We start from the raw sequence: 121896 nt of genomic DNA, 5'->3' as shown, positions 1-121896 counted from the left end.
AAAATGTAAGACCTCACACTTTTCTGTATTAAACTCCATTTGCCATTTCTCGACCCACTTCCCCAGCTGATCAAGGGATCCAGCAATTTCTGATAACCGTCTTCACTGTCCACAATGCCGCCTATTTTGGTGTCATCTGCAAACTTACTAATCATGCCTTGTACATTGTCATCCAAATCATTGATATAGATAACAAACAGTAATAAGCCCAACACAGACCCCTAAGGTGCTCCACTAGTCACAGGCCTCCAGTCCAACAAGCATCCTTCTACTAATACCCTCTGCTTCCTACCATCAAGGCAATTTTATATCCAGTTTGCCAGCTCGCCCCGCATTCCGTGCAATCTAACCTTTCAGAGCAGCCTACCATGTGGAATCTTATCAATCTGAAATCCATATATATTACAGCTACTGCCCTGCCCTTGTCAACCTTCCTGGTCACTTCACCAAAGAACTCTAACACATTTGTGAGGCATGATCTCCCACACACAAAGCCATGCTGACTACTCCGAATCAAACTCTGTCATTCCAAATCTTATCTCTCAGCATCTTCTCAAGTAACCTACGTACCACAGATGTTAAGTTTACTGATCTATAGTTCCCAGGTTTTTCTTAGTGTGCCCTTCTTGAATAATGGCACAACATTCACTACCCTGCAGCCTTCCAGGACCTTACCCATGGCTAACAATGATGTAAAAATGTCAGCTAGGGCCCCCATAATTTCTTCTATAGCCTCTTGCAGTGTTCTTGGATATATCTGGTCAGGACCAGGAGATTTATCCACCTTCGTACATTCTAATACGTCCAGCACCTCATTGCTCTTTCTTGTGGAATGAATCAAATTGATTCCTGACTGCTTTTGGTGATGCTGTTCCTGAGGGGAAGGCCTGAAATGTTTATCAATTATTAATATTTGGTTATTTAGAGAAACTTGTGTAGAGAAATTATTTAGAGAAATTTTTAGGGCCAGAGTGGAAAGCATAAGATTTGTTTCCACGGTAGAAGGGTCAATTACGAGGGATCATGGGTCCAAGGGTGCGAGGGGGGAGTTTAAAGGAGATGTGCGATGCAAGTTTTTCACACAAAGAGTGGTGAGTGCCTGGAACGTGTTGCCAGAGGAGATGGTGGAAGCAGATACAATAGACCATTCAAGAAACACCTGGTCAAATACTTGAATAGGAAGGGAATAGAGGGATACGGAAGTGAAGACAGTTTTAGTATGGAAGGGCAAAATGTGTCTGCACAGGCTTGGAGGGCTAAAGGGCCTGTTCCTGTGCTGTATTGTTCTTTGTTATTATTAAAAGTTAACCTAAGTTGTTCATTAATTTGCTGTTAGAAAAATAAAGTCATTTTCCTTGCTTCATTTGACAGTATTTTGAAAAAGGCTTTAAAACTTTAAACTTCTTAGAGCAGTTCAGAATGGGCAATAAATTCTGGCTTTGCCAGTGACACCCACATCCTGAAAATAAATAAAATTATGAAATCCCTCAGTGACTATTGAAGTTGATGTGTTGACTTCAAACAATGTTTTGTTTTGAACCAAATATTTTAAAATCTCTATTTAAAATTATATTGTAAAGAAAAATATTAATAATAGACACTGATTTTGTCTACCCTTAGAACTTAATTTGATTGTAACCTTGAGCTTGGGCAGTCCTAGAAGGTAAATAAGTTTACAAACTGAAGAGGTCTCTATTATTGTCTAAATTTTCATTGGACCTGACAGCTGATGATATTTATTATCCAGGTGATGATAAAGCAGCCGCAACTATGGCAACAGGAGTGATCACAAACCTGCCCTCACTAACACCAGCTTCTGGGACTGTGGATACATTTCCACGTAAGTGCTCTTAAGTTAACATGCTAGCACCATTGCAGAATGGCTTTCGCTATATTCAGAAATATTAATGGTAATTGCATGCTATTTCTCAAATTCCACACATGTTCTAGAATGCTGTGTCTCAAGTACATCAAAGACAACTGTGCTCTAATGCTAGTGTAGCCGATTCATAGAGTCATAGAGTCAAAGAGATGTACAGCATGGAAACAGACCCTTTGGTCCAACTCGTCCATGCTGACCAGATATCCCAACCCAATCTAGTCCCACCTCCCAGCACCTGGCCCATATCCCTCCAAATCCTTCCTATTCATATACCCATCCAGATGCTTTTTAAACGTTGCAATTGAACTAGCGTCCACCACTTCCTCTGGCAGCTCATTCTGTACACTTACCACCCTCTGCGTGAAAAAGTTGCCCCTTAGATCTCTTTTATATCTTTCCCCTCTCACCCTAAACCAATGCCCTCCCCCACCATTGGAGGTATAGTGGACAGTGAAGGTTACCTCAGATTACAACAGGATCTTGATCAGATGGGCCAATGGGCTGAGAAGTGGAAGATGGAGTTTAATTTAGATAAATATATTAACCAAATCCAGATACCTGGCAACATTACCCTTCTGATAGGGATGGGGGAGTACAGAACAGCAATAGGCCATTCAGCCCTTTAAGGCAGCTCCACCATTCAGTAAGGTCGTGGTTGTGATTTCAGTTCCATTCTCTTATCTTCCTCCCAGAAGCCTTTACTCCCTCATCGATCAGTAATTCATCTAACATTTGATGGGCGTTTTTGCAAAACCAGGGGAAACTTCAATAAAGGCAAAGGGGAAAATAATGTGAAGGAGAGAAGTAAAACTTTACAACAATTCAGTCCTTTAATTGAAATTCTGCATTGCTTCACTGAGTCGATAACAACATTTTAGTTTTCTATCACATGTTCATATTTGATCAGACTGTACAATGATGCCAGATGCTGTTGTATCTAGCCTGAAATATAACTCTGTTACTAACTAACTAGTGTCTGTCAGAATTTTTCGTTGTTTAGTTTTGCTAAATCCTGTCTGAAAGAGTATTGTAGGTCTTGTAGACCTTAGCAGAGGATGGCAACAATTTCGAACTGGTTAGGTGTAAGTGTTTCAAACCAGGAGACCCAGAAACAAAGGTTTAAATTATGTTGTTGGTTAGGAGTGAAATAGAAAAGGACCATATAGTGAATAAGATTTTAATAAAATGAATTCCACAACTGGTATTCAACAATGTACTATTAATTAGTCTTAGCCTTTGACCAGTAACACACGGTGAGAAGGTAATTGGGGCACACTTGAACTGACAAGGAAGCAGCAGAGAACCATCACAAGCTGACTGCAATGGGATGTGGGGGATGTTTAACATCAATGTTGAAATGAAAATCTCAGTCCTAGATTGCTTTCTCACACATGAGGGCTACTGAGCAGAGGATTGTATCGGAGCTGGTGCTTAACTAGTGCTGCATAGAAACCTGGAGGCTGAAGGTTTCATGAATCCTGAAACATTGTTGTTGAATTTTGGCAAAACCCAGAAAGAATATTCCAGAGGGGCAGAATGATTCTTGATGGCCTCTTTTTGCTGGGTGTGGTATACAACCCTAATTAATAAGTTGGAACGCTCGTCACAACTGGAGAACAATCTGAGCAATTAAGCCTTCTAAGCCACAAATGATTTGATTCCGTTGCATTCTGTTATTTTCACAAATAATAACCATTTGTATGTTTGCTTCAGTTGGTGGGAGGAGTTTTTGCCCCTGTTCATTAGTCTCATCACAGTATTTCTCCAAATTTCAACCATGGATAACAAATCCTCCAAGGAAGAATTAGCTAGTTTTTGGCAGTCGTGCAGATCTGGATCTGAATCCTGGAATTTTTGTTTTAAAGGACACATTGGGAGATTGGACAAACTAACTTTTGTATTATTTATGAATGTTATGAGAAGTCTTATTTAGATGTTGTTAACTGTTCTGGAGCATGTGCCAGTGGCCAGTTATAAGCAGAATATTCAGAGCAGCTTTGGTGAATTTCTACAGTGCATCTTGTAGATGATGCACACTGCTGCTATTGAGCTTCAGTCATGGAGGGAATGGATGTGGTAGCAATCAAAGAACTGCTTTGTCCTGGAGTGGTGTTAGTTGTGTCCATCCAGGCAAGTGTAGAGTATTCCATCACGCTCCTGAATTGTGCCTTGCAGATGGTAGACAGGCTTTGGGGAGTCAGGTGGTGGTGGGTTAGTTGCCGCAGTGTCTCTAACCTCTGACCTACTCTTGTAACCACTATGTTTATATGGCAAGTGCAGTTGAGTTTCCGGTCAATGGTAACCCCATTATTGAATTGGAGATTCAATGATGGTAATACCATTGAATGTCCAGTTGTGATGGTTAGAATGTCTCTTATTGGTGATAGTCATTGTGTGACCAACTGTCTGTTTTCCCCCCCTTTCATCATTTTCTGTGGGAACAAGTACTTCATTCTTACCAATCTGTGAAAAACAAGTAGAAGAAAGTGTGGACTGCACATGCTGGAGAGCCAGAGTCGAAAAGTGTGAGGCAGCATCGAGTAACAGGAGAGTCAACATTTCGTCAGCTATCCTGCTCCTCAGATGCTGCCTGACCTGCTGTGCTTTTCCAGTGCCACACTTTTCAACTGTGGAAAAACAATGCTTTGTTTGTCATGTTCTTGAATTTGTTTTTATTTTATTATACGGGAAGTTAGTCATGAAATCTTTTGAAGTTTAAGCATGTTTTCCGTTCCCATCCAGTATTACAAAAGCGAGATGGGAGTGAGAAGCAAAGTCGGATATATCCATTTATTAATCCCACTACTGCTATTGAATTCCGAGCAAACCTACAACGGCAACAAAAGGTAAAGAGTAGCATTCTGCAGCTGCTAGAACATCAGAGTTCCTAACTATTCAATCTCTGCTGAAATACTTGTTCTACATTTGTGATATTATACAGAAGTAATTGCAGCGATTCCCTTACATGAACAGAAGAAGTAAGAGCAGGAATAGACCATTCAGCCTGCTGAACTGCTTCTGTTATTCAGTAAGATGGCTGATTTTCTACCTTAACTCCGTCTTCCTGCAATATCTCCATATCCCTTGATTTCCTAACATAAAAAAAAATCGGTTCATCTCCCGTCTTGAATCTAATCAAAACCTGAGCATCCAGATTTCTGAGGGAGACAGTTCTACAGATTCATAACCCTTTGAGTAAAAGAGTTTCTCCTTAGCTTCATTTTAAACAGCTGAACTTTTATCTGAGATTGTCATTTGTAGTTATCATTGTAGAGTTGTACAGTACAGAAACAGAACCTTCGATACAACTCATCCATGCTGACTGTCATCCCAAACTAAACTAGTCTCACCAGCCTGTGCTTAGCTATATCCCTCCAAATCTTTCTTATTCATGGGGTTCTTTCTGGGGAAGGTGGGACCTCTATAAACCTCTATATCTACACCTGAACCTGAGGGGCACCAGTATCCTTGGGGGGAGGTTTGCTAGTGCTCTTGGGGGTGGGGGGGGTTTAAACTAACTCTGCAGGGGCTTGGGAACCTAGACTGTAGCTTTAGGGTGCAGGACCTGGAGTGTAGGGAGGTTAGGAACATGGCATCAATCTCAAAGGAGGGTGCCTGTAAACAGGAAAGTGGCTTGAAGTGTGTATACTTCAATGCAAGAAGTATACGAAATAAGGTCGGTGAACTTGCAGCGTGGGTTGGTACCTGGGATTGCGATGTTGTGGCTATTATGGAGACATGGGTAGAACAGGGACAGGATTGGCTGTTGCAGGTTCCAGGGTTTAAGTGTTTTAGTAGGGTCAGAGGTGGGAGTAAAAGAGGGGGAGGTGTAGCATTGCTTGACAAAGATAGTATTACAGCGGTGGAAAGGAGGATTGATGAAGACTCGCCATCTGAGGTAGTTTGAACTGAGGTTAGGAATAGGAAAGGTGAGGTCACCCTGTTAGGAGTTTTCTACAGGCCTCCTAATAGTCCTAGAGACGTAGAAGAAAGGATTGCGAGGATGATTCAAGAGAAGAGTGAAAGTAATAGAGTGGTTGTTGTGGGGGACTTTAACTTTCCAGATATTGACTGGGAAAGCTATAGCTCGAGTTCGTTAGATGGGTCGGTATTTGTCCAATGTGTGCAGGAGGGTTTCCTGACACAATATGTAGACAGGCCAACAAGAGGTGAGGCCATACTGGATTTGGTTCTGGATAACGAACCAGGCCAGGTATTAGAATTTGAGGTAGGTGAGCATTTTGGGGACAATGACCACAATTCGGTGACTTTTACTCTAGTGATGGAGAGGGATAAGTGTGCACTGCAGGGCAAGAGTTATAGCTGGGGGCAGGGAAATTATGATGCGGTGAGGCACGATTTAGGATGCGTGGCTTGGAAACGTAGGCTTCAAGGGAAGGGCGCAATTGATATGTGGAGCTTGTTCAAGGAGCAACTATTGAGTGTCCTTGATAAGTATGTACCTGTCAGGCAGGGAGGAAAGGGTCGTGTGAGGGAGCCGTGGTTTAATAAGGAATTGGAATCCCTTGTTAAAGGGAAGAGGGCGGCCTATGTAAAGATGAGGCGTAAAGGTTCAATTGGGGCGATTGAGAGTTATAAGGTAGCCAGGAAGGATCTGAAGAGAGAGCTAAGAGCAGCAAGGAGGGGACATGAAAAGTCCTTAGTTGGTAGGATTAGGGAAAACCCAAAGGCTTTCTATAGGTATGTCAGGAATAAAAGAATGACTAGGGTAGGAATAGGTCCAGTCAAGGATAGACGTGGGAAGTTGCGTGTGGAGGCTGAAGAGATTGGGGAGGCACTGAATGAATACTTTTCGTCAGTATTCACTCAGGAACAGGACATTGTTGCTGATGTGAATACTGAGTCACAATTAATTAGAATGGACGGCTTTGAGATATGTAGGGAAGAGGTGTTGGAAATTCTGGAAAGGGTGAAAATAGATAAGTCCCCTGGGCCTGATGACATTTTTCCTAGGATTCTCTGGGAAGCAAGGGAGGAGATTGCAGAGCCATTGGCCTTGATTTTTATGTCCTCGTTGTCTACAGGAATAGTGCCAGAAGACTGGAGGATAGCAAATGTGGTTCCCTTGTTCAAGAAGGGGAGTAGGGATAACCCTAGTAACTATAGGCCGGTGAGTCTCACTTCTATTGTGGGCAAAGTCTTAGAGAGAATTGTAAGGGATAGGATTTATGAACATCTGGATAGGAATAATGTGATCAAGGATAGTCAGCATGGTTTTGTGAAGGGCAGGTCGTGCCTCACAAACCTTATTGAATTCTTTGAGAAGGTGACTAAGGAGGTAAATGAGGGTAAAGTGGTAGATGTGGTGTATATGGATTTTAGTAAGGCGTTTGATAAGGTTCCCCATAGTAGGCTACTGCAAAAAATACGGAGGTATGGCATTGAGGGTGAGTTGGAGGTTTGGATTAGGAATTGGCTGGCTGGAAGAAGACAGAGGGTAGTAGTTGATGGTAAAGGTTCATCTTGGAGTACAGTTACTAGTGGTTTTCCGCAAGGATCTGTTTTGGGATCATTGCTGTTTGTCATTTTTATAAATGACCTGGAGGAGGGGCTAGAAGGTTGGGTGAGCAAGTTTGCGGATGATACGAAAGTCGGAGGAGTTGTTGACAGTGAGGAAGGATGTGGCAGGTTACAGCGGGATATAGATAAGCTGCTGAGCTGGGCAGAAAGATGGCAAATGGAGTTCAATGTAGGTAAGTGTGAGGTGATTCACTTTGGTAGGAGTAACAAAAAGATGGGTACTGGGCTAATGGTCGGATACTTGGTAGTGTGGATGAGCAGAGGGATCTTGGTGTCCATGTACACAGATCTCTGAAAGTTGCCACCCAGTTAAATAGTGCGGTGAAGAAGGCATATAGCGTACTGGCTTTTATTGGTAGAGGAATTGAGTTCCGGAGTCCTGAGGTCATGTTGCAGTTGTATAAGACTCTGGTGCGGCCGCATCTGGAGTATTGTGTGCAGTTTTGGTCGCCATACTATAGGAAGGCTGTGGAGGCACTGGAACTGGTGCAGAGGAGGTTTACCAGGATGTTGCCTGGTATGGTAGGAAGATCGTATGAGGAAAGGCTGAGGCACTTGGGGTTGTTTTCATTGGAGAAAAGAAGGTTTAGGGGTGACTTGATAGAGGTGTACAAGATGATTAGGGGTTTAGATAGGGTTGACCATGAGAACCTTTTTCCACGTATGGAGTCAGCTATTACGAGGGGGCATAGCTTTAAATTAAGGGGTGGTAGGTATAGGACAGATGTTAGGGGTAGATTCTTTACTCAGCGAGTCGTGAGTTCATGGAATGCCCTGCCAGTAGCAATGGTGGACTCTCCCTCTTTATGGGCATTTAAACGGGGATTGGATAGGCATATGGAGGATAGTGGGCTAGTGTAGGTTAGGTGGGCTTGGATCGGCGCAACATCGAGGGCCAAAGGGCCTGTACTGCGCTGTATTTTTCTATGTTCTATGTACTTATCTAAAAGTCTTTTAAATGTTGAAATTGTACTGCATCCATCACTTCTTCTGGAATTTCACTCCACACACAAACCAGTCTCAGTGTAAAACAAAAAAATATTGATCCTTGTCTTTTTTTAAATTTTTCTCCTCTGAGAAGTATGCCCCCTAGTATTAAAATCCCCCACCCTCAGGAAAAGGTACCTGCCATTCACCTTATTTGTACCCCTCATGATTTTATAAACCTCAATATAGTTTAGTTTATAAACCTCAACCTCCTGCACTCCTTTGAAACAAGTCTAAGCCTATCCAGCCTCTTCTTACAACTCAAATCCTCTATTCCTAGCAACATCATGGTAAATTTCTTTGCCTTAATATTAATAGCATCCTTGACATACACATGCACCACATTCTGCACACATACTGTCAGCCAAAGGAAACATTCGGCAATCCAATGTTCCTTTTAAATGTACACATTGAGCAAAACCAGCTTTTTCAGTGTGTTGTTCTTTTCTATAGCTTGTAGGGCCATATGCACACATTATTTAATTCAATGTAAGACTAAGGTAGTACCTTCCAAGCACTGGGCTGCCATGGGAATGTACAGCTTAATGGGAACAGGGTTGGCAGCATTTACTAGCAGAAAATGAGGACTGCAGATGCTGGAGATCAGAGCTGAAAAATGTGTTGCTGGAAAAGCGCAGCAGGTTAGGCAGCAGCAAAGGAGCAGGAGAATCGATGTTTCGGGCATAAGCCCTTCTCATTCCTGAAGAATGCCCGAAACGTTGATTCTCCTACTCCTTTGATGCTGCCTGACCTGCTGCGTTTTTCCAGCAACACATTTTTTGGCAGCATTTACCTCAACAACTCCCTTAAATATGTTTATCTTTTAATGAGATCCTGTCCCTTTTCTTTTAAAGTTCGAGGGTATTTAGAACATTCTTACTCAATCTCTCACTATAGAATGCTCCCAGGAAGCTGGCTAATTTTATTTTGCTTTGTTAATGGGATGTGTGCCAGTATTTCCTGTCCCATACCCAGTTTCTTTGGAGAAGGTGGCAGTTGCCTTCAGAGATGTGATGCCAATCAAGCGGTCTGCTTGGTACTGGATGTATCAAGCTTCTTGAGTGTTGTTGGAGCTGCAGTCATCCAGGCAAATGTGGAATATTCCATCACACTCCAGATGTGTGCCTAGTTGATAGGGGACAGGCTTTGGGTAGTCAGGAGGTGAGTTACTTGCTGTCGTATTACTAAACTCTGACCTGCTCTTGTAGTCACTGTAGTTACTTGATGACTCCGTAGTGACACAGAGATGTTCAGCATGGAACTAGTCCCTTTGGTCCAACTCGTCCACATTGAACAGATATCCTAACCTAATCTTGTCCCATTTGCCAGCATTTGACCCATATCCCTCTAAACTCTTCCTATTCATATACCCATCCAGATGCCTTTTAAATGCTGTGATTGTACCAGCCTCCACCACTTGCTTTGGCAGCTCATCCCATGCACACACTACCCTCACTGGAAAAAGTTGTTCCTTCGGTCTCTTTTATATCTTTCCCCACTCACCCTAAACCTATGCCCTCTCGTTCTATACTCCCCCACCTCAGGGAAAAGACCACATACTTTTTGACTCTGATTTCCAGCATTTGCAGTCCTCAATTTCTCCCAGGGAAAATACCTTGTCTATTTATCCTATCCATGCCCGTCATGATTTTCTAAACCTCTATAAACCTCAGCCTCTGATGCTCCAGGGAAAACAACCTCAGCCTTTTTCCACCAGGACTCCCACCCACCCTCCGAGTACCCCTTCTCCTGCCTCCAACACATCCCATCCACCTGGATACCCCGTGCGAGCCTGTTACCTGCCCTTGATCTCTTTATTTCCAACTGCCACAGGGACATTGACCACCTCAACCTGTCCACCCTTCTCACCCACTCCAACGTCTCACCCTCGCAATGCAGCCCTCCACTGAACCCAACCTCACCATCAATCCAGCAGACAAGGGGGGGTACAGTGGTAGTTTGGCGCACCAACCTCTACACCACTGAAACCAGAGCTGAAAATGTGTTGCAGGAAAAGCGCAGCAGGTCAGGCAGCATCCAAGGAACAGGAGAATCGATGTTTCGGGCATATTCCCTTCTTCAGGAATCATGCCCGAAACGTCGATTCTCCTGTTCCTTGGATGCTGCCTGACCTGCTGCGCTTTTCCAGCAACACATTTTCAGCTCTGATCTCCAGCATCTGCAGTCCTCACTTTCTCACCGCTGAAACCAGGCCATCTACTACTGCCCTCTTGACCACAACCTCACCTCCCATCACCAAACCATCATCTCCCAGACCGTTCACAACCTCATCACCTCAGGAGATCTCCCATGCACAGCCTCCAACCTCATAGTCCAGGAACCCCGCACCACCCGGTTCTACCTCCTACCCAAAATTCACAAACTTGACTATTGTCTTTACCTGTTCCTGCCCCACTGAACTCATCTCTACATACTTTGACATCATCCTATCCTCCGGTCCAGGAATTCCCCACCTATGTTCAGGACACTACCCAGGCTCTCCACCTCCTCCATGACTTTTGTTTTCCTGGCCCCCAATGCCTCATCTTCACCATGGATATCCACTCCCTGTACCCATCTATCTGCCATGGTGAAGGCTTCCAAGCCCTCCATTTCTTCCTCTCCCATCGACCCCACCTGTACCCTTCCAGTGACACTCTCATTCGTTTGGCTGAATTGGCCCTCACCCTCAATAAGTTCTCCTTTGAATCCTCCCACTTCCACCAGACCCAAGAGGGCATGGGCACCACATGGGTTCCAGTCATGCCCTGTCTCTTTGTTGGGTACATGAAACAGTCCATCTTCCGCAGGTACACTGGCACCATTCCCCACCTTTTCCTCTGCTACATTGATGATTGTATCAGCACCACCTTGTGCTTTTGGATGTAGGTTTGCTCGCTGAGCTGCAAGGTTCATTTCCAGATGTTTCGTTACCTTAGTAGGTAACAGCTTCAGTGGGCCTCATGCGAAGCAATGCTGAAAATTCCTGCTTTCTATTTATATGTTTGGGTTTCTTTGGATTGGTGATGTCATTTCCTGTGGTGAAGTCACTTCCTGCTCCTTTTTTCAGGGGGTGGTAGATGGGGTCTAACAACACACTAAAACAGCAGCTAATGAACTTAAAAGACCCTATACAGACAATGAGCAAAACTAACGTCATTTACAAAATACCTTGCAAGGATTGTAGCAAACACTACATTGGACAAACAGGCAGAAAACTAGCCACCAGGATACATGAACACCAACTAGCCACAAAAAGACATGACCCTCTCTCACTAGTATCTTCACATACAGATGGAAGGACGCCACTTCGACTGGGACAACACATCCATCCTAGGACAAGCCAAACAAAGACACTCACAAGAATTCCTAGAAGCATGGCATTCCAACTGGAACTCTATCAACAAACACATCAAGTTAGACCCCATTTACCACCCCCTGAGAAAAGGAACAGGAAGTGACTTCACCACAGGGAATGACATCACCAACCCAAACAAACCCAAACATATAAGTAGAAAGCAGGAATTTTCAGCATTGCTTCGCCTGAGGCCCACTGAATATGTTACCTAGTAAGGAAACGAGATGTCTGGAAATGAACCTTCCAGCTCAGCGAGTAAACCTACATCCAAAACTTCAACTTGAGCTACAAATCTTCTCAAAGCTCGCTACCACCTTGTGCTCCCACGAGGAGGTTGAACAGTTCATCAACTTCACTAACATGTTTCACTCTGATCTTAAGTTCACCTGGGAGAAAGTAAGGACTGCAGATGCTGGAGATCAGAGCTGAAAATGTGTTGCTGGAAAAGGGCAGCAGGTCAGACAGCATCCAAGGAGCAGGAGAATCGACGTTTCGGGCATGAGCCCTTCTTCAGGATTCCTGAAGAACACTGACAACACTGATATCTACTACAAACCCATCGACACCCACATCTCCCTGGACTACACCTTCCACCCTGTCTCCTATAAAAGCGCTATCCCTTATTCCCAATTCCTCTGCATCTGCCGCATCTCCTCCCAGGAGGACTAATTCCACCACAGAACATACCAGATAGCCGCCTCCTTCAAAGACTGCAATTTCTCCTCCCACATGGTCGACGATGCCCTCCAGCGCATCTCATTCACTTCCTGCACTCCCCTTGCCTCGAGCCCCATCCCTCCAATCACAAGGACAGAACCACCCGATCCTCACCTTCCACCCACCAACCTCCGGTTACATCACATTATCCTCAGCCACGTCCACCACTGACAAACAGACCCCACCACCAGGAATATATTTCCCTCCTCACCCCTATCTGCATTCTGCAAAGACCATTCCCTCTACGACTCCCTTGTTATGTCAATGCCCCCCACTAACTCATCCTCTCCTCCAGGTACCTTTCACTGACACCACAGGAATTGCAAAGCCTGCGCCCATACCTCCCCCCAATTACCTCTGTCCAAGGCCACAAAGAAGCCTTCCACGTCTGTCAGAGATTTACCTGCACTTCTGCACACATCTACTATATCCATTGCTCCCAATGTGGTTTCCTCGACATTCAGGAGACAGGACACCTACTGGTGGAATGCTTCGGAAAACATCTCCATGACACACGCACAAAACAACCCCACTGCCCCATGGCCGGGTACTTTAACCTCCCCTCCCATTCCACCAAGGACATGCAGGTCCTGGGCCTCCTCTATTGCCGAACCCTTACCACCCAACACCTCAAGGAAGAATGCCTCATCTTCCACTTTGTGACCCTCCAACCACACGGGATCAATGTGGATTTCACCAGTTTCCTCATTTCCCCTCCCTCCACCTTATCTCAGTCCCAACCTTCCAACTGAGCACCGCCCTCTTGATCTGTCCGACCTGTGCATTGTTTTTCCCACCTATCCGCTCCACCCTCCTCTCCGACCGATCACCTTCACCCCTACGTTCAACTACTTATCGCATTCTCGGGTACTTTCTGCCAGCCCCGTACCCCCTCCCATTTATCTGTCAGCCCCCTTGGACCATTGACTCATTCTTTGAAGAGCTTATGTTCGAAAAGTCTATTCCCCAGCTCCTCGGATGCTGTCTGACTAGCTGTGCTTTCCCAGCACCACACTCTTTGATTCTGATCTCCAACATCTGCAGTGCTTGCTTTCTCTCAGTCTATTTAGCCTCTCCCTATAGCTGAAATCCTCCAACCCCGGCAACATCCTTGTCAATCTTTTCTGAACCCTTTCAAATTTCACAACATCCATTCATTAGGAAGGAGACCAGAATTGCACGCAATATTCTAAATGAGGCCTAACCAATATCCTGTACAACTGCAACATAACCTCCCAACTCTTGTACTCAATACTCTGACCAATAAAGGAAAGCATACCAAACACCACCTTCACTGTCCTATCTCCCTGCAACTCTACTTGCAAGGAACTATGAACCTACACTCCAAGATCTCTTTGTTTGACAACACTCCCCAGGATGTTACCATTAAGTGTATAAGTCCTGCTAAAATTTGCTTTCACAAAATGCAGCACTTTGCATTTATCTAAATTAAACTCCATCTGCCCCGCCTCAGCCCATTGGTCCATCTGATCAAGATCCTGTTGTACTCTGAAGTAACCTTCTTTGCTGTCCACTACACCTCCAATTTTGGTGTCATCTGCAAGCGTACCACTATACCTCCTATGTTCATGTCCAAATCATTTATATAAATGATAAAAAGTAGTGGACCCAGCACAGAACCTTATGGCACTCCACTGGTCACAGGCATCCAGTGTGAAAAGCAACCCTCCACCACCACCCTCTATCTTCTACCTTTGAGCCAGTTCTGTATCCAAATGGCTAGTTCTCCCTGTATTCCATGAGATATAACCTGGCTAACCAGTCTCCCATGGGGAACCTTGTCAAATGCCTTATTGAAGTCCATATAGATCACATCTACTGCTCTGCCCTCATCAACCATCTGTGTTACTTCTTTTAAAAACTCAATCAAGTTTGTGAGACATGATTTCCTACGCATAAAGCCATGTTGACTATCCCTAATCAGTTCTTTCCTTTTCAAATACATGTAAATCCTGCCCCTTAGGATTCCTTCCAACAACTTGCTCACCACCGATGTCAGGCTCACTGATCGATAGTTCCCTGCCTTTTCCTTACCATCTTTCTTAAACAGCGGCACCACGTTAGCCAACCTCCAGTCTTCCAGCACTTCACCTGTGACTATCGATGATACAAATATCTCAGCAAGAGGCCCAACAATCACTTCCCACAGATTTCTAGGGTACACCTCAACAGGTCCTGGGGATTTATCCACTGTTATGCATTTCAAGACATTTGGCAGCACTTCCTCTGTAATATGGATATTTTTCAAGATGGTACCATCTACTTTCCTACATTCTATCTCTTCCATGTCCTTCTCTAAAGTAAATACTGATGCAAAATACTTGTTCAGTATCTCCTCCATCTCTAGCAGCTCACACATAAGCTGCCTTGCTGATCTTTTGAGGGGTCATATTGTTTCCCTCGTTACTCTTTTGTCCTTAATGTATATATAAAATCCATTTCAATTCTCCTTAACCCTATTTGCCAAAGCTATCTCATGTCTCATTTTTGCCCTCCTGATTTCCCTCTTCAGTATACTCCTACTGCCTTTATACTCTTCTAAGAATTCACTCAATCTCTGCTGTCTCTACTTGACATTTGCTTCCTTCTTCTTAACCAAAACCTCAATTTATCTAGTCACCCAGCATTCCCTACACCTACCAGCCTTTCCTTTCACCCTAACAGGAATATATTTTCGCTGGATTCTCGTTGTCTCATTCCTGAAGGCTTCCCATTTCCCAGCCATCCCTTTACCTGCAAACATATGCTCCTAATCAGCTTTTGAAAGTTCTTGCCTAATACGTCAAAGTTGGCCTTCCTCCAATTCAGAACTTCAACTTTTAGATCTGGTCTATCCTTTTCCATCGCTATTTTAAATCTAATAGAATTATGGTCACTGGCTCCAAAGTGCTCCCCCATTGACACCTCAGTCACCTGCCCTGCCTTATTTCCCAAGAGTAGGTCAAGTTTTGCACCGGAATCCGTGTGGGATGAGTTGGTTACGGACCTTCTCTAGTAGGTGCACCCACATATTGAATCAGAACATTTTCTTGTACACATTTAACAAATTCCTCTCCATCTAAACCTTAATACTATGGCAGTCCCAGTCTATGTTTAGAAAGTTAAAACCCCCTTCCATAACCACCCTATTATTCTTGCAAATAACTGAAATCTCCTTACAAATTTATTTCTCAATTTCCTGTTATTAGGGGGGGGTCTATAATGCAATCCCAATAAGGTGATCATCCCTTTCTTATTTCTCAGATTACAGTTGAGTTTCTGATCAATGGTAATCCTCATGATGTAAATAGCTTAGAAGTCCATGACGGTAATGCCATTGCATGTTAAGGGGCAACGGTTGAATTCTATCTAGTTGGAGATGGTCATTGTGTGGCTCTCATGTGGTTCTTATATATAGCACGAATGTTGCTGTGTGATCTTTTCATGCACCTTGGTTTAAGATTTCATGTGAAAGGCAGTGCCTACAATCAAGGACCCCTTTTAAGTTATTTTTGTCATGCATGGCCTGTTTGTTACAATGTGTGGTATGTTAAAATTTCTTTTGGGTGGATAATGATGTGTAATATCTTATAGGGAATGAGCTGTTTGGTGCTATCTCCTGCGCATGACATGGAGGAAATATCACTTTCTACAGTACAGCACTCCCTCAGTGGCTGCCTGGATTATGTACTGAAATCTCTGAACTGTGATTTCAACTCATGAGATTTGATACTGGCTTGTGTTGTGCTCTGTTCCACATGTCTGTAGAGGTTCAGGGGCTCAGGGATAAGCGCTAGAGTGCTAAATCACTATCATTAAGTTGCTTGCTGTTGTAGTTAATGTTTGTGCTTTTATTCAGGAATTACTAAATGCACACAGTGGACCGGGTTATTTGAAAAGTACCTTTGCATCGAGAAGAAAATCTTTTTCTGGCAGCTGGCGAAGATTTGCCTTGGAAGAGCAAGATGAAGACAAGATAAATGAAAAGCCCAAATCTGTGTGTTTTGTTACAGGTGAAAATTCAGTTTGTGCTTTGCCTCCACTCTCCCATTTGATCCCTTTAGTCATGAGAACTATCAAACTTCTTCCCGAAAGCATTCAAAGTTTTGGCCTCAACTGCTTTCTCTAGCCATCATTCTCTAGTTGAAGACATTTCCTCTCATCTCAGTCTTAAATTTCCTATCCCAGATAACTGAACTGTGACTCCTGGTTCTGGACTCCCTGCAAATACTTGCGCTTTCTTCTAAACTGCAGTGAATATAGCCCTGACTAATCAAGTCTCTCCATATGTGAGCCTTGACATCCAGGAATCAGTCAACAATCTGTACCTGAGTCTGCATCCTTGATAAATTGCTGCAAAGCTTTCTACAAATGGCATACCTCAAGCCACACTCTAATTAATGTAACACCTGATTTTACTGAAGAATCTTTTCTGTGATCGATCACCTATTGACACAACAAGATTCAACACTGACTGTAAGATCAGCATTTATTCAGACTGTTATCCATTTGTTGAATTAGGCAATACAAATTTTCAGAGATTTACTAAGCTTTTGTTGTAAATCTGCAATACAAACATAAATTTCCACCTTTCTTTTCTAGCCCGTCTACCCGTCTAGATCCAACCCATCCTGGGGAGAACTCAACATTTTCTTTCTGTATAAAAGATGAAAAACAAAAATTGACAATCAGGAACACTGTAACTTAACTAATGTCAAACAACCTGAAGGGAGAAACTCAGAGCAACTAAATAACAATGTCATGGGAGTTGGAGTTAATGAACTCCAGCCTCCGCAGTGCCCACTAGACCTGTAAACCTTCAAGGGTGCTGAGGTGATTGTAACATGGTCAGCCAGAAGGACCTTTTGGAGTTTTAGTTCCCTGACTGGGGCTATTAATCTGGTTCAATCAGCTAGCCCTGGCTGACAGATAAAGAGTGGAGTGTCATCAAAACAAAAAGCGCATCAGAGACGCTAACATTCTGAGAACTAACTCTGAATGAGGCAGTACTAAAGTCAAGGCCTGTTCATATGTAAATAAAGGGTGACTTGGTGACAGGGTACCAACCTCTGTGGAGTCATTTCAGTGGTGATGAGTATGGGGTCACATTTCTGAAGAAACTTGCAACAGTTATAGTTTGGGTAAGCATTCCTTACATTATGTCTTTGTTTGGAAAGCTTGACTCATTTGACCCTGCCATCGAGCACTGGAGCCAGTATGTAGAAAAAATGCAGTATTTTATTCAGGCAAATTACATTGTGAAAGACAAAAACAACAAGCAATTTTCCTGGCAGCCTGTGGAACTGTAGATTTTTCTGTCATTAGGAGCCTAACATTCCGTATTGGGTTTTTTGACTAGGTTAAGGTAACTGGCAGAAGCCTGTGACTTTGGTTTAACCTTTAATGAGATGCTTAGGGACAATCTAGTATGTGGGATTAATGATGTAAACATGCAAAAACTAGACTTCAGAAAGGTATTCCAATTGCTTTATCATTGGAATATGCAACAAGTGGAGTGTATAAGTTGCAGGATATTCCAATAGAAGTGGACAACTTTGCCTGTCTGACTGAACTTGGGGAACATCACTTGAGTGAAGGAAATTGCTTACCAATTCAGGCCATATCCTGATCAGTAGGACTCTAGGTCAACCCACAGCAAAACCCTAAAACAAAGCCAAGCCTTGACCAAATAGTTAAAATTTTCTTTAGGATCCTGGCCAGCTAGCCATTGTTGTTGGTGGTGGTATGTGGCCTCAAGACAGTTAAAGGGCCCTACTAGATCTAAGTTGAGTAAGAGGACTCCAGGCTGGTATCGAGGAAAGTCCATCTGCATCTGGCTTGAAACAGTTAAATTGCTTCGCAACGTCAAAATCAGAACCAATCCAGATAACCATCTGGTTAAGTAGTCATACAGTTCTATTGGAGCCTGATACTGGCATGGCTACATCAATAATCACAGAACTAATTTTTAATAAAATTTACTCTGGACTCCAGCCATTAACTTTTCGCAAGACCTTTGCTAAGTTGAGAACCTGAGCTGGGAAACCTTTACAGATTAAGGGTGCAACTTTGGTTCCAGTCTCTTATGAAAACCAGCTGGTTCATTTACTGGTATAGTAAAAGGCTTGGTGCCCAAACTTGTCTGTTTAAAATTGATTGTGAGAGATTCACCTAGATTAGCTCAACATTTTTTAATTCAAAAATGATTGCCTGAGTGAAGTCCCAGTTAAATACCCGGCAATTTTTCAGGAAGGTCTTGGAACGAACAAGGGAGCCAAGGCCACCTTGCATGTTGACCAGAAAGTAATGCCGTAATTCTGCAAGACCCGCTCAGTGCCATTTGCCCTATGGACAAAGGTAGAGGCAGAATTCAGAAAGCTGGAAAACAAAGAGATCGTCAAACAGTTCAACTCATGGAATGGGCTGCTGTACTGATTTTTGAAGCCTGATAGGTCAGTTTGTCATTGTGGGGATTTTCAAGAAATGATGAATTGCTTTTCAGAGCTAGATAATTATCCTATCCCTCACATAGAGGATTCCTATGCAAAGCTGGCAGGCAGGCTGTCCTTCATGAAGCTGGACATGAGCCACACTTCAATCATGTTTAGACCAGGATTCCTGGATGGATGCTACATTTAATACCCATAAAGGCTTGCACCAATAACTGAGACTTTTCAGCAGATGATTGAGAATGAATTGCAACTTTTCAGGTCGCCATTTACCCAGATGTTGCTCTAATAACAGGGAAAACTAACAAGGAACACTAAGAGAAATTGCATGTAGTCCTAAGGTGTTTTTTCCAAGACAGATGTATGTCTGAGCAGGGATAACGGTGTGTTCCAGGTATCCCCAGTCACCTACTTGGACTACAGAGTCGACAAGACTGGGTTACACCTGTTGAAAGATAAAGCGAGGGTGATCAAAGGTGTTAGGCTCCTATGTCTGTCCAGCAGCTTAGATCATTTTTTGAGCTGGTAAATTATTATGGAAACTCAGGCCTCCATCCTGACACCTTTGCACTCCTAAAAAAGGGTCAGCCTTGGAAATGGTCACATAGATCAGCCCTACCTTTCAATGATGTAAAGAAACAGTTTAGATTACCTACAGTGTGGAATCAGGCTCTTCGGCCCAACAAGTCCACACCTGCCCTCCGAAGAGAAACCCACCCCCTATATTTACCCCTGACTAATACACCTAACACTACAGGCAATTTAGTGTGCCCAATTCACCTGACCTGCACGTCTTTGGACTGTGGGAGGAAACCAGAGCACCCGGAGGAAACCCACGCAGACACGGGGAGAATGTGCAAACTCCACACAGACAATTGCTCAAGGCTGGAATTGAACCCGGGTCCCTGGCGCTGTGAGGCAGCAGTGCTAACCACTGAGCCACCATGCTGCCTGGGTACTAATCTAATCTAATCATTGGCATCCTGGACTTTGGCTAACACACTGTACAAATATGCCCAGATAGAAAAAGAAGTATTTGTGGGCATATTTGGCATCAAGAGGTCCCATCAAAACCTTTATGGACAAAAAGTTTTGATAATCATAGACCACAAACCTCTATTAGGTTTGCTTAAAGAAGACAAAACTTGCTGCCCATAGTTTCAGGCCATATTCAGTGGTAGGCTCTAATACTAAGTGCGTATAATTACAAGTTAGAACATTGTCTGGGAGGCAGAGTAGTGGATGCAATGTGCCGCTTCTAGTTGGCAGATACACTACCAGTAGTTGTCCCAGTGGAAGAGTCTGTAATGAAACCAAATTTTCTGGGGACACTCTCAGTCGCAGTTGACAATATCAGAGTTTGGACTAGAAAGATCTAGTCGTTTCAAAAATGAAACAACTAATTGGACCTGGAGAGACCAGCTAACAGTTGAGGACGGTATGTTGTTATGGGGAGCAACAATGGTTGTCTGAAGCAAAGGTCGCTGTCAAATACTGCCTGAATTTCACCAGGATTATCCTGGTGAGAAGTTATGTCTGGTGGCCAGATTGAATGTAGACATAGCTGCATTGGTGGGGCAGTGCCCAGAGTTCATATGTAAGATGAACACTCCCCACCAAAGGCTGTGGAGAATTGGTGCAGGAAATAATGCATCCCAGTGCGGTGGTGCCCACGTGTCTGAAAAAAGGTGCCCAGCAGAGTGAGCAGTGTTTCTATCTTAAATATTCTTTGCTTTTTTTTAATAGACAAATCCACTGATCAATCTGGATTAAAACAGTACATTCAACAACAGCGACAACTATTGTTGATACAGGTATGAGAACTTCCATGATGCTTTCCCTCTTAATCGTCTTGAAATTGTTTGCCTCTGAAAGCTCACCTGCATCTCCTATTGGAGAGGTGCATTGTGGCCTCATCAGGTTTTATTGACCTGGAATGAGACAACATGACAGAGGGTCTCCAGATTCAAAATGTTAACTCTCTCTACAGATGCTACCAGACCTGCTGAGTTTCTCTAGCAACTTCTGTTTTCTTTTTATGATCGTGGGCAAGCTCTCTGATTTTCCTGCCCTTGGTATACTTGATGCAGTAGATGGAGAATGAGAGAAAGGTCCTGCCAGCCAGTCTCTGCATCTGACTGAAGCTCCTCATCCTTGGAACTTTTGAAGTGAATATCTTCTGCACCATCTCCAAAATCTGGACAAGTGTGGCAGTGAGAATTGTACTTCCAATGATTTGATAAAGGTTTACCACAACTCCTGTGGTTTTAGTGATGGTTTGAAGGGATTAAGCTTTTATTCTCCTCCATCTCCTTAACCCTGGAGGCTGTCTGAACCGTAGCAACCCTCTGGAGCTCACTTCCTACAGTCTACCCTGCCTACACACAGTCTCTATCCCTAGTGCTTCCCTTTTCCTCAACACTACAATATGACCAAAGTTGAAAGATACTCCTTTTCCCTCAGCCAGTGATAGAGGATCTTCTACCCTTTACATAGACAGGCATAGAAAATAGAGGCAGAAGTAGCCTGCTCGGTCAATCAATATAATCGTGGGCTGACCATCTAAGTCAGTATGCTGGTTCTGCTTTCTCACCATACCCTTTGATTCCTTTAGCCCTAAAAAGTTCAACTACTTTCTCCCCCATCTGGGTATAACTCCGCCTTGGAACTATAGTTACAGACCAGATAAACACCCGCCATCCCCTCCAAAATATAGCAAAGAGATAGCTTGACCTTAACTTTTATATTTATTTAAAGGCACGTGTAAGGCATTGTCACCACTAGGCTTTAAGAAAAACACATTTTATTCACGCAACATTGAGCCATAGAATCCTACAGCACGGAAACAGGCCCTTTGGCCCAAAATGGTCCATGCTGACCAAACTGTCCATCCACGCTAACCCCATTTCCCTGCACTAGGCCCATATCCTTCTAAACCTTTCCTATCCATGTATTTGTCCAAATGCCTTTTAAATGTTAATGTACCTGCCTCAACCACTTCTGCTGGCAGATGGGGTGAGTGCATTCACCCTATTCATGCCTCTCATGATCCTATAAGGTCCCCCACCTCTAGAAGGTCCCTCCTCAGTCTCCTTTAAAGAAAAAAGTTCTAGCTTGTCCAACCTCTCCCTATAACTCAGACTATTGAATCCAGGCAACATCCTTGTAAATTTTTCCTGCACTCTTTCCAGTTTAATAACATCCTTCCTATAACAAGGTGACTAAAACGGAACACAATACTCCAAGTGCAGCCTCACCAACATCCTGTACAACTGCAACATAACTTCCCAACTTCTATACTCAGTGTCCTGACAGATGAAGACCAGTGTGCCAAAAGCCTTCTTTGCTGCCTTGTCTACCTGTGCCTCCTCTTTCAGAGAACCATGCACATGAACTCCAAGATCTCTCTGTTCCGTGACACTCCTTAAGGCCCTACCATTCACCACAAAACTCCTAACTTGATTTGACTTTCCAAAATGCAAGACCTCACATTTTTCTATATTAAACCTATTTATATTCCCTCTAAAATACTGCATAGTGTTAGTGTTTTTGCTCAGCTCAAAAATCATATCCGTCTGTCAGTCCCAAAGATTAACTGTAGAACCCAATTGAATCGGTTCATGCTAATGGCCAAAGTGTTGCAGTGGTTTGCGATTGCCTTTGGCAGGATGATTGACTAGGAAACTCTCCTCTTCTCACTGCGTGCCATCAAGTCTGTTCAAAGAATTACATGGTGACAATCAACCTGTGTTCCTAGTTCACATTCGGAATGTGTCTTCTTGGTCAAAATGTCCTGCTGTGGGACTTGAACCTAGAGCTTGTGGCTCCTGGATAGGGACACTAACCATTGTGTCAAGAGACCTCTTTAATCATGTGAAGAAGATTGTTCCATTTGTAAAATTTGGGATGTGGGTGTTGATGGCTGGGACAACATTTAATGCCCTTCCCTAATTGTCCTGGAGAAGATGGTGGTGAGCAGCCCTTTTTGAACCACTGTAACTCCTTGAGTTATGAGGAGTCCCACACTGCTGTGGATGATTTTTAAGCCAATAATATCCGAGTATGCACTATAGGATCGTAAAGAGGCAGCTACGGAGATAGTGGATGTATTCCTGACCCGGGTGCCAGGGTCAGGAATGTCTTGGAGCGAGTCTATAGGATTCTTAAGAGGGAGGGTGAGTAGCCAGATGTTGTGGTACACATTGGTACCAATAACGTAGCTTGGAAAAGAGATGAGGATCTGAAAAGTGAATATAGGAAGTCAGGTTGGAAGTTAAAAGGCAGAACGAGCAGATTAGTAATCTCAGGATTGCTATTGGTGCCACAGGTAGTGAGGCTCGGAACAGAGAACAAGTACAGCTGAATACATGGCTGCAGAGCTGGAGTAGGAGGGAGAGCTTCAGATATGTGGATCACTGGGATAGCTTCTGGAGAAGGTGGGACCTGTATGAGGAGAGTGGGATGCACCTGAACTGGAGGGGTACCAATATCCTGGGTGGGATGTTTGCTAGAGCTCTTTGGGAGAGTTTAAACTCGTTTGGCAGGGGGATAGGAACCGGAGCTACAGATCAGAGGATGGAGTAGCTAGTGAATAGGCAGATATAGCATGCAGAGAGTCTGTGCGGGAGGATAGACGGTTGGTAGGGCAAAATTGCAGTCAGTGTGATGGGTTGAAATGTATCTGTTTTAACACAAGAAGTGTCAGGAATAAAGGCGATGAACTTAGAGCAGGGATCAGTACTTGGTGCTTTGATATTGTGGCCATTACAGAGACTTGGATATCACAGGGGCATGAATGGTTGTTGGATGTTCCAGTGTTTAGATGTTTCAAAAGGAATAGGGAGGGAGGTAAAAGATGAGAGAATGGCATTACTAATTGGGATAGTATCACAACTGCAGAAAGGGAGGTCATTGAGGAGGGTTTGTATACTGAGTCAGTATGGGTGGAAGTCAGAAACAGGAAAGGAACAGTGACTTTCTTGGGAGTTTACATAGACTCCCCAATAGCAACAGAGACACGGAGGAGCAGAATTTGGAAAGGTGCAGAAGTAACAGGGCTGTTGACGTGGGTGACTTCAACTTCCCTAATATTGATTGGAACCTCCTGAGTGCAAATAGTTTGGATGGAGCAGAGTTTTATCAGGTGTGTCCAGGAAGGATTCCTGACTCAACATGTAGATAGGCCGACTAGAGGGGAGCCTTATTGGATTTGGTGCTTGGCAACGAACCAGGTCAGGTGTCAGATTTCTTGGTGGGAGAGCATTTCGGTGATAGTGATCACAACACCCTGACCATTATGATAGTCATGGAGAGGGATAGGAGCAGATGGTATTGGAAAGTATTTAATTGGGGTAGGGGGAATTATAATCCTGTTTGGCAGGAAATATGGTACATAAATTGTTATGAAGGTGTCGAGGCGTATAGTACCTTTAAGAGAGTTGAAGGACTTCGAGAAATACACAGAGTAGTGGAAAATTTACAATGTAACATTCGGTTTAACAGCTAGCAGTACATGGGTTGCTTTGAGACAAAAAACAAATTCAAATTTGGCCAATCAGTTTGTTATGCCCCAAGACACTAAACTCCAATCAAGTTTGAATTTAGTATTTTGATAATATTAAAACCAATGAAATGATCTGATGCTTTGGGGTTTAAATATTCAACAAATTGAACAACTGGGGGAGAACTGCCAAGCCACCAAAATATGCAGACTGCCTGCAGAATAGCTCTCTTAAAGGTACCTCTATCTATCAATGACCTGGGAAACGGAAGTCCCTAAGAAGAAGAAAAGAAGACAGAGGAAGATAAAAAGAAGATGCGACAGCTAGCTGGTTTTGAAATTTGAATTTTTTGGTAAATCATAATTGGGGGTTTTATCGGACCAGTATTATAGAAGGGAAAGTAAAAGATAGGTTGGAGAAAGGAGTTGTAAATAGTTGTTAGTTAATTATTCTCTGTTAGACTTTTAAGTAAAAATAAAGTTGTTAATTTTTACTTCAAATAGCGACTTTTGGGAATAGTTCCTTGCCTCTTGAATTTTAACAGATTACTGTGTGGCTTAAATCATTTCCGTGTTGCAGGTTTAAATTAGTGGGGTGGGGGGGTGTTACTCCATGTCATAATGTTTGGAAACAGCTATTCTCAGGGAAATGCATGACAGATATGTGGTAGTTGTTGGGGAGCACTTGCTGCAGGTGCTGGAAAGGCTTGTCCCACTGAGGCAAGGAAGGGATGGTAGAGTGAAGGAACCTTCGATGACAAAAGCTGTGGAACATCTAGTCAAGAAGAAGGAAGCTTACTTAAGGTTGAGGAATCAAGGATCAGAAAGGCTCCAGACGGTTACAAATTAGCCAGGAAGGAACTGAATAATGGACCAAGAGCTAGAAGAGGGCATGAAAAAGCCTTGGTAGATAGGGTAGGTCCTTAATGAATACTTCGCTTCAAAATTCACTAATGAGAGGGACCTCGTCTTTTATGAGGATATGCTTAAACAGGTTAATGTTAAGAAGGAGGTGCCGGAAATTTTGAAAAACGTGAGGACTGATAAGTCCCCTGAGCCAGATGGGATAAACCCAAGGTAACTATAGAAAGTGAGGGATGCGATTGCTGCACCTTTGGCAATGATCTTTGCATCCTCACTGTCCACTGGAATAGTACCAGATGATTGGAGGATGGCAAAGATTGTTCCTTTGTTCAAGGAAGGGAATAGGGATAACCTTGGGAATTGCAGACCAATCAGTCTTATGTCTGTGGTGGGCAAATTATTGGTGAGGAGTCTGAGAGACAGGATTTATGACTATTTGGAAAACCAAGTTTGATTAGAGATAGTCAGCATGGCTTTGTGAGGGGTAGGTCATGCCTCACAAGCCTTATTGAATTCTTTGAGGATGCGATAAACACATTGATGAAGGTTCTGGATCAGTGGTGCTGGAAGAGCACAGCAATTCAGGCAGCATCCGAGGACAGGCAAAATCGACGTTTCGGGCAAAAGCCCTTCATCAGGAATAAAGGCAGAGAGCCTGAAGCGTGGAGAGATAAGCTAGAGGAGGGTGGGGGTGGGAGAGAGTGGCATAGAGTACAATAGGTCAGTGGGGAAGGAGATGAAGGTGATAGGTCAGGGAGGAGAGGGTGGAGTGGATAGGTGGAAAAGGAGCTGGGCAGGTCGGACAAGTCCGGACAGGTCAGGGGATCGAGTTTCTGGAGGTTAGAAGCTAGGATGAGGTGGGGGAAGGGGAAATGAGGAAACTGTTAAAATCCACATTGATGCCCTGGGGTTGAAGTGTTCCGAGGCGGAAGATGAGGCGTTCTTCCTCCAGGCGTCTGGTGGTGAGGGAGCGGCGGTGGAGGAGGCCCAGCACCTCCATATCCTCGGCAGAGTGGGAGGGGGAGTTGAAATGTTGAGCCACTGGGCGATGTGGTTGATTGGTGCGGGTGTCTCGGAGATGTTCCCTAAAGCGCTCTGCTAGGAGGCGTCCAGTCTCCCCAATGTAGAGGAGACCGCATCGGGAGCAACGGATACAATAGATGATATTAGTGGATGTGCAGGTAAAACTTTGATGGATGTGGAAAGCTCCTTTGGGGCCTTGGATGGAGGTGAGGGAGGAGATGTGGGCGCAGGTTTTACAGTTCCTGCGGTGGCAGGGGAAAGTGCCAGGATGGGAGGGTGGGTCGTAGGGGGGCGTGGACCTGACCAGGTAGTCATGGAGGGAACGGTCTTTGCGGAAGGCGGAGAGGGGTGGGGAGGGAAATATATCCCTGGTGGTGGGGTCTGTTTGGAGGTGGCGGAAATGTCGGCGGATTATTTGGTTTATGCGAAGGTTGGTAGGGTGGAAGGTGAGCACCAGGGGCGTTCTGTCCTCGTTGCGGTTGGAGGGGTTGGGTCTGAGGGCGGAGGTGCGGGATGTGGATGAGATGCGTTGGAGGGCATCTTTAACCACGTGGGAAGGGAAATTGCGGTCTCTAAAGAAGGAGGCCATCTGGTGTGTTCTATGGTGGAACCGCTCCTCCTGGGAGCAGATACGGCGGAGGCGGAGGAATTGGGAATACGGGATGGCATTTTTGCAAGAGGTAGGGTGGGAAGAGGTGCAATCCAGGTAGCTGTGGGAGTCGGTGGGTTTGTAGAAGATGTCAGTGTCAAGTCGGTCGTCACTGATGGAGATGGAGAGGTCCAGGAAGGGGAGGGAGGTGTCAGAGATGGTCCAGGTAAATTTAAGGTCAGGGTGGAATGTGTTGGTGAAGTTGATGAATTGCTCAACCTCCTCGCGGGAGCACGAGGTGGCGCCAATGCAGTCATCAATGTAGCGGAGGAAGAGGTGGGGAGTGGTGCCGGTGTAATTACGGAAGATCAACTGCTCTACGTAGCCAACAAAGAGACAGGCATAGCTGGGGCCCATACGTGTGCCCATGGCTACTCCTTTGGTCTGGAGGAAGTGGGAGGATTCAAAGGAGAAATTGTTAAGGGTGAGGACCAGTTCGGCCAAACGAATGAGAGTGTCGGTGGAGGGGTACTGTTGGGAACGTCTGGAGAGGAAAAAACGGAGGGCTTGGAGGCCCTGGTCATGGCGGATGGAGGTGTAGAGGGATTGGATATCCATGGTGAAGATGAGGTGTTGGGGGCCGGGGAAACGGAAGTCTTGGAGGAGGTGGAGGGCGTGGGTGGTGTCTCGAACGTATGTGGGGAGTTCCTGGACTAGGGGGGATAGGACAGTGTCGAGGTAGGTAGAGATGAGTTCAGTGGGGCAGGAGCATGCTGAGACAATGGGTCGGCCAGGGTGGTCAGGCTTGTGGATCTTGGGAAGGAGGTAGAACCGTGCAGTGCGGGGTTCCCGGACTATGAGGTTGGAAGCTGTGGGTGGGAGATCTCCTGAGGTGATGAGGTTCTGTATGGTCTGGGAGATGATGGTTTGGTGATGGGGGGTGGGGTCATGGTCAAGGGGGCGGTAGGAAGAGGTGTCCTCGAGTTGGCGTTTGGCTTCAGCGATGTAGAGGTCAGTGCGCCAGACTACCACTGCGCCCCCTTTGTCCGCTGGCTTGATGGTGAGGTCAGGATTGGAGCAGAGGGATTGGAGGGCTGCGCGTTGTGAGGGTGAGAGGTTGGAGTGGGGGAGGGGGGTCGACAGGTTGAGGCGGTTAATGTCCCGGCGGCAGTTGGAAATGAAGAGGTCGAGGGCAGGTAATAGGCCAGTGCGGGGTGTCCAGGTGGATGCAGTGTGTTGGAGGTGGGCGAAGGGGTCCTCAGAAGGTGGGCGGGAGTCCTGATTGTGAAAGTAAGCTCGGAGGCGGAGGCGACGGAAGAATTGTTCGATGTCACGGCGTGTATTAAATTCATTGATGCGTGGACGGACGGGGACGAAGGTGAGTCCTTTGCTGAGGACTGATCGTTCGTCCTCAGTGAGGGGGAGGTCTGGGGGGATGGTGAAAACTCGGCAGGGCTGGGAGCTGGGAGCTGGTGTGGGTGTAGAGCTGGGAGTGGGGTCGGAGCCAGTACCTGGAGTGGGTGTGATGGTGGGGGGAATGGGGGTAGAGTCATGAGCAGGGGTAGTGTTCCCCTCAGGGTTCTGGGGGGTGGGGATAGTGACAGTGGGGTCTGTGGGGGGCGTGTCAGCAGAATGCAGGTGAGTGGCGCTGGTGGGGGCGGAAGTGGTGGCAGACACAGCAGTAGGGGTGGCGGAAGTCACTGAGCGTGTGGCATCAGTGATGATGTGAGGGCCGGAAGTGGCTGTGGGAGTGGCCATGATGGGGGCAGAAGTGACATCATCAATCAGCGTGGGGGTGGTAGCTGCATCAGCCGCATGGCTAATGGTGTTTCCGAGGGCAGGGGAATCTTCTGGAATGTTCAAGGAGCGCTGGTTATGGAGCTGGGTAGATAAAAGTTTGTTGTACTTACAGTTTTTGATGTTTGAGATGGAATTGAAATACTGTTTGTTGAGAGTATGAATTCTCCTGAGGATGTAGTACAGAGTGGGTCCTTTGCAATTCTGAGAGAGTGTGGCCCTCAGCTGAGGCAGGGCAGACTGTAGAGAGGTTAGGTACCGGCGCATTGCTGCAAGTGTGGAGCGGAGGATCTTGATGGAGAACCGTTGCTGGTGTTTTTGAATCTGTAATCTGTACTGTTTGTCCTGTTCGGGTCCGAACTCTGCTGGTTTAAAGGTGGTCCGGAGTCCGTGTGGGGTGAGTTGGTTACGGAGACAGGCACTGAGGAAGCAAATGTGGCTGTGATAGCGAGTTTGTTTCAGGACATGGTTGAAGAGCTTCAGGGCTGAGGAAATGACCTGGGAGTTGCAATGAGAGAGAGACTCCCTGAGATTCTTGTAGAGAGAGGAGGAAAACTTCTTCAAGGCAGGCATCCTTGCAAGAGGATTCGCAGTAGGGTTAAAATCAACGAGGTAAAAACAATGACTGCAGATGCTGGAAACCAGATTCTGGATCAGTGGTGCTGGAAGAGCACAGCAATTCAGGCAGCATCCGAGGACAGGCAAAATCGACGTTTCGGGCAAAAGCCCTTCATCAGGAATAAAGGCAGAGAGCCTGAAGCGTGGAGAGATAAGCTAGAGGAGGGTGGGGGTGGGAGAGAGTGGCATAGAGTACAATAGGTCAGTGGGGAAGGAGATGAAGGTGATAGGTCAGGGAGGAGAGGGTGGAGTGGATAGGTGGAAAAGGAGCTGGGCAGGTCGGACAAGTCCGGACAGGTCAGGGGATCGAGTTTCTGGAGGTTAGAAGCTAGGATGAGGTGGGGGAAGGGGAAATGAGGAAACTGTTAAAATCCACATTGATGCCCTGGGGTTGAAGTGTTCCGAGGCGGAAGATGAGGCGTTCTTCCTCCAGGCGTCTGGTGGTGAGGGAGCGGCGGTGGAGGAGGCCCAGCACCTCCATATCCTCGGCAGAGTGGGAGGGGGAGTTGAAATGTTGAGCCACTGGGCGATGTGGTTGATTGGTGCGGGTGTCTCGGAGATGTTCCCTAAAGCGCTCTGCTAGGAGGCGTCCAGTCTCCCCAATGTAGAGGAGACCGCATCGGGAGCAACGGATACAATAGATGATATTAGTGGATGTGCAGGTAAAACTTTGATGGATGTGGAAAGCTCCTTTGGGGCCTTGGATGGAGGTGAGGGAGGAGATGTGGGCGCAGGTTTTACAGTTCCTGCGGTGGCAGGGGAAAGTGCCAGGATGGGAGGGTGGGTGGTAGGGGGCGTGGACCTGACCAGGTAGTCACGGAGGGAACGGTCTTTGCGGAAGGCGGAGAGGGGTGGGGAGGGAAATATATCCCTGGTGGTGGGGTCTGTTTGGAGGTGGCGGAAATGTCGGCGGATTATTTGGTTTATGCGAAGGTTGGTAGGGTGGAAGGTGAGCACCAGGGGCGTTCTGTCCTTGTTGCGGTTGGAGGGGTTGGGTCTGAGGGCGGAGGTGCGGGATGTGGATGAGATGCGTTGGAGGGCATCTTTAACCACGTGGGAAGGGAAATTGCGGTCTCTAAAGAAGGAGGCCATCTGGTGTGTTCTATGGTGGAACCGCTCCTCCTGGGAGCAGATACGGCGGAGGCGGAGGAATTGGGAATACGGGATGGCATTTTTGCAAGAGGTAGGGTGGGAAGAGGTGTAATCCAGGTAGCTGTGGGAGTCGGTGGGTTTGTAGAAGATGTCAGTGTCAAGTCGGTCGTCACTGATGGAGATGGAGAGGTCCAGGAAGGGGAGGGAGGTGTCAGAGATGGTCCAGGTAAATTTAAGGTCAGGGTGGAATGTGTTGGTGAAGTTGATGAATTGCTCAACCTCCTCGCGGGAGCACGAGGTGGCGCCAATGCAGTCATCAATGTAGCGGAGGAAGAGGTGGGGAGTGGTGCCGGTGTAATTACGGAAGATCAACTGCTCTACGTAGCCAACAAAGAGACAGGCATAGCTGGGGCCCATACGTGTGCCCATGGCTACCCCTTTGGTCTGGAGGAAGTGGGAGGATTCAAAGGAGAAATTGTTAAGGGTGAGGACCAGTTCGGCCAAACGAATGAGAGTGTCGGTGGAGGGGTTACCACATTGATGAAGGTAGACCACCCTTGGAATATTGTGTTCAGTTCTGGTTGTTTTATTATAGGAAGGATGTGGAACGTTTCAAGAGGGTGCAGAGGAGATTTACCAGGGTGCTGCCTGGACTGGAGGGCATGTCTTATGAAGAAATGTTGAGGGAGCTAGGGCTTTTCTCATTGGAGTGAATAATGATGAGAGGTGTACAAGATGTTGAGAGGCATAGATAGAGTGGATAGCCAGAGACTCTTGGAAATGGCTATCACAATGGGGCATAATTTTGAGGTGATCAGGGGAAGCTTTAGGGGAGATGTTAGATGTAGATTCTTTACACAGAGAGTGGTGGGTGCGTGGAATGCACCGCCACCAGTGGTAGTAGAGTCAGAGACATTAGGGACACTTAAGCTACTCTTGGATAGGCACATTGGTGTTAGTAAAATATAGGTTAAATTCATCTTAGAGTAGGATAAAAGGTCGGCACAACATTGAGGGTCAAAGGGTCGATACTATGCTGTATTTGTCTTAGGCTCAACTATCTTCAGCTGCTTCATTTAATGAACTTCCCTCCATCATAAGTTCAGAAGTGGAGATGTTTGCTGATGACTGCACATTATTCAATACTATTCGCAACTCCTCAGATACAGAAGTAGTTACTTTCCATATGTAGCAAGATCTAGACAATATGCAGGCTTCGACTTATAAACCGCAAGTAATATTCCTGCCACACATGTGTCAGGCAATAAACACCTTCAACAAGAAACAGTCTTACCATTGATTCTTAACATTCACTGGCATTACCAATGCCGATACCCCTGCTGTCAATATCCTGAAGGTTACCATTGACCACAAACTGATCTGGACTAGTCATATAAATACTGTAGCTACAAGAGCAGATCAGAGGCTAGGCCTCCCCAAAGCCTATTCACCATCTGCAAGACAAAACTCAGGAGTGTGGAAGTATATAGCCTACTTGCTTAGATGAGTGCAGTTCCAACAAGCACCTGTAAGCCCTGTACGACACGTAAGCATGACAGACTTCCTTCTCTGAAGTATATCGTAAACCATTGGGGTTTTTTAACAGCAATTTGATTAATTTCAATGTCTGCTCATCCACTAATCAATGATTAATATATTCAAACTATTAATGAATTTAATTTCCCAACATGGCATAACAGCATTTCCTGTTGCAAGGTCTGACCTTCTGGTTCAGTTCTATACAGTAATTATTTCTGTAATTATACAGTAATTCAGTAATTATACAGTACAGTGTCGACTCCCTACAGTCCAGACCCAAGAGCGCTTTGCCACATCTGTTCCGTTGTGATCTCTTACTGTGTTAGTGATATGAAATTGGAGCCAGTATGGTAGAGGCAGTAAATGATTTCAGGATAGCGACTTCCCACTCGAATGGCACAATATATCTTGTGCTGTTCACTGTCGAGTGATCAGCTCTGGATTCTGTCTGTGTCCTCAAAACCCCTAACTCAAACTCTCTTGGTTGCCTGTAGTACACAGCAGGATTAAAGGAAAACTCAATAAAAGGCTTGAAAGAAGCCGCTCGCGAACAGCAGCAACGGATGATCGAGGATGAAAAGAAACTTGCAAAAAATAAACTCGCCATTGAAAATTTAATGGCAGAAAGTCAAACCAAGAGTGTACAAGCCATGTTACGGTATGTTAGAAGTTGTAGACTTTTGTGAATTGAATAAGTTTAACTAAAATATTCTCTTTGATCTGGCATTGTTCAATCACTGGAAGCTTTAAAGTGACAACATTGTGTACTGTAGTGCACAGAAATATGCAGACTGATTTTATTTTTTGGTTTAGAGATGCCGGTGTTGGACTGGGGTGTACAAAGTTAAAAATCACACAACACCAGGTTATAGTCCAACAGGTTTAATTGGAAGCACACTAGCTTTTGGAGCAATGCTCCGAAAGCTATTGTGCTTCCAATTAAACCTGTTGGACTATAACCTGGTGTTGTGTGATTTTTAACTTTACTTTTTGGAGTTGAGGATCGGTGGAGGGTGGGTGAAATGAGGAGGCAAGGTGTTAGGATCAGGAAAATCTGAATCAAAACCCACAATCAATCAGCCATAATCTTATTGAATAGTGTGGCAGGCTCAAGGAGTTGATTGGCCTACTCCTTCTCCTAATGCTTATGATCCTATGATTTAGCCTCTACTTATTAATTTTTGTGCCACTCATTCTCTTTGTGTTTACTGTTTCACTTTTCTATGGCTCTACTTCCTCTCTCTGTCTCCCTAAGGATGGCACACTCACTTCTTTATGCAGATACTGCTGGTTTCATCAAGAGAGTTGTCTGCATGTCTCATCCTGATCCTTTGTCCGTACCTTCCCTTTGTGCCACTCAATCTTCTCAATCTGAGGAGTGTTAGTTTGAACAGGAGACAGAAGGAACATGTTGGGATGAATAGGGTGGAAGATGGAAAGTATTGGGTTGAAGGGGTGGGAAGTGGTTATTTGGGTGAAAGCATGTTGGGGATGAATGGGAAGGGACAATGTCAGAAAGATTAGAGAGGCGGAAAGATCAATTCTCGAGGTAAATTCCACTCGCTCACAACTCTATGTTGTGAAGTTTCCCATGTACTCTCTTCTAATTATCTTAAATTTATTTACATTTCCCCCATTTACCAGGTGCTTCAACTTCTTGAAATTATCGACTTCTATCCACCTAGTCCCATTCTTTCATAATTCAAAACTGTTCTAATTCCATCATTTCTGCTGTGCTGGGATGAAGATTTTAAATCTTTCTTCCATGTTCTCACAACACAAAGCTCTAATCAATCTGTTCATCCTTTTGAAAGTCTGAATATCCTTCCCATATATGAAGCCCAATATAGTGCACACTGTACTTCTAACCTGCCTGGATGGGTGCAGTTTCAACAATACACAAGAGGTTTGACACCACATAGGGCAAAGCATCCCACATGATTGGCAAAGCATCCACTCCCTCCAACACTGATGCTCAGTGGCAGTGGTGTGTACCATCTATGAGATGTGCTATAAAAATTCACCAAAACTCCTTAGACAGCATCTTCCAAACCCATAACCACTTCCATTCAGACGAACAAGGGCAAAGACAAGGTACATGGGAACACCATTGCCAGAATTTCCCTTCCAGGCCACTCCCAATTCTGACTTGGAAATATTTTGCCATTCCTTCAGTGTTGCTGGGTCAAAATGCTTGAATTCCCTCCCTAATGAAATTGAGGGTGTAATTATGGTCCATGGATTGCAGCGTTTCAAAAAAAGCAACTCACCACCACCTCAAGGGCTTCTGGGCAATAAATGCTGCCCGCGCCAATGATATCCATATTCTGTGAAATAATAAAGAAAAACGCAGTCTAACTGAGGTCCTACCTAGGTGTTCAGTTAGTCTCATTGTTACCTTTTGATATACGTATTCGAAATACTTGTTCCTCTTATTCTATATTGTCTGTGCCAAAGCCTAGAGTTTTGTTAGCTCTTTGAACCTTGTGAATTGGAGGTGCTGCCTATTGTCCTGTGAACTTGTTACCCCTTGTTTCCCTGCCCAACCCCTCTGCTCTTCAACAACATCAAGTAATTTACGCTTAGATTTTCTTTTTTTTTTGTATTCTGCTTTTATTCTAACAATCAGCTCATATAGATATTGAATTCTTCTTGCTCCACTTTAGCCCATTCCTCTTTGCAGTTCTTATGTCCTTTAAAGGAAACAATATACAACTCCTGTTTTAATTACATGCACAAATTCCAACAGGTCCAACTCCAAATTGTTGATGAGAATGAAGACATCCTTGCAGAGCATTTTTACTCACTTTTCAAACTCACTGAGATCTACTCAATCCAGTTTATGATCCTGCTGTTAATTTCATGCTCCTTAAGATATGGCTAAGAACTGGGGATGTGGAGATCTGTAACAAAAACAGAAATTGCTGGAGAAACTCAGCATGTCTGCCAGCATCTGAGGAGAGAAAGCAGAGTTTTGAGTCGAGTGACTCCTTTCTGAAGAAACGTCATCAGACTCAAAATGTTAACTCTGTTTTTTCCCCATAGATGCTGCCTGACCTGCTGAGTTTCTCTATCAGTTTCTGATTCTGTTCCATTCTCCTTAATTATTTCAGATAGACTCCTGTGAGTTTACCTTATCAAAGAATCTCCACTAATTGAGGTACACTACATCCACATCAGTTCCTCCTCCACCATGCCTGCTCTCCACTTAAAGAATTATATCATGTTTTTCAAGTCCTTTTAAAATTCCTGCTGGAATTTCTAGTGCTGTTTCTTTTAAGATAAGTGGCCACTTCATCTTTCGAGTATACTTCTCCCTGTCACAGATAGTAAAACCAACTGGTCTGAGATTCCCTGAATTAACTCTGTCTTCTTATAAATAGATACTGATACTTCTATCATACTGACCATTCTCCAGTCCTCCAACTCACAATGACACTCAATAGAGCCTGACATTTTACTTTGCAAGACAGTAAAATTAATAAGAGACAAACAATGTATCACTTTCAGAGCCTGCTCCTTTGCTTATATAAAACTTCCCCTTTATCCATAATAACATGGGGGTAGAAGAGGGGAGTGGGACTATTTAGATGGCTCCTTTGCCTGAACAATAGCCAGAATCACTTCCTCCTATGCACCTTGTGTGATTCTGTAAAGATCTTTTATAAATGGTGCTAATATTTTAATTCTTTTTAGGGCAGAAGAAACTGCAAATGATAATCGTCTTGCAATGGAGCAAATAGAAAAACTTACTGAGGAAGTGCTAAGTCTTAAAAGGTGTGCAACATTTATTTTGAATGTTGAGGTATGATACTATATCTTGTAACTATACCATGTAAAAGCTGCTCTCAGGTATTCATTAGAATCCCTAATTGCGAGAAGTAATAACATGAATTGTATTTAGTGGACAAGGTCGTGCTACTGAGTCAGATATTCCTGGAGAATTATTTTCATTTGATCCAGGGATATGGGGATCACTGGCTAAGCCAACTTTCTATTGGCCTTGTGAATATGATGATGAGCTACCATTTTTGAGCTGCAATCCACATGACGTAGGGAAACCTAGATTGCCATTAAAGAGGGTTCCAGGATTTTGACCCAATAACACTGAAGGAATGGTGATATGTTTCTGACTCAGGATGGTGAGTGGCTTGGAGGGGAACTTGCAGAGGGTGATGTACCCACATATCTGGCATCAACCTCTGCATGTTATGGACTTGGCAGCTGCAAGATTCCAGTTCAGTAATGGAGAAACTCCAGGCCAGCTTCTCTTGAACATATCACAACCAAATGTTTATTCATGCTTAGAAAGTACAAGTCTCCTAGCATGGTCACGTGGACTGTAGTGGTTCAAGAAGGCAGCTCACTATCATGTTCTCACAAGCATGTAGAGATAGGCAATAAATGTTGGACCAGTCCATATCCCGTGAGTGAACAGAAAAAAACCTTTTGAAGTCAGGCCAACCATCTGCCTCTTGTGCTCAATATGGTCCTCCAGTCTCTAAAGTGGCCTTCTGTCTTGCATCACAACCCTGAGTGTTAACACCTCAATCAGGTAATTTAGTTGATCACCACCATTGAACAACCTACTTCACCTGTTTTTTTTTAACATTGTGTAGTGCAATTGGAAAACAGCAGCAAGAACTGGATTATTGTATAACTGCAAAGATGTTTTTTGAAAAACTTGCACCCAAAGAATGGAAGGAGAAAAGAAAAGAGAAAATGATTGAGAGTGACGTCAGAAAGGAAGCTATTCCGCTTGACTCTCTTACTGTAACTTCTATAAGTGGTATGTTATTTTGCTTGTCTCATGTAAAATATTTTGTTCTTCATAGAATGATATGATTCTAAAGTCCTAATAACAATTACAAGATGGGAATGGTGTGTGGGAGAAGAAGGACCAGAGGTAGCTGGAGAGATACGTCAGCCATTCAAGAGAGCCTCTTAGTCGAAAATGCCCAGGTTCAGCTTTGTTTCCATATACTAGATTACGGAAGACCTATAATGTATATTATATACTGATGTTGCTAACATGGTGGTCCATAAACAGCACTTACGTCCCCTCTTAATATCAACTGACTTAACATTGTTTCACCTTAACATTATTGATGATAAAGTTGATGATGATCATTTAATGTTATCAGTTTCACTTTAAGTCGGTTTCATTCTAACAACGTTTAAGTAATTTTCTGTCTGTGGTCTGCTTGTCCAGCTGACTTTACCCCATCTCGCCTGCTTCCACCCTGCCCCTCAGAACCTCTTCCAACCAAACCCCACTACCTCTGCCAATCTTGCCTTTCTATCATGCTATGGCACCTTGCACCTCCCCCCCCCTCCCCCTTCTTTTCTTTCTTCATGACCTTGCCCTGTCCTGGTTTTGCCTCCAGCCCCAGCTGCGCCTGCTGCCTCTGTTCTTATCTGAGGCTCAGGTTTGTTCTTCTATTCGTTATTGGCTTTGTTCTGGTGGCAGAAGTCAGTCATTGGATGTAGTTCTGGGAGTTCTGCTTCCTGCACTGACAAACCTCTGCATGACATCGAAGTTAGTCAATCTGGCTTAATAAAAATGGATATTTAGTGATGTATTTTGTTTTGCAAGCTAATTCAGTTATGAACGTAGTGTTGCACAAGAATGATACATTATTTTAACTTTTATATTTTCTTTGTGGTGAGAAATAGCTCATAGAACCTAATTTATCATTGATTCCTGAAGGAAACCGTGATTAAGTTCAAAGTTGTTTCACTTAAAGTTGTGATTTTCAGGGATGCAACTATAAGTAAGGTTTACTCTTCAGCAATCAAATTTATTTCTTGAAAACATTTATAATGCAATTTTTGTTTTATTCCAAATGTTTTAACTTAGTTGTGTTGCCTCTTGGTGATGTTAATTTCATGCAATTGAACATCGCTACAATTCTTTGGCAGCGATTCTTTTCAAACACTACCTTTTTATAGTGAGTGTATTCCATGAGGCCCAGGTTCAAGTCCCACCTGTTCCAGAAGTGTGTAAGATCAGCTCTGAACATGTTTATTAGAAAATAGGTTAAATGTACCTTGTAGCTGATAATTTTGATTTCCCAGTGTGTGAGATATAGGATGAAACCAAAGCCAGATTATACTTACTTTATATAGTCTATTAGCTTCCAAATGGAAGTTACAGCATAGGAACAGGCCCTTCAGTCCTCCAAGCCTGCGCTGATCCAGATCCTCTATCTAAATCTGTTCTATTTTCTAAGGATCTGTATCTCTCTTCTCCCTGCCCATTCATTTATCTGTCTAGATAGGTCTTAAATAATGCTATCATGCCCTTCTCTACCACCTCCATGGGCAACGCGCTCCAGGAACCCACCACCCTATGCGTAAAGAACTTTCCATGCGTATCTCCTTTAAACTTTTCCACTCTCACCTTGAACTCAGGACCCGTAGTAATTGAGTCCTCCACTCTGGGGTAAAAGCTTCTTGCTATTCAATCTGTCTATACCTCTCATGACTTTGTAGACCTCAATCAGGTCCCCACCCCCCTCATGATCTGTCTAATGAAAATAATCCTAATCTACTCAACCTCCCTTCATAGCTGGTTCCCTCCATTCCAGGGAGCATCCTAGTGAACCTCCTCTGCACCGTCTCCAAAGCATCTACATCCTTTTGGTAATGTGGTGACCAGAACTGTACATAATATTCCAAATATGGCCAAACCAAAGTCTTATACAACTGTAACATGACCTGCCAAATCTTGTACTCAACACTCCGTCTGACGAAGGAAAGCATGCCGTATGCCTTCTTGACCACTCTATCGACTTGCGTTGCCACCTGCAGGGTACAATGGACCTGAACACCAGATCTCTCTGTACATCAGTTTTCCCTAGGGCTTTTCCATTTCCCATATCGTTCATTCATGAGTAGGATCTTCCAAAATGTACCATCTCACATTTGCCCAGATTGAAAACTATGTGCCATTTTTTTTAGATTAGATTACTTAGTGTGGAAACAGGCCCTGCGGCCCAACAAGTCCACACCGTCCCGCCGAAGCGCAACCCACCCATACCCCTACATCTACCCCTTACCTAACACTACGGGCAATTTAGCATGGCCAATTCACCTCACCTGCACACTTTTGGACTGTGGGAGGAAACCGGAGCACCCGGAGGAAACCCACGCAGACACGGGGAGAATGTGCAAACTCCACACAGTCAGTTACCTGAGGCGGGAATTGAACCCGGGTCTCTGGCGCTGAGAGGCAGCAGTGCTAACCACTGTGCCACCGTGCCACCCACATTTCTCTGACCAACTCTCCAATCTATCAAATTCTGCTGCATTCTCTGACAATCCCCTTCATTATCTACTTCACCAACAATCTTAGTGTCATCTGCAAACTTGCTAAACAGAATACCTATACCTTCTTCCAGATCATGTATGTAAATCACAAACAACAGTTGTCCCAACACAGATCCCTGTGGGACACCACTGGTCACAGCTCTCCATTTTGAGAAACTGCCTTCTACTACTACTCTGTCTCCTGCTGCCCAGCCAGTTCTCTATCCATCTAGCTAGTACACCCAGGACCCCATATGACTTCACTTTCTCCATCAGCCTACCATGGGGAATCTTATCAAATGCCGATCTACAGCCCTTCCCTCATCAATCAACTTTCAGTTCCTCAAAGAATTCTATTAAGTTGGTAAGACATGACTTTCCCTGCACAAAACCATGCTTACTGGTAAGCCCATTTTCTTCCAAATGTAAATAGATCCTATCCCACAATATCTTCTCCAGTAGCTTCCCTACCATTGATGTCAGGTTCACCGGTCTATAATTACCTGGATTATCCCTGCTCCCCTTCTGAAACAAGGGGACAACATTAGAAATTCTCCAGTTCTCCGGGACTTCACCTGTGTTCAAGGATGTTGCAAGGTATCTGTTAAGGCCCCAGCTATTTCCTCTCTCGTTTCCTCCATAACATGAGACTTGTCCACCTTAATGCCTTTTAGAATACCCAATACTTCCTCCTTCCTTATGCTGACTTGACCTAGAGTAATCAAAGTTAAACATCACACAACACCAAGTTATTGTCCAACAGGTTTATTTGGAAACACTAGCTTTTGGAGTGCTGCTCCTTCATCAGGTGATTGATGAAGGAGCATCAACTTCTGATGAAGGAGCAGCACTCCGAAAGTTAGTGCTTCCAAATAAACCTGTTGGACTATAACCTGGTGGTGTGTGATTTTTAACTTTGTACACCCCAGTCTAACACCAGAACTTCCAAATCATAGAGTAATCAAACACCTCTCCCTAAACTCAACATCCATCATGTCTGTCTCCTCGGTGAATATCGGCGCAAGTACTCATTAAGAACCTCACCCATTTTCTCTGACACCATGCATAACATTTCTCCTTTGTCCTTGAGTGGGCCAGCCCTTTCTCTAGTTACCTTGTTGTTCCTTGTATACAAATAAAAGACTTTGGGATTTTCCTTAACCCTGTTTGCTAAAGATATTTCATGATCCCTTTTAACCCTCTTAATTCCTCATTTCAGATTGGTCCTAGTTTCCCAAAATTCCTCCAAAGCTTGGTCTGTTTTCAGTCACCTAGACCTTATGTATGTTTCCTTTTTCCTGTTAGCTAGTCTCACAATTTCACCTGTCATCAATGGTTCCTAATCTTGCCATTTCCATCCCTCATTTTCACATGGACATGTATGTCTTGCACTCTAATCAACCTCTCTTTAAAAGCTTCTCACATATCCAAGGTGGATCTGCCTCAAACAGCTGCTCCCAATCCACATTTGGCCGGGCAGCATCAGGAGGTGGAGAAGTCAATGTTTTGGATGTAACCCCTCTTCAGGACTGGGGGCGGGTGTTGGGGGAGTTGCAGATAAAGGGGGTGGTGGGGGTATGGTGGTGAAGTGAGGATAGGTGAAAACAGGTAGACGGTACGACTCGGTTGGTCAATGGGAGGAATGAATCAGGTTGGTGGCAGGGAACAGTGAAAGGGATGAGGAGGGGCTGGGAAAGGAGTCGGGGGATGGGAAGGGAGGTTATTTGAAATTGATGAACTCAGTATTGAGTCCTTCAGGCTGTAGGTTGCCCAGGCGGAAGATGATGTGTTCCTTCTATTTGTGTTGGAGTTCGTTTTGGCAATGGAGGAGGCCAAGGATGGTCATGTAGGAAAGGGAATGGTTGGGGGAATTGAAATGGGTGGTGATTGAGAGGTCTGGTCAGCCCCTCAGTCTCAGCTGCGATGCTCAGTGAACCGTTCCTTAAGTTAATCTTTTCCGGTTGTAGGCGAAGGTACCTGGGGGTTCAGAGGGGGTTGGTGGGAAGAATGGCGCAAACCAAGGACTGAAAAGGAACAGCCCTTGCAGAAGACAGAAAGGGTTGGGGAGGGTAAGATGTTCTTGGTGGTGAGGTCTAATTGGAGTTTGCGGGGAGTGTTTAAGGATGATGCATTGGATGTGGAGATGGTGGGGTGGTAGGGGAGGACAAGGGGGACTGTCTTTATTGCATTGGGAGGGGGTGGTTTAGAGCAGTGGAACAGGAAATGGAGGTGGTGCGGCAGAGGGCTGTCTGGGGGGAGGAAAAACATGTTCAAAATAGGTGGACATCTGAGATGCTCGCGAGTGGAATGTCTCTTCATCCGAGCAAATGCGGTGGAGGTAGAGGAATTGGGAGAATGAGATGGAGTTCTTGCATGATACTGGGGTGAGAGGAGGTGTAGTCCAGGTAGTTATGGGAGTGTGTAGGTTTGTAATGAACGTCCATTTGGAGACTATCACCGGAGATGGAAATGGTGAGGTCAAGAAAGGGGAGGGAGGTGTCCGAGATGGACCAAGTCAACTTGAAGGCGGGGTGGAATTTGTGGGCGAAGTTGATGAACTTCGCCCACAAATCCCTTCCAATGCTCCCTGCCACCAACCGAATTCATTCCTCCCATTGACCAATCAGGTCATACCCTCTACCTGTTTTCGCCTATCCCCACTTCACCACCCTGCTCCGCCACCCCTGTTATCTGCAGCTGCCCCCACACCCACCCCAAGTCCTGAAGAAGGGTTACACCTGAAACATCGACTTCTCCACCTCTTGATGCTGCCCAGTTTGATGTGTTCTTCCAGCTTCCTGCCTATCTATTTTGGATCCCAGCATCTGCAGTTTTTTTTTTTTGTCCCCAATCCACATTCCCCAGCTCCTGCCAAATTTTGGTTTAGTTGACCTTCCCACAATTTAGCACTCTTCCTTTAGGACCACTCTTGTCTTCGTCCATGAGTATTCCAAAACTTACAGAATTGTGATCACTATTCCCAAAGTAATCTTCAACCACCTGGCCAGGCCCATTCCCCAACACCAGATCCAGTCTGGCCCATTCCCGAGTTGGACTATTTACATACTGCTCTATCAAACCCTCCTGGATGTTCCTTACAAATTCTGCTCTATCTAGACCTCTAACACTAAATGAATCCCAGTTAATATTGGGAAAATTAAAATCTCCCATTGACATCACCCTGTTGCTCCTTTTTGTATCTCTATGTCACACTCACTGTTGGGAGGCCTGTAGTACAGCCTCAACATTGTTACTGCACCCTTCCTATTTCTGAGCACTGCCCATATTGCCTCACTGCTTGAGTCCTCCATACTGCCCTCCTTCAGCACTGCTGTGATATCCTCTCTCACCAGTAATGCAACTTCCCCCACCCCTTTTCCCTCTCTCTCTATCCTGCCTAAGTGTGTATATCCTGGGATATTTAGTTACAAATCATGCCCTTTTTTCAACCAAGTCTCAGTAATAGCAATAACATCATACTTCCAGGTACTAATCCTAGCCCTAAATTCATCTGCCTTACCTACTACACTTGCATTAAAATAGGACCTCAGATCATCTGTTCCTTTGCACTCATCATTTGCTCCCTGCCTACTATTAGAACATAGAACAATAAAGCACAGAACAGGCCCTTCGGCCCACGATGTTGTGCCGAACATTTGTCCTAGCTTAAGCACCTATCCATGTACCTATACAATTGCCACTTAAAGGTCACCAATGATTCTTACTCTGCCACTCCCACAGGCAGCGCATTCCATGCCCCCACCACTCTCTGGGTAAAGAACCTACCCCTGACATCCCCCCTATACCTTCCACCCTTCACCTTAAATTTATGTCCCCTTGTAACACTCTGTTGTACCCGGGGAAAATGCCTCTGACTGTCTACTCTATTTATTCCCCTGATCATCTTATAAACCTCTATCAAGTCACCCCTCATCCTTCGCCGTTCCAATGAGAAAAGGCCTAGCATTCTCAACCTATCCTTGTACGACCTATTCTCCATTCCAGGCAACATCCTGGTAAATCTCCTCTGCACCCTCTCTAAAGCTCCACATCTTTCCTAAAATGAGGCGACCAGAATTGCACACAGTACTCCAAATGTGGCCTTACCAAAGTCCTGTACAGCTGCAACATCACCTCACAACTCTTGAATTCAATCCCTCTGCTAATGAACGCTAATACACCATAAGCCTTCTTACAAGCTCTATCCACCTGAGTGGCAACTTTCAAAGAGCTATGAACATAGACCCCAAGATCCCTCTGCTCCTCCACCTTACTAAGGACCCTACCATTAACCCTGTATTCCGCATTCTTATTTGTCCTTCCAAAATGGACAACCTCACACTTGACAGGGTTGAACTCCATCTACCACTCCTCAGCCCAGCTCTGCATCATATCTAAGTCCCTTTGCAGCTGACAACAGCCCTCTTCACTATCCACAACTCCACCAATCTTCGTATCGTCTGCAAATTTACTGTCCCACCCTTCGACTCCCTCTTCCAAGTCATTAGTAAACATTACAAACAGCAGAGGACCCAGAACTGATCCCTGCGGAACTCCACTTGTAACTGGGCTCCAGGCTGAATATTTGCCATCTACCACCACTCTCTGACTTCGACCGGTTAGCCAGTTTTCTATCCAATTGGCTAAATTTCCCACTATCCCATGCCTCCTGACTTTCCGCATAAGCCTACCATGGGGAACCTTATCAAATGCCTTACTAAAATCCATGTACACTACATCCACTGCTCTACCTTCATCCACATACTTGGTCACCTCCTCAAAGAATTCAATAAGACTTGTGAGGCAAGACCTACCCCTCTCAAATCCGTGCTGGCTGTCCCTAATCAAGCAGTGTCTTTCCAGATACTCATAAATCCTATCCCTCAGCACCCTTTCCATTACTTTGCCTACCATCGAAGTAAGACTAACTGGCCTGTAATTCCCGGGTTATCCCTATTCCCTTTTTTGAACAGGGGCACAATATTCGCCACTCTCCAGTCCCCTGGTACCACCTCCGTTGACAGTGAAGACGAAAAGATCATTGCCAACGGTTCTGCAATTTCCTCTCTTGCTTTCCACATAATCCTAGGATATATCCCGTCAGGCCAGGGGGATTTGTCTATCCTCAAGTTTTTCAAAATGCCCAACACATCTTCCTTCCTAACAAGTATCTCCTCTAGCTTACCAGTCTGTTTCATACTCTCCTCTTCAACAATACGGTCCCTCTCATTTGTAAATACTGAAGAAAAGTACTCATTCAAGACCTCTCCTATCTCTTCCCATTCAATACACAGTCTCCCACTACTGTCCTTGATCGGACCTACCCTCGTTCTCGTCATTCTCATGTTTCTCACATACGCATAAAATGCCTTGGGGTTATCCTTGATCCTATCCGCCAAAGATTTTTCATGCCCTCTCTTAGTTCTCCTAATCCCTTTCTTCAGCTCCCTTCTGGCAATCCTGTATCCCTCCAATGCTCTGTCTGAACCTTGTTTCCTCAACCTTATGTAAGCCCCCTTCTTCCTCTTTACAAGACATTCAACCTCCCTCGTCAACCAAGGTTCCCTCACACGACCATCTCTTTCCTGCCTGACAGGTACACACATATCAAAGACACGTGGTATCTGTTCCTTGAAAAAGTTCCACATTTCAACGACATCCTTCCCTGACAGCCTATGCTCCCAACTTATGCTCCTCAGATCTTGTCTTGCAAAATCGTATTCACCCTTCCCCCAATTGTAAAACCTACTCTGTTGCACGCACCTATCTTTCTCCATAACCAAGGTGAAAGTCACAGAATTGTGGTCGCCATCACCAAAATGCTCACCCACTAACAAGCCCATCACTTGTCCCGGTTCGTTACTCTTCTCCATTAGTCATTCTGACTTCAGAATCTAGTTCCTTACAAGCTTTAGTAACTTTTCCTTCCTGTCCACTAACCACCTCATTTGGTTCCCATCTGCCACATTAGTTTAAACCCTCCTCAACAGCGTTAGCAAAAGCATCCCTCAGGACATTGGTGCCAGTCCTGCCCAGGTGTAGACCATCCAATTTATAATAGTCCCACCTCTCCCAGAAGTGGTCCCAGCGTCTCAAAAATCCGAATCCGTTCTTCCTGCACCATCTCTCAAGTCACTCATTCATCCTGCCTGTTCTTTCATTTCTACTCTGACTAGCGTGTGGCACTGGTAGCAATCCTGAGATTACTACCTCTGAGCTCCTACTTTTTAACTTGGTTCCTAACTCCCTAAACTCTGCTTGTAGGACCTCATCCTGTTTTTTCAACCTATATCATTGGTGCCTATATGCACCACAACAGCTGGCTGTTCACCCTCCCCCATCAGAATGTCCTGCAGCCGATCTGAGACATCCCTGACCTGAGGCAACGTACCATTCTGGAGTCACATTTTCGACCACAGAACCACCTATCTACTCCTCTTATAGTTGAATCCCCTATGAATATAGTCCTTCCACTCTTTTTCCCGCCCTTCTGTACAGCAGAGCCAGCCACGGTGCCATGAACCTGGCTACTGCTGCCCTCCCAAGGTGAGCCATCTCCCCCAACCGTATCCAAAACGGTATACCTGTTTTGGAGGGAGATGACCGCAGGAGACACCTGCACTGTCCTCCTGCTCTTTCTCTGCCTTTTGGTCACCCATTTCTTTTCTCCCTCAGCAATCCTAATCTGGGGTGCGACGAATTCACTAAACATGCTATCCACAACCTCATTGGCATCGCGGATGCTGCAAAGGGAGTCCATCTGCAGCTCCAGAGTCGTCATGCGGTCTAACAAGAGCTGGAACTGGACACACTTCCTGCGCAGGAAGGAGGCAGGGACATCAGCCTCATCCCTGAGCTTTCACGTTGAAGAAGAGAAGCATAACATGTTTTTACAGAACCTCTTGCTCCATGAACATAATGTGCTGTATTTCTGATGAAACGCATCTTCATCCACTGCATTCTGTGGAATCACGAGAGAAAGTCAAGTTCTTGACATTTCTGAATAAAAGCCTAAAGAACTACAGACACTCTAAATTGAAAACAAAAACAGAAATTGCTGAAAAAACTCACCAGGTCTGGCAGCATCGGTGGAGAAAAGTTAACTCATTAACTTTCGGTCAAGTGACCCTTCCTTAGAACTCCAGGTCACCAACAATTGATGAGTAATTACAGAATCAAAGATAAAGCATAGAAGGGGGCCATTTGACCATTGTACCCGGTTCTTTAAAGAGCTATCTAATTGGCTGCACTTTGCCTTTCCTTTTCTGTATGTATTCAACTGCCTTTTCAAAGAGAATTCATAATATCTAATAATGTAGAAATATAACTCATTGCTTCATCAAGGTTTGAGGGACAGTTACTTTTACAAGCAATAATAATTAGTTCACAAGACCTCTGTAAGCAAGGTCACATGTTCCATGTATTCATTAGTCAATGGTATGTTGTGCACAGCTCAAAATATACAAAGTGCAACAAATCATTAATTTTTAATCATTGTTCTGCTTGTCACACTTTAGAACCGCAAAATCGTAAAGCAAGCAGGCCAAAAACAAAAAGCTCACGGTTGAGCCCAAAACATTCAGCAGCCACGCTGGTCACTTCCTGGATGGAGAAAGGGTAAGGGAACCCAACATAAAGAGAGAGCACCAGAAGAACTGGAAATGCTGGGATTCCTGGTGTACTCCTGCCAGGGAGTGACTTTTTAAAAGTACAACAGCCCGCAGAATTTGTTGGTGATTTTACACTGAGGCATTTAAATGGCTACAAGAACAGGTCAGTAGCCAGGAATCCTGCAGCAAGCACCTGCTGACTCACCATAGCCTGCCCGCCATCTATAAGGCACAAGTCAGGAGTGCAGTGCAATACTCCCTACTTGCCTGGATGGGTGCAGCTACCACTACACTCAAGAAGCTTGATACCATCCAGGACCAAACAGCCTGCTTGATTGGCACCACATCCACTAGCATCCATTCCCTCCATCACTGATGCTCAGTAGCAGCAGTGTGTACTATCTGCAAAATTCACTGCAGAAATTCACCAATGCTGCTTAGAAAGCACTTTCCAAACCCATGATCCGTTCCATGTAGAAGGATAATGGGAACACCAGCCCACCTCCAAACCACTCACCAATCAGACTTGGAAATATATTGCAGTTCCTTCAATGTCACTGGTTCAAAATCCTGTAACTCCCTCCACAAGGGCACTGTAGGTCCCACAGCACATGGTTTGCAGTGGTTAATGAAGGCAGCTCGTCAGCTTCTCAAGGACAGTTACAACGGTTGGACAATAAATACTGTCTTCGCCTGTTATTCCTGTATTCCATGAACGAGTAAAAAGGTTCAAATTATGATAAGTAACCAAAAGCTTGGTTAAAGGTTAGTAGACGGATGTAGGTAAATTGGGTGAGTGGGTGCACAAAATATGAGAAATGTGTGAAAATCTGAAATGATCTCTGTCAGGAAGAATGAAATGCATAGTATTTCCAAACTGAGACTAAGTGCAGAATTGCAGACGGAGCTAGGTTATCTCGTGCTCGTGTCACAAATAATCAAAAGGCTAATGGAATGGTATCCTTTATTATGTGAGGAATTGAACGTAATAGTAAGGACATTATGTTTCAGTTATATAGTATGTTGATGAGACACCATCTCGAACTAACTGAAAAGTCTAAGGCTGTGAATAACTTGGAGAAGCTAAAGAACTTGGTATTTTCCAGACTATGGCCAGACTGTGAAGTGGAGAATTTTTAGTCAGTTGTGAAGGAAGGAACTCTGGAAAGCTACATTAGCAGGATTGTTGTGAGCCAAAGGAGAGATGATTCATGGGCATCTTTCTTTCTGTGACTGAATGAGTGAAACTGGAGGGTGAAAGCTGTCATCAGATAGGACCTATTGATGAGTGAAGTACTGTGGAACTGTGTAGCTATGTAGTGTCAAATTTGTGTGGGGATTGTTGGGTTATTTGTGGGTCTCTAAGGGATATCTTTGTCACAAAATCTTTTCATCAGTATGTTTAGTTTTAAGTTGCAGCTAGTTCTTCTACAACATGCAACAGCGCAAATTAGCTATAATGCAATTGATGAATTGTGGAAGTTGTTTGCATAACATAGACTTTCTGCTGAATGGGTATGGAGGGTTTCCATAGTGTGATCTTCTGCAGTGTCATTTCTATAGTGATTTCCAATAGCACGATTTTTTATAGTGTGAGGTTGCACAGGAATACAACCGTCGAGCAGAATGACCTGTTTGCCTGCTAATTCATGTTTAGTTTATGTTGATTTTGATCTGTGTTAATGTAAAACTTACATAAAGTAATATCACGTTGACAGTTTCTCCTATGAGGTCATTTGGTACATTTGGTTAGTTTGATTGATGGTTCTCTGTGGGGATCATCACAGATTCTGAACAAATTCACAATGATTATCAGCCAAAAGGCCTTTTGAAAACACTCTCTTACAAATATTATATCCATCCCACAGCTCAAATATGCATCAGTAATTTTGATTCAAAGACAAATAAATTTTTCTGTAATGATTGTAAAGAGGTCAGCCAGGTGGACCTCATAAAATATGAGGGCAGCATGATGACCCAGTGGTTAACACTGGTGCCTCACAGCACCAGGATCCGGGTTCGATTCTGGCCTTGGGCAACTGTACGTGAAGTTTGCACATTCTCCCGTGTCTGCATGGGTTTCCTCTGGGTGCTCTGGTTTCCTCTCACAGTCCAACGGTTAGATGAATTCACCATGCTAAATTACCCATTGTGTCCAGAAATGGGTAGGGGAATGGGTCTGGGTGGGATACTCTTCGGACAGTCAGTGTGGACTTGTTGGGCCTATAGGGATTCTATGAGTCTGAGTTCCTACACTGGACCAGATTAACAATCCCAATCAGCGAGGCCTGGCTGACAGATATAAACAGGAGTGTCAGAGGTTTGTTCACTCTGAGAGCTGGTTCTAAGGAGCTGGATCAGTGTCAGGGACTCTCCACAAGTAAATAAAGGGTGACTTGATGACCAGTTACCGGCCTCTGTGGAGTTATTTCCTTTCACTTCTGCTCAAGGCCTCCACTATCTCAAGTTAAATTTCTATGTGAAGTTTTGATAACTAATAATGAATCACTGTGGAGTGCAATGTAACCAGGCATTATGTTGGATTTCTGCAATCCTGGATTCATGAAATTGTCAAGCTTATTGTTTGACAAGTCAGTCCCATAAGACCATAAGGTATATGAGCTGAAGAAGGCCTCTGCCATTCAGTGAGATCATGGCTGATCTGATAATCCTCAACTCCACTTTGTTGCCTTTCCCCATATTTCTTGATTACACTACTGAATTAAAACTTTCTGCTCTGTTCTGTCCTGTTTGTCTCTCTCTCTTTCTCTCATATCTCATTCTTGAATCTACTTAATGGCTTAGTCACTATAGTCCTCTGCAGTAAAGAATTCCACAAATTCACAACCTTCTGAGAGTACAAATTCCTCCTCGTTTCTGTGTTAAATGGGCAGCCTCTTCAGACTCTCCCACGAGAAGAAATGGCCTTTCTGCCTGCACTCTGTCGAGACCCTGATAATTTCATATGTTTATACAAGGTCGCCTCTCATTGTTGTATCTTCCAAAGAGTACAGGCCCAATCTACTCAACCTCTCCCTATAGGACAGTTCCTCCATACCCAAGATCAGCCTAATGACTCTTCTGTCGACTGCCTCCGATGCTCGTGTGTCTTTCTTTAGATGGACAAAAATTGTTCACAGCTGCGGTCTGATTAGTATCTTGTATAGTTTTAACAAAACCTACTTACTTCTATATTCCATTCTCTTTGAAATAAAGACCAACATTCCATTTCTCTTCCCACTTACTTTGTAAACTTGGATGCTAGCTTTTAGTGATTTATGTATGAGGACTCCAACATCCCTCTGTACTGCAGCTTTCTGCAGTCTTTCTCAGTTTGAATAATATTCAGCTCCTCTCCTCCTGCCAAAGTACACAACCTGACACATAACCTTACATTTCCTCACATTATATTCCATCTGCCAAATTTTTGCTCACTCACTTAACCTATTAATATCTCTCTGCAGATTTTATATCATCCTCACCACTTGCCTTTTAACTTAGTTTCATGTTGTCTGCAGATTTCACTACAGTACATGTAAGTTTAGTAAAAGGGTAGATACTGTAATGTTCAGTCCTTCATCCAAGTCATTCGTATATTTCTAAATGATTCTGGCCCCAGCACTGATCCCTGTGGCACTCCACTAGGCACAGGTTGCCATCCTGAAAATGCCCTTCTTGTTCCAACACTAAGTTTCATTAGTTACACAAACCCATGCTAATGCACGACTTCCAACACCATGAGCCCTTAAGGTACCACACCTTGGGCAACTTATCTGATGCTGCCAAGGTGTATGTGAAGTGCTGAGTGTTTTAACTTTTCTGTGTTTTAACGTTCTTGACTTATTGTCTTTGATTTTCAGTTAAAAAAAGTATTTTATTTTGTTTCTGCTCAGGATGGAATCTGAACCTGAGGAAACGCCAATGGAAACTAAGCCTGATGTCAGCCCTGTGGTATGTTGGACATGACTGCAGCACAGATATCGTAAACTAAATGGTTGCTTTCTAAGTTTAGTAAAAGGGTAGATACTGTAATGTTCAGTAATCACATTGGAAAGTGCACAATAGTCTAGCGTATCAACAAGTTTACATCACCTATTTTTATTCTAATTTTAATCTGATGGTACATTGTCAATATATGTATTACATTTCTGCATGAGATTTTTATTTTAAATAAAGTAATTGAGTAGATGTTTCTGAATTATACTTTTGTCACTTTTTATATTGGGGATACCCTTCACAATCTTTAATTCTATGACAGGTTCCTTCATACAATTCGTAATTGCTTTGGGAGTGCTTTATGGAGTTGTTGTTATAATGAGATCTGACCTGTTTTTATCTGTTTAAGGATCAGGAAATGTATTTTAAGGACCCACAGGAAATCCTGGACATTTTCTTTGATTTGGAAGAGCAGATAGTTTCCCTTCTCCAGTATTGTCGTGAAGTTGAGGAGGACATCGACCGGGTTAATCAGAAAATGGCTGCAACACAGGAGGCAATGTATGTGTGACTTTTCAATGTTTGTCTATGATTCTTGTTACTAAAGATATAATCCATACGCTTGTAGAGAAAGAATTTGAAAATGAGTTGGGGGAGTGTGGGCAACAGAACATCCTTTTTCAAGTTTGTCAGTGAGGATTTGGGAGGAATTTATTTCCAGAGAATGGTCAGAAGGTGCCAAATGGAGTGGGTTCAAACTCACACATGAAGCATGGGCACACAGTCCAGGTTATAATTGCAGTGCAGTGCATTGCTACACTGTCAGAAGTGCTATCTTCCATAAAGTGTTAAACCAAGTCCCATTGGCCCTTTCTGATGGATTAGAAAGGATCACAATGATCCCTCAATTTGAGGATGACGTGTGTTCAGGATCACAGGTTCCTCCTGTGCACCATCATGTGCTTGAACAGACTCATTCTGAAAGCACAGAACTTTGGGCATACAGGATATTCCATGGAACAGTGGGATCTGCATTGTGGGATTTGATTCCTTTTCTTTCCCACTCTAAAACCACTGTGCCTCATCATTAAGGTGTATTGCCTCAAAGTGTGATGCATCTTGATGGACGTGTCGTTGCCATTCAGAACGACCAGTAGGGAATTCTTCCCAGTCATTAAAGTTAATGCTGCTATACATCAAGAAGAGGTTTCGACAAAGATTTCAGATTTTGTAGCAGACTTTTCTTCGTCTTCATCGGAATGCTGACCAGTTGAGAATTGAGAAATCAGGACCTGGAGGAGGAGATGCTTTTTAGTCATCCAGATGCAGTATCCAGTCCACCGAAGTTGGTTTTGTAGGGCCTTGGCCTAAAACATGTGGGGTTAGCTTCAAGAAGGTACTTGTGTTTGTTCAACAGTGCCCCTCACCCACACTGAAGCTGGAGGATGTGGCAGAGGCATTGCTGGTGGAATTTCTCCAGCTCTCTGTGTGTCACTGATCCATGGTCCAGGTATCCCTGCAACTGCTGTGCACTCTAGGACTTCAGTTGATTTGTCTTTGTTATCGAACACTCGCTGCTGTATTTTGTAGCAGGATGAGGTGCTGCAGTTGATTGGTGTTGGATCTTTTCGTCAAAGGTAGCCTTCTGAGAGGAGTGACTGCCAAGACTTGGGACATACTCAATATTTTCCAGACTCTCCTTCAACGGATGTGGGAGCTGGAGTATGTTAGTATGTGACTGATCAGATTTGGGATGATATCAACTTTGTTTTGTCAACATTCAAGGACCAGCCAAGTCCCTTGTTGGCAGAGTTAAAGAGATCGGGAGTGGGTGAAAATCTGGTGCAAAAAGGGGAAAGCACTGCAGTGGCCCAGTGGTAATATCATTGGATTCATAAGCTAAGCAATCCCACCCCCCCCAACCTCCGTCGTGCCCTGAAAGGAATCTGTCCTTACCTGGTCAGGCCTACATGTAACCCCAGACCCAATTGTAGTTGATATTTAACTTCCCTTTGGCACTGTAATGCTCAAAAAGTAAAACTATGAACATTCTGCTGTGATATAGCAACTTGCGAGACCTCAGAATATTCCAAAGCACATCACACCAAAGTATTCTTACAGTGCCGTCACTGGTATAATATCAGGAAATAAAACAAATCAATGATAGCAATGGTATTAATGACCTGATAGTCTGCAGTGACGTTGGCTGAGGGATAGATGTTGGTGCCAGGGACAACTTCCTGTTGTCTGAAAAATGTTGTGGGATCTGCTACATCTATCCAAAAGGACAGAGCAGTTCCAAAGGACACCAGATGGTGCAGCATTGTCTCCAGGATGGGGTCTCAGCCAGAATTATAATGTGAAGTACTTGGACAAGTTGTTGTGGTTCTGTTCGCCGAGCTGGAAGTTTTTGTTGCAAACGTTTCGTCCCCTGGCTAGGCGACATCATCAGTGCTTGGGAGCCTCCTGCGAAGCGCTTCTTTGATGTTTCCTCCGGTGTTTATAGTGGTCTGTCCCTGCCGCTTCCGGTTGTCAGTTTCAGCTGTCCGCTGTAGTGGTTGGTATGTTGGGTCCAGGTCGATGTGTTTGTTGATGGAGTTTGTGGATGAATGCCATGCCTCTAGGAATTCCCTGGCTGTTCTCTGTCTGGCTTGCCCTATGATAGTAGTGTTGTCCCAGTCGAATTCATGTTGTTTGTTGTCTGTGTGTGTGACTACTAAGGATAGCTGGTCGTGTCGTTTCGTGGCTAGCTGATGTTCATGTATGCGGATTGTTAGCTGTCTTCCTGTTTGTCCTATATAGTGTTTAGTGCAGTCCTTGCATGGTATTTTGTACACTACATTCGTCTTGCTCATGTTGGGTATCGGGTCCTTCGTTCTGGTGAGTTGTTGTCTGAGCGTGGCTGTTGGTTTGTGTGCCGTTATGAGTCCTAGGGGTCGCAGTAGTCTGGCTGTCAGTTCAGAGATGCTCCTGATGTATGGTAGTGTGGCTAGTCCTTTTGGTTGTGGTATGTCCTCGTTCCATGGTCTTTCTCTTAGGCATCTGTTGATGAAGTTGTGCGGGTATCCGTTTTTGGCGAATACCTTGTATAGGTGTTCCTCCTCTTCTTTTTGCAGTTCTGGTGTACTGCAGTGTGTTGTGGCCCTTTTGAATAGTGTACTGATGCAGCTTCGTTTGTGTGTGTTGGGGTGGTTACTTTCATAGTTTAGGACTTGGTCTGTGTGTGTGTGGCTTTCCTGTATACCCTTGTAGTGAATTCTCCGTTCGGTGTTCTCTGTACCATCACGTCTAGGAATGGGAGTTGGCTATCCTTTTCTTCTTCTCTCGTGAATCGGATTCCTGTGAGTGTGGCGTTGATGATCCGGTGTGTTTTTTCTATTTCCGTGTTTTTAATGATTACGAACGTGTCATCGACATATCTGACCCAGAGTTTGGGTTGAATTTGTGGTAGGACTGTTTGTTCTAACCTTTGCATAACTGCCTCTGCTATGGACAAGTGCTACAAGGGTTGTAAGTCAAGAATATTAACTGTAAGCCATGACCATCTAAACACTCTGTTAGTAAATTATCCTTATAATATTTCATATCACTATTGTGGGCAGTGAGAAGCAGCACAACATTCAGTTATTATGAATGTTCATTAAACTTTGTAAATAAGATAATGAATAGGGCAGATTTGAAGGGAGCAATGATAACTCATTAGGAGGGATCCCTGTGTGTTAGTGTGTGTGTGTGTGTGTCTGTGTGTGTTTGTAGCAGTGTTTGTAGCACCCTGGGGTATTCACATGGGTCTCTGGACTAGGCTGGTGAGATTGCCACAACAATTATAGTGTGGTGAATGACGTCAAATAAATGCACATGCAAAACCTAATTCCAGTTGTTTAGTCAATAATGAGGACTGAAGGGGGAAAGTTACAAATCATCATTGAGGTGACTAACAGATTATATTACCCAACAGGCGGATTAAAATATTGTGCCTGAAGAACCAGGTGAAGCATTTTGAGGACACCATTGAGAATGTGCAAAGTGCAACAGAAGATATTAAGTTTCAGGTCAAGATGTTCTCATGGGCAGATTCTACAGGTGAAGATGAGGTAAACACTCCTTGTTCACTGCTCATTGCTATATTATTTTCATCATAAACATTGAATAAGAATGTCATGGCACATTTCTTCTTAACCAAAGTGATTAAGCTTCCTGAAATGTCAGGGATTAATTAAATAGTGCTGTGAATCCATTCATATTACTACATGTTTGTCCATACAAACATGAATTGGGAGCAGGAGTAAGCCATTCAGCCCCTCAAGTCTACTGTGTCATTCCATGAGATCGTGCTGATCTGTTTGTGTTTCAAATTTGCATCTTTTCCCAATAGCCTTAGATTCCTGTTGGACAAGGAAATCAATCTCCTCCCTCCACCTTAACAATATTCAATGACCCTGCCATCACCACTTTCTGAAGAAGAGAGTTCCAAAATCTCTCTGCCCTCAGTGAAACAGAATTCCCTTCATCTCTGTCCCAAAAAGGCAACATCCTTTTCCATGTCCCAAAAAGGCAACATCCTTTTCCATGTCCCAAAAAGGCAACATCCTTTTCCATGTCCATCTTGTCACAACCATTCAGCATTGTATACATTTCAAGTTACACTTCATTCTTCTAAACTCCAGTTGGGGAAAAGCCCAGCCTATCCAACCTTTCCTCATAAGAGAATTCACTCATCTGAGGACTGCAGATGCTGGAGATCAAGTGTGGTGCCAGAAAACCACAGCCAGTCAAGCAGCATCCGAGGAGCAGGAGAGTCGACGTTTCAAGCATAAGCTCTTCATCGGGAATGGGGGCTGTGGGGAAGGGGGCTGAGATAAATGATAAAGAGCTTATGCTCAAAATGTTGACTCTCCTGCTCCTTGGATGCTACTTGACTGGCTGTGCTTTTCCAGCGCCACATTTTTTGACTCCACTCATTCTAGATATCAGTCTAGTAAAGCTCCTCTGAACCTGCACCACGCATTTGCATCCTTCATTAAATAAAGAGACTAGGGGATCCAAAATGGCGGCGATCTAGAAAGATTGCGTTGCAGAGCTCCGTACCACATTGCAAGCGGGAAGAAGTCCTAACCCACCCTACCTGGACCACTGCGATATCCTGGGACGCTGGAAAGGTTGTGGAATCCCAAGAAACTGTTAGAGAACAACTTACCTGGGTTTTCGCTGTCCAGGGATGCCGAAGAAGGGAGGAGGTACGTCCGAGGCCGGGCCCGTAGCCCAGTCTGCAGCATCCCCAGACTCTATTTCCTACCAGGTCCTGAAAGTGGAGCTCACGAAATCTTGATGTTGGGCAAGCTGATAGAGGAGAAGCTGGCCCCAATCTCTATCATGCTGCAGAAGCATGAACAGCAGCTGGGAGACCTCGAGAAAAGGATGGATGAAGTAGAATACAGAATCATAGTGGGTGGAAGCTCATACTGGTTCCTCCAACGATAGGATCCAGGCCCTGGAGACTTAGTCTGTAATTTGCTTGACCAGGTTGATGATCTCAAGAACAGGGGCAGGAGAAAAAATATTCGGATTGTCGGTCTGCCAGAGGGTAAGGAAAGTGAGCAACCAGTGGAATTTATTGAGGATTGGTTGCCAAAATTCCTTAGCGTGGAGGTAGGAATGAGAAGCTTGAAGATTGAGAGGGCTCACCGGGTCACGGCGCAGAGGTCAGGTCTGGACCAATGTCCTCGTCCTATCTTGGTGATAAGGAGACAATTGTGGAAGCTTCCAGAATCCAAGGAAAGGATCCGAAAGCCCTTGTTTGCGAGGGCTCTAAGATCATGGTTCTTCCAGGACTTCTCAGCGGCGGTGATCTGGAAAAGAAAATCCTTTGATGACATTAAGAGAAGATTGAGGGAGCTCGGGATCCAGTACTCTCTGAGGTATCTGGCGATGCTTCGGATCACCTCAGATGGATCTGTACATCTCTTTGGCACGTCTGAGAAGGCAAGAGGATTTGTGGACAAACTAATTTAATCTGAACAATTTAGTATGTACAAATAGTGTGTTGTTCGGGTATGTCTCTACTTTTCCTTTTCAAAAAAAAAAGGAGGAAGCCTGGTTAGGGCTTTCTTTTCCTTTTTTTTATTGGTAATAATCTTGTCTAAACTAAGCTTGGGGGTGGCTAGGCTGTTTACTTTCAATTTCTAAGTTATGTTAAACCAAACGATGGGTGGGTACTTATTTTGTTATTCCATGGTGTATTTTCTTTCTTTCCTACTTGCTTTTGTGATGCGGCTCTAGCTAGGCGGAGGGAAAATGGTTGGGATGGCTAGATGCCTATTTATGGGCAGTTTATGCCCGTTTCAGGTATTTAAATGCCCTGGCTACTGTATTGGCAGCAGGATGGAAAGTTGGATTTTGGGATGTGTAGATGCCCTCTTTGGGCAGGGGGTGAGTTTCTCTTTTCAGCGCCATTTGCACTTTATATGTTGGTTTGGTTTTTTTTAGTTTTTGTTATATATAATCTTTGATAGCTTCGTAGGTTTGTTAACTGTAGTAGTTTTCGTTTACATAGATTTTTTTTGTTCGAAGATCTTGCGACACTAATGCTCGGCCATTTGTAATTCGAGTTCGTCCTCTCTGGAATCTATATGTTACTGCAGAAGGTTATGGCTAATGCCTTGATTAAATGGCATACCTGGAATATCAAGGGGAGTCACTCACCAATTAAGAAAATAAAGGTACTCTCGAGTCTTAGAAAGGAAAAGGTGGATATTGCTTTATTACAGAGACACACTTGGATGATAGGGAGCATTTGAAACTACAGCAGAATGGCTTTGATTGGGTTTACTTTTTATCTTTTAATACCAGAAGTAGGGGATTAGCTATATTGGTTAGGAGGAATCTCCCATTTAAGCTACTAGAGTGTGTTAAAGACGCACATGGGAGGTTTGTAATCCTCAAAGCCCTGATAAACTGGGAAGAATATGGTGTTTTAAATGTTTACTGCCCTCAGGCCCATCCCTCAAATTTCTGGTAGATGCTTTCTCTAAATTGATCAGTCTCGAGTCTTGGTATATCATTATAGGGGGAGATTTTAAATGTGTTATGGATCCCACAGTAGACAGGTTGTCCAAAGCACCCCCCCCCCCCATTCATAGGGCTCCCAATATATCAGCTGCAAAAGTGGGGTCAAAATTACGTAAGATTTTGTTGTATGCGGATGATTTATTTTGTCAAGTCCTGCATTTTCGGTGCTTCGCCTCATACAATGCATCAGCTCATTTGGCACCTTTTCAGACTACAAGATTAATTTTGCAAGATCAGAGGCTATGCCTATGGGTGGTCTTATGAAGGTGCTTGGTCTTGAGAGCCAATCTCGATTCCCGTTTAAGTGGTCACAGGGTTTTATGTATTTCATTATTCATTACTCCAGTTTTTTGATCGGTCTTTTAAAGCTAATTTTGTTCAATTATTTGACAAAATCAAACAAGACCTTCAAAGATGGGAGGCACTTCTGGCCTCATAGTTTGGTCAGATAGCTCTTATTAAGATGAATATTCTCCTCCGTTTGTTCTACCCTATACAAATGCTCCCCCTGATTTTTGATAAACAAATGTCTAGGTGACTGAACAGCTGGTTCAGCTCTTCCATTTGGCATCGTAAGCAGCCCCTTATTAAATGAGCTAACCTGCAGTTGCCTCACAGGCTGGGGGGAGTGGATCTCCCGGACATTAAAAACTATCAACTAAGCTTGTTTATTTTACGTGAGTGATTGGGCTTGTGGGGACCCTTTTTCAATATGGTTAGATATTGAAACCTCTCAGGCAAAGTGTCCCCTTACTAGCTTGCTGTCTTTGGACAAAATGAGGACAGTTAAGGAATATTGCCATCACCCAATAGTTATCAATACTGTTAAAGCATAGAGGGCAATTTGGCAGAGGGAAGCCAATATTGGCAAAACATCTTTTCTTACACCCATAGTGGGTATGCCTGGTTTTCAACCGGGGGGTGATGGTTTCAGGACACAAACATTGGGCAGCTAGGGCCGTGTCTTGCATGGGTGATTTATTTGAGGAAGACACAATTATGTCTTTTGATCAGTTAGCGCAGAAGTATGATTTATCTAGCAGGGATCTCTTTCAAGTTAATGATTTTATTCAAAAAAAGACTACACTCTTGATTGATCCCTACAAATCCGACATAGAGAGGAGGGTGCTCAGTGTTAAGAGTACACGTTCTGTCAGCACTTTATATCATTGACCGGTGGGGGCGGCCCCTCAGATGAGTTTGATCAGCTTTGCAAGCGTGGAAGAGAGAGCTAGGCATTGAGGTCTCCTCAGAGACATGGGAAGATATTTGGGAAAATGCAAGAAAGATATCAGTTTGAAATAGGACCCATGCTTTTCAGTTCAAGATTCTCCACTGGGTCCATTTGCTCCGGATCGTTTGTCAAAGTTTAAACCAGGAGTATCTTCAACATGTCCCAAGTGTCTCTGCCTCTGGTCCTGTGGTAGGCTTCAAACATACTGGAGCACTGTGGCAGGTGCGATGGTGGGGATTTTGGGTGTAAGGGTGGAGAAGGACCCAATCTCTCCTCTTCTTGGCCTGCCCAGTGTATTCCCTGTAGATGTGCATAAGAAAAAACTTTTCAACATCCTCACTTTCTGTGTAAGAAAGAATATCTTGTTAGGTTGGGTGTCCTAAAATCCCCTGGGCCTTTTGGGTTGGCATAAGATTGTTATGGAGCATATCCCCTTGGAGTTTCTTACAAGTATGGTACACCACAAAACTGAGAATTGCTTTAAGATATGGCGCCCCCTTTTGGAATACCTGGACACAGATTTGTCTGCCACACTAATAAAGACCTTTATGTAGCCGTAACAATTGGGTGTTGCGAGTCCAATATCCAGAGAAGGGGAACTGTGAACGTATGAATATGTGAAAATTAATACTCTTGATATTAGAGAGTTAGTGTTTTGTTTTGCTGAGCTGTATGATTATTATTTATTAGTTTGTTGTTAGTTATTATTTATTTAGTTAAGTAGTTAGTTGGGGGTTTTTTATACATTTAATCATTTGTACAGGAGGGCGGTTTGGGTTTTTTACATTTTATTTTGTTTCTTTCGTATTGTTCAGAACTGTTTTGTTTTGTATTTGTTGTAATATTTTTAAAAAACTATTTTTCAATAAAAGCATATTTTTTAAAAAAGACTAAAACTGCACACAATATTTGAGATATCAATTTACCAAAGTCCTGAAGCGTAGCATCCTCACTTTCATATTCAATTTCTCTCTTAATAAAGGCTAGCCTTTATTTGCATACTAACAGAAGACTGGAGGTTGGCTACCGTGGTACCACAATTTAAGAAAGGTGGTAAGGAAAAACCAGACCGGTTAGGAACTCGAGACTGATGAGCCTGATTTTTGTGGTGGGGAAGTTGTTGGAGGGAATCCTGAGGAAAAGAATTTATATGTATTTGGAAAGCACTGATAGGGATAGTGAACATGGCTTTGTGGGTGGGAAATCGTACCTCACTAACTTGATTGAGTGTTTTGAAGACGGAACAAAGAGGATTGATGAGGGCAGAGCAGTGGATGGGATCTATATGGACTTCAGTAAGGTTTCTTATGGTAGATTGGTTAGCAAAGTTAGATCACACAGAATACAGGGAGAACTAGCTATTTGGATGCAGAACTGGCTCAAAGGTAGAAGACAGAGGGTCGTTGTGGAGGGTTGCCTTTCAGACTGGAGCCCTGTGACCAGTGATGTGCCACAAGGATTGGTGCTGGGTCCACTGACTATTGTCATTTATGTAAATAAATTGGATGTGAACATAGGAGGTATAGTTAGTATGTTTGCAGATGACACGGAAATTGGAGGTTTAGTGGACAGTGAAGGTGGTTACCTCAGTACAATGGGATCTTGATCAGGTTTAGATTAGATTAGATTACTTACAGTGTGGAAACAGGCCCTTCGGCCCAACAAGTCCACACCAACCCTACGAAGAGCAACCCACCCAGACCCATTCCCCTACATTTACCCCTTCACCTAACACTGCAGGTAATTTAGCGTGGCCAATTCACCTAACCTGCACATCTTTGGACTATGGGAGGAAACCGGAGCAAACCCACACAGACACGGAGAGAATGTGCAAACTCCACACAGACAGTTGCCTGAGGCGGGAATTGAACCCGGGTCTCTGGTGCTGTGAGGCAGCAGTGCTAACCACTGTGCCATCGTACCGCCAGGTGAGCCAATGGGCTAAGGAGTGGCAGATTGAGTTTATTTAGATTAAATGCGAGGTGCTGCATTTTAGAAAGAAAAATCAGGGCAGGACTTAAACACTTAATGGTAGGATCCTGGGGAGTGTTGCTGAACAAAGTGCAGGTTCATAGTTCCTTGAAAGTGGAGTCACAGGTAGATAGGATAGTGAAGAAGGCGTTTGGTATGTTTCCTTTATTGGTCATTGCATTGAGTATGAGAGTTGGGAGGTCATATTGTGGCTGTTCAAGATATTGGGTTAGGCCACTGTTGGAATGCTATGTGCAATCCTGGTCTTCTTACTAAAGGAAGGAAGTTATGAAACTCGAAAGGGTTCAGAAAAGATTAACAATGATGTTGCCAGGGTTGGAGGGTTTGAGCAAGAGGGAGAGGCTGAATAGACTGGAGTTACTTTCCCTGGAGTGTCTGAGGCTGAGGAGTGACTTTATAAAGGTTTATAAAATCATGAGGGGCATGGACAGGATAAATAGACAAGGTCTTTTCCCAAGGATGATAAAATCCAAAACTAGAGGGTATAGGTTTAAGGTGAGAGGGGAAAGCTATAAAAGGGATCTCAGGAGCAACTTTTTAAAGCAGAAGATCATGGTGTATGGAATGAGCTGCCAGAGGAAGTGGTGATGGCTGGTACAATTACAGCATTTAAAAGGCATCTGGATGGGTATATGAATAGGAAGGGTTTAGAGGGATATTGGTCAAATGCTGGCAAATGGGACTCTATTTATTTAGGATATCTGATTGGCATGGACGAGTCGGACTGAAGGATCTATTTCCATGCTGTATATATCTATAACTCCTATGACTCTATAATTTCTTGTGACTTATTCACTGGAACACTTAGATCCTTCTGCACCTTATAATTCTGCAGTCTTTCTACATTTAAATAATATTCTTCAGTTTCAGTCTTCTTTGTAAAGTGAACATCTGATTTTCCCACTGTATATTCCATCTACCAGACATTTGCTCAGCATTCCCTGATACAACATGTGTTTATCTGCAACTTCTTGTGTCCTTTCCTACCTATCTTAGTGTTGTCTGAAAATTTAGCCACTGAGCCTTTGCTCTCTTTACCTGACAAAGGAGCAGCACTCCAAAAGCTTGTACTTTCAAATAAGCCTGTTGGTCTATAACCTGGTGTGTGAGATTTTTAACTTTGTCCCCTCACAAAAGTTGCGGATATAAATTGTAAAATATTTTGGTGCAGCACATGCAACACATGCTGCCAATCAGAAAATGACCCATTCTTTGACATATTCTTTGTTTTCTGCCAGTCAGCCAATCTTCCATTGTTACTGATATGTTACCTCTACAGCATGTGCTTCTGCTTTGCACAATAATTTTTTTTATGTAACACCTTGTCAAAAGTCTCCCTTCCTGCAGATGATACTTTTCAGCCCAAAGGAAACTCTCCTGAATCTAGTGAATTTGGAAAGTTAACACCAGTGCATCTGCTATCCCATTACCCACCCTAAGATGAAGTCCAGCTGGACCTATACACCTGTGAGCTCAGAGGTCCAATTGTTTGGTTACTAACAACTTTGTCATTATTGTAATTTCACAAGTTCCTCTCCGTCTACCACCTGATTTGGTGTTGTTGGAATGTTGGTCCTGGAATGTTGTTGCATTCTCTATAGTGAAGACACAGCAAAATGCTTGTTCACTTCATCCGTCATTTCCTTATTATCCACTGTTAAATCCCCAATCTCACTCACTAAAGACCAATGCTCACTTTAGTTTTGCTTGTCTTGTTAAATTACCTGTATAAACTCTCGCTATCCATTTTTACATTCCTAGTTTGCTTCCTCTCATTATCTAATTTCTTCCTTTCAGATTAACCTTTCAATCATCCTCTGTTGTTCTTTATATTCTGACCAATCATCCAACCTGCCTCTCACCTTTGCGTAGTTATGTGCATTTTCTTCACATTTGATACTTACTCTGGTTAACCATGGGGAGGGGGGAATCTCTTTGTAAGATTTTTCTTCAGTGCAGAAGCATAATTATTCTGATCATTCTGAAATATCCCCTTAAATATCTGCCACTGCTTCTCTATTCACATTCAGACCACACAAGTGCCAGTGAATGACCATCTCCAACAAGAGAGAATCTAACCATTGTCCTTTAACGTTCAAAAGTATTACCATCACTGGATTTCCCACTGTCAGCATCTTGAGAGTTACCATTGACCAGAAACTGAACTGGATTAGCCAAATAAATACAGTGACTACCAGAGCAGGTTAGAGGCGAGGAATCCTGCAGAGTAACTCTCATCTTGACTCCCCAAAGCCTATCCATCATCTACCTATAAAGCATTTGTGAGGAATGTGCTGTAATACTCCCCACTTGCCAGCTCCAACAACACTCAGGAAGCTTGACACCATCCAGACAAAGCAGCCTGCTTGATTGGCACCTCTGCCACTACCTTCAATGTTTACTCTCTTCACTACGAATGCACAGTTGCAGCAGTATGGATCATCTACAAGATGCACTGCAAGTAACTCACTAAGGCTTCTTCAACAACATCTTCCAGACTTGCAAATCTGGAAGAACATGGATAGCAGATGCCCGCAAGCATCAGCTGCTGCAGTGCAATTTCATCCCATTTTCCAGAGCATTAACTTGGGACTCTGAGTTGCAGAGCAAGTGAACACCACTGTCTTGAGTTTAAGTCAGATGGGAGTACACTGGAATGGTCCAGTCTGGAGATAAACAGCTGAGGGTGAGGATGTCATCAGCAGATAAACTAAAGAAGACAGAGCATCAGTGGAAGTGAACGTAGTGATCTTGTGATGTTGCAGATGTGAGGTTGATAGCTCCTCTTCAGATCAAATGCATCACCAGGGTTGCAAAGAGTTAGTTCAACCCCCAACGGTTGCTGGGGAGAGTTAGAGTTAGTGGCTGGGGACCCAAGACAATTCTTTGTTATCCTTTCATGGAATATTGACGACACTGGCTGGTCCAGCTTTATTGCCAGCCCTAATGGCCCTGGAGAAGGTGACAGTGAAGAAACAGTGATATAGATCCAGGTCAGTAGGGTGTGTGGCTTGAAAGGGAACAGAAAGCGGCTACGGGCCAGTGTTTCCTCACCAGTGCAGAAATGAGTCACAGGGACAGTGAGGACTGCAGATGCTGGAGATCAGAGCTGAAAATGTGTTGCTGGAAAAGCGCAGCAGGTCAGGCAGCATCCAAGGAACAGGAGAATAGACGTTTCGGGCATGATTCCTGAAGAAGGGCTTATGCCCGAAACGTCGATTCTCCTGTTCCTTGGATGCTGCCTGACCTGCTGTGCTTTTCCAGCAACACATTTTCAGAAATGAGTCACACCCCAGTATAGCCTTGCAGGTTATGGCAATGTTACTTGTCAGCAGGCAACAGTGCAGCAACCTAGAAATTTCACAAACCGAACTTTTCATGTTATTGTACATGTGCAGCCACACACCGTTGTAGGATGGATTTCAAACAATGATGAGACAATATAGGAAAAAGAATGCTTGGTGGCATGGTGTAAAGATAACAATCTCTTCCTCAAAGTCAGCAAAACTAAAGACTTCAGGAAGCAACATGGAGAGCACGCCCCGATCTACATCAAAGGTGCTGAGGTGGAAGAGAATTGAGAGCATATGTTCCAGGTCTGATGATAACCAATGATCTATTCTGGTCCACCTATGTTGCTGTGATGGTCAGGAAAGGACAACAATGCTTCTCCTTCCTCAGAAGGCGAAGGAAATTCGGCATATCTATAAACACACACATTTTTAAAGATGCAACATAGAAAGCATTCTATCCGGATGCTTCCGGTATGGCAACTACTCTGCCCAGGACTGTACGAAACTACTGAGTTGTAAACACAGCCTACTCCATCATGCAAGCCAACCTTTTATCCACTGACTCCATCTACACTTTTCACTGCCGCAGGAGGGCAGAAAACATAACCAAAGACCCCTCCCAGCCCATGTATAATCTCTTCCAACCTCTTCTATCAGGCTGTGGGTGCAAAAGCCCAAACATACATATCAACAGATTCAAGAACAGCTTCTTCCCCACTGTTATTAGACTTCTGAATGAACCTCTCAATTTTACCTTTAATGTTAATCTCGCTCTTTGTGCACCTTATCTGCAGCCATAAAATTGTTTTCTTTGCTCTGTTTTAATGCCCTAATGCACTTTGTATGGTATGATCTGCCTGTACTGCACTCAGACTAAAACTTTTCACTGTACCTAGGTACATGTGACAAGAATAATTCAAATCAATATAAAGGAGATGCACACTTAAATAAATCATGCATGCACTCCAAAACAATTAGATTTGTTGCCAAAATGTTCTGGTATGTGCATTCCTGCAATTCTGCTGATTTGCATTTTCCCAATTTTAAGTACTTTACCACAAGTGGCCTTCCCCTAGCAGATTGCGCCCTAACTCTGGAATCTCCTCCCCTCAAATCGGTCCACCATTAAATAGTAGCACCGTGGTTGAGTGGTTAGCAGGGTTCAGTTTCAGCTTTGGGTGACTGTGTGGAGTTTGCACATTCACCATGTGTCTGCATGGGTTTCTTCTAGGTGTTCCGGTTTCCTTCCACAGTCCAAAGATATACAGGTTAGGTGGATTGGCCATGCTAAATTGTCCCACAGTGTCCAAGGATATGTACGTGGATTAGTTATGGTAAATACAGGGAATAAGGTAGAGGGCTAGGTCTGGGTGGGTTGCTCTTCAGAGGAACAGTGCAAATTCGAGAGGCTGAATGGCCTCTTTCTGCACTGTAGGGATTCTATGATTCAAATAAATTAGATTTAAAGATAAGTTGCTGCCACATTAGAATAAAATTGGTTGCAGGATCTCAAAACTGCATTGTTGCACACCATTTCTGTTTTAGAAAAAGGTATTTCAACAGTTGGACCAGGGCCTTGCGAAGCTGCATCAGATGTGCTTTAAGGACAGCCAGGTACCAGAGGATACTTTGCAGAAACTGAAGAATGTTGAAGGTGAGATCCACAGGTTGTTGGATTGCATTGATGCAGCTGCATCAGCGACGACAGTCAGCAGCATCCTGAAGAGAAAACAGAAAGAGGATGCAGATAGGTGAGGACATTGTCAAGCTGATGTTTGTTTGAGTTAGATTACCAGGAGTAAGTGCCACCAAGCTTTGAAAGGTGTTCAACTTCTCTGTCACAAAGGATTCCACCCATTCCACAGAGAGATCAGAGGTTTGTGCCATGGACAGTCCTGTGTTGGGTAAGGTCTGGTTTTGCTGGAAGCCCTGCATTGCTTTATGAAGGGGGGTTTTGTGTGTTGTTTGACCATGCTGCAAACACCAAGTGTCACAATTTGTTAAGGGTACCTACCTGTCCCTGGTGTCACACAGCATAGATCTGGCTTTGGTGCCATCGCACAGTCCGTTCAGTTCTGTCGGACTCGACCACCCGGCCCTTGTCAAAAGGCCTGGGCAGAGAAACCACCATGCGGTTCAATGTTCTTGTATAGTCCTGCAGGACAGATGGATCCTGGAGGATGGTTCCCAAGCAGACATTCATTTGGCACATGTCTCATCGTCAGAACCTTCAAACAAGCACCAAGATGTAGCTTGACTGGTACTGAGCAAGACCCTCCCTATCTGATCCTTCACACACAGTCAAGTCTCAGTCATTCTGCTTCTCTGAAAGTGTCTGTGATGGGGATGAGACCATTGTCCATTCTTTCAAGAGTGTTTCATTGCAGTGAACATCTGGAGTGAGAGGCGGTGTTTTTTGTTTTGTCGACATCACAGTGTCATAGAGATGTACAGCACGAAACAGACCAGATACCCTAAATAAATCTCGTCCCATTTACCAGTATTTGGCCCATATCCTTCCAAACCTTTTCTATTCAATGTACCCATCCAGACATCTTTTAAATGCTTTATTTGTAACAATCTCCATCATTTCCTCTGGCAGCTCATTCCATGCATGCACCACCTTCTGCGTGAAGAAGGTGTCCCTTAGGTCCCTTTTAAATCTTTCCCTTTACACCTTAAACCTATACCCTCTAGTTTTGGACTCCACTATCCTGGATAAACCACCTTGGCTATTCACCCTGTCCATGCCCCTCATGATTTCATAAGGTGACCCCTCAGCCTCCAATGCTCCAGGGAAAACAGCTCCAGCCTATTTAACTCTCCCTGTAGCCCAAATCCTCCAACTCTGGCAACATCCTTGTAAATCTTATCTTCACTCTTTCAAGTTTGATAATATCTTTGCTGTACCAGGGAGACCAGAATTGGATGTGACATTCTTAAATTGTCCTAACCAATGTCCTGTACAGCTGCAACATGACATCCCAACTCCAATATTCAATGCACTGACCAATAAAGGCAAGTCGTCGTCTTCACTACCCTGTCTACATGTGACTCCACCTTCAAAGAACTATGAAGCATCACCCTAAGGTCTCTTTAATTGGCAACCACTCACCAGATCCCTACGATTAAATGTATAGGTCTGCCCTGGTTTACCAAAATGCAGCACTTCACATTTATCTAAATTAAACTTCATCTACCACTCATTGACCCATCTGGTCAAGGGCCCATTGTACTTTGAGATAACCTTCTTAACTGTCCACAACACCTCCAGTTTTGGTGTGATTGGCAAACTTACTAACCATTCCTCCTATATTCATCCAAATCATTTATGTAAATAACAAAAATCAGTTGATCCAATACCTGTCCTTGCAGTACATCGCTCGTCACAGGCTTCCAATTCCAAAAACAACACTCTACCATCACCTTTTGTCTCCTGCCTTCAAGTCAAATTTATATCCAAATGGCTAGCTCCCCCTGGATTCCATGTGATCTAATTTGCAGAACCTTGTTGAAAGCTTTACTGAAGTTCAAATAATCAACATCAACTGTTCTGCTTCATCAATCATCTTTGTCACTTCTTCAACAAACCATCATCTCCCAGATAATCCACAACCTCATCACCTCTGGGGATCTCCCACCCACAGCCTCCAGCCTCTGTCCATGAACCCCGCACTGCCCGATTCTGCATCCTACCGAAGATTCACAAACCTGACTGCTCCCACTCGACCTATTGTCTCAGCCTGCGCATGTCCCACTGAACACATCTCTTCCTAACTCAACACCGCCCTGTCCCCCTTAGTCCAGGAACTCTCCACCTATGTTCGTGACACCACCCATGCCCTTCACATCCTCCAAGGTTTTTGTTTCCCCAGCCCCCAACGCTTCATCTTCACCATGGATATCCGGTCCCTGTACATATCCATCCGCCATGACGAAGGCCTCCAAGCCCTCTCTTTCTTCCTCTCACACCGTCCCAACCAGTACCCTTCCACTGACACCCTCCTCTGACTGGCTGAACTGGTCCTCACCCTCAACAACTCTCCTTCTAATCCTTCCACTTCCTCCAAACCAAAGGGGTAGCCATGGGCACCAACATGGCACCCAGCTATGCCTGCCTGTTTGTCGGATACGTAAAACAGTAGTTACACCGGCACCACTCCCCACCTGTTCCTCTGCTACATTAATGCTGTATCAGCACCACCTCATGCTCTCACGAGGAGGTTGAACAGTTATCTCTCAGCCCTGACCCACAAGCCTCATTCCTGATGAAGGGCTTATGCCCGAAACGTCGATTCTCCTGCTCCTCGGATGCTGCTTTCCCAGCACCACACTCTTGACTCTGATCTCCAGCATCTGCAGTCCTCACTTTCTCCTTCAAAAAACCCAATCAAGTTAATGAAACATGATTTCCCATGCACAAAGCCATGTTGACTGCCTTTCCAAATACATGTAAACCCTGTCCCTTAGGATCCCCTCTGACAAATTACCCACTAGATGTTCATCCTGAACAGTGTGCTTTATGGGTTGCTCCCATGGATGTCCACCTAGACAAACATCAATAGCTACTGGAGGGCTGTGGACACGGTGAAAGATGGTCTGCCCAACACTTGTCAGCCTTCCAGCGCAAAGAGCTACGGATGGCCTGTCCCAGTTTGGCATATTCCAAGGACCAGGAATGCATGTTGAGGGCTGTAGTAAAGCTTTGAGCATCCACTGTTGAGTCTCAATGGGGAAAGGTCCCTGTCTAAGGCATTTCCACCATTGGGGTGCGAATCTGTTTGACATCTTTGGGCTGCATGTTTCTTAACAAGTGTCACTTACTGTATGGGACACAGTTGAACTGAATTGTTGTCTAATTTGAAAGGCTACAATATTTACTTTCTGAATGAAATAACTTGACAATGTTGCTAGTGGCTCACCCTTGGAGCTGTAGAGATGCCCTCATTGTGAGACTGCACTCCAGGTGATCGAAAATATATTTGACCAGCAGCTGGGTGTAAAAGTACGTTTCCCACTGACATTAAAAGCTGGACAATTCCTCTAACAAATCAAAGAATTGCATTTCTGTAGTGCTTTTCATATCCTCAGGAAATCTCACAATGCTTGACAACAAATATAATCTTTCAAGTATGGTTCCTGTTGCAGTAAAGCTTCCACCAGAAATGGGACAAGCCTCTGTACAGCCCTGGAGTTCAGAATGGGTTATTTTCTCACATTAGGGCTGTGAGACTTAAACTCCTGTGTTCGGAGGTGAGACTGAGCGCAGCAAAGCCACGGCAGCTTCCAAACTGAACAGCACACGGAGGACAGTGATGACCCAGTGGTATTGTCACTGGACTGTCAATCCAAAGACCCAGGTAATCCTCTGGGCACCTGGGTTTGAATCCTGCCACGGCTGACGGTCGAATTTCAGTTCAATGAAAATCTGGAATTAAGTGTATAATGATGACCATGAATCCATTGTTAATTGTCGTAAAAACCTATCTCTTTCACTAATATCCTTGAGGGGAGGAATCTGCCATCTTTACCTGGTCTGGACCATATGTGACTCCAGACCTACAGCAATGTAGTTGACTCTTAAACATCCTCTGAGCAATTCATGATAGGCAATAAATGCTGCCTAATCACTGATGCCCTCATCCCATTAATGAATATTATAAAAAAAACACACTGCCACTGTTTCTAGAGCAGGAACTGAGAAAATTGAACAACTGACTTGACAGTTCATTGATAGTTTCTAGTGTTTGAAATCGTGTTCTGTGTTCATTCACGAGATGTATTTATTTTTATCCACAGCATTCTTGATAACTAGTTCAGCTTTCACTACCAGCTGGAGTGTGATAAAAGGCATGTTCTGTTCTTTATCTTAGGCTGCAAGAAGAAATGATGTCTCGTATAAAAAGTTCAATGGAAGCAAGGAATAAAAATCGACGGGAAGCAGCACTAAGAGATACACAGAAACGGGTAGATACTTCTCAGATGTAAATCATTCTGCATCATGTGAAGTGCTTTCATCTCCAAACTAATGTCCTTGAGGGAAGGAAACTGCCATCCTTTTTTTATATATATATATATATATATACACACATTATATATTTTATATATACATTAAGGACAAAAAGGTAACTAGGGAGAGAATAGGACCCCTCAAAGATCAGCAAGGCAGCCTATGTGTGAAGCTGCAGGAGATGGACGACTTACTAAACGAGTGTTTTGCATCAGTATTTAATGTGGAGAACGACATGGAAGATATAAAATGTGGGGAAATAGATGGTGACATACTGAAAAATGTCCATATTACAGAGGAGGAGGAGCTGGAAGTTTTGAAATGCATAAAAGTGGGTAAATCCCCAGGACCCGATCAGGTGTACCCTAGAACTCTGTGGGAAACTAGGGAAGCGATTGCTGGGCCTCTTGCTGAGATATTTGGATCATCAATAGTCACAGGTGAGGTGCCGGAAGACTGGAGGTTGGTTAACGTGGTGCCACTATTTAAGAAGGGTGGTAAGGAAAAGCCAGGGAACGATAGACCAGTGAGCCTGACATCAGTGGTGGGCAAGTTGTTGGAGGGAATCCTGAGGGACAGGATGTATGGACTGTATTTGGAAAGGCAAGGACTAAGGGATCGTCAACATGGTTTTGTGTGTGGGACATCATGTCTCACGAACTTGATTGAGTTTTTTGAAGAAGTAACAAAGAGGATTGATGAGGGCAGAGTAGTGGACGTGATCCATATGTACTTCAGTAAGGTGTTTGACAAGGTTCCCCATGGGAGACTGGTTAGCAAGGTTAGATCACATGGAATACAGGGATAATTAGCCATTTGGATACAGAACTGGCTTGAAGGTAGAAGGCAGAGGGTGGTGGTGGAAGGTTGCTTTTCCGACCGGAGTGCCACAAGGATCGGTGCTGGGTCCACTACTTTTCGTCATTTATATAAATGATTTGGATGTGAACACAGGAGGTGTAGTTAGTTAAGTTTGCAGCTGACACCAAAATTGGAGGTCTAGTGGACAGCGAAGAAGGTTACCTCAGAGTACAGCAAGATCTTGATCAGACGAGCCAATGAGCTGAGGAATGGCAGATAAGAGTTTAATTTAGATAAATGTGAGATGCTACATTTTGGAAAAGCAGATCAGAGCAGGACTTATACACTTAATGGTAAGGTCCCAGGGAGTATTGCTGAACAGAGACCTTGGAGTGCAGGTTCATAGCTCCTTGAAAGTAGAGTCGCAGGTAGTTAGGATGTGAAGAAGGTATTTGATATGCTTTCCTTTATTGAATATAGGAGTTGGGAGGTCATGTTGCGGCTGTTAGGCCAGTTTTGGAATATTGCGTGCAGTTCTGGTCCCCTTCCGATCTGAAAGATGTTGTGAAATTTGGAAGGATTCAGAAAAGATTTACAAGGTTATTGCTAGGGTTCAAGGATTTGTGCTATAGGGAGAGGCTGAACAGGCTGGGGCTGTTTTCCCTGGACCATCGGAGGCTGAGGGGTGACCTTATAGAGGTTTATAAAATTATGAGGGGTATGGATAGGATAAAAAGGCAAAGTCCTTTCCCTGGGGTGGGGGAGTCCAGAACTAGAGGGCATAGGTTTAGGGTGAGTGTGAAAGTATATAAAAGGGACCCAAGGGGCAACCTTTTCACGCAGAGGGTGGTGTATATGGAATGAGCTGCCAGAGGAAATGGTGGAGGCTGGTCCAATTGCAGCACTTAATGGCATCTGGATGGGTAAATAAATATGAAGGGTTTATAGGGATATGGGCCAAGTGCTGGCAAATGGGACTACATTTATTTAGGATATCTGATTGGCATGGACAAGTTGGACCAAAGAGTGTGTTTCTGTATTGTGCACCTCTACAGCTCTATCTGCTTCCACTACCTCTTCAGGCAGCGTGTCCCAGATTATAATTTGCTACGTTTAAAAAAAATTCTTATTCTCAGAGCCTCTAGTTCTTTTCAATTCCCTGCAATCTAAGCTCTCTGGTTACTGATTCTGCTGCCACAGGAGACGGTTTCTCCTTATCTGACTGTACTCTTCCATGACTTTGAAAAGAAAACAACAGGATGTAACGGAGTGCAGCGAAAGGTTAAGTGAGCTGTACAAGCTGGGTTACTGTCAGAGAAATGGCACAGACAGTCTGGGCTGAATTGGCCCCCTTCTCCTGTGTCACCATTCTGTGAATCTGTTAAAACTTCCCAAAACCATTTCTGCTCTATGGAACACAATTGCAGCTTATCTAGTCTGTTGAACTAAAATTTCACACGGAATCACAACATGGTTACAACTTGCAGGAGGCTATTTGGTCAATCTGGTCAGTGCTGGCTGGCTGCCCTTTTCCCAAACTCCTGGCAGATTTTTTCAGGTTCTTATTTAATTTTCATTGAAAGCCATGACTGAACCTGCCTCCACACACTGAGGCAGTGCTCCAGATTGAAACCATTCACGGTGTTTAAAAAAAAAAGAGTATCTTGCCCCCACTTCTGCTAGTGGGGTCTCTCCCTCTCTGCTCTGTTCAGGTCCTTCGCGATTCTGAGTGCTTCGAACAAAACTCCCCTCCACCCTCTTCTCCAAGGGCAATATCCCCAGCTGCTCCAATCTGTCCGTGAGACCATTATAGCAGAATTTAGGCATTCAGCTCTTTGAGTCTGCTCTACCATTCAATCATGGCTGATAGGTTTTTCAACCCCATTTTCCAGCTCTCTCCAGACCATTCATTATTCTGTAAGTTTCAATCAGATTCTCCACCCCCCCCCCCCCCCCTCCCCTTTTAATTCCACCAAGTAATGAAAGTCTCTCACCCCCGGAAACATTTTTGTAAGCGGCATGGTGGCTCAGTGGTTAGCACTGCTGCCTCACAGCACCAGGGTCCCAGGTTCGATTCCAGCATGTGTGTGTGTGTGTGTGTGTGGAGTTTGCACATTCTCCCCGTGTCTGCATGGGTTTCCTCCCACAGTCCAAAGATGTGCAGGTCAGGTAAACTGGCTATGCTAAATTGCCCGTAGTGTTAGGTGCATTAATGAGAGGGAAATGGGTCTGGGCGTGTTACTCTTCGGAGGGTCGGTGTGGACTGGTTGGGCCGAAGGGCCTGTTTCCACACTATAGGAAATCTAACTGATTCTAATCAAGCTTTACCTGCACCTTTATAAAATCTTCACAGCTACCAAAGACATGATGTACAGGCTGGAGCAGTACTGAAACTCAAATAAATTTTAAAAAATTTTTCCAACAGTTGGGTCGAAAGCTGGTGTATCGCTCAGAGCCCATCAGAGACAAAGGGAAAGGGAATGATGCAGTAAATAACGAAATTGAAGAGGTCAATGAAGAAGAGTTCTTTTTCACTTAAGAGTCAAGAGTTAAACCTCGTTGTTTTGTGTTCTGTAAATTATTTATTGATATTCAGCTGTTCATTATTAAGGTTGATAGCAAAGATATAACTGGAATGTTTGTGTATTGCTGTTCCATGTCTATTGTCCTTATACACCATTCCACTCAAGGTCAAAAGGCACAAGATCTTCTGAGAAGGCATGTTGCAAGACACCTGACTTTTTTTTTTAATATACCACAGGACACATTGTGTGGTTCGGCTGCACGTACTACTGCCCATTTTTATTGGGAGTGAGATTTAAAATGTTTTAAACCAGTATATGTCCAATACATTAGCCACATGCAACTTATGACAGACTAGTGTAACTTACAAATCTGAACGAAATTGTATAGGGCACTGTCATTGGGCATGCAATCTCATTGTGAATGCTTTACTTCAAGATTGGGGTAAAAGAGATCTGCAAACCATTTCTGAAAACAAGTCAGGAGAATTGTTATTTCCAAAGAAAAAGCAGAGATTGCAGATTTTATTTATCATGCTGAGTGTCTTTACTTGCCAGGATACTGACTGATACTGTAGATGTTCGACTAAATACACACATGAAATGGCTGGTTTGTGCATGTATGTCTGCTCACACCAGGTATTTCCATGATAATTACTACAAGTGATTTTATCACACGTGAATAGCCAGTTAATCTACTAGACAGCACTGGATTAAAGCAACATTTATCCCTTTACTGACATGTATACGATCTCTTCTAAGATGTGGGATTCCTTCAAAAGAACATTAGGACCAGTTTCTGGCTCTAGCCTGCCGTAAAACTTATGAGATGATATGCTAAAACGGTGTTGCTTATTAAATGGTTCTGATAAGCTGCCATTTAAGGCAATGGTGGGAGTGATATATAAAGTGACATTGATTCAGAATATAATCTTGGATACACTTGGTGAGACTGTTTCAGTGGTACCTTTCACTGGCATCTCTTCCTTCTACTTTTAACTTCAACATCCTACATTCTCCTTGTCCTGAGTGACTAATGACTTAGCTTTCCTAAATATTTCACTCAGCAACGGAGGGATTTTCCAATATCAGCATTGAGTGCTCACAGATAAGGTACAGAATGGCCACTTCAAGAAGTTAAAACTCCTTCTTCTCTTCCAAAAAAAAAATGACCTGAGGACAACCTTCACTAACAGTAATCCATTAGCATTTGCTCTTCAAGGACCACAGTCATGTCCTTCACAGTAGAGAAAAGGAAAACACATGTTCTCAGGGTCCAAATGCAAACCTTCCTTTGTAGTATTCCTTCACTTCAAATTACTGTTAAATAAACTTTTCATAATGTCTGCTGTAGAAATGCAATTTTGTTATTGTTCTCAACTATTGTGCAATTTTGCTGTTTTTCAATATTTTGCTAATTGTAGCGTTTGTAGGATATTGCAATACAAATTGTAATGTATTGTATGTATTGTAGTGTAGTGTTTGTATCCTAGTGTAAGGATGGGCTGTTACTTTCAAGGGATTTTAATTAAAAGCGGTTTAAAAAATAATGGTCTACATTCTTTTTGAGCGAAGATATATTTTACAAACCTGGTTTGTAAAGTCATCTTGTACTTGCATTAGACATCTTGTACTTAACCTCTTACACCCAGCAAACAAAAAAACATTTCTTCAGAGTTCAAATTCAAGTTAGTCCCTTCTGTGTTCATACACTTCATTCACTGGCTTTAAAGTGCTTTTGATGTCCCATGGTCATGAAAATGAAGACGACATGAACCCCTCAATTTGTTGGTAATAAAGGTTTTATGTAAAATCATTAGACTCTGAATGTTTGGCACTACAGTCACCTAATATGGGCAGTCAACCATTCTGGAATAACAACTCCTGTTTTAGTAGACGTTGTGTGTATTCGGAGCAGAAAGTAAGAACCTCAATTACACAGGAAATACCAGAAAAAAAGTTTTAAAGGGACCCCAATATTTAACAAAATCGTTATCTGTACATACCTGTGACAATATAGACTCCTGCAAAGCTGCAGACCAGCAGTGCTCACATCTCTCAAGTAACTGACTACTTCACTGCAGATAGACTTGGACATCAGGAATCCCTGAATCATTGCACTTTAATGCACACAACTCAGGCTAAAGACAATGTGCAGGGAATATGCTAGGGCCTCGCTAACACATTCCACACATCTCTGCAGGGAACGATTCATTAAATTTATCAACATTTTGGGGAACATATTGCCAATAAAGGCTGGGGGCAGTATACAATAGGTACCTCATATTTCCACTTCATAATGCAATGGCCTGCAGAGAAAGCTGCACAAAACTGCCTCTCTCAGATTCAATACTGACCTGGCGGATGGTTTTGGACATCTGTGACAAATCAGATGAGATTTCCATACTGACCTGTTCACACAGTGAAGTTACAAAAACATTCCAAAAGGTGATGCAAGTTTAGAATTCCCATAAACAGCAACTGAGGTTAGGTCAACTGTTAATTTTAAATGGCAGATCAACAGATTTCAGTTAATTAAAGGAATTTAAGGACATGACACAACTGGAGTTAGTAATAAATGGATATCGGAGTATAGTGGGTTGGATCACTGAATAACCACTGTCTTAGTGAATGGTGAGGCAGACCTGAAGAGTTCAAAGGCCTACTCCTGTGCCTATCTGCAGGTGCGAATTCGGTTCTTACCAAACATCAGTGCAATATCACACTGCCTTCAGGAAGAATTACATTCACCAAAACAAACATCAGGTTTGGTTCTGCAATACAGTGAAACACGGACCTGTATTTGGACAAGGACATCTGGTTGCTGTGTAGACCTGCTTAGAGAATGAAGATACCAAACAGTAAGAAGTGCTGCATATCCTTCAATCAAAGGCAGCGGCCATTCTTGGGAAATGACTTGCTCACCCTCCAATATACAAAATCTATAAAATTATTACACATCTCTCAAGGTGTAAAAGGGTTTTTACTGGTACATCTGAATTCACAGTGCCATATCAAACTAGAAGAGCTGTGTCTACAATTAAATTAGTTTGTCTTGTACATTTTGAAGCACAGTAGAACTGTCTGATCTAGTCAGTGCAGCCCCAAAAACAGCATCTTGTTTACTGGATATATAAAAAAAAGTACTAAAAAAATTGTACACATGGTTATTCTTCAAACAAAAAGGAAAGTTACTCTCTCATTTCTCCATCTTCTTCCTCCTCCTCAACGCCTCTAATGTATAGAACATTGTTACACCTGTTGAACAGAACACAAGTCATCAATAGCTGAAAAATGTGTTGCTGGAAAAGCGCAGCAGGTCAAGCAGCATCAAAGGAGCAGGAGAATCAACATTTCTGGCATAAGCCCTTCTTCAGGAATCAATATCCAAACAGGTTTGTTTTGCAGTGTACGGAATTAGAGATTCCAGAATTAGGATCAGAGTGTTCAGGAGAGACCTTAGGTAACATTTCTACACAAAGGAAAGTAGAAGTTTGGAACTCTTCCATAAACAGCATTGGATGCTGGATCAGTTGTTAATTTTAAATCTAAGATACATAATTTTTAAAGTTAAAGTGTTGAGGGATACGAGCTGAAGACAGGTTTGTGATGTTAGGCCACAGATCAGCCATGATCTCACTGAATGGTGGATCAGGCTTGTGGGGCTGGAAGGTCTACTCCTATTCGTACGACTAAGTTACTACCATTACACTAAATATGGACTCTGGTGTAATGCAAGTCACCCGTAGAGTTTTATTTCATTATATCCAGTCAACTACTTTTAATAAAGAAATAACACTAAACCTACAAATATATGAAAGCATCCAAAATGCATCTGGTATGATATGAAGCCTTACCCATGACTTTTGAAAGACAAATATTTCATTAGCACACTTGGACAACCAGATCAGCAAGTGAGTTAAGAAATCATAGAAGTTCAAATATGCATTCTTCAAAAGACAATGGATTGTTACTCATTGGTTTCCTCAGCACTGAACACAATTCTGATTGGCCTGTAATTAAGAGGAACATTCCCTCGAAACCGTGAGGCTGCATGGGGTTCTGAAACCCCACAGAGACCAGGCACAAATAGGCTCCATTAAATTATCTTGCCTGCTAAAACTTTAAAGGGACCATGCACTTGGGATTAAAAATGAATTGGAATGAGGATCCCTTTAGTTATCCCTCTTTTGAACAAGTTTGTGTAACATTTGTAATCTGTCAATTTTATAATTCAACATCTAGAGAGGATTGGAAGACTGTCTACTTGTTATTTTCATCCTTGTTTCCTTCAGACCCTGGAACATGACTGTTATATTACAACTCATCAGAAGCCTCTTTTTGTGGTTTCATTGAATTAAAGAACACATAGAAACATGTTTAATCTATACTCAATCTCTTCAATAGCCTCCCACTGCCCATTTCCGGTTTTGATTCTAATTCATATCTGCCAGGTCTTTTTTCAATTCTGAAATTCGCACATGCCAGTTGAGTGTCTTCATCTTCAATTACTATGTCCTTGTTCTTAATTTGTGTAAGTCAAATAATGCCAGTTCTTTCCAAAATGCTCTTTCACTAAAGTCTGTTCCACGTCATTCCCAGAAATCAGTTAAACATTGTTTCTAATCTAACACGGAAGGACACACAATGATCAACAAAGTTCCCTTGCACTCATTTCAGGAATTTCTCTCCTCTTTGCCATTCACTATTCTTTGCCCAATCCAAGGTAACTGAAGTCTCCAGTTATACGTTTATTATCCCTTTCTGTAACTTGCTTGAAAATCTGCGCTTTTATGTCCTTCCCATCATTTAGTATATACCTAGTAGTGGAATTGTCTCCTTACTGTTCCTCAAATCTTGCCAAGATCTGCCTTTGATCCAACTCTGGCAAATTATCTCTGATCATCAGAAGCAGTCATTGTTTCTGCTTTCCTACCATTCCTGCGTACCATTGCACCAGCGATATTAAACATTTCACCCTTCCCTTGTTTGATCTAGGTATGTTACTGTCAGTCATAACCCCATGTGGAAAGGTGATATACAGCTCACCAATCTTATTTATCATTATTATTTCAACCACCACCCTTTCCAGGGCAACTAGGGACAGGGAATAAATGCTGGTTTAGCCAGTCACATTAATTCAGCGAATTAATTCTTTTTAAATGTTATTTGCCTCTCTGCCCTCTGCACATTTTGTACTTTAAAAAAAAATCATTCCTGGCGTGTAAAAGCATCACTGATTAAGGTCAGCATTTCGAATTGTTCTCAAAAGATGGTGGTGAGCCACGATTGGAATACAAAAAAGCGCCTTCCTCGGCCACTTCAAAAGACAGTCTAGAGTCAGCCACCCTGCACAACAGAATGGGCAAGCACAGGTTGATTCCCTTCTAAACAAAAACTCATGTGAAATAGGTGAGTTGTAAGAATCTGTTGTTTTATGGTCACTGTAACTAATTCCTGTTTCCTAATACTAAATTTTGGTTTAATTAACAGCATGTAAACTCATTTTTTAATTTAATTAACAGAGTGTAAAACCACCATCACTTAGTCATGCAACACAGAAACAGACCCTTCGGTCCAACTTATCTGTGCTGACCAGACATGTCAATCTGGTCTAGTCCTACGCCTAGCCCTTATCCCTCGAAACCCTTCCACCCAGATGCCTTTTCAATGTTATAATTTTATCCGCTACTGCCACTTCCTCTGGCAGCTCGTTCCATACATGTACCATGCTCTGCATGAAAAAGTTGCCCATACAGTCCTTTCTAAATCTTTCACATCTGGCCTTAAACATCCGTCCTATAGTTTTGGACTCTCCTACCTTGTAAAAGCAAAAAAAGAGCTTGGATATTCACCTTATCCATGCCCCTCATGATTTTATAAATCTCTATAATGCCACCCTTAAGCCTCCGACACTCCAGGGAAAAATGCCCAGTCTATTCAACCTCTCCCTTTAACTCAAACTCTCCAGTCCTGGCAATATCCTCGCAAATCTTTCTGCACCCTCCCATTTTTAACACCATCTTTCCCGTAGAGGAGTGACCAGAATTGAACACCATATGCTAAAAATGGCCAGACCAGGTAAGGACATCAGATTTGCATCACCATAGGGACAGTGAACCAGAGGGCTTTTACGGCAATTTGTAATGGTTCTATGAGGAAGTAGACCATGTGACAGAGGAGAAATATGTCATTTGGCCTACTGAGTCTGCTCCACCATTCAATGAGAGGCTGATCACATTGATGGCTGATAAGAAAATCATCAATGCTACTTTCCTGCCTTTTTTCTATGACTTTAGATCTCTTATTGATCAAAAATTTCTCTCCGTCTGGAATATGCTTATGAGACCATAAAACATAGGAGTGAATGTTAGTCCTCTAAAGAGTGAGAATGGCAAGTTAATCATACACAATAAGCAATTCTTCACTATAGAGTCATAGAGATGCACAGCACAGAAAAAGACCCTTCAGTCCAACCCGTCCATGCCGAACAGATATCCCAACCCAATCTAGTCCCACCTGTCAGCACCCGGCCCACATCCCTCCAAACCCTTCCTACTCATATACCCATCCAGATGTCTTTCAAATGTTGCACCACTTCCTCTGGCAGCTCATTCCATACACGTATCACCCTCTGCGTGAAAAGGTTGCCCCATAGGTCTCTTTTATATCTTTCCCCTCTCACCCTAAACTAATGCCCTCTAGTTCTGGACTCCCCCACCCCAGGGAAAAGATTTTGTCTATTTATCCTATCCAGGCCCCTCATGATTTTGTAAACCTCTATAAGGTCACCCTCCGACCATCCAGGGAAAACAGCCCCAGCCTGTTCATAGAACATAGAACATTACAGCGCAGTACAGGCCCTTCGGCCCTCGATGTTGCGCCGACCTGTCATACCAATCTGAAGCTCATCTAACCTACACTATTCCACGTACGTCCATATGCCTGTCCAATGACGACTAAAATGTACTTAAAGTTGGCGAATCTACTACCGTTGCAGGCAAAGCATCCATACCCTTACTACTCTCTGAGTAAAGAAACTACCTCTGACATCTGTCCTATATCTATCACCCCTCAATTTAAAGCAATGCCCCCACGTGCTGACTGTCACTATACTTGGAAAAAGGCTCTCCCTGTCCACCCTATCTAACCCTCTGATTATCTTACTTGTCTCTATTAAGTCACCTCTCAACCTTCTTCTAACGAAAACAGCCTCAAGTCCCTCAGCCTTTCCTCGTAGACCTTCCCTCCATGCCAGGGAACATCCTAGTAAATCTCCTCTGCACCCTTTCCAAAGCTTCCACATACTCCTTATAATGCAGTGACTAGAACTGTACACAATACTCCAAGTGCAGCCGCACCACAGTTTTATACAGCTGTAGCATAACCTCATGGTTCTGGAACTTTATCCCTCTATTAATAAAAGCTAAAACACTATATGCCTTCTAAACAACCCTGTCAACCTGGGTGGCAACTTTCAAGGATCTGTGTACCTGGACACAGAGATCTCTCTGCTCATCTACACTACCAAGAATCTCACCATTAGCCCACTACTTTGCATTCCGGTTACTTCGACCAAAGTGAATCACCTCACACTTGTCCGCATTAAACTCCATTTGCCACCTCTCAGCCCAGCTCTGCAGCTTATCCATGTCTCTCTGTAATCTACAACATCCTTCATCACTATCCACAATTCAACCTCTCCCTAAAGCTCAAATCCTCCAACCCTGGCAACATCCTTGTCAATCCTTTCTGAAGCCTTTCAAGTTTTACAACATCTTTCCAATAGGAAGGAGACCAGAATTGCACGCAATATTCCAACAGTGGCCTAACCAATGTCCTGTACAGCCACAACACGACCTCCCAACTCCTGTACTCAGCCCTGTACTCAGGACTAAAATTGGGCCCTTGAAGACAGAAACAGGGGAATATATTACGGGGAACAAAGAAATGGCAGAAGAATTAAATGGGTACTTCAGATCTGTGTTCACTGGGAAAGACACAAGCAATCTCCCTGAGGTAACAGTGGCTGAAGGACCTGAACTTAAGGGAATTTATATTTGCCAGGATTTGGTGTTGGAGAGACTGTTAGGTCTGAAGGTTGATAGGTCTCCGGGGCCTGATGGTCTGCATCTCAGGGTACTGAAGGAGGTGGCTCGAGAAATGTGGATGTGTTGGTGATTATTTTCCAGAGTTCGATAGATTCGGGGTCGGTTCCTGAGGATTGGAGGGTGGCTAATGTTATACCACTTTTTAAGAAAGGTGGGAGAGAGAAAGCAGGAAATTATAGACCAATTAGTCTGACCTCAGTGGTGGGAAAGATGCTGGAGTCTATTATAAAGGATGAAATTATGGCACATCTGGATAGCAGTAACAGGATAGGACAGAGTCAACATGGATTTATGAAGGGGAAATCATGCTTGACTAATCTCCTGGAATTTTTTGAGGATATAGCTCTGAAGATGGACGAGGGAGATCCAGTAGATGTAGTGTACCTGGACTTTCAGAAAGCTTTTGATAAAGTCCCACACAGGAGGTTAGTGAGTAAAATTAGGGCGCATGGCATTGGGGCAAAGTACTAGATTGGATTGAAAATTGGTTGGCTGATAGGAAACAAAGGGTAGTGATAAACGGCTCAATTTCGGAATGGCAGGCAGTGACCAGTGGGGTACCGCAGGCATCCGTGCTGGGACCGCAGCTTTTTACAATATATGTTAATGATATAGAAGATGGTATCAGCAATAACATTAGCAAATTTGCTGATGATACAAAGCTGGGTGGCAGGGTGAAATGTGATGAGGATGTTAGGAGATCACAGGGTGACCTGGACAAGTTAGGCGAGTGGGCAGATGCAGTTTAATGTGGATAAATGTATGGTTACCCACTTTGGTGGCAAGAACAGGAAGGCAGATTACTACCTAAATGGAATCAATTTAGGTAAAGGGGCAGTACAGAGAGATCTGGGTGTTCTTGTACACCAGTCAATGAAGGCAAGCATGCAGGTACAGCAGGCAGTGAAGAAAGCTAATAGCATGCTGGCCTTCATAACAAGAGGAATTGAGTATAGAAGCAAAGAGGTTCTTCTGCAGCTGTACAGGGCCCTGGTGAGACCACACCTGGAGTACTGTGTGCAGTTCTGGTCTCCATACTATAGACTGTATAAGACTCTGGTGCGGCCACATCTGGAGTATTGTGTGCAGTTTTGGTCGCCATGCTATAGGAAGGATGTGGAGGCACTGGAACGGGTGCAGAGGAGGTTTACCAGGATGTTGCCTGGTATGGTAGGAAGATCGTATGAGGAAAGACTGAGGCACTTGGGGTTGTTTTCATTGGAGAAAAGAAGGTTTAGGGGTGACTTGATAGAGGTGTACAAGATGATTAGGGGTTTAGATAGGGTTGACAGTGAGAATCTTTTTCCACGTATGGAGTCAGCTACTACAAGGGGGCATAGCTTTAAATTAAGGGAGGGGTAGGTATAGGACAGATGTTAGGGGTAGGTTCTTTACTCAGCGAGTCGTGAGTTCATGGAATGCCCTGCCAGTAGCAGTGGTGGACTCTCCCTCATTATGGGCATTTAAGTGGGCATTGGATAGGCATATGGAAGATAGTGGGCTAGTGTAGGTTAGGTGGGCTTGGATCGGCGCAACATCGAGGGCTGAAGGGCCTGTACTGCGCTGTATTCATCTATGTTCTATGTTCTAAATTTGAGAAAAGACATTCTGGCTATTGAGAGAGTGCAGCGTAGGTTCACAAGGTCAATTCCTGGAATGGCGGGATTACCTTACACTGAAAGACTGAAGCGACTGGGCTTGTATACCCTTGAGTTTCAAAGACTGAGAGGGGATCTGATTGAGACATATAAGATTATGAAAGGATTGGACACACTGGCAGCAGGAAACATGTTTCCGCGGATGGGTGAGTGCCAAACCAGAGGACACAGCTTAAAAATACGGGGTAGACCATTTAGGACAGAGATGAGGAGAAACTTCTTCATCCAGAGTGTGGTGGCTGTGTGGAATGCTCTGCCCCAGAGGGCAGTGGAGGCCCAGTCTCTGGATTCATTTAAGAAAGAGTTGGATAGAGCTCTCAAAGATAGTGGAATCGAGGGTTATGGAGATAAGGCAGGAAGAGGATACTGATTAGGAATGATCAGCCATGCTCATATTGAATGGCAGTGCAGGCTCAGAAGGGCTGAATGGCCTACTCCTGCACCTATTGTCTATCCTGACCAATAAAGGAAAGCATACCAAACGCCTTCTTCACTATGCTATCTACCTGTGACTCCACTTCCCAGGAGCTACAAACCTGCACTCCAAGGTCTCTTTGTTCAGCAACATTCCCCAGGACCTTACCATTAAGTATATAAGCCCTGCTAAGATTTGCTTTCCCAAAATGCAGCACCTCACATTTATCTAAATTAAACTCCATCTGCCATTCTGAGCCCATTGGCCCATCTGATCAAGATCCTGTTGTAATCTGAGGTAACCTTCTTCACTGTTCACTACACCTCCAATTTTGGTGGTCAGCTTCAAACTTACTAACTGTACCTCTTATGCTTGCATCCAAATCATTTATATAAATTATGAAAAGTAGTGGACCCAGCACTGATCTTTGTGGCACTCCACTGGTCACAGGCCTCCAGTCTGAAAAACAACCCTCCACCACCACCTTCTGTCTTCTACCTTTGAGCAAGTCCTGCATCCAAATGGCTAGTTCTCCTTGTATTCCATGACTTCTAACCTTGCTAACCAGTCTCCCATGGGGACCCTTATCGAAAGCCTTACTGAAGTCCATATGGATCACATCCACTACTCTGCCCTCATTAACCTTCTTTGTTACTTTTTCAAAAAAACTCAAATCAAGTTTGTGAGACATGATTTCCCACGCACAAAACCATGCTGACTATCCCTAATCAGTCCTTGCCTTTCCAAATACATGTACATCCTGTCCCTCAGGATTCCCCTCAACAACTTGCCCACCACCGACATCAGGCTCACTGGTCTATAGTTCCCTGGCTTGTCCTTACCACCCTTCTTAAAGAGTGGCACCACGTTAGCCAACCTCCAGTCTTCCGGCACCTCACCTGTGACTATTGATGATACAAATATCTCTGCAAGGCACCCAACAATCACTTCTCGAGCTTCCCACAGAGTTCTATGGTACACCTGATCAGGTCCTGGGGATTTATTCACCTTTAACCGTTTCAAGACATCCGGCACTTCCTCCTCTAATATGGACATTTTTCAAGATGTCACCATTTATTTCCCTATATTCTATATCTTCCAAGTTCTCTTCCACAGTAAATACTGATGCAAAATATTCATTTAGTATCTCCCCCATCTCCTGTGACTCCACTTGTTGATCTTTGAGGGGCCCTATTCTCTCCCTATTTACCCTTTTGACCTTAACTTATTTGTAAAAACCCTTTGATTCTCCTTAACTCTATTTGCCAAAGCTATCTCATGTCCGCGTTTTGCCCTCCTGATTTCCCTCTTAAGTAGACTCCTACTTCTTTTATACTCTTCTAAGGATTCACTCGATCTATCCTCTATCTGACATATGCTTCCTTAACCAAACCCTCAATTTCTTTAGTCACCCAGCATTCCCTACACCGACCAGCCTTTCCTTTCACCCTAACAGGAATATACTGTCTCTGGACTCGCGTTCTCTCATTTCTGAAGGCTTCCCATTTCCCAGCTGTCCCTTTACCTGTGAACATCTGTCCCCAATTAGCTTTTGAAACTTTTTGCCTAATACCATCAAAATTGGCCTTTCTCCAATGTAGAACTTTACTTTTTAAATCTGGTCTTTCCTTTTCATCACTATTTTAAAACTAATAGAATTATGGTTGCCCAAAGCACTCCCCCATTGACACCTCAATCACCTGCCCTGCCTTATTTCCCAAGAGTAGGTCACGCTTTGCACCTTCTCTAGTAGGTAGAGGATACAAAAAAAAATTCAGGGAGAATTGCATGTTCTCCCAGTGTTCTGCATGGGTTTCCACTTGGTACTCCAGCTTCCTCCCAAAATCCAAAGATGTGCAGGTTAGCTAGATTGACCATATAAAATTGACCTGAAGTGTCCAGGGATGTGTAGGCGAGGTGGATTAGCCATGGGAATTGTGGGGTAATGTGGATAGGGTGGGGGCTGGGTTTGGTGGGTGAGATGCTCTTTGGAGGGTCAGTGTGGACTTGATGGACCAAAAAGGGGATTCTATGATTATTAATAGATTGCGAGATTTGTTTTGCAAGGGACAACCCGCGCTGTAGATAAAAGGAAGACTGCTGACATACTGTACTTGGATTTCCAGCAGACACTGGGTAAAGTATCAAGTCAAATTTATTGCTGAACAAAAAAGCTCAAGTTTATTTTTTAAACACATCAGCTTGCATATAAAGATTGGTTGGTTGGCAGAAAACAGATAGTGTACACCATAGGTTTTTGTTTCACTGGCTGGGTGCTAAGAATGGACTCTCACAGGGGTCCATGCAGGCACTTAAATCTTTTGCAACAATGACTTAAATGAGCTGAGTGCAGCTAAATTCACAGACAACACCAAGACAGTAAGAAAGTGTGTTACGAAGACTATGAAGATTGCAGACGGATGTAGATACGTTAAATGGAGAAACTCTTGCAGCTGGCATTTGTGGCAAAGTAAAAGAATTAAAAAGCAGAGTGATATTTTGATGGAAAACAACTGCAACCTTCTGAAATGCAGAGGGATTTAGGTGCTCCAATGCACGAGTTATGAAAAGTCACTATACAGGTACCATACATCATCAAGCAGGTTAAAGGAATGTTATCCTTTATTACAAGCGGAATTAAACACAAAAGTATGTATGCTTCAATTATACAGGGCACTGGTGAGACCACATCTCAAATGCAGTGAATTAGAGATGCAGTTTTGGTCTCCTTAGTTAAGGAAGGCTAATGCATGAGAGGTGGCTCAAGAGGTTTACTATATTGATAATGGATTGGACAGGCTGTGCTTGTTTCCACTGGAGTCTAGAAATTTGAAACAATCAGTTAAGATTCTGAATGTTCTTGACAAGGTGGACATGGAAAGGATATTTCTTTTTGTGAACAAGTCCAGAACTAGGGAGCACTAATCTAAAATTAGATTGACTTGTGGGACAATCACAGAATTATTACAGTTCAGAAGGAGGCCATTCAGCCTGCCATGTCTGCACTGACTCTACTATCTAGCACCAACCTCCTGCCTTTTCCCCATACTCCTGCACACCATTACGATCTGAAAAATTATCCAATGCCCCAATGAGGAGGATCTTTCTCTCTCAATGTTGTATGACTTTGGAATTAGAAGGCCTCTTGCAAAATGATCAAGATCGAGAGAGCAAAGGTTTAAAATAATTTGCAAAAGAAGCATATGCGATGCGAGAAAAACCTTCCACAAAACGAGTGGTTCCGTCTGGAAGTATGATGGAGGTGGGTTCAACTGAGGCACTTGAGGGCATCAGATGATTGTTTAATAGAAACAATATGCAAAGCTATCAGGAGAAGGGCATGAAGTCATAATGATCAACATGAGAACCAATGTAGACACAATGGGCCAAATGACCTCTTTTTGCACCATAACACTTCAGTGATTTGATGGAGGCAGGTTCAGTAAATATTTTCAACACTGAGGTGGATAGATTCTTAAAAACAGAAAAAAACTGTGGATGCTTTAAATCAGAAACAAAAATAGAAGTTGCTGGAAAAGCTCAGCAGGTCTGGCAGCATCTGTAAAGAGAAATCAAATTTCACATTTCGGTCCAGTAACCCTTCCTTAAAACTGATGGTAGGTAAGGAACATTCGGTTTGTATGCAGAAGATAGGATGGTGGAGGTTGAGTGGGTTTAAGGTGTAAACAATAGATAGGGACAGAGCCCAAATTGAGAGGAGGACTGATGGACAGTCAAAGGAGTCGATAATGATCTGGCTGAGAAAATGAATAGTTGTTAATGGGACTATTAGTGGCTAACAATAGGTAGTGTTTAATAAACAGACTATGTGATAACAAGGCGCATGGCAGGGTCCAGGCCCTAAAATTATTGAACTTGATATTGAGTCCAGAGGTTCCCCAAGCAGAAAATGAGATGTTGCTGTTCTAGCTTGCGCTGAGCTTCACTGGAGCACGGCAGCAGGCCTGAAACAGAGAGGCTGGCCAGGGAACAGGGTGGTGTTAAAGTAGCAGCCAAAAGATAGCTCAGGGTCATTTTTGTCAGCAGAATGAGTGATGTTCTGCCAAGCAGTCTCCCAGCCTACGCTTTGTTTCCCCAATGTATAAGAGACCACATTTTAAGCAGCGACCGCAGTGGATTAGATTGTAAGTGCAGGTAAAGTGCTGCTTCACCTGGAATGTAAGTTTGAGCCCTTGGATACTTGGGAGTGAAGGAAGAATGGAGCAGAGGGAAAGGTCACTACAGAAGGTGGATAAGGGAGGGAGGGGAATATATGTGTCTGGTGGTGGCTTCTCGCTGGAGGTGGCAGAAACAGTGGCTAGTGATCTTCTGGATATGGATGCTAGTGGGATAGTAGCAGTGACAGGGAACCCTATCACTGTGCAGAAAGTGAGGACTGCAGATGCTGGAGATCAGAGCTGAAAAATGTGTTGCTGGAAAAGCGCAGGTCAGGCAGCATTCAAGAAGGAGAATCGCCGTTTCTGGCACAAGCCCTTCTTCAGAAATATGCGACTGAGACAGAGTAACTGGGAGAATGAAATGGAATCTTTACAGAAAACAGGGTGTAAATATGTATAATCCAGGTAGTTGTGAGAGTTAGTGGGTTTATAGTGGATAGAAGTGGGTACTGCAGATGCTGGAGATTAGAGTGGTGCTGTAAAAGCACAGCAGGTCAGGCAGCATTCAAGGAGCAGGAAAATCAACGTTTCGGGCAAAAGTCCTTAGTGGCCTGTCCATTCCCAGGAATGGAAACAGATGTCGAGGAAGGAAAGGGAGGAGTCATAAACAGACCAGGCGAAAGTGATGGTGGGGTGGAAGCTTGAAGCAAAATTGATAAGTTTTTCCAATTCCAGATGAGAGGGGGAAGCAGCATCGATGATATAATCAATGGACCAGAGAAAGAGTTGTGGGTAGAGGCCAGAATAAGACTGGAGCAAGGAATGTTCCACATATTCCACGAAGAGACAGGCATAACGGGGCCCACGGCCACTCCTCTGACTGAAAGAAATTGACAGGAGTTAAGAGAGAAGTTGTTGAAGGCGAGGACAAGCTCGGCCAAGTGGAGAGTAGTGGTGGTGGTGATGGTGGTTGGTGATGATCCAGGCCTTTGCCCCCGAAGAGAAGGAGAGATCAGAGATCATCCGGGTGGGTGATGGTTGTGTAAAGGGATTGCACATCCATGGCAAAGAGGAGGCAGCTGAAGCCTGCAAATTGGAAATTACAAAACTGGTAAAAAGTGTCAGAGGAATCATGGATGTAAGTGGTTAGGGACTGGATCAGGGGAGAAAAGACTGAGTCGAGGTAGATTCTGATTTGGCAGAGTAAGCAAAGGTTATCTGGGATAGATGAATGCGGAATTCAAAATACAAACAGAACAGCCACAATCTTATTGAATTGCCCAGCAGGCTGAGAAGCTGAATGGTTTAGTGTCGTTGAAACGTACAGCAGGCAAATAGACCCTTCAGACCAACTCGTCAATACGGACCAGATATCCTAACCTAATCTAGTTCCATTTGCCAGCACTTGGCCTATATTCCTCTAAACCCTTTTATTCATATACCCATTCAGATGCCTTTTAAATGCTGCAATTGTAGTAGCCTCCACCACTTCCTCTGGCAGCTCATTCCATCCATTCACAACCCTCTGCGTGAAAACGTTGTCCCGAAGGTCCCTTTTATATCTTTCACCTCTCACACTGTCTACTTCTAATTCATACATTCATATGATTTTAATAAAACAAGGCATAGTCTCGCCAGAATTTCTTTCCACTTGGCCTCATCATTCTGTTCATCATTGGATTCAAATCAGAGCCCAATACAGGAAATTGCAAAGGTTCCAACGTATTCGGTAAAGTGTTTTATTCAAGTCAATCATCTGCAGGCATATCCTTTCTGAAGTGACTTGTGCCATCACATTGTCGATATCCATACAGGAAGCTTCCACAAACAATTGTGTTTTCTATGCAACAACAACCACATCCAAAAAATGAACATAATTGTCTCTAAAAGGACTGAGAACTCAGAGGTCATGAGAGGTGCTATATAAATGCAAACCTTCTTTCTTTGAAGAAATTCTCACCTGATTAGGACTTCTCCAAGGTGACCCGCTAATGCACCATCAATATATTCTTCTGTGTTTGCTAGCTGGAATAAGAGCAAAACAATTAAATGGTTTCACTCATTTACTCTTCTCATTCTAGTCTACGATACTAATGTCTTTTAACATAGGGTCCAATTCTGCTTTGAATCAGACACCAAAGGATAAATCAGTCTGAATGCCTGCTTCAGAGCTGTGTTGGGAAAATTAGACTCTAATTCACAGTACAACAAATCAGAGTTTTATTGAGCACTTAGCTTTTATCATTGCAAGTCCAACAAGACCATTGTTCATGACTTCCAGATAAATGAAACACAAGGAAATATTACATGGAAAACTATCGGCATTCAAAATCATTTTAGTTGAAAGGCGAATACTTAGAATCTTGGAATGGTTAGACAACAGAGACAGCAATTTAGACAGTCCCACTCCTTCCCCATGCCACGGGAAAATATCTTACAACTTCATACTGTCATCCAGTTCTCTTTTGAACACTTTCAGGCAGTACATTCCAGATCCTAACTACTCATTACATTAATACTTTTTTCTCTTATGTCACCAATACATCACCTTAAATCAGTGCCCTTTGGTTCATGTCCAAGAAACCTTTCAATCTTCTCCTAAGCGAAGGACTCTCCATGTCTAGTCTATAAACAGGATTCCCCATCCTGTGAAACCATTCTCATGATGCATGCCCGTGCTTTGCCATCCTGTACAATATTGTTTCTCTCTAAGAGCCTGTGCTTGCCATTTTCCTTTTTAGGTCACTGCACATCATTGTTGTCAGCTTAACATTAGCCTGCCCAAATGTCCAGCTCATCCCATCATGCCTTGAACCTCCCACTCGTTGTCCATCCTCACTCAACTCTCCACCTCCCGCGAGGAGGTTGAGCAATTCATCAACTTCACCAACACATTCCACCCTGACCTTAAATTTACCTGGACCATCTCCGACACCTCCCTCCCCTTGCTGGACCTCTCCATCGATATTAATGACGACCGACTTGACACTAACATTTTTTACAAACCCACCGACTCCCACAGCTACCTGGATTACACCTCTTCCCACCCTACCTCTTGCAAAAATGCCATCCCGTATTCCCAATTCCTCCGCCGTATCTGCTCCCAGTAGGACCAGTTCCACCACAGAACACACCAGATAGTCTCTTCTTTAGAGACCGCAATTTCCCTTCCCACGTGGTTAAAGATGCCCTCCAACGCATCTCGCCCACATCCAGCACCTCAACTCTCAGACCCTACCCCTCCAACCATAACAAGGACAGAATGCCCCTGGTGCTCACCTTCCACCCTACCAACCTTCGCATAAACCAAATCATCCACCGACATTTCCACCACCTCCAAAAAGACCCCACCACCAGGGATATATTTCCCTCCCCACCCCTTTCTGCCTTCCGCAAAGACCGTTCCCTCCGTGACTACCTGGTCAGGTCCACGCCCCCCTACAACCCACCCTCCCATCCTGGCACCTTCCCCTGCCACCTCAGGAACTGCAAAACCTGCGCCCACACCTCCTCCCTCACCTCCATCCAAGGCCCTAAAGGAACCTTCCACATCCATCAAAGTTTTACCTGCACATTCACTAATATCATTTAGTGTATCTGTTGCTCCCGATGCGGTCTCCTCTACATTGGGGAGACTGGACGCCTCCTAGCAGAACGCTTTCCAATCAACCACACCGCCCTGTGGCCCAACATTTCAACTCCTCCTCCCACTCTGCCAAGGACATGGAGGTCCTGGGCCTCCTTCACCGCTGCTCCCTCACCACCAGACGCCTGGAGGAAGAACGCCTCATCTTCTACCTCGGAACACTTCAACCCCAGGGCATCAACAGTTTCCTCATTTCCCCTTCCCCACCTCACCCTAGTTCCAAACTTCCAGCTCAGCACTGTCCCCATGACTTGTCCTACCTGCCTATCTTCTTTTCCACCTATCCACTCCACCCTCCTCCTTGATGTATCACCTTCATCCCCTCCCCCACTCACCTATTATACTCTATGCTACTTTCTCCCACCCCTACCCCCACCCTCCTCTAACTTATCTCTCCCCCTCAGACTCTCTGCCTTTATTTCTGAAGAAGGGCTTTTGCCCGAAACGTCGATTTTACTGCTCCTCGGATGCTGCCTGAACTGCTGTGCTCTTCCAGCACCACTAATCCAGAATCTCCACCTATAACCACCCATCTCTGTCTCGGTTCCTCAGGTGTCTGGCCTCTCCCTCCACCTCATCCCTTCCTAAGACCCTGCTACTATGATCCTCCCACAAGGGACTTCTCCTTCACCACCAGCACCCTGGCACCCATCTGTCTCCCTCCCATGAGCTACCCTTCCACTTCCTCCTTTCCACCATTTCGTTCCCCCCTTTTCAGGAATATAACTACAATTTCAAACAAACACACTGTAAATCTTGTCTACCCTCCTCCAATACTGTCAAATCCTTCCTCGCGGGTGATATCCTACAGTTGTTTAGTTTTATAACAGTTCATTCTAGCTACTTCACTACTAAATGTTTACACCTCGATTTATAAAGCCCAGGATTCTATTTGTTTCATTAATTTCTTTCAGGAATTCACATATTTTGAACACTCAGGTCAGCTAGACTATAAAATCCAGATCTTATTTTTTTGCAGAATAGATTTCGCAATCAGATATGAGAGAGGATTACAAATGATGTGTGATTTCAGTACCCTGTGATTAACAGATCAAAAGTCAGTACCTAAAGCTAAGACAATAGCCATATTCATATCTAACCAGTAATATGCTTAGAGAACAAGCAAAAGTGTCACCTTAGTCCTTACCTGCATGTTCATATATCCATCAACTGACACTAAGTAACCTTTGTATTCCATTCCCCACTTTAACTTCACCATCACCGGTTTGCCAGTCAACCCATTGAGGAAAGGTTTCGGATTCAACGGTAAACTCTTGAAGGCAAAAGGAAAAAAAAACAGCCATCACAAAGGAGAACGACCCTCAGTGGACGACCCAAGGAACAGGTGTATGTATGAGAGAGACCAGGAGACAGAGGTGTATGTGTGTCTATGTGTGCAAAACCACCCCACCTCAGCATGGAAACAATCCACCCCCACAAGGCTGAGGTTTGGGGAGGGGTCAAAGGTCAGGGGACTGGAGGGGTGGCAGGCTTGGGGTAGAGAGTCAGGTCTGGGGGGGGCACCATGGGTCAGGGACTGGAAGGGGGTGGCGAGGGTCAGGGGACTGGAGCGTGTGTGTGGGGCCGGGAAACTGGAGGAGTTAATGTGATGGTTGGGGAACTCGAGGGGACGTGGGGGGCGAGGGGACTAAGAGGTGGGGGGGGGGGGGAAGGAAGGGCAAGGGCGAGGGACGCGCGAGGAGCCCGGGGGAGGGGGGTGGCGAGGGGCCCGGGGGAGGGGCGAGCGAGGGGCCCGGGGGAGGGGGCGAGGGGCCCGGGGGAGGGGGCGAGGGGACTGGGGGCGAGGGGACTGGGGGTGGGGCCTGGGGGAGGGAGAGAAATGGGGGGGGCGAGGGGCCCGGGAGAGGGGGGGGGCGAGGGGACCCGGGAGAGGGGGGGGGGCCAGGGGACCCGGGAGAGGGGGGGGGGCGAGGGGACCCGGGAGAGGGGGGGGGGCGAGGGGACCCGGGAGAGGGGGGGGGGCGAGGGGACCCGGGAGAGGGGGGGGGGGCGAGGGGACCCGGGAGAGGGGGGGGGGCGAGGGGACCCGGGAGAGGGGGGGGGGCGAGGGGACCCGGGAGAGGGGGGGGGGGCGAGGGGACCCGGGAGAGGGGGGGGGGCGAGGGGACCCGGGAGAGGGGGGGGGGCGAGGGGACCCGGGAGAGGGGGGGGGCGAGGGGACCCGGGAGAGGGGGGGGGGCGAGGGGACCCGGGAGAGGGGGGGGGCGAGGGGACCCGGGAGGGGGGGGGGGGGCGAGGGGACCCGGGAGAGGGGGGGGGCGAGGGGACCCGGGAGAGGGGGGGGGCGAGGGGACCCGGGAGAGGGGGGGGGCGAGGGGACCCGGGAGAGGGGGGGGGCGAGGGGACCCGGGAGAGGGGGGGGGCGAGGGGACCCGGGAGAGGGGGGGGGCGAGGGGACCCGGGAGAGGGGGGGGGCGAGGGGACCCGGGAGAGGGGGGGGGCGAGGGGACCCGGGAGAGGGGGGGGGGCGAGGGGACCCGGGAGAGGGGGGGGGCGAGGGGACCCGGGAGAGGGGGGGGCGAGGGGACCCGGGAGAGGGGGGGGCGAGGGGACCCGGGAGAGGGGGGGGCGAGGGGACCCGGGAGGGGGGGGGGCGAGGGGACTGGGAGGGGGGGGGGGCGAGGGGACTGGGAGGGGGGGGGGGCGAGGGGACTGGGAGGGGGGGGGGCGAGGGGACTGGGAGAGGGGGGGCGAGGGGACTGGGAGAGGGGGGGGCGAGGGGACTGGGAGAGGGGGGGGCGAGGGGACTGGGAGAGGGGGGGGCGAGGGGACTGGGAGAGGGGGGGGCGAGGGGACTGGGGGAGGGGGGGGCGAGGGGACTGGGGGAGGGGGGGGGCGAGGGGACTGGGGGAGGGGGGGGCGAGGGGACTGGGGGAGGGGGGGGCGAGGGGACTGGGGGAGCGGGGGGCGAGGGGACTGGGGGAGGGGGGGGCGAGGGGACTGGGGGAGGGGGGGGCGAGGGGACTGGGGGAGGGGGGGGCGAGGGGACTGGGGGGGGGGGGGGCGAGGGGACTGGGGGAGGGGGGGGCGAGGGGACTGGGGGAGGGGGGGGCGAGGGGACTGGGGGAGGGGGGGGGCGAGGGGACTGGGGGAGGGGGGGGCGAGGGGACTGGGGGAGGGGGGGGCGAGGGGACTGGGGGAGGGGGGGGCGAGGGGACTGGGAGGGGGGGGGCGAGGGGACTGGGAGAGGGGGGGGCGAGGGGACTGGGAGAGGGGGGGGCGAGGGGACTGGGAGAGGGGGGGGCGAGGGGACTGGGAGAGGGGGGGGCGAGGGGACTGGGAGAGTGGTGGGCGAGGGGACTGGGGGAGGGGGGGGCAAGGCGACTGGGGGGGGGCGAGGCGACTGGGGGAGGGGGGGGCGAGGCGACTGGGGGAGGGGGGGGCGAGGCGACTGGGGGAGGGGGGGGCGAGGCGACTGGGGGAGGGGGGGGGCGAGGTGACTGGGGGAGGGGGGGGGGCGAGGGGACTGGTGGAGGGGGGGGCGAGGGGACTGGGGGAGGGGGGGGGCGAGGGGACTGGGGGAGGGGGGGGCGAGGGGACTGGGGGAGGGGGGGGGCGAGGGGACTGGGGGAGGGGGGGGAGGGGGGGGCGAGGGGACTGGGGGAGGGGGGGGCGAGGGGACTGGGGGAGGGGGGGCGAGGGGACTGGGGGAGGAGGGGCGAGGGGACTGGGGGAGGGGGGGGCGAGGGGACTGGGAGGGGGGGGGCGAGGGGACTGGGAGAGGGGGGGGCGAGGGGACTGGGAGAGGGGGGGGCGAGGGGACTGGGAGAGGGGGGGGCGAGGGGACTGGGAGAGTGGTGGGCGAGGGGACTGGGGGAGGGGGGGGCAAGGCGACTGGGGGGGGGCGAGGCGACTGGGGGAGGGGGGGGCGAGGCGACTGGGGGAGGGGGGGGCGAGGCGACTGGGGGAGGGGGGGGCGAGGCGACTGGGGGAGGGGGGGGGCGAGGTGACTGGGGGAGGGGGGGGGGCGAGGGGACTGGTGGAGGGGGGGGCGAGGGGACTGGGGGAGGGGGGGGGCGAGGGGACTGGGGGAGGGGGGGGCGAGGGGACTGGGGGAGGGGGGGGGCGAGGGGACTGGGGGAGGGGGGGGAGGGGGGGGCGAGGGGACTGGGGGAGGGGGGGGCGAGGGGACTGGGGGAGGGGGGGCGAGGGGACTGGGGGAGGAGGGGCGAGGGGACTGGGGGAGGGGGGGGCGAGGGGACTGGGGGAGGGGGGGGCGAGGGGACTGGGGGAGGGGGGGGCGAGGGGACTGGGGGAGGGGGGGGCGAGGGGACTGGGGGAGGGGGGGGCGAGGGGACTGGGGGAGGGGGGGGCGAGGGGACTGGGGGAGGGGGGGGCGAGGGGACTGGGGGAGGGGGGGGCGAGGGGACTGGGGGAGGGGGGGGCGAGGGGACTGGGGGAGGGGGGGGCGAGGGGACTGGGGGAGGGGGGGGCGAGGGGACTGGGGGAGGGGGGGGGCGAGGGGACTGGGGGAGGGGGGGGGGCGAGGGGACTGGGGGAGGGGGGGGGGAGAGGGGACTGGGGGAGGGGGGGGGGAGGGGGGGGCGAGGGGACTGGGGGAGGGGGGGGAGGGGGGGGATAGGGGACTGGGGGAGGGGGGGGCGAGGGGACTGGGGGAGGGGGGGGGAGAGGGGACTGGGGGAGGGGGGGGGGAGGGGGGGGCGAGGGGACTGGGGGAGGGGGGGGAGGGGGGGGATAGGGGACTGGGGGAGGGGGGGGCGAGGGGACTGGGGGAGGGGGGGGGGAGAGGGGACTGGGGGAGGGGGGGAGAGGGGACTGGGAGAGGGGGGGGCGAGGGGACTGGGAGAGGGGGGGGCGAGGGGACTGGGAGAGGGGGGGGCGAGGGGACTGGGAGAGGGGGGGGCGAGGGGACTGGTTGAGGGGGGGGCGAGGGGACTGGGAGAGGGGGGGGCGAGGGGACTGGGAGAGGGGGGGGCGAGGGGACTGGGAGAGGGGGGGGCGAGGGGACTGGGAGAGGGGGAGGCGAGGGGACTGGGAGAGTGGTGGGCGAGGGGACTGGGGGAGGGGGGGGCAAGGCGACTGGGGGGGGGGCGAGGCGACTGGGGGAGGGGGGGGCGAGGCGACTGGGGGAGGGGGGGGCGAGGCGACTGGGGGAGGGGGGGGCGAGGCGACTGGGGGAGGGGGGGGCGAGGCGACTGGGGGAGGGGGGGGGCGAGGTGACTGGGGGAGGGGGGGGGCGAGGGGACTGGTGGAGGGGGGGGGCGAGGGGACTGGGGGAGGGGGGGGCGAGGGGACTGGGGGAGGGGGGGGCGAGGGGACTGGGGGAGGGGGGGGGGCGAGGGGACTGGGGGAGGGGGGGGAGGGGGGGGCGAGGGGACTGGGGGAGGGGGGGGCGAGGGGACTGGGGGAGGGGGGGCGAGGGGACTGGGGGAGGAGGGGCGAGGGGACTGGGGGAGGGGGGGGCGAGGGGACTGGGGGAGGGGGGGGCGAGGGGACTGGAGGAGGGGGGGGCGAGGGGACTGGGGGAGGGGGGGGCGAGGGGACTGGGGGAGGGGGGGGCGAGGGGACTGGGGGAGGGGGGGGCGAGGGGACTGGGGGAGGGGGGGGCGAGGGGACTGGGGGAGGGGGGGGCGAGGGGACTGGGGGAGGGGGGGGCGAGGGGACTGGGGGAGGGGGGGGCGAGGGGACTGGGGGAGGGGGGGGCGAGGGGACTGGGGGAGGGGGGGGCGAGGGGACTGGGGGAGGGGGGGGCGAGGGGACTGGGGGAGGGGGGGGCGAGGGGACTGGGGGAGGGGGGGGGCGAGGGGACTGGGGGAGGGGGGGGCGAGGGGACTGGGGGAGGGGGGGGGCGAGGGGACTGGGGGAGGGGGGGGGGGCGAGGGGACTGGGGGAGGGGGGGGGAGAGGGGACTGGGGGAGGGGGGGGGAGAGGGGACTGGGGGAGGGGGGGGGGGAGGGGGGGGCGAGGGGACTGGGGGAGGTGGGGGAGGGGGGGGATAGGGGACTGGGGGAGGGGGGGGCGAGGGGACTGGGGGAGGGGGGGGGAGAGGGGACTGGGGGGGGGGGGGAGGGGGGGGCGAGGGGACTGGGGGAGGGGGGGGAGGGGGGGGATAGGGGACTGGGGGAGGGGGGGGCGAGGGGACTGGGGGAGGGGGGGGGGAGAGGGGACTGGGGGAGGGGGGGAGAGGGGACTGGGGGAGGGGGGGGAGAGGGGACTGGGGGAGGGGGGGGAGAGGGGACTGGGGGAGGGGGGGGCGAGGGGACTGGGGGAGGGGGGGAGAGGGGACTGGGGGAGGGGGGGGCGAGGGGACTGGGGGAGGGGGGGGGGCGAGGGGACTGGGGGAGGGGGGGGGCGAGGGGACTGGGGGAGGGGGGGGGAGAGGGGACTGGGGGAGGGGGGGGGAGAGGGGACTGGGGGAGGGGGGGGGAGAGGGGACTGGGGGAGGGGGGGGGAGAGGGGACTGGGGGAGGGGGGGGGGAGAGGGGACTGGGGGAGGGGGGGGGAGAGGGGACTGGGGGAGGGGGGGGAGAGGGGACTGGGGGAGGGGGGGAGAGGGGACTGGGGGAGGGGGGGAGAGGGGACTGGGGGAGGGGGGGGGAGAGGGGACTGGGGGAGGGGGGGGGAGAGGGGACTGGGGGAGGGGGGGGGAGAGGGGACTGGGGGAGGGGGGGGGAGAGGGGACTGGGGGAGGGGGGGGAGAGGGGACTGGGGGAGAGGGGACTGGGGGAGGGGGGGAGAGGGGACTGGGGGAGGGGGGGGGAGAGGGGACTGGGGGAGGGGGGGGAGAGGGGACTGGGGGAGGGGGGGGGAGAGGGGACTGGGGGAGGGGGGGGGGAGAGGGGACTGGGGGAGGGGGGGGGGGAGAGGGGACTGGGGGAGGGGGGTAGAGGGGACGGGGGGAGAGGGGACTGGGGGAGGGGGGGGGGGAGAGGGGACTGGGGGAGGGGGGGGAGAGGGGACTGGGGGAGGGGGGGAGAGGGGACTGGGGGAGGGGGGGGGAGAGGGGACTGGGGGAGGGGGGGGGGAGAGGGGACTGGGGGAGGGGGGGGGAGAGGGGACTGGGGGAGGGGGGGGGAGAGGGGACTGGGGGAGGGGGGGGGGGAGGGGGGGGGGGGGGAGGGGGGGGGGGGGGAGGGGGGGGGAGGGGGGGGAGGGGGGGGAGAGGGGACTGGGGGAGGGGGGGGGAGAGGGGACTGGGGGAGGGGGGGGGGGGGAGGGGGGGGGGAGGGGGGGGGAGGGGGGGGGGAGAGGGGACTGGGGGAGGGGGGGGAGAGGGGACTTTCCGACTTCCCGGAAAGTGAGAAGAGAAACAGATTAGCGCGGGATGGGGAGGCGGGTAGAGATCAGTAACCGCCTGGAGGGGGGTCAGCGATATGCCGGCCAGGAGGTTAACTCTAGACCCGGTGCAGCCTGATGGACCAGGCCGCTGGCACTCCGAGCCGCCGTGGAGGCCACGGGCTGTGTACCGGATGCTCTCACCATGCCGCTACTGCTCGGTGCTGTCTCTGTCTGTCTGTCGGTCCGAGAGAGCGGAGCGGGCTGACGGTGCGGCTCACACACAGAATGGCGGTTGCTCCGGGACGGACTCTCTCTCCGACAGACACACGCGCGGGAGCGCCAAGGGCTGGGAGCAGGGGCTGCCGGGAACCCTCACCTCTCACCTCTCACCCCCGGCGCCATGTTGGGCAGCGGTTACCATGGAGACCGACAGCTCCGCGGCTGCAGTACCTCGCCGAAAGTCAGTGAACAAAGTTCTCCACCTGAGTCCTGTGAAATAATGACTGTGCATCATTCACTGCAGGTACCAGAGAGACATCTGACATGATTAATAACAATAACCTGCAGCAATAGGTCTCATCCAACAATAGTTCATGGGGGAGTGGGAGCCAGGCTCTGGTGCACCTTGACAACATTGCTGTTTGCAATAAAATCTCCCATGAGTTCGGCGCAGATAGAGGTGAAGGGTCAGCCTAGATCGGGGCAAGTCGAAGCTGGGGCAGCGGTCAGAGGTGGATTTGGGGTTGGGTTTTCAAAAGTCTAGGTGAACTAGGGTCACCGGATCAGAGAATCACAGAAATTATAGAATAGTTGTTGGGTTTTCAAAAGTCTAGGTGAACTAGGGTCACCGGATCAGAGAATCACAGAAATTATAGAATAGTTGTGTCTCAGAAGGAGACCATTCAGCTCATCATGTTTGCACTGGCTCACTGAGCATCATGACTTATCTCCTGCCCTTTCCCATAACACTGCACGTTCTTTCGATTTTAATCATGTCCTCAGTCATTGCCTCAATTGAACCTGAAGCATACTTCCAGACAGTGAATTCCAGAACAAACTACTTGTATGTGAAAAGTTTTTTTTCTTAGATTTACTTCTTTTGCAAAGCACTTTAAAGCTCCCAGACAGGAGAGTCCTTTTTTTAAAAAAAAAGTTGGAAATGAACACATTGGCCTCTCCATGTTGTCATTAAAGAAGATGAGAAGGACTAGTATGAGTCCTTATGTACCTCACATGTACTAGTATTCTTCAAACTTTTTTTACAAAACAGTTTCTTCCAGTCAACTCATTGAAAAGGCATGCAACATTCAAATACTGTGATGATCAACATGCTGGGCAAGCAGTGCCTAGTATTGAAAGTGAGATGTTATGAATATAATCAAATCCCTACACTGTGGAAACAGGCCATTTTGGCCCAATGAGTCCACACTGACTCTCCAAACAGTAACCCACCCAGGCCCATTCCTCTACACTTATCCCTGACTAATGCACCTAACCTACATATCCCTGAACAGTATGGACAATTTAGCATAGCCAATTCATCTAACCTGCAAATCTTTGTATTGTGGGAGGAAACCAGAGTACCCAGACGAAACCCACATAGATATGGGGAGAATGCGCAAACTCCACACAGTCACCCAAGTCTGGAATCAAACCTAGGTCCTGTGAGGCAGCAGTGCTAGCCACCATGCCACCCTGTGTGAAGAAAACTTCCCGATATATCCAACCAGTTGTATTTTGTTTTAATCAGGCTGATATGTAATGTTGAGACACAACCCATGACCATCAAACCTTGAGGTGTGACTTGAATGCAGACCTTCTGAACCAAAGGACACCCCATGTCACAATCTTTGGATATCCAACCAAATGCTTGCAACACTTTTCAGTAGATATTTTACGAGGTGTTATCAGCAAAGGAGGCATTGGTGTCAAGATGCTAGTGACAACTGTTATGGACCAGGCCAGTCCCCCTCAAAACATTTCAAGAAAGTGGCCCAGACCCTAAATTTGCTAGTTGTTTAAGCAGGTGTAACACAGATTTTACAGGAGTGATGCAGTTGGTCAAAGCACGTAGTTTTAAACAAAACACATCTAAGTGGTCCTATGGAAACCTGAATTTAAACATTAGTGAACAGGTTATGTGCCACTTGATAGCACCATCAATGATTCCAATTTGCTGATGATCAAACGTTGACTGAAAAGACGGTAACTGACTGGATTGGAATTGTCTTGCTTTTTGTTAACAAGACACAAGCCTTCAGTTCTGTTGTTAGAATGTTGTCAGGTCCCACAGCTTTGCAATTTTATCCTTCTCCCATTTCTTGCTATTGCATGGAGTGAATTGAATGGGCAGAAGACTGGCATCTGTGCTGTTGGGGACCTCAGTAGGACGCTAAGAATAATCATCCAGTCAACATTTATGACTGAAGATGGACGTGAATGCTACAGCCTTGTCTTGTGCACTGATGTGATGGATCTCTGCTGTTGAAGTTAGAAATATTAGTAGGGCTTCCCACTCCAATTATCCAAGTGATATTTAAACTATTCAAAGGCAGCATGTATCTCTTAATGGGGGGTGTGCTATGCAGAGATACTATACATGCTGGAGGTGCTGAGGGTATTTTCAAAGTGAGCTGTGAATGATTCAATGATGGAAGACCACAGTGGACGAGGTTTACACTTGCCATTCCACTTCTGCCAGTGCCCTGTTGTTGCCACTCAGCACCTCAGATTGCTGCCACTATGGTAGCCACTGCCAGAGGATACTAATAAATGGCAACCCATGGACATAACGTGTACAGTAGCCTTCTGTCCACTTTCACTTTCTCCACATTCGCCTCTTCCACTTTGTCCTCCTTTTCCTTGTCCTCATGCTGCTGCACCTAATGTTCTTGTCTAATGAATGTTGGAATGTCTGTTCCTTCCTGTTAACCAGGACATGTATTATGCAATACATGACTACAATCATGAGACCTCTTCATTTGAGTACTGGTGTGCTCATCCTTGCCGTCTAGGCAAGAAGTATTGATTGAGACCCTTGATGGTGAATGCTGCATGGCTTTTATTGAACTTCTTTGCATGGGTGGATGGATTCTGACATTTGTCGAGATTAGAGTGGTGCTGGAAAAGCACAGCAGGTTAGGCAGTATCTGAGGAGCAGGAAATTCGATGTTTCAGGCAAAAGCCCTTCATCAGGAATAGAGGGCCTCTATTCCTGATGAAGGGCTTTTGTCCAAAACGTCGATTTTCCTGCTCCTCAGATGCTGCCTGACCTGCTGTGCATTTCCAGCACCACTCTAATCTAGACTCTGGTTTCCAGCATCTGCAGTCCTTGTTTTTACCCTGGATTCTGACATTTACCATGCCATCTGTGAATAACCAATCTTTTACTTACCATGGTGGGTCCAATACACCTGGCATAAAGGTCTCCCTGAGAATAATAAATCAGAACTGCTGCCAGGGTATTGAGTGCTCACCAGAATGAAGTAGTATCTGTACTCATATAGCAGCTGTGAACCTTTCAATTCAGCAAACTGGAAGTGTTGACATGAGGTGCATGCAAAGCATTGTGGGTACAGTGAACGGCATCCTGCATCATGGGAAAATCTGCAATTCATGTAAACCTTTGATGTGAGAACTGTATAAAATATTAATTGCATCACCACTGGAGTACTGTATATAGTTCTGGTCAGGAAGGATGTGATCACACCTGATAAATTACAACTGAGAATTACAAGGTTAAAAATCACACAACACCAGTCCAACAGGTTTAATTGGAAGCACACTAGCTTTCGGAGCGACGCTCCTTCATCAGGTGATAGTGGAGGGCTCGATCGTAACACAGAATTTATAGCAAAAATTTGCAGTGTGATGTAACTGAAATTATACATTGAAGAATTGATTGTCTGTTAAGCCTTTCATCTGTTAGAATACAGTGATAGTTTCACTTCTTTCATGTGTAAATCACAAAACCCTTTTTTTAAAAGTTGCATTCTCAGGTTAGCTGTTAACAATGGTGATAGCTAGACAATATGTTGAAGGTGTTAGCCCCCTGTGTTCTCTGTCTATGACCTGATGTTTAGATTGATTCCAATCTAAAAAGTGAAATAACAGAGTTTTACATAAATTCATGCAGTTTTTGAGCTCAGAGTTCGACATGAATCTATGTGGTTTTTGAGCAAAGTGCAATGTAACTTTGTACCAAAAAAATTCACCACACACAATATATATGTGTGCATGTGGGTGTGTGTCTGTCTGTGTGTGTGTCTGTCTGGGGTGGGGGTTGTGAGTGTGAGAAAGTGTGTGTGTGTGTGTGTAGTGAGTGCAGAGTGTCTTAAGTCTGTGAGGGGGTGCATGTGTGGGAGTCTGTGTGTCTATAAGGGTGTGTGTGGGTGTCTGTATGCGCGTCTGTGTGTATCTGTGTCCGTGTGCATGTGAGAGTGTGTGTGTGTGTGTGTAGGAATATCTGTGTGTGTGTGTAGTGCAATGGTGATCACCTGTAATGTGACATGAACCCAAGGTCCCGGTTGAGGCCCTCCCTATTGGTACCAAACTTAGCTATCAGCCTCTGCTCGGCCACTTTCCTCTGCTGCCTGTCCCAAAGTCCACCTTGGAGGATGGTCACCCGAAGGTCCGAGGCTGAATGTCCTGGACCACTGAAGTGTTCCACAACTGGGAGGGAACCCTCCTGTCTGTTGATTGTTGTGCGGTGCCCATTCATCCGTTGTCGTAGCCTTTGCTCAGTTTCCCCAATGTACCATGCCTCTGGGCATCCCTGCCTGCAATGTATAAGATAGACAATGTTGGCTGAGTCACATAAGTATCTGCCATGTACACGGTGGGAGGTGTTCCCATGCGTAATAGTGGTATCTATGTCCACAATCTGACACGTGTCCACATAGAACTCTGAGCTCAAAAACTGCATGAATTTATGAAAAACTCTGTTATTTCACTTTTTAGATTGGAATCAATCTAAACATCAGGTCATAGACAGAGAACACAGGGGGCTAACACCTTCAACACATTGTCTAGCTATCACCATTGTTAACAGCTAACCCGAGAATGTAACTTTAAAAAAAAGGGTTTTACACATGAAAGAAGTGAAACTATCACTGTATTCTAACAGATGAAAGGCTTAACAGACAATCAATTCTTCAATGTATAATTTCAGTTACATCACACTGCAAATTTTTGCTATAAATTCTGTGTTACGATCGAGCCCTCCACTATCACCTGATGAAGAAGCGTCGCTCTGAAAGCTAGTGTGCTTCCAATTAAACCTGTTGGACTATAACCTGGTGTTGTGTGATTTTTAACTTTTGAAACTTTATTGCTGGAACAGTACAGCAGGTCAGGCAGCATCCAGGGAACAGGAGATTCGACGTTTCGGGCACAGGCCCTTCTTCAGGAATGAGCAGAGAGTGTTCAGCAGGAGAAGATAAAAGGTAGGGAGGAGGGACTTGGAGGAGGGGCGTTGGAAATGTGATAGGTGGAAAGAGGTCAAGATGAGGGTGATAGGTCGGAGTAGGATGGAGGCAGAGAGGTCAAGAAGAAGACTGCAGGTCAGGAAGGCGGTGCAGGGCTGGAGGGATTCGGCTGAGACAAGGTGGGGGGAAGGGGGATGAAGAAACTGGTGAAGTCCAAGTTCATCCCCTGTGGTTGGAGGGTTCCCAGTCGGAAGATAAGACGCTCCTCCTCCGACCGTCGCGTTGTTGTGGTTTGGCGGTGGATGAGTCCAATGACCTGCATATCCTCGGTGGAGTGGGAGGGGGAGTTGAAATGCTGTGCTACAGGGTGGTTGGGTTGGTTCGTCCGGGTGGCCCAGAGGTGCTCTCTGAATCGCTCCGCAAGTAGGCGGCCTGTCTCCCCAATATAGAGGAGGCCACACCGGCTGCAGCGGATGCAGTAGATGATGTGGGTGGAGGTGCAGGTGAATCTGTGGCGGATATGGAAGTTTCCTTTGGGGCCTTGGAGAGAAGTGAGGGGGGAGGTGTGGGCGCAAGTGTTGCACCTCCTGCGGTTGCAAGGGAAGGTGCCAGGAGTGGAGGTTGGGTCGGTGGGGGGTGTGGATCTGACAAGGGAGTCGCGGAGGGAGTGGTCTCTACGGAAAGCTGATAGGGGAGGGGAGGGAAATATATCCCTGGTGCTGGGGTCCGTTTGGAGGTGGCGGAAGTGACGGCGGATGATGCGCTGTACATGGAGATTGGTGGGGTGGTAGGTGAGGACCAGTGGGGTTCTGTCCTGGTGGCGGTTGGAGGGGCGGGGCTCAAGGACGGAGGAGCGGGAAGTGGAGGAGATGCGGTGGAGGGCACTGTCGACCACGTCAGGGGGGAAATTGCTAACTTTGTACACCCCAGTCCAACACCGGCATCTCCGAATCATGAGAATTACAAGGATGTTGACACTACAGAAATTTAGCCATCAAGGAAGATAGCAAAGGCTGAAATTGTTTTATTTGAAAAAGCAGAGGCTGAGATGAGGTTTAATTATGATGGGCCTGGAAAAAGTGGAAAGGAATGGCCTATTTGTGAAAGCAATTGGGGGCATTGATTTTAAGCTAATGATTGAATACAGGAGAGCTGTGGAGTAGTTTTTATTAACTGGAGGCCAATGGGCCTGGAACTCACTGCCTGAAAATGTGGTAAAGGGAGAAACCCAGATTACATTTCATAGATTCATGGTAGGCTCTTGAAGTTCTCTGAACTACAGAGTTACAGATCAAGAACTGGAAGATGAGGTTAGCATTGACACTGATACAATGATTGAATGGCTTCCTCTGTTCTGGTACTTTTCTCTAAATTTTTGTTTCTAACTCATTCAGTCACAAAAAAATGTCTTTCAGCAACAACTAGACCACTGTTTGTAGACCTGGGCTTCTCAAACCATGTGAGTGTGGTGCTGGAAACACACAGCCGGTCAGGCAGCATCCGAGGATCTCTCCTGCTCCTTGGATACTGCCTGACCGGCTGTACATTTTTAGCAGTACACATTTTGATTCTGATCCCCAACATCTGCAGTCCTCATTTTCTCCTCAAACTATGTGTCATGATTCCCAGTTGGGTCTCAGTGGTCATATTTGGTGTTCTGAGCTGCCCCTCCTCTGAACAAAATGGCGATTATGGAGAGGTGAGTTTTCAGCGTGGAGGCTCTAATGGTACAGCCCTAGGTCAATTATGTCAAACACCACAAATAGAATTGAACCCAAAGTACTTTCAACTTAATAAAAAATTTCTCGCAGTGAGTTTGAGGGGGCTTGAGATGTTTGTGCACTGACTTGGTGTGCGGCAAGTTGTACTCAGGCACTGATCGAATGCAGGGAAAACAGGGAAGATATAGGGCTGAACTGGAAAGGTGAGTAATAGCTCAAAACCTTCCTTTGTTTCGGAACCTGTCTTCCTGTTGTACAGGCTGTTTTAACCTGAGATGGGAACTCTATTTCACAGGCACCAGCAACTTGACCTAAAGGAGGGAAAGGGGGAAGCAAAGGGGGAAGTATTATTGCTGGACTGTTAATCCAAAGAACCATGTAATGTTCTGGTGACTTGGGTTCAATTCCTGCCATGGCAGATAGTGGAATTTGAATTTAATAAAAAATCTAGAATTAAGTCTAATAATGACCTTGAAACTGTTGTCGATTGTCAGGAAAAATCCATCTGGTTCACGAATGTCCTTTTGGGAAGGAAACTGCCATCCTTACATGAGAATGATCAGTGAGAGGGTAGGGCTGATTGGGATAGTGCAGGGAACTTGTGCCTGAAGTCTGAAGGCCCTGAGTTTTTTGCTTCAGTATTCACAAGGCAGAGGGACCTTGTTGATTGTGAGAACACCATGGACCAGGTTAATAGGCTTGGACAGATTGATATTCAGGAAGTGGATGTGTTGGAAATTCTGGGAAACATCAAGATAGATAGGTGCCCAGGGCCAGGCCAGATATATCCAAAGTTACTACGGCAAGTGAGGAATAAGATTGCTGTGCCTCCGGCAAAGATCTTTGCATCCTCACTCTCCACAGGACTAGTACCAGCTGATTGGAGGGAGGTGAATGTTGTTCCTCTGTTCAAAAAAGGGAATAGGGAAGTTCCTGGGAATTACAGAGCAATCAGTCTTACGTCTATGGTAAGCAAGGTACTGGAAAGGATTCTGAGAGATAGGATTTATGACTATTTGGAAAAACATAGTTTGATTAAAGATAGTCAGCATGGCTTTATGAGGGGCAGGTCATGTCTCACGAGCCTTATTGAGTTCTTTGAGGATGTAACGAGACAAGCTGACGAAGGTCGAGCTGTGTATATGGATTGCAGTAAGGCATTTGATAAGGTTCCCCACGGTAGGCTCATTCAGAAAGTTAAGAGGTATGGGATACAGGGAAGTTTGGCTATCTGGACATAGAATTGGCTGGCAGAAAGAAGACAGCGAGTGGTAGTGGATGGAAAGTATTCCACCTGGAGGTGGGTGACCAGTGGTGTCCTGCAGGGATCTGTTCTTGGGCCTCTGCTTTTGTAGTTTTTATAAATGACTTGGATGAAGAAGTGGGTGGGTTAGTAAGTTTGCTGGTGACACAAAGGTCGGTGGTGTTGTAGATAGTGTCAAGGGCTATTGCAGGTTACAACATGATATTGACAGGATGCAGAGCTGGGCTGAGAAGTGGCAGAGGGAGTTCAACCTGGATAAATGTGAAGTGATTGATTTTGGAAGGTTGAATTTGAATGTTGAATACAGGGTGAAATTCAGGATTCTTGGCAGTGTGGAGGAGCAGTGGGATCCTGGGGTTCACATACATAGATCCCTCAAAGTTGCCACCCAATTTGATAAGATTGTTACAAAGGCATCTGGTATTTTGGCTCTCACTGACAGGGGTATTGAGCTTAAGAGCCATGAGGTTTTGCTGCAGCTCTATAAAGCCCTGGTTAGACCACACCTGGAATATTGTGTCCTGTCTGGTCACCTCATTACAGGAAGGATGTAGATGCTTTCGAGAGGATGCAGAGCAGATTTACCAGGATGCCTGGATTGGAGGGCTTGTCTTATAAGAGAAGTTGAGTGAGCTTGGGCTTTTCACACTGGAGAGAAAAAGGAAGAGAAGTGACTTGATTAAGGTGTACAGGGTAATGAGAGGTATAGATAGAGGAGATAGCCAGAGACTTTTCCCCAGGGCAGAAATGGCTATCACAAGGGATCATAATTTTAAGATGATTGGAGGAAGGTGTAGGGGAGATGTCAGAGGTAGGTTCGTTACTCAGAGAGTAGTCGGTGTGTGGAATGCACTGCCAGCGGTGGTAGTAGAGTCCGAGACATTAGGGACATTTAAGTGACTGCTGGACAAGCACATGGATGGCATAAAATTGAGAGGCGTGTAGGTTAGGTTGATCTTAGGTTAAGATAAATGCTCGGCACAACATTGTGAGCCGAAAGGCCTGTGCTGTGCTGTACTGTTCTATGTTCCATATTCTTACCTGGTCTGGCCCCAGACATCCCAGGGGCTCTTAACTACCCCCCTGGGATGGGCAATGCGATGCCTTTATCCTCTGAATGAATCAAAAAAAGAGAGGGCTTTTGAGTGAGTGAGGAGGGGCTATTGATTGAGTGCAGGGAGTGTAGAGGTGGGATTAAGGATTGTTGAATGATTGTGGGGGTAGGAGATTTAGAAGAGAGACTTTTGAGTGAATATATAAATGGGAGGAAGGTTTTGAGTGAGTGAAAAGATATGGGAAGAGGGGCTATCGAGTGAGTTGGTGATGGTGGAGATTGGGAAGAGGGTTGTGTGTATGACTATGTGGGTGTGCAGTGCGGGGAGACAAACTGATTCCAATTGCCTCACAGAGGGTGAGAGGAGAGAGGCTTCACTGAACCTTCCGACACTAGGGTGGGAGCTTTACAAAAATCGACATGAGCCCATAAAATTTTAACATTTTTACAAAGAGTTTGAAAGCACATTTTTAAAACAGGCATCGTTATGCTGGTCGAGAATGCACACACGTTAATAATTATATGCTGAATGGTGCTTTATTTTTTGCTGGCATCTGAAGAAATGAATCTTTAGATATTAAACCTGGGGGTCACATTAGAAAATAGAAGGACTGCACAGGTTACTGAAGCTTAGTCAAACATGGAAATGCATCAAAAATTGCAGCAACAGCCCGAAGAAATAATCTAACAACTAACCTGAAAGGCATTCACGATACCTTTAAGCAGCAATTGTGGATGATTCTTCTTCACACTGTTTCAAACATCTAGAATTGAGGTCACCATTTAAAAATAAAGGATTGCTCATTTCCACAGAAATGAGATGGAATTGTTTTTTGCAGTGGATTATAAATCTTTGGAACTCTCTTTCTCAAAAAGTGGTGGACATAGTGTCCTTGAATATTTTAAAAATAGAGGTGGATAGGTTCTTCATAAGCAAGGGGCTGAAAACTTTTCAGCAGTAAACGTAAATGTGGAGTTGAGTTTACATCAGATTGGACACGATCTTATTGAATAGCGGAGTAGATTTGAACATCAAGGAGTGGCCTCCTCCTACTTAGTATGTTCATGTTGTGTTCAGCTGTGCCATGTTAGGAGGGGCCATCAGGTGTGGATTCCACAACAGCAGGGCTGATGTCAAGTCACTGTACAATAGATTAGCATCATGGTATGCCTGTTCTGTATATTTGTACGTGCCCACAAACAAATATCATGTCCAGTTTAATTCCTGTAAGAAGTGTGGGCATAGAATGCAGACACTATTTTGAACTTTAGTAAGCTTTGCATTACCTAAAACTGAGATGTTACATACAGCCCAGTTTCACACTCCATTCTGTTTAAGTCAAGTGAATGATCTGATCAGGAGAGGGGCAATTGTAAAAGGGTACAAGGAACAATTAAGCAAGGGGGAAGACAGAGAGGTAAGGAAGGGGCTGATTGGGAGGACAATGGAACTAGCAGTTGTGGAGTGTGGGGAGAAGGTTGTTGAATAGTGATAGCTTTTAATATAGAGCTGTGAAGTTTTTTACCATCTCCCTGATCACTTATTCTCCCTGGTCTTAACAGTCCCGCAATAGCGCACACAGACTAGTCTCTGCTGAGAATCTCACAGGTGTTTTTGGTTATTTTTAATTCATTCACAGGATGTGGTTGTCATTGCCCAGGCCAGCAATAATTGCCCATTCCTGATTGTACAGAAGACAGTTAAGAGTCATTGCTGTGGATCAAGAGTCATATATAGATTAGACCAGGTAAGGACATTAATTTCCTTCCCTAAAGGACATCAGTGAACTAGTTGAGTTTTTTCTGGCAATTGTCAATGGATTCCTAGTCATCATTGGACTTTTAATTCCAAATTTTTATTGAATTCCAATTCCACCATCTCCTGAGGCAAGATTCAAACCTGGATACCATTATTACCTGGGTCTGTAAATTAATAGTCTAGTCAAATATTTCTCCGAGCATTAAGTGGTCCTGAAATACCTATCCACAAACACACCTCATTGAGCAATTACTGGATGATAAATAACTGGGTGGAAATTCTAACCAGTACCTCCCCTTCTCAGGCGAGTGGTCGCCCTCTTCAACACCTCCACATCCTGCCCTACAGTGCCTAGTACCAGAGACCATTGAAACCAGACACCCTCATTAAAGTGAGATCTTCATGTTTAGAGAGACAATGGTGAGGCAAAGGCTGTGAAACAATATCAAATCAAAACAGACAGTGCAACAGGAATGGAACAGTCATTGCTGCAAACTGAGGCAAGAACAATAGGCCTGTGCTGGTTATTTGGCAAGGTCAGTAGATTAAGGGTTAAAGTACTGAATTTGAAGGCATTTAGTACCAGCCAATGTCCAGACTGGCTAAAACATAGACAATTCAGTACAAAACAACTGTCTGGCCATCATACCATATTCTTGCACTTAGACTGAGGCTGATTGAAGACACGTAAGAGTTTGTACTCCTTGACTAGAACACATGGGGGAGCTCCAGTGTTGCACATGCCTTTGAGAGCTCCTTGCACATCCCACAGGAGCTTCTTTATGTCAGATGAGGAAAAAGCATAGCAACTCCAAAGAAAAAGACCTAGGAGTTCTCCAGCTCTTTGTCAAATACTGCCTTGAGCTCTCCATCTTAGAGGTATAAAGGGTCTCAGTTTAATGCCCCATTCAAAAGATGGCACCCCTAGCAGCGTAGGACTGAGTTGTCAAACCTGAGATTTAATATCCCAATTGCTAAGCATGGCTTCTGATGGCTTTAATCACTAGACCTTATTTAATATCCCAATCCGGTCCAAAATAGGAATGAAGAAGGGGAACCTTCAGTGGCTCTCAACCAACTACCTCTCATAGGCAGGTGGTTCGTGAGGGTGTTGTAAGTGAGGTGGTGACAGATGGGGCAGTGGGAAGTTTAAGTCAAAGGAGGCCATTTAAAAGCAAAATATTGCAGATGCTGGAAATCCAAAACAGACAGAGAATACTGGAGAAACTCAGCATGTCTGGCAGCATCTGTGCAGAGAGAAACACAATAAACACTTCAGTCCAGTATGACTCTTCTTCATAACAAACAAGGCCATAGTTTTCCTTGTGGAGGCATTTGTTCTTAAACAGAAAAGCAGACTGTTATTTAAATGGAGAGAAACCGCAGAATGTTGCAGTATAGAGGGATCTGTGTGACCACATATGTGAATTTCAAAATGTTAGTATGCAGGTACAGGAAATAATGAGAAAGGCAAATTGAAACTTGACTTTATTACAAGGAAAATGGTATATAAGAGTAAAGAAGTCTTGCTAAACCTGTATAGAGACTACACCCAGGCTAACTGTGTTTAATTAGTACCTTTGATCTCCTTATTTAAGGAGGGATATCCTTGTATTGGAAGCAATTTGGAAAAAGTTCATTGAATTGTTTGTTGTAATAAATGGGTTTATTTTATGAGGAAAGATTGGGCAGTTTGGATCTATTAGAGTCTAGAAGAATGAAAGGTTATCCAATTGAAACTTGACAGATGCTGAATGGTTTCCCTCATAGGGTAGTCTAGAATAAGTCTAGAATTACCTGCCTATCTTCCTTTCCACCTATCCACTCCACCCTCCTCTCTGACCTATCACCTTCATCCCCACCCCCATTCACACATTGTACTCTTTGCTACCTTCCCCCACCCTCTCTCTGACCTATCACCTCCATCCCCACCCCCATTCACCTATAGTACTCTCTGCTACTTTCTCCCCAACCCCACCCCCCTCTCATTTATCTCTCCACTCTGCAGGCACCCTGCCTCTATTCCTGATGAAGGGCTTTTGCCCGAAACATCAACTTTCCTGCTCCTCGGATGCTGCCCTGCTGTGTTTTTCCAGCACCACTCTAATCTAGACTCTGGTTTCCAGCATCTGCAGTCCTTGTTTTTACCTAAAATAAGAGGACATCGTTTCAGAAAATGGTTTTCCCACTTAAGATGGAGGTGAAGCAGAACTTATTTTCTCATGTGGCTTTTAACCTTTGGAATTTCCTACCTTGGAAAGTAGTGGAAGCTGTGACATTTGAATCTACTCAAAGTTGATTTCAACAAGTTTTTCATCTACAAGAGAGTTGAGGGTTATGGGGGACAGGTAGGAAAGTCAAATTATGGCCACAATCAGATCCGCCATGATCTACTGAGTGGTGGAACAGGCTTAAAGGGCTGAATGGCCTGTTCCTGTTCCTATCTCTTATGGGTGGAATTTTATTCTCCCTAGTATACCAAGAGTAATGGTGAGTGAGGTGACTAAATAAAGTGAGAATGAAACAAAATTGTTTTTTAACATTGAGAAAATGTTGCTGGATTTTCTGTTCAAGTTTTAAATGGTGGATTCTGAATCTCACCCTCAAACAGTGATAGCTTATTTCCATGTAGTTGCAACTCATTCAAACTCCAACTCATCACATTAATATTGCAATTCCAATTCTCCTGTCCTCCTGTGGGAAAGTAGATTGTGCAAAAACTCAACAGGCAAAACAAACCTGGCTCATGAAATGCCTGTGGCCTGCCATGCAACAGTTTCTTCTGCACAATTCGCCTACATGGTCCATGACAACTATCCTCTTCAACACTTCATCCACACAACTGAACATCAGCAAACCTTTTGCCTCACCACATCATCATGCCCATTCTCATACCAAGCCAGATCCCCTGTCAGGCTATCAAATATCCACTAACAATCCTAGCTAAGGTCTGCATGGTACTGAAGGTTGTTTTATGCAGGGGACAGGAATGGATCTCATGGATCTCCACAGGATGTTTTTGTTCTGACATGGACATAGGCATCTTAAAGGTCTTAGCTTGCTTTTTAGCATTTGCTGATTTAGCACAAACTTGATCACATTCATTGTAGAAGACATTGCATTTTTAGTGTACAAGAGCTTGAACACTGAATTACAGGCTACTTACTTCTGTGCTTTGACTTTTTTAGCATAAAAGGAGAAGCACACAGCGTTGGGAGGCATTGAAGAGTAGGTGTGTCAATTAGATAAGGGATGGACGTGTTGATGTACAGGATGGTGCTACATCAGTGTCAGAGTTGCAGCACATGCCAGCATTGCTACAAGTAAATGATGGTGTGTAAAAGTCAAAGGGGAAAATTGCTTAGTGTGTGTAGTGAAGAGATCTACAGTTGGTCAGGGGGTGGGTGCAGCCACAGTCATTCAAGAGGGTTGTCCAGTTGAAGTCCAGGTGGTTCGTCTTAAACAGATCGGAGATGAGTTTGTCTTAAACCAGTCTTTCATCTGGGATTGGGTCATGATCAGTCGAGCAGGTCAAGTGCAAGCAGCCTAGGGAATGCAGTAAGGTTGGTTAGGGTGCTACAGTGACATCAGTCTAGGGGCTGGGCTGTGCTCAGTCAGGGCTGTCCTGCCAAATCAGTCAGAGGTGGGAGGGTGCCACAGTCAGCTATGGGTGTTGGTAAATAGTGGTTAGGAGGCTTATCAGTGAGAAGTCCATGGATTTCTGAGACAAATGGGTAACTCAAGTCTGGGGATGAGTTTGATTGTACTTGGTCCCTGAAGGAATGATTATAGTGATAGGCAGCAATTGCAGTTAATGGAGTAAGACCTCAACGTAAATGCGAGGGGAATGGGAGCTCTTGCAGTTTATACTCAAATAGATCATAGTAAGTCTATCATCTTTATGGGGAGATAACAAGGGCATGAGAATCTGCAGAGTCATGGACTTAGGGGTAAAGTGAGCACATTAATAGTGATTTGATTGGTCTCAAATGAAATGGGGAGAGGCTGAAAAGTCATTGGAGCCATAGACACAGCAACATAAAGGGTGGAGGAAAATTGGTGCATCAGAGGTGGAGCCTTCAACTCACTCCCTGTAGCACAGAGTTGGGCATTTGCCAAATCAGATTGAAAGTCATTTGTGTGATACTTACAGCAAATGGCTGCAACTATATGCAATTGGATGGAGTAAGTCACTATATTTTGGGGGTTAAGTAAGCAACTTTGTTTTGAGTCCCTCCTAGAATGAATTGCAGTAATCATGTCACCCCTCTTCCATTATCTGCCTTCAATTTGTCCTTCAGTGGAAGATCAATAATTGTCAAGATTATTAAATATTAAATAATGGTCTCAAGCAATCATTGCATGTGCCCACTGATTTCCTCCTGATCATTGTCATCTTAACAAGTGTAATGGTAACAAGGAGAAAGTGAGGACTGCAGATGCTGGAGATCAGAGCTGAAAATGTGTTGCTGGAAAAGCGCAGGATTTGGTGGTAGAAGCACAGAACTTACAGAGTGGGTCGGGGAGTAGAAGTGGATGGCCACAGGTGGTGGAGTTGTTTGGTGCGTGTCCCACAGATGTTCCCTGAAACATTTCGTGAATTGGCGTCCTGTCTCCCCAGTGTAGAGGAGACCATATTGAGAGCAACAGACACAGCAGATGAGGTGTTTGGATGTGCATTAAAATCTCTTCCAAATGTGCAAGGAGCCTTTGGGGTCTGGGACAGGGATGAACCTATCACCTTCCCAGCTACCTTCCGTCTACTCCACCCTCCTGGTTATCTCTCAGCCCCCATCCCCCCCCCCTTCCCCCCCCCCCAACACCACCCCACATTCCTGATGAAGGGCTTATGCCCAAAATGTCGATTCTCCTACTCCTCGGACGCTGCCTGACCTGCTGTGCTTTTCCAGCACCACACTTTTTGACTCTGATCTCCAGCATCCTCACTTTCTCTCTATTTGATGATGACCCAGGACAGTCTCTCTTGTGGAGAAAGTGAGGTCTGCAGATGCTGGAGATCAGAGCTGAAAATGTGTTGCTGGAAAAGCGCAGCAGGTCAGGCAGCATCCAAGGAACAGGAGAATGGACGTTTCGGGCATAAGCCCTTCTTCAGGAATGAGGAAAGTGTGTCCAGCAGGCTAAGATAAAAGGTAGGGAGGAGGGACTTGGGGGAGGGGCGTTGGAAATGCGATAGGTGGAGGGAGGTCAAGGTGAGGGTGATAGGCCGGAGTGGGGTGGGGGCGCGGAGAGGTCGGGAAGAAGATTGCAGGTTAGGAAGGCTAACCTGCAGGCTAGCCTGCTGGACACACTTTCCTCATTCCTGAAGAAGGGCTTATGCCCGAAACGTCGATTCTCCTGTTCCCTGGATGCTGCCTGACCTGCTGCGCTTTTCCAGCAACACATTTTCAGCTCATGGTAACAAGGAGCTTACAACAGACCCTGAAGTTCCCATTTCACAATTACATTCCATAGTAAGTTCTGGATGACCATATGTTGTTGCTGCCAGATTCTCACACTGAAATGTAAGCATGCAAGGACCTGGGCTGTGATGTGAAAGGGAGTCTTTTCTTTTGTGGACTGGGGGTTACTATCATGGAGGGTTACTGGCCGATATCTACTACTAGTGTAGCACAAACACTTTTGTTGTTCACCATACAATTAAATAGTCACATCCCTCAGGGCTTCTTATCAAGGCATGACTATTTACATCCGTGTCACACTGTCTGAGGACACTGTGTCTTGACCCCCCCCCCCCCCATCTCTTTGCTGTTATGCATGTGAGGGCTCAGGAGTTCCATTAATAAAATTGTGTTACCTGTCTGCCATTTTTCAGATTATTTTCTTACAAATCTCACATGGAGGACACCATTAATCAAGTCTACATGGCCTTGATGATAATTTAAAGCCAATGCAGAAGGAGCATCTTCCTTGCCAATCTGCCTTCACCACGAGGGAAAAGTGTAGAAACTTCCCCACTCATTTCCTGGATTCTTATATGGTTGGGATCCTTCTATATCCATCCCAAATTTCCTAAGTTCTTGCTTTAGGCAGCCAATTCAGAGGTTTGTAGAAACTTTCAGGTTTAAAATTGCAGGCTGCTGAGAAAAAGGTTGCCCATTATTAACTGTCATCTTATTTAGTCTGTGCAAGGGGAATAGTGTTAAAATTGACCTCCAACTCTCAAATTCAATTTCAACCTGTTCCTGTCCCCTCCCCTTTTATTTCATATGATTTTCACTGAGAGAGTTTAATTGGTAATTCCAGGGGACACAGCAGGCAAACTGTTTCCAGAGCTGTGGCACATGGTATGAGGTAACTGAATCAGAGACACAAAACTGAGTACTAAATTATCTTGCTGAAGTGAACCTTCCAGTGAGAGTCTCATAACTTTATTTCACCCTTAGTCAATAGCACCTGTTATTTCAATAAATTTGGATCAACAAAAGAAGAGAAAGGAACAAAAGCAAGATTAAATTTTAAGCTAATGATATTTGCTAATGGTGCTTGTTTATTGTTGAGAAACAGTATTAATTGTTGACATTCCTTTGAGAAAGAGAGAATTGAAATGTTTATGCCCTTTCTGAATCGTGCAGCCTATGTCCTCATTCACAAGTCAAACACAGGACTTAGAAGCTACCTAGTGATGCATGTGAGTTACAGTCAAGATGGGAGAAAGTGAGGACTACAGATGCAGATGCTGGAGACCAGAGTTGAGAGTGTGGTGCTGGAAAAGCACAGCTGGTTGGGCAGCATCTGAGAATCAGTAGAATCAACATTTCGAGCATAAGCTCTTCATCAGGAATGAGGATAAGGGCAGATGCTATTGTAATTGCTATTGCTATTGCTATTGTACAGAATGTATTATAATCCTAGCAGCACAGGCAGGTAGTAATTACAATTGACTGAACCTTCTGAGCAGTGGCAAGCACTGTCAGTTTGCCACTCTGCTCCTATATTTTCACATTATAACAGATGTCCACATTTCTAGTGGGCATTTCTAAACACAGCCTACTGAGAAAAACAGGGTAGTTTAAGTTGGACACCTTCCTGTAGTGCTGGATCATCAAGGAGAGGATAAGCCACAACCCTTTTTACTGCACTCGCTGCTGTTTTGTGGTAAGTACCTTCACCAGCACACTTAAAAGCTTTGAAACATCTAATAGGTTTTCAGTATAATGGTGAATAAATACGTGAGGTAAGTGGGTATGTGAGTAGGTTTACTGGACTTAACTGGAAAAGTAATAATAATAGTAATCAGGAAAGGTTAGACAAGCTGGCTTTTTCTTCTGTGGAATATAAAAGAGTGAGGGATGACTTGATTGAAATGTACAAGATTCTGAACAGTCTTGACAAAATGATCATGGAAAGGATGTTTCCTCTTGAAAGTAAGCCAGGACAAGAGAACTGTTTTAAAATTAAGGGTCTCCCCTTTAGAACAGAGATGTTAAGAAATATTTTGTCTCAGAGGGTTGGCAGTTTTGGAGGTTAGTGCCTCAGAAGGTTTGTCATGATAGTGGTAAAAACTGGAATTATAAATGTTTAGTTTCTATCAGCTGAGTTTAACACCTGGGGCATTTCATGAGCTAACACAGTTTTTAAAAGGAGTGAACACTGTTTTAATAAAGCTACAGCGGTCAACACATCAGGTTGAACCAAGCTCTTGAAACCAAAATATTAAAATCAAAAACAGTTTAAACTGAAATTAACGTTTTATCAAATAGTACAAAAACTCAGTGGGTGTGAAGAAATCCTTGTCTCCTATTTTTGAATTACACCTTCTAGAAGTTTCAACATTGGGCTAAAAGCCACCTGCAGATTATCCACCTTGGAAAAACAATGGTGCCAGACTTGGGAGTACACAAATGAACCGTGTTTTAAGTAAATAGCTTTTGGGAAAAGCAGAGAATAAGAATGGATTTGTAAAAACAGAACTGGAAGACTCTCTCTCTTCATGCCTGTTTCCTTGAACCCCCTGGTAAACAGTACCCATTAATAAGGAAATTTCTATTTACTGCGAACTTCTGAACACAGCCTGCTGAGAAAAACAGGGTAGTTTAAATTGGATACCTTCTCTAGTGCTGTATTGTAGTAAGTAGCAGCACACTTAAAAGCTTAATAACTTAACTGTGAATTTACTATGAACAAACTACTGTTGAGAATACAAGAGATCTATCAAGTCATTATGTTCTCAGGTTAAAAAATCCAACACCTTGAGAACTCTGTGGACTTTTACAAACTGCACATTCTTGACCTTCTGTACCAGCCACTCTCTTTTCAAATTTTTATCCTTAATTTGTTTGATGACATATTCTATTACATTTTTGGGTTAGTAAATAATAAAATTCTACTATCTTTTACTCTAAAACCTTCTGGTTGGCTCATTCATTTTGATCTAGTTAGCTGCACTTCAACTGACGTGCAATTCATTTGTGTGCTAAAAAATAATACAGTATTTGTAGCAATTGAGGGATTTAAAAGAGGAGAGCCAATTCACCTGGTTGCACAGGTTTTCAATACTGACTGTATAGAAATGAAGCCCAGTAATAATGTCAACTTTTCTTTCATATTCATCTAAGATTGCAGATGAAGCTACAATTCACATTCCATCTGAAAGACAGTACATTTGACAGTGCAGCACTCTATCAGTATTGTCATGGAGTGTTAGCCTTGATTTTATGCTTAAATCTTAGAATGGGATTTGAACCCATGACCTTCTGATGCCAAAGTAATGATAATATGATTGTGGTGACTGGATGTGGGTAGGTGAATAACTGTTATCCTGGCTTTATTTGACAGTTCCAAGAATCCCGAAATACTTTTTCTACATTAATCACTCATGGGATGTGGGCATTAGTGGCTAGACTAACATTTGTTGCCCATCCCTAATTGCCCTGGAGAAGAAGAAGCCTTCTTCAGCTGTTGCAGTCCATATGTAAATATGCCCAGAATGCTGTTAGGATCAGAGTTCCAGGATTTTGACCCAGTGACTGTGAAGAAATCGTGATATATTTCCAGGTCAGGTTGGTGAGTGGCGTGGAGATCTTGTAGGTGGTGGTGTTCTCTTGTATCTACTGCCTTTGTCCTTCTAAGTGGGAGAGATCGCAAGTCAGTCATTTTGCTGGAGGATGTGAAATATTAGCTTCCACATGTGGGATCACAGATGGGGTTTGATTGGTCCCGGTGTGTACTTACGGCACCTCAATATCTGTCCAGGCATATCCTCAACATGCCAATGACCTATAACACTCACATCTAGTGGTGATTTGACATTCACTGTGATACTACAGGCTACCATTTGTGTCCTGTTTGTGTCCCTTAGGAGCCACCCATTGTCCCTGGTTCAGATGGGAAGCGATTAAAGAAAATGGTCTGGAGGATGAAAGTATCATGATAGTTGCTCAGGAATCTTTCACAAGTGTATATAGATTTATTAGTGGTTTCACACATTGATGGAGTGCAAGGTCTTGTAGCTGACCAACAGTCCTGGGTGAACTGGAGTGTCTGGATTGCCCCCTGTACACAGTCAATGCCACCCTGTGTTTTGAGGAAGCCAGATAGGGACACAAACCAGAACACCCACTGACTGGCATTATCACAGGTGAAACCAACAGTAATGTATGGCAACCTGCTCCAGCTGTCTGTACATGTCAGACATCCCCTGACATGACTGTCCGAGTGTGCATGGAATCAAGCATCCTAACACGTTGAAAATAATGTTTGTAGACCTTGTGTGTTGGGTATGACACCTTGCAAACACCACTCTGCTGCTCATCTCAGATGTTACTTTCCCTAACAAGTTTGAAGAAGTTTGGAAATCTCATGCATCACATCTTAAAGTGAAAATCAGATTCACTAACACTCCAGTTGAATGATTATCCTATACTAATAGGGAAACTCTCTTTAGGGTGCTGCATTCTGGTTGCTGGACTGAATTGTGAAAGTTGGTGGATTGGAGCTGGTATCTCAATGCACTGTTAAATTCAGCCTTGAACCTTCCAACCACTTCCAAACACATGCACATCTCTGAATGACAATTCCTGAAACTCCTCCATGCATTCCCACTGATTAGTTTTGAATTTTAAAGTGCAGGTCTGTCTCTTCTACTGGTTAGGAGAAGTTGAAATAACTTATCATAATGTATCCAGTCACTGTAGAGTCCCAGAAACAACAATCATATCATCTGCCAGCCATCTATAGTGAGAATATGTCCAATTTGTACAGTAGCTTCTCACAGCCAGTTCTTCCATCTTCTGAATCATTTTTCATATTCTTTCCTGTATCCTTGAGACAGGAATTCCTATATCTATCCTCCCAGATGGTTTACCAGCTCCAGTGAATGCTGTTCAAATGGGAGGCTGAACCAGATGATAGAAATTGAAGGGAGAGCCCAGAGGTCGGACAGGTCTGCTCTCTGACCTGATTGTGAGGTTTCCTTATCCAATCCGGCTCCAGGCAGTTTTACAGACCAAATAAAAACAGAGAGAACTGCGGATGCTGTAAATCAGAAATAAAAACAGGAATTGCTGGAAAAGCTCAGCAGGTCTGACAGCATGTGCAGAGAGAAGTAAGAGTTAATGTTTTGGGTCAAGCAACCCTTCCTCAGGTCACAGAGAAAGTACAGGTTTGGAAAATAATCTCAAAGCTCTGGTCTAACTTGCCTGTAACCAGTACTAATGGATCCAAGGCTGACCAACATGGACCTACAGATCAGTGAGGTCAATCTCCAACTTTATGTTACAATAAAACAAAGCAATAAAATTATGAATAAAGAAAAGCTTGCATTTATATAATGCCTTCCAAAATCTTAAGATCTCCCTGTTTCAGTTAATATTTTTGACGGGTTTATAATGTAGGACACACAGCAGCCAATTTATATACAGCATGCTCACACAACTTAATATTTCTCAGGACTTTGGGGAGAACTCCCCTGTTCTTCATCGAAAGTGCCATGAGATCTTCTACGTCCACCTGAGAGTGCAGCTTAACATATCATCCTAACGATGAGCAAAGCAGCACTCCTGTTGTGCCAATCAAACTTGTGTGTCCCAAGTCCCTGGAATGGGACCATTAACCTGGGAGCTGCTGACTCAGGAGTGAAAGTGCTATCTGCTGAGCCAAGGCAAAAACAAAAACTCCCATCACTTACTTATTAAATCTGAATGTGTTCATTAGCAGCACACAGATATTGTATAAAAGATTATTTAAAAAGCCAACGCAGGTTTTCTCACACTTATACTTGAAGAAAGTGTTCCTAATTACTGTCTTTCTCTCTGATCACAGTGAGTGAGACACTAATGATACACAGGGTGGCACATTAGAAAGTTCAGAAATTATTGTTTGTGTTATGCAGACAGTATGAAAATATGTCCCCGTAGACCATGAAATCAAGATCAACCAAAAGTATGTTGTGAATTCAACAGATCTCAGAATTTCTGGCACATACTGGGCAATTAAAAGGTATTTGGGCAAACATTATGTAAACCACTGTATATTTATAATGCTCAGCTTTGTGTTCAGCTGTTCTGCTGGACTGCTGAAGCACAAACATAAGGAACTACTTGAAATCATACTGTGCATTTACTTTAACATATAAAAATGTTTCAAGGTGCTATGAAGGAGGCAAGCAAAAGGAGGTGCATCAAAAATTAATCTGAAGAGATGGCTTTTAAAGCAGATCTTAAAGTTTGGAGCTACTTTGACAGTGTTGTGGCCTAAACAGCTGAAGACATGA

The 121896-nt window shown here is 45.6% G+C and overlaps 2 protein-coding genes across 2 annotated transcripts; one reads left to right on the top strand and one right to left on the bottom strand.

Moving 5' to 3' along the window:
• The first annotated feature begins 1770 nt into the window (after positions 1 to 1770).
• LOC122561440 (coiled-coil domain-containing protein 38-like) lies at positions 1771 to 73941 on the top strand. The gene is made up of 10 exons (XM_087999723.1): positions 1771 to 1840; positions 4625 to 4728; positions 16345 to 16498; positions 20681 to 20748; positions 50748 to 50828; positions 51223 to 51374; positions 54772 to 54907; positions 65946 to 66151; positions 70274 to 70367; positions 73637 to 73941. The coding sequence occupies exons 1-10, from the start codon at positions 1771 to 1773 to the stop codon at positions 73748 to 73750; spliced, it is 1179 nt and encodes a 392-aa protein (XP_087855849.1). The 3' UTR covers positions 73751 to 73941.
• Positions 73942 to 76697: 2756 nt separating this feature from the next.
• snrpf (small nuclear ribonucleoprotein polypeptide F) lies at positions 76698 to 99300 on the bottom strand. Its single transcript, XM_043713304.2, has 4 exons — positions 99143 to 99300; positions 92829 to 92954; positions 89996 to 90060; positions 76698 to 76991 (listed from the first exon to the last, which is right to left on the bottom strand). The coding sequence occupies exons 1-4, from the start codon at positions 99143 to 99145 to the stop codon at positions 76925 to 76927; spliced, it is 261 nt and encodes an 86-aa protein (XP_043569239.1). The 5' UTR covers positions 99146 to 99300; the 3' UTR covers positions 76698 to 76924.
• Positions 99301 to 121896: the final 22596 nt, after the last annotated feature.

Source organism: Chiloscyllium plagiosum, unplaced genomic scaffold (assembly GCF_037043375.1).
Source record: "Chiloscyllium plagiosum isolate Xiang-an unplaced genomic scaffold, Cpla_swu_hap1 HiC_scaffold_23, whole genome shotgun sequence".
Classification (NCBI taxonomy): Eukaryota; Metazoa; Chordata; class Chondrichthyes; order Orectolobiformes; family Hemiscylliidae; genus Chiloscyllium; species Chiloscyllium plagiosum.
This window is presented reverse-complemented; position numbering and strand designations above follow the sequence as displayed.

Excerpts from the sequence above, each read along its gene's own strand:
- LOC122561440 (XM_087999723.1), top strand. The coding sequence starts at position 1,771 with ATGGCAACAGGAGTGATCACAAACCTGCCCTCACTAACACCAGCTTCT. Across the intron at positions 16,499-20,680 it reads ATCTGTGTGTTTTGTTACAG|ACAAATCCACTGATCAATCT; the intron begins GTGAAAATTCAG and ends TTTTTTTAATAG. Across the intron at positions 51,375-54,771 it reads GCTGCAACACAGGAGGCAAT|GCGGATTAAAATATTGTGCC; the intron begins GTATGTGTGACT and ends ATTACCCAACAG.
- snrpf (XM_043713304.2), bottom strand. Across the intron at positions 90,061-92,828 it reads ATGGATATATGAACATGCAG|CTAGCAAACACAGAAGAATA; the intron begins GTAAGGACTAAG and ends CTCTTATTCCAG. Across the intron at positions 76,992-89,995 it reads CTTGGAGAAGTCCTAATCAG|GTGTAACAATGTTCTATACA; the intron begins GTGAGAATTTCT and ends TCTGTTCAACAG.